This window comes from Pygocentrus nattereri, chromosome 10, assembly GCF_015220715.1.
Source record: "Pygocentrus nattereri isolate fPygNat1 chromosome 10, fPygNat1.pri, whole genome shotgun sequence".
In the NCBI taxonomy this organism is placed as follows: domain Eukaryota; kingdom Metazoa; phylum Chordata; class Actinopteri; order Characiformes; family Serrasalmidae; genus Pygocentrus; species Pygocentrus nattereri.
The window spans coordinates 23,615,183-23,737,078 of record NC_051220.1 but is presented as its reverse complement, the minus strand read 5'-3'; the positions used below and the strand labels follow the sequence as shown (position 1 = coordinate 23,737,078).

General features: G+C 39.1%; 4 protein-coding genes across 6 annotated transcripts in view; 2 read left to right on the top strand and 2 right to left on the bottom strand.

The window, feature by feature from the left end:
• The first annotated feature begins 2,180 nt into the window (after positions 1-2,180).
• Positions 2,181-47,750, top strand: slc24a4a (solute carrier family 24 member 4a). 2 transcript variants are annotated; one of them, XM_017694529.2, is made up of 17 exons: positions 2,181-2,797; positions 7,386-7,484; positions 25,338-25,414; positions 25,955-26,029; positions 27,022-27,106; positions 27,199-27,302; positions 28,403-28,477; positions 28,786-28,811; positions 28,906-28,959; positions 30,527-30,672; positions 37,467-37,636; positions 39,988-40,135; positions 41,308-41,474; positions 41,824-41,938; positions 42,030-42,142; positions 42,283-42,348; positions 43,427-47,750. In XM_017694529.2, the coding sequence occupies exons 1-17, from the start codon at positions 2,641-2,643 to the stop codon at positions 43,577-43,579; spliced, it is 1,830 nt and encodes a 609-aa protein (XP_017550018.1). In that variant the 5' UTR covers positions 2,181-2,640; the 3' UTR covers positions 43,580-47,750. The 2 variants fall into 2 exon arrangements, with proteins under 2 accessions (XP_017550018.1, XP_017550019.1); XM_017694530.2 differs by having other exon boundaries at positions 2,641-2,797; positions 30,527-30,615.
• A 90-nt stretch (positions 47,751-47,840) lies between these two features.
• On the top strand, positions 47,841-71,282 carry dglucy (D-glutamate cyclase). Its single transcript, XM_017694528.2, has 13 exons — positions 47,841-48,046; positions 52,737-52,838; positions 56,663-56,816; positions 57,242-57,440; positions 59,031-59,181; positions 59,392-59,514; positions 59,934-60,137; positions 62,099-62,359; positions 64,745-64,844; positions 65,220-65,368; positions 67,232-67,351; positions 69,910-70,064; positions 70,859-71,282. The coding sequence occupies exons 2-13, from the start codon at positions 52,757-52,759 to the stop codon at positions 71,015-71,017; spliced, it is 1,857 nt and encodes a 618-aa protein (XP_017550017.1). The 5' UTR covers positions 47,841-48,046; positions 52,737-52,756; the 3' UTR covers positions 71,018-71,282.
• A 5,012-nt stretch (positions 71,283-76,294) lies between these two features.
• On the bottom strand, positions 76,295-87,746 carry LOC108425668 (ovarian cancer G-protein coupled receptor 1). Its single transcript, XM_017694527.2, has 3 exons — positions 87,379-87,746; positions 81,656-82,001; positions 76,295-79,705 (listed from the first exon to the last, which is right to left on the bottom strand). The coding sequence occupies exons 2-3, from the start codon at positions 81,896-81,898 to the stop codon at positions 78,911-78,913; spliced, it is 1,038 nt and encodes a 345-aa protein (XP_017550016.1). The 5' UTR covers positions 81,899-82,001; positions 87,379-87,746; the 3' UTR covers positions 76,295-78,910.
• Positions 87,747-89,787: 2,041 nt separating this feature from the next.
• The window catches only part of ccdc88c (coiled-coil domain containing 88C), a 78,619-nt gene continuing 46,510 nt past the window's right edge, over positions 89,788-121,896 (bottom strand). Inside the window, exons 15-31 of one of the 2 annotated variants that reach the window (XM_017694524.2) lie at positions 121,612-121,896; positions 120,474-120,601; positions 120,328-120,336; positions 118,892-119,033; positions 118,603-118,788; positions 117,724-117,885; positions 116,524-116,801; positions 112,680-112,823; positions 111,722-111,908; positions 109,827-109,972; positions 109,649-109,738; positions 108,523-108,809; positions 101,049-101,255; positions 99,029-99,103; positions 98,831-98,902; positions 94,187-94,449; positions 89,788-92,544 (exon numbers count right to left, since the gene is read on the bottom strand). The exon at positions 121,612-121,896 is cut by the window's right edge and continues 786 nt beyond it. In XM_017694524.2, coding sequence (XP_017550013.1) covers positions 91,705-92,544; positions 94,187-94,449; positions 98,831-98,902; positions 99,029-99,103; positions 101,049-101,255; positions 108,523-108,809; positions 109,649-109,738; positions 109,827-109,972; positions 111,722-111,908; positions 112,680-112,823; positions 116,524-116,801; positions 117,724-117,885; positions 118,603-118,788; positions 118,892-119,033; positions 120,328-120,336; positions 120,474-120,601; positions 121,612-121,896 — 3,501 coding nt within the window. In that variant the 3' untranslated portion in view covers positions 89,788-91,704. The remainder of the gene's footprint in view (positions 92,545-94,186; positions 94,450-98,830; positions 98,903-99,028; positions 99,104-101,048; positions 101,256-108,522; positions 108,810-109,648; positions 109,739-109,826; positions 109,973-111,721; positions 111,909-112,679; positions 112,824-116,523; positions 116,802-117,723; positions 117,886-118,602; positions 118,789-118,891; positions 119,034-120,327; positions 120,337-120,473; positions 120,602-121,611) is intronic. The other variant, XM_017694526.2, reaches the window with a different exon arrangement.

Sequence of the window (121,896 nt, the reverse complement as noted above, 5' to 3'; positions counted from 1 at the left end):
TTTCATGTACATTTCTGCAGCTGCCAATATGATGCTGATATATAAACATTTATACAATGAAGGAATTAGGAAGGCATTAGGATTACCGCTGCAGATCAGTATAACCTTGATTTGTATCAGATTACAAATGAATAGTAAAATCAATGGAATATAGATATTTTAGCTCAGTAACCCAGTGTCATCTAAATATGTTGCTCTTTTAGAGTACAACACATTTAATTTTTGAAATATCGGTCAAATCTCAACATCTGTCCACTTTTTATTCAATCTAAAAGAAAAGCAGTGGTATCACCCATTCATACTCCTTGTTCACTGATGTTGAGGTGCAAATGTAGCAAATGTAGTATATCACTGCTGTCGGAAGAAAAGGTTGTATGTCCATTTTTGTTATTTTCGAAGTTTTTTAGTTTTTGACGTAATTTGAAAGTGCCTGTTGCCCTTTTTATATTGTGTGTAAATTTCTTGATGAATGGACCAGAAGAAACAGACCAAAATGACTTGGAAAAAAGCCTGATTCCATTGACTTACATGAATTGTAAAGTAGTATTTTTCTTTCTACTGTAAAGTTCTCATTTTGGAGATATGAGGTTTGGTTCCAACAACAGTGACGTGTAGCATAGGTCCCTAATGCACTGAGAGACAAGTTGTGGTAGGTTTTAATATAAGCCACTTAATATTGCTGTTAATAAGCAAGCGTACACAAAATTGGCCAGGAAGTGACGGTAAGCGTTTAACAACATTGGTGGAAAGTACTTAATTAATTGTACTTACTATAATTAAATGTTACTTTCTATTAAATATATTATACTTTATTCTATGAAGTTGTTTTAGCGTTATGATAGAAACAAATGCAAATAAGGGACTCACTAGGGATACACAAAAGGTTTGAACACCTAATATAAAAGATGGTTCTTCAAGGGTTCTTTCATGCTTATGAATGTGGTTCCTTGCACGGTGAAATGGTTGTTCAGATCGAAAGAGAATGTATTCTATATGGTTCTATACAGAACCTTGCTGAAAATGGCTCTAAATAACACCAAATGGGTTCCACTATTGTTAGATTATGTTGTTATGTCAAGCTTGTAACACTAGAAGAACTCTTCTTGGTGCTCTCCATCAGTCTGTAGAACTGTTTCACCATGCAAAGAGCCATTTTTAGACATGTGTTCATGATTCTATAGCTTTACTACACGGTTCCTGTCTTTATTACAGAACCCTAGAAGAACCATCTTTTTTTAGTGTGTGCTAGAGATGGGTACTAGAGGGGTGTATTAAAGGGGCTTTCCTTATTTTTAAATTTAAAAATAATAATGGTGATGAAAGATGAATGGTGAATCGTCAAAACTGTCAAATATAACACATATGCAATGACACAATGAGACCTTTTTACTTCAAATATTGCTGAAATTGAACACTTCTATTCAGTTCCATTTCCAAGATAAAAACAACTTTTAACTCATTATATTTTCATTTAGACCTTCAAAGTACTTAAGTAATCTCAAAGGCCGGAAGATTTTTTGTACAGAAATCACCATCATATATATCATATAGAGTCATTCCATAAGACGTGTCATTTCAGCTTTTTTTAAAAACTTTTGTTAAAAAATTCAGGCCAAATCAGTTCAAATGTTTAGTTTATATAATCCAGCATGTTCAAATTACCTTCACTGAAGTACAGTTTAAGTTCTACACTTCCTCTTTTTATTGAGTAAGTTTTTTAGAAAGTACTCATACTTTCACGTCAATATAATCTGTCGTACTTTTTCCATCCCTGATGTACAGTAACACCAATAAACAGTCAAAGAACTGCACGTGAATTAGCAGAAAGAGCGCAGGTCAAGCCTCCCCCTGTTTGATCCAAACTGAATTAATCACTGTGAATATATCCACAGCCACACAGCCACAGTGCAGTCCTTTAAACTCTACACTAACACACAGTGCTGTCCTGCTGGGCGTTTTTGTAGAGAAAATCATTTCGGAGAGCTCGAGGGTGAAGCAGACGTAGGCTGGTCAGAAGCAAGTGGACACGGCTCGTTAGAGTGTGTGGCGTTTTGATGCGTGCGGCAGAGAGCAGCGCCGCTTAAAGCGAGCCTGCTCAGTGGGGGTCGCCCACTATCACGTGTTGGAGCGTAACAGACTCTCACATGGAGGAGTCCCAGGCGCATGTGTAAAAAGAGAGAGAGAGAGAGAGAGGGAGAGAGCGCAGGAGTGTGAGGGAGAGAGTTGATGTGGAGGAGAAAGCTGCGCCTAGCTTGGAAGATGCTCCGCTGTGTTTACGTAGGGAGAGCGGTTAGTAACGGAGAGGGACGTTAGCCTCTTTACAAATCGAGAAAACCGAATGTCCGCCGTTCTTCAGCGCGTTACAGTGCAGTGAGGGAGTCCTGAGGTAAACCGGGCTTCATCAGTGGAGCAGGACAGCCTTCCGTCAGTGAAAACAACAATGTGCGGTTAGAAAACTGATTAGCTGAACTGATTAGCTTCTCCACGGTGCTCTGAGGCAGAAACCCGGTACAAAGAGCGGCCACGGAGAGCCCCATGTCAGCCGTCCTCTCCAAAGCCTCGGCCGGGCTCTGACTGCATCTCCTGCGGCTTCGTTTTTGGAGGGAAACTGACGAGCTGAGTTGGCGGCGCGGCGAAACCATGGAGTCCGAGCAGAGCAGCTCGCTGTCGAAGAAGAGCGCGCTGGCCAGGCTGTTCCGAGCGCGCAAGCGACGCGAGATGCTCTTCGTGCAGGTGTGCTTCGTGTGCAGCGTCCTGCTGGCGGCGTGGTGCATGTCGGCGGTGCTCAGCCGATCAGGTGAGCGGGACTTGGGGTGTGGAGGGGGGCAGAGAGGGGCTAAGGGTGTTCTCCAGTGCGCTGGAGGTGGGAGGATGTTTTTGAAACGCGGCTGGCGAGCTCAGCTCCTCTCCCCGCTGCGGTGTAATTCCCCTGTAGTGGGAATCGCAGAGCTATGTTCTCGTGTGGCGAGTGTCGTCCTCGCCTCCCATTTTGGAGAATCCACACGCGAGCGAGCGGGATTTGATGCCAGTTGATTACACAAGACGTTGAAGCTGAGAGGACAGCGCTGTCCAGCACTCCTCCTCCTCCTCCCCTGAGGGCCTGGGCTCTGTAAAGACAGGGACACACGCCGGCCACTCTCGCCTCGCTCAGCGTCCTCACATGTCCACGCGGCAAAACGCGGAGGCAGCCAGTCTGTGCGTGGCGGTGGCGCAGTGTGAAAAACAGCGTTAATGGTGCCTCTTAGAGCCCGTATTGTACATACTGTACAGCCGCTGTCCGGTCTGAGTGTCTACATTCAGACTACTACTGCTTATTTACGCTCGTCTACATCACTCAGACACGGCGCAGTTGTAGGGAACATCCCGTCTCAGGACTCGTGTTTAACGTATTGCGACCTCCTTTTACTCCCAAACAGCTTCACTCACTCCGCTTTTTATAGGCTGGAAGAAAACATGCATACTGTAAAAGTGATATATAATCCCCTCATTCCACCAGATCTTCTAGCTCTGTAGTAGCAGGTACATCACCACACTCACTCTCATGCGTTTCTACAGAACTCAGTCTTTGTATTAGTTGATGATTTAATTAATTTAATTTGAATATTCTGTTTGTCATAAACCTAAAAAACAAACGTGGCAGCTGGTGAGACACTGGCTCACTGCTTCCAAGACCAAACCAGTCTCTTAACAATCCTGTCTTTATGTTAGAAATGTTTCTGTATGTAAGCCCTTCTAGAAGGTCCTTCTCGTGAAAGATTAGAAATGAAATAGCAGACATTTATTCGTGCAGACAGAATGTTTTGACATTTTGAGATAAATCCAGTAATCTGGATATTTGGTGCAGTAAATGATGCTTTGATTAGGATTATTATCACAAAACACAGTCATTTAAGATTTTTCTTCATTTGTTAAAAGAGTCTTGTGCTTGTTGAGGAGTGGCAGTAGGTGAGGCTCAGTGAATGTGGAGATAATATTATTATTTAATTATTTTAATAGAATTCACTGTCCTGTTTACTGGATATTGTCATTTGGCACATGAAATGTGCAGGATGTAAAAAAAAAACATTTATTATCATCAGGATAACAGGAAAAAAAACACTGGGCTAGCACATAAAATGTATATAATAAAAACATAAAAGAGGTTTGAGTGCTAATATCTCACTACTGACTTCTTAACATGGCTTTACAGTGACCTGTGAGTGCCTTTCTTATCATTCACATTGCAAAGTAATCACTAAGCTGATTCATTAACTGTACATTTGAATCAATCCAGCTTTTTAAATAGAGTAATTGTCTTAGTGTTATTCCTGCTTCCAGTACATGTGATCCAAGTAATCAGCTCATTTACAGGTTTACAGATTTCAGGGATATATATATATATATATATATATATATATATATATATATATATATAATATATATACAGGCCAGTGCACCCCTACTGTTAAGAGCAGAGAGTGGCTCATGAACAGTTGTAAATGACAGATGGGCTACAAATTAGTACACCTATGTATTGGACCTACAAAATAGCCAGTGAGGTGAAAGAGTGGAAGTATAAAAGTGTATATGTTCCCTATATATCATATCTGTTTTGGACTATTACTTTTTTCAAACACTGCTTGCTGTTTGAACACGCTGCTTAGTTTCCGTAATCACAAGGTGTCACTAGTCCAGAGAAATAGACAATGCAGATTCACTTATTCACTTATAGACTATCTGCCAGTATTGATTTTCACTTTTGAGTGTCAAGCAGGTCAGACCTTCTTTTTTATGTTGATCTACTTTAAATTTGATTTTCTTCAAGTCTGTTTTGAAGTCAAACTGACTCTATTATGGTAGAGCCTAGGAAAAGAGAACTGGAGACTAAATTAACAGAAGCTCCAGTGAAGAATGGAGACGTCAGCATCTCTGTTTTCAGGATCAGTAAGCGTTGGTGTGGATTGTAAGCATCATATTAGTCATTAAGTGCACTAACATTACAAGGGGCTTAAGGGATTATATGTGTCTGATATCACTGCGACAAGGCTGATGAATCTGCTTGCTGAGTTGCAGTTATGTGTGTGGCATAGCTGATAAGTCAGCATGATGGTCATGCTTATCAGGATTCTGCCTGTGCCTCTCCTATGAAGGTGGCTGAGCGCTGAGTATTTACAGGTTTGCTGAAAAAGAGTTGACGTTTTCAGAACAGCTGACTCTTCAAAAATGCACATGCTTACAAGGAGCCCTGCCAGTGATGTTTAAGTGGCTACACAGAGAGGGCTAATTAAAAAAAGCTTTAAGAACGAGGAGAAGAACTCTCTTTACAGTTGGTTTAATATGGCTGGAAATCACCATGCCTGAAATAACTAGCTTCATTCATAAAACCTTAGTTAGCCTGAATTTTTTCATGTTTGAGGTGCGTAACTTCTGCATTGATATAGGTCTATGGATTATGTATGACCATAAGCCTTGTTGTGGAAAGAGTTTCTAGCTACATGCAGTTGACTGCGGTCCAACATTAGATACAGTATGTAATAGTTCATGTCAAATTGACTAGTACAGTGTAAGACTGAATTTTCATCACTTTTTTGAAATGAAGAATAATACAGTACTTAAACATTGTTAGTTTCAAAATGTACTATTCACTGCTTTGCCCTTACAGTCCTCCATACAGACATATTTAATTGACTGTTTTAGTGATGTGACCAAAACCTGCACATTTACATAAATCCATCTATTAGGCCTGTAGCAGTTTAGCCCTTCCCACTTACACTGAAGTTATAAGGAGTGTTTCAGCCTTGACTGCCAATCAGAATGGAGATCATTTTCATAGCTCAGTCTTAAAGGCACAGTAACAAAAACAGCTGGGGTAGTTCAAAGGAATAAAGAAAAAGTCATTTAATAATTAATTATGACTATTTTTGGAACATAAAATCAAATTAACCTCCCAGTATCCATGCTTTTTTGAAGTATACCAAATGTTAAGTGACTGAATGAGTCTTGATGCAGTATAGAAAGAGCAAATGAGATAAAACAACAGAATAAATATCAGATAAAACTGAGATTTTTTGGTGAACTTTAATGAACTGAAATATTCTGGAAGTGCACCTTCATTCTTGTACTTGCCTGTGGAGTTTCACATAAAATATTTAGATAATCTCTTTCCATATAACTTCCATAATCGAACACTTATTATTGCAATTAATATTTTTAGTGAACCTATTACACCCACTCTTCTTACTAACTCTCTTCTACAGCTTTGAACAGTAGCTGATTTAACTCCAAACCAAAAAAGATACTCTGGATCGTAGTCTATTATTTAGTACAGGTTCCCCATCTCTAATGATGTGAAGTAACTACATTGTATTGTTTACAAAGGATTTGTACAGAAATCACCATCATATATATCATATAGAGTCATTTCATAAGAGGAGTGTCATTTCAGTTTACTACTCTTAGTGAAAGTGAAAAAGGTATATATACTTTTAGGAATATGACCATATGTGCATCTGTTTCTATATCAACACAATGTATATCAGTGGAATATAAAAACATTACTTTTCATATTTAATACTCACTGGGAAATTATTTAATTTACTGTTGAAAAACAGACATTAACAGGAAATGTTGCGGCATATTTTGTGTGAATTATTCCACTCAGTCACATTCACCTTCCTCACATGTTCAGTATGATGAAGTTGTACCACTCAGTGATATTTGACACAAAAAATAATAGTTACTGAAGTGGGCAGGTCTGATTTCTGGTAAGAGCAATATGTAATTGAAACTATTCAGGACAAGGAGCGTGATTTCTTGGCGTGAAAGAAGTACGAATTAGCATGACCATTTGGCACCAATCTTGTGAAATTAGTCTTTAGCCTTAGTGAGGTTTGTAAAGCCCAGATTCTCAGAACTGGCTTTCCCTGGAAAACGTGCGGCAGACTTTCTTAATTAGCCATTTTATTTTATGCACCTCAACTATGGAGTAACATTTATAATAACATAAGACTTTGGAGCCATTGTTTAATTTAATAATGTTATATTAGCCAAAGCCTTTCAGAGGATTGTGGATTTAAAGGAATGAATGAATTCTCTTTGATTCACAGTCATCAGATTGGTCATCTGTTCTGTACTTTGGGAAGGTCTTAAGGAGTGATGGGAAGCCTAAGCCTTTGTGCCCTCTGAGAAACTAAGACAGTCACGCATAACAAATGATACACTAACATAGAACCTCCGGTTCCAAACCTGATTCTTCATAGCTTCATACATGATTCTTCATAGTTGTATGTTTGTACCATATAAAAAAGAGTTCTCACAAAAATACAATTGGTATGCTAGTACAACATGAAGCACATTCAGAACATGTTTTTCTAATCAGTTTAAATGGATGTGTGTGGCTGTTTTAGGTCATGGGATCGTGTTGCAGGAGACTCCACACACAGGCCGAAGACTGATGGCCATGGAGGATGACAATGAGACTGAAGAGAAGAACTGCTCTGATCCTGGTAATTCTGAACATGCACAGAGGCACCTTTTCACCAATAGCCCTGGCACAACATGACATGTGTCTGTATTTATTCCACGGCATCTATTATAGCTTCTTTCCTCCAAGTCAAATTAACGTTCACTGACCTGCTGGTGGGTCCACATTTCTTTTATTCACTCTTAACATAATAATAAATTATGTAGATGTCTGTGAATGTTAAGGCCTTACTAAAGCAATTAGCTATGAGTGACCATGCATTACAGTGATTTCATCAATGTTAAGGAGTGTTTGTTGTTGATGATGCTGGCATGGCATGAAATTAAATAGACTCAATGAACTGTGGTAAAAATCACTAATACATGATTGTAATACATGATGGAGTATTGCTTTTTTAGAACAAGGGCCTTCCCAAATGATTTCAGCAAACATGTCTGTAATTTATAGTTATTTTTTATTTAATAGAAACATCATGCATGTTGTATGTAATCTCTGCATATATTGCAGTGATACTCATTTCATCAATTTGAGTTCGAAAAAAAAGATGCAACACATGCAAACGTATTATCTAAGCCAAATTTGTGAGAGGGAATGACACTAAAGCCCTTCTGGAAGTCCTAGATACGTCAGTGACTGTGAATACAAGCGGTAGTCTCACCAAGTTTAAAAAAAAAAATCTAAAATGTCTTTCACATAATTCAAATGTACTCAAACCAAAAATTGTTCCTGGGCAGCAGCTTTCGCATAGTGCTAAAATACTGTTAGGAATCTCATAAAAGCAAAGTTAGCATTATCATAGAGTAAGGCAGAACGATTCATAATAAAAATTTAAAATCCAAATGATTGTGATTTTACTGCCCAATATTGTGATTTCTGTTGTGATTAATTTCTAGAAATTAAGGCCACTTTTTGATAAAGATGATCCACTTTTTCTGGCTCGAAGTTTGAACATTGAATATTGTGTGCCAGATAGTGTATTAGACCTACTCTTCACAAGATCTGATTGAATTTCCTCATTAAAAACTTTTTGAAAATTAAAAAAAATTTTAAATTTCAGTCTTTGGATGCACACAACTTTAAACTGTCCTACGTCACTCACAAAAAAATATATAAAATACTTAGGAATTAATTTTTATTGCCAACCTGCCAAGCTATTTTCCCCTAATTTTGATCCACTATTAAAACATAGAAGACATCATTGAGTACTGGATGAAATGATCCTAGTCACAGCAAACCAAGTTTTATTGGAAAAATAAAACAGGGGAAAAGGGGAAAAACAAGGAAGATTAGGTAATCTACATTTAATTATCCAGATTTTGTAGTAAATAAAAGTACAGTCAGTTTCTCGCAATGGGAAAAACAGTTTTCTTAGCTTTGCAGCTCTGTGTCTAAAAAACTTTTTACAGCATCTTCAACAGAAAATATTAATGATTTACTTCAGCTGCTCCTATAATGTCATAGTTTTATTCGTTTTTTTTGCGTTATATTGAATAATTGTAGTATAATTTTTAATTACATTTGTACCCTTCCTTTAGAGCTTGAAAAGTTACATTCCTTCCCATGTAGCTATTGAAGTTGGAAGAGTAAAAATAGCAAAGGATTCAAGGAAGCACCTTAAAGTTTGAGACTATAAGATGCAATAAGAGATTTGTATGAATTCATGGAATTGCATGAAATATAGCCACTAGTACTGAGGGTGACACAAAAAAAAGAAATTTAGAACCTTAAACCTGCTTGTAGTTGTGTGTTCTGGCAGTAGATGTGGAGTGGATTATACTAGTGCTGCTACCGTTGTGGCAACTCCCAGGCAAACTAGTTTGGTGTGTCGGTGAATTTTAATTCAACCACTCTGGCCAGACATGTAATTTCTGAATTCTATAGTGACATATAGCATGCGACCAGTAAGGCCTTATATTTAAGGCCTTATATTTAAAGTTATAGTTATTTATGGCTTTTGTCTTTTTTTAAGATTACCCACTAATTACCAATCCTGTAAATTGCTGCTCGGGCTGGCCGTAGTTAGGTATAATAAATATTGTTTTAATAAATGGTCTGTCTGCAGACAGTCTGTCTGTGAATATTTAAGGTGGGGAGGGAGGGAAAGGGGATTGTTTTTGCTTATTGTTGTTTGGTTCTTACACTGTTCTTACACTTACACAGTGTTTCTTACAGTGTACTTGCACAAATTTAAAGAAGAGGAAAGTAGGGGAGAGTAGAGTAGTCCTTGTCCCCAAATGGGGTGCAGGTTTGGTGTGGCCAAGGGAAATTTTACGAAAAAATAAAAAAAGAAAAATGTGGCTCTTTCAGACCCATTGAATAGGTGTTTCTTCCTTGTTTTTTGGCCAAGTTTTGACATTTATGGCTTGAACTGAAGGCCTAACAAAATAGTCACAGTTGACTACTGATTATTAATAATCACAATAAACAATTCTTCAGGAAATCAGGGTAGTTCATTAACAGTAGACAAGCACAAGATTTTTCCATGAACGGTACAATGGTTTTTAATAACTGGATGCGTTAATGAAGAATTTAGTTGATGTGTGTGAACACAAGTGTACACGAGTGTTTTACAGTGACTTTGAATCAGAATCTAGAACCATAACTATCTGCTTCATAAATTCAATTTTAAACTTACTTGGAAAATAGATCTCTGCAAAGACATATGTGGATACATTTGATTTGGGTCTGTGATGTCTTTACAGCTTTTGAATCAATTTGAATTTTGAGGAATTGTACTTGTTTCCTACTAAAACTGTTCAGACAGCAAATTGAGCTGTCCCCTCCATCAATTTGGCTTTAGCGTTTATTCCTCTAGCGCTAGAGAACCAGTGTGCTGGGTGAATGCGATTATGAGTGAAGATTTACGATCATGGGGGGAAAGAAATCTGCTGGAGCTGGAGCTGGAGCTGCCTCGTGCAGAGTATAATTGGAAGCGGGGGGAGCTATTTTTAGGCTTTCTTTTTCTCCTGCACTGCCATGACCCTAACGGTATCAAATGACTGTTTTCTCTGTTACTCATCAAAAAGAAAGAAAAATGTGAGCCCGGAGGCTGAGGGAAGAAGAAGAATCATGACATGGGCATATATAAGGTGGGGGGGGGTCAGAGTGTTCAGACTTGGGATGTGCAATAGGATATAATGCAATGAGTTGTAGATCCAGAGACTTTTCCATTATAAATGCTCTCAGCTCTCTTCTGTGAGGAGTAGGGCTGCATTTCTGAATTATTGTGGTTTTGGCCTTTGGAACCGTTCCCCTGTGGTTTGCCATTAGCACCAGGAGAGCCCACGGGTCAAATCTGTGTTCATCTATTAGAAAAATAAATGTGTTTTTGGAAATCTTATTATTACTAACAAGTTCTAAAGCCTGTGTGGTTTGTCTTGTGTACATGTTTTGAATTATAAGATAATTATAAGTAGTAGAAATAGGAACATTGCTACATACAAAGTATTGGGGCACCTACATTTTACATCTACAGGATTTTTAAAGCATCCCATTCTAAAATCCATAGGCATTAATATGGAGATGGTCCCCCTTTGCGGCTGTAACAGTTTCCACTTTTCTGGGAAGCTTTCTACAAGATTTTGGAGTATATCTGTGGGAATTTTTGCCCATTTGTGAGATCAGGCATTGATTTTGGACAGGAGGACTTGGCTTGCAATCTGCATTCTAGTTCACCCCAAAGGTGTTTGATGGGGTTGAGGTCAGGACTCTATGGAGGCCAGTCAAGGTCTTCCACACCAAACTCACTCAGCCATGCCTTTATGGACCTTGCTTTATGCACTGGGGAACAGTCATGCTAGAACAGAGAAGAACCTTCCCTAAACTGTTCCCACAAAATCAGAAGCATATAATTGTCCAAAATATCTTGGTCTGCTGAAGCATTAAAATTTCAACCCCAACCCCTGAAAAACATAGTATTATCTCTATAAGGCATTCAGGCAGGTAATGTTCTCCTGGTGTTTGTCAAACCCAGCCATCAGACTGCCAGATAGAGGAGCGTGATTTGTCACTCCACAGAATACGTTCTCACTGCTCCAGAGTCAGTAGTAAGCTAAAATTTGAGTACCTGATGTTATATAAAGCTCTTATATAAAATGAGTTAATAGTACTAGTAATAATTTCAGTTCAGTGTGCAGTAGTTGTAACTTTCTTATTATGTATGTATTAATATTTGTAGTTTTACCACTTAACGACCTCCGAATTAAGAAGGACACAGTGACATTTGCGGGACAAAACATATCAGCTTTGAATATTATTTACCCCTGGGTGTCATGTGGCAATTTTTATGTGCCATTCATTTTTCCCATAGAGAAAAACAGCTTAAGTCTGGAGTTTCTTCTGTATGTGTGGTTACCAATTACAAAATGGTGCATGACATCAAGGATTTATACTGTTACTGCACATAGCTTCAAAACTGATTCAGTCACAGCGTTAATTTTTTAATGTTTGCTATTTGCATCTTGACCAGTCACAGTTTAGGTGTTTTTGTGGGTATTTTAAAGAATTTTGATTAAACCCCAATCAATAAATCTTTTGGCTGATAATATCAGCTGGTATTGGTGGCTTGCATTTTTTTGGATATTGGTGAAAATATCACCTAAACATTTGCTCAGAGTTAACGATTTATTTGGTCATGGTATCACTGAATTTCTTAACTCTCATCTCTTAACTACCGGCAGCAACTTTTCCTCTCTTGTTGCCCAAATCGCTGTTTGCTCATCACCTGTGGGCTTTTCTGAACTTGAGCTGACCATTGGCTGTCATGATTTCACTGATACCATGAACAAATCAGATATGTTCTTTGCATAGTTCATCACTGTTTCTGCAGGCAGTATATGAAGTAAACAGTGTTTAGTCTTTGCGATTACTCTTATCTGTTTGTGTCAAAAGGACCGCTGCCATTTCTTAATCTCTAGTTGGAACAAATGTCTAGGAACTGAAAAATGGGCACACTGTTTCATCTTGGGGAGATAAAGCATATGCCAATATGCTCAGTTCCCATTGGTAATATCCACATTGCTTCACTCCTGATTTGCATAAAGTTAAACTTTGCTCAACTTTTTTGCATCACCCACAACTGCAAAATTATATTTCAAAATTCACAATTGACAACTGGTCATCATATTTGTCAGTAAAATACTGTTTAGCCAAAACTATTGTAGTATAAAATTAAACTGCAAGATGCTCAACTACATCAGCTGGTATTATCTGAACTTTTAGGTCCTTAAAATCAGTTTTGGAAAATATAGGATAAAGCAGGCCAGTGCAGCAGTGCGCCAACATTGTTAATATATTGTAGAGTATATTGCAGCTGCAATGTGAGGCAATGTAATTGCAACACTACTATTTTTTCCGTATGATGCAGTTCTACTGAGACGACTCTTTCTCTGAGCTGTGGTGCTGAGCGGGTGAACGTTTTGGGGGGTTGCATTTCTGCTTGAGTCAAGTGCAGCAGTGGTGGTTGTCAGCGCAGCTTGATAGAGTCTGCCCTTTCGTTTTTGCTGCTTGTGCCCATAATGAGTGTGCGTGTGATGGTGTGAGCTGGAGCCGCCCGGCTGTCAGGCCCACTGGCTCAGCAGTACGCCTCGCATGCCTGTCAAGCTTAAGCGTATAGATCTTACACATACTGCTCCCAGCAAAGTGGGGGTGGGGGGGGGGGGGTGACATTGTGTGTGTGTGTGTGTAAACAAATAAAGAGGAATAAAAATGCATGGATGCATCATGAAAGGCTGATTAACTTCTACCACTCAAACCAAGTAATGGGTAATAGACTTTTCTAAAGCATCTGTTGTTTGGAAAGTGGAAACTTGTGCTTGAAGTCTAAATACTGCAAGTAGCAGTGGTTAAAAACCATGAAAATTGTGGAGATGTGTATGTAGACAAAACTAAAATGATCAGACCACTGCTGAAATTGGTGACCTATGATTTTCTCAGGGTAGGATGGAGAAAAACACCAACGTGGTCCTTCCAAAATAAGTCAGAGTAGCACATGTAGAGGAAATTATCTATACGCATATATAATCCACCTATGTACTGTCATATGGAAAAGTTTAAGTACCCTGATCAGATTACATGTTTTGTTGATTTTGCAACTGAAAATAATTTAACACATTCTCTACAGACAATGAAAAATATATTAAGAAATACATTATATATCTTTTGCACGGGCCACATTATGTTAAATTTCTTTCCATTATGATCAGTTCAGATAAACAGTAAGCTAAATATAGCCTTAACACAGTGTTAGTGTTAAGGCTTAGTTTTAAAACATTTGAACACTCCCAATAAACAATGAGAGACATCCATATCTCCCTCATATAAATTCAGAGCAGTGCATTTTTTTCACACATTCATCAAAAGCATGCTTTCACAGTGCCACAGATTTCCCAGTGTTTGACACAGCCTTTTTCACTAATTATAACTCTCTTCATATGTATTTTTTAAATATTTAGATAAGAAAGCTTATCTAAATTATGTTTTGCTTCAGTTAATCAGACTTTTAAGTGACTTGCTACTAGCTTCACAGTCTGTTATAACTACAATTAAATATAATTAAGTTGTAAAATTTGTGCTCGTGTTACTCCCAGTTGAACTGTTAAGAAACAGTTTGTGTTTTCTTTGCTATTTTCAGTATTCAATATAAAAGTCTGAATCATTAAAAAACAATCAAAATCAAATCATGGACTGAGTTCATATTTAGAAATGTTTAGCAAAGATTCATAATCAGATTTTATCAATGTGAGATTGGAGATGTACACCTCTAATGTGTTTGTGTGCATATATGTGACATGAGAGAGTGAAAAACAGGTCCAGAGAGAGAGAGAGAGAGAGATGAGATCTGTCCATCCCCATCAGCAGTCTGTCAAGCTGAAGATCAAGCAGAGGTCATTTTGCCTGTCACAACTGAGAAACGTCTGTGTGTGTGTGGGAATCACTCAGATTCCCAAAATAACTGTTGTCTTCACTTTTCGGTTTACAGAACACAGAGACGTTAACAGCCGAATGGAGAGTCAACAGAAAGCGCTGTGTTTATTTCTTTACTCCTACGATACACATTAGTGTAGGTGCTAAGCTGTGACCTGTGGCCCGGTCTGTGTGGGTACTCACCACTCCACAACAAGCGCTAACCCACGTGCACTGTGAGAAACTATTTTAGCTAGCGTGAGCCACATCTGCACAGGGGCTCAGTGAGCTTAAAACTATCATGAATAGATGAATGATGGTATTATTAATGCAGAGCTTGCTGGGTGGTAGTGTTCAGCAGACTTAAAAGGTTTTGCCTTCAGCATGTATGACAACACAGTTAATGTTTTATCTCCCTCGGTAAATAGCACCTCTTTGAAAACTGGTTGTTTAACAGAATCTCTTTCTTTCCCTGCTTTAAAACATTGACATGTTTCTGGGCTGTCACCAGAGAGCGCTTTTGCTGTCTCAGCTGATCGTGCTTGTACGCTGCGTTTGGAAAGTGTAGTAGTTCTGAGATGCCTTCCTGCTGGAGACACTGGATGTGTTGGTTCATGAAGATACACGCTTAAAAATGAAAGTTCTTAAATAGGGATGCAAGAAATTAATTCACAGAGTTTGGAATGGGCAGATTTTTGCTCTGAACACGCCATCAGTAATTGATCAGTTTATTATTTTGATTTTGGCTGATTGGTGTTGCAATTTTATGATGGAAATAAGAGCAAATAATGTTGTTTATATTGAAATTTGGGTAATAGAAAGTTCTGGAAATGTACGTTTCTATTTAAAAAATCGGTAAAAAAAATAACCCATAAAATTTGGTGGTGAAGACAATGAAAAAATTTTCAGCCAAAAATGGTCAGCAAAAAAAAAAGCAGCACTGAAAATTTTGACAGAAAAAATCTAAATATTACATGTGTCTATAATGAGGTGTACTGCTGGGATGGACTCCAGTAAAACCTGTGACAAAGAAGGATATGTTGTGTGTGTGTATGTGTGTATAATGAGTTGTCAAAATGAAACTATTAATAATTGAATAATAGTAAAATAGTGATTAAATATTTGCACTTCTGGACAACACAGAAGCATTCAGACAGTTTGAAGGATCAACAGTGAGACACTCAAGCATGGTCCACAGCAGTCAGGGACAGTATCCAACACAGAAACATTCACTAAAGAGCCCCTAAGGCTCCTTTAAGGATGACAGTAGTAGAGGACAGCACTAATTATCACTGCTCTGTTATAGTCAGCGCGGAGGGTGCAGTACAGTGAGTCTACAGAGAAGAAATTAGACCTCACACATTCTCACCTTCTGAAATGAGAAGTGTTCTCAGAAACATAAGATAAGATGCCTTTATTGTCATTGCACAGTGTACAACGAAATTGAGCAGCAATCCAGCAGCACTTTCTATGCACAAAACAAACATACGGCTAAAATATATTTGATAAGCTGAAACTGATTTAATTGAATGAAGTAAAAGATTTGTCAGGCTGTTGCAATTAATTAGTTAAATTAACAGATTACATTCTTCCTTTTTGATTAATCTGCAATGATTAGTTGTCAGTTTACATTATGATAATGCACATTTTAAATGCTACTGCTGAAAAAAGAGCCTGATACAAAGAGTCATTTGTATGTGTTGTATGTGTGCATGGTTTGTTATTGTTTATTTAAAACCATTTTTATTGTATGGCCTTTAAAAAGAATATCCAAAACATCTTAAAAACAGTCAATTACTCAATTATTAATACAATCAATAGTGGCAGCCATAAAGATTTGGCAGCTTTTTGAAGCTCACCTACACACCTGTTGGTATTCTGAAAGAGCACATTGTTTGTATAATCTTAAAATGGAGAAGCTGCTTCCTCTGGAACTCCATTCTGTCTCGAAATAGGGCAAACCTCTAGAGAGAGGGGAGGAAGGGTAGAAGAAAAGAGCTGATCAATTTGTTGGTATGGAGATGTGGGCATCTGATTTAGAGTGTGGTTTAGAGGCCATAATGCTGATTGTAACCTGAATAAGCAAGAAACTCTGAGAGTCTGCAGACAAAATCGAAGGTTTATTTTTGGGTGGATGCTGTGCTCATGCACTAGAGGCCAGAGTGTTTTCATTTCGGCTGGAAACTAAGACTAATTTAAAAGAAAGTGCAGTTGTATGCAAATGTTTTTAAATACCCGTGATAAAGTTACATGTTTTGGGGGTTTTCTAAATTAAAATAAGTTAGCACATCCTGTACAGAGAAGAAACTTACATATTACATTTGTCTGTACAATTTTTATTTGCTTGAGTTGGGAAAAAATAAAACATACAATGTGCTCTAATGTTTGCACTCACATACATTTTATTTTTTTTGTATGTTAAATTGTGCATTAAAATGTGCAGACCTGTTCTTTGTAGGGGATTTGTACTTATTGTCACTTAGAAAATCAACAAACATGTCATATGACCATGGGCACCCAAACTTTTGCATGCAGCTGTAAGTGGTGAAAAAACTGAATGTACTCATTGGATGGATTAGGCTAGATGTATTTTTGCTTCTTTAAACTTAGGATTAAGGATGATACAAAGTAAGGGGAAAGGAGGAATTGGGAAAGGGCTGCAGACTAGCTAAGTGCATCATTTAAACACGTCAGAGAAATTGTGGTGAAACATCATTTTTAAACCAAAAAAATTCAGTCTTTTAAAATTCAGACACGATCTCTCCTTACCACAAATATAGACCTGCACCACAGCCAAGACATGCACTGGGGCTATGAGGCTAATGTAGCTGTCAAGCAATGGAAGTGTACACCCTGCCCAATAGTATCATACAAACCGCAGACAATCATCAGTTGTTAGGTAATCTCAGACACTGTTTTAGACACTGTAAGAGTGTTATCAACAAAAGGGAAATTACATTGCATGGCTAAAAAGAGTAGTACCAGCTAGAGCGATTTAAAGATAATTATTGATACAACTGTATTAATGTTGTCTCTGTCCCTCCAGGCCACATAAATGAGAACAGTCCTACTAGAATACTGTGACATGACCTTGGTTTAAATAATAGAAACATCAACTTTTTGCAATTATGTTTGGCCTGTTTGATCAGGAAAAAATGACAAATCGTACATGCACAGGCATATACTCCAGTATGCAGTTAACCATTCGAGATGCTAGTGTTAAAATTCAGAAATAATTTTTCAGATATTAAGTTTCATGTTTTAACACGTAAATATGTTTATTATGCAAACATTAAGTGCCTTAATGTGAGCGCGTTGCAAAGGGCACATTGTTAAGTAAGCCTACAACAATGCGTTCATTTTGACCTAAGTGACGTTACTATTTTTCCTTTCCCATGGGAAGATTATTCACCATGCACCATATTTGTTTAGTTCCATTTCTTTTGGAAGACTCTAACTAGGCCTGTGTGTGAAAGCCCTGTTTCTGGGGTCTTACAGAAGAAAAAGAGCCAGGCAGACAGTGGGAGTCTGTAATGGCGCTGGTATTAATTATTGATCTAGCATGCACTTTTAATGGATCACCTGCCTCAGATTGGGGAAGTACGTCAACATGGAGAGACGCAACTCCCACAGTTTAACAAACAGGATGGGCTCCACTGATGCCATATGAAGGTTCACCTCACAGATGCTTTATGTGAACCACCTGCTCAGGCATAATTTAGTATGCTGAATGCTACTAAGGGCTGATTTGCTGTGGTTGCCTAGGACATGCAGAGATGATATTCTAATGTGTTTAGCATGTTCTTGGAGGTCACATCAGTGTTCTGCTCATAAACAATATTGAGATCCTGAAGTTTGTTGTTGTTGTTGTTGTTTCATAAAACAGAATCTTCAGTTATCACTGGCGATAACAAAATGATGTCATAATTATTTTGAAGTAAATAGTTTTCATAAAAACAACAGAGAGATCCTGCTGAAACTGCAGATTCAAGGCATTCAGTTAGCAATACATAATTATCTTTTCTGCTTTTTCATGTTTTTTTTTTTAAAGAAGTCAAAATCAGGAAAAAGGTGCAAAATCAAACATCAATACAGAATGTAATGCAAATGCAGTTTATTATGTAACTAACTACATCACACACACACACACACACACACACACATATTTTCGAAGCCACTTCTCCCTCGGGGTTGCCGGGGGGGGGGGGGTGCTGGAGCCTATCCCAGCGGTCATCGGGCGGAAGGCAGGATACACCCTGGACAGGTCGCCAGTCCATCACAGGGCAGACAGACATACACAATCACACACCCTGACTACATCATTTATTATATAATTAAATAATTGTGATTTTTTCGCACAACATGGACAAAAGAGAAAACTAAACTATCAGCCGAAACTGTGAGGACAAAAATAATTTGTAGTGAATGTAAATAGTTCACAAAGGGGTTGTACAAGGTACTTTCTCTAAAGCACAAAATGATGAATTATATACATACCACAGTGCCAAATACTATAAAAATGAGTGTGTTATTGCGAAAGGACACTATGTTTTTGAAGGTGACAAAACTGTTAGATTTGTTTTAAAAGATGTAGTAGACCTCAGATTGCAAGTGCTTGATGAGAGATTGTAAATTGTCCAAATGATGTCCTAAAGAAAGCTGCAAAGAGTAATGATGAACCTGAAAGGTTAAATACTGTATCTGAAGCAGTCAGGAAGATGTGCAAAAGAAAATATTCACAAGTGGTTATTTTGGTACAACTTGAGTTTCTGAAGATTTTGAATTACATAATGAGTGACAGTTGCAACACAGTGTTTATGAGGAATGTATACCAGCCTAGATAATGCAATAATGCAAATTGATGAAGCATCATTTTTTGTGGCAGGAAGAATTTGACTGTCTTGGTAACACCAATAATTTTCTGCCATTTTGTTCAAATTGGGATATTGTGCTTTTTTCCATGCAGATTGTCATCTGTTACAATAAATTTAGTACAGTGGACTTGAGTTAATGTGTCACTGGACATTCAGACTAGTGGAAGTGCATTTATACCTTTTATAAAAGCACCTTTAAAAGCTGACATTTTTAATGTCGATTGATAATTTGTTAGCCATGATAAATATTGGATAATTTAGAGTTTATAGATGAGATTTGTTTATGGCTGTCTTTTCAACATAAAAAATAAATTCGTTGCTGCCACTAACACATATATATATAACAATAGGGGACCTAGAATTGACCCTTGAGGAATCCCACAGCTTTGTTCTTGAGCCTGAACCAGGTGCTTAAGCCATAATATACATTGTTTTCTATATAATAACTAGCTTTTAAACTATGCTTAACTCCACATTTTGCCATAATATTAATAATAATAACTTTGTTAATTGAGTGTGTCAAATGCCTTGGATAGCACAGTAAGGACTCAGAATGGTTATTTCATTATTATCAAGAGACAGTGTTTCTATTCTCTTGCTGTTGTCACTGAAGCCAATGGATAGCGGTTATATGTGAGTATAGGATTGTGTAGGTTTGTGTACAAAATGTGTGGTGTGTGTGTGTGTGTATGTGAGAGAGAGACAATATTCCCATGACATCTTCTTTCCCAGGAGATGACCTTGGGGCTGTCCTCTTCTCCTCTCTTCTTACTCTCATGTCCTGTGTGTGCGGGGGGGTGGGGCTGTCTGTAAGTAGGGAAATGTGATCAGGGCACCAATGACTCTTCACTGCTTGATTGATGGAGCCTCTGCCACCCCCTGTTGCTACTGGGACTGAGGAGGAGGAGGAAGAAAAGAATGATGAAGATGAAAAAACCCTCATGCTGCTAGTTCTATTTTAGGATACATCATTCCTTCATGGCAGGAGTTATCAATATAAGGACACACACTGGCTTTAAATGAGTTTCATCAATATAAACTTTGAAACTAGTGCATGTTAATAATATGTTGAAGCAGATGAAGAAATTGTCTCTGCGTAGACGCAGCACATACAGGCCATATTGAACAAGTTCCAGTTGTCTGTTTGATGCTAAGCAGCAGATGGTAATATGGATTACACCCACTCTAGCGGGATGTGGGCACACAGTAGTTATGTGCTCCATGCGTCAGGCTCTAACAGGGAACCCCTCAGGCTGCCTGGCCAACAGCAGCGGGGCTGCCTTTGGCAGAATGGGATGATGTGGATGGGAACAGTGACACATGGGCCCTCGTCTCTCTGGGGGTCCGAGGCTCAGTGGGCCAGAGCTGTGGGCGACAGATGGACCAAGCAGGCGTCCAAGTCTGGCTCAGTCCAGCTCAGCTCTGTGGGGCCCACAGAGACATTACTATGCCAGGGGACAAACCCATTTTGGGGGCAATCCTGAAAAACATCCCCCCTGAGAGCATATTAGGTCTGCACCATCTAGTGTGGCTTATTAGCTCAAAAATCTCAGGCTTGTTGCAGGTGTGTTTTGTGGACCGTTGTGTGGGTTTGTGTGCTTAGCCCCTTAAATGGGTTGACAGCTTATTCCCTTAAACTTTTTTTTTTGCTGTTAGCTATAAGTGTCCTGCATGAATTCACTAATCATTGTCAAATGAGAGATGATTTCACTTTTGTTTTGAGTTGGTTGGAGCTATTTTGAAAGTCTTTGATGTGAAGTGACTTACCAGTCATAATTGGAGATTTTTCATCCATTCACTTGACTTCTTGTGCATCATAGAAACCAAAGTCTCTTTTGTTAAGTTTAAGCGACTACCAGTGGCCAAGCTGGCCAGCTGGAATTTGAGTGCTTTAATAGGCTATACCATTAACAATTTTAAGCTGTTTAAAGTGGAAAGTGCTGCCTTGTTGAAAAGCTTTGAAAAACCACAGTCATTACTGTCTGACCATTTTGGAGAAAAAAAACAGATCAATCCTGTCACAGGCTCTCTATCAAGATTTTCCAAGAATCAACATGACGGAATGACATACATGGTCTTACAAAAATTTGATCATAAAATCAAATCTTTCTCAATTGGAGTTCACAGAGCAGGCAGTATTGTAACAATATATTAGTCAAACTAATATATTGCCACATTATCCACTTAGAAGAAATGACCTCTGGTTAGAAGACGATGAGTCCGCATCAGCATCCACTGCTGTACCAGTTAGCTGTAGCCAACTACAAATCATTTAACATGCACTAGTTAACATGACTGCATGAGTTACCACAGGCCTAACCTATTTCAGCTCCAGAAATGTACCTGCATCTGTTTGTGTCTTACTGTCCACTGAATTATTGAGGAGAAACTGCATCTTCTTTGCATTCCCACCTGCAGTCTTAAAATCCTTTGGCTTAATGTTTTTTTTCTCTTAATTTATTCATCCCCTCTATTCTCTATCTCCCCTTATCACACAGTGGAACCAAGCTGGGAGAGTGAAAGCTACTGTCAGCTTCCTCTGAGACACGTGAAGCCAGCCACTGCATGTTTTCAAACTGCATCTAACGTAACGTCATTGGACAGCTGAACACGCTTAGAGGAGAATGCTAACTGCCATTTTTGTCAGATCAGCTAACAGCCCGCATTGGCTAGCACTGACTGATGGGGAAGAGGGAGGGCCAGCCTGCTCACGGAGAGAAAGAGCAAAGCTAAAGTAGTGACTCGCAGGAGATAAGAATCCAGTAATCTTTTGAATGTTTTAGTTAAAGTGAAACTAAACCAAAACCGCAGAGATGTGTGAAGCAGTGTCTCGAATCAAATAGCGTCTCTCAATATTTATAAAGCTGTACTGCAAAAAATGTATGTATGTTTTTTTGAATATTTGCTGAGTAGATTGAAAAACTGATCAAAAGACCTACTGTTTGATTATATGGCTGGTCCTCTTTAAGTATCGTACAATAGCTGCAGCCACTCATCCACATGTTAGGTAGCCAGCTTCTGCTTTGTTACTCAGTGTTCAGTGACTGCCTTGGCTGAACAAATTCATCTGGTCTCTGGTCTCTGCATTTCTGTCGTCAAAATTACCATGTACAGGTAAAATTAGCATATTCTTTCTTTTGTTTGTGACATATCCAGGTGTTCACTGCCTACTGTTGTGGGCTTATTTACAGTGTCATGGCTAGGCCACTATTAGCCACCATACACTGGGAAACACCATTACAGTCCAGATCAGGAAGAGCATTTTTTAGCCTTTAACTCCATTTGAATAATGTTTTTTCATTAGTTTACATGACTGAGACTTAAAATAGGCATCTGCAGTCTACTTGACAGCCCCTTTAAACTGTAGGCGTATTATTCAGTTAAGACTATTAAGTGATTTAGTAACATATTAAGTATTCAGTGAGTGCTATGGTGTAGTATGTGCAGTTACGAGAGTGAGCAGTTGAAGCGTGGGTAATTTAAGGGGTTACTTTATGCACAGTTAACATTTCTTGGCCTTTAAGTCAGTGTCTGGGTTCTGATTTGCATTCTTTTTCTCCCTCTTGCATCAACTCTTTCTTTAGGCCCTGCACTATAGCCTACAGCATTGTTCCCCAAGGATCCACTCCCACTGCACAATGAGTCTTTCTTCTCCTTACTGCTCTCTTAGGGGAGGCTGTTCATCTTTACACAGATTCAAACAGATTTGAGTTGAACTATTTCTAGCCTGTACAGTGCAGCTCATATGCAACTGAGCAGAGTGACATGACGTTTCTTTTTGTTGTTTTGTCTTTGTACTGTAGTGCATTGGGTTTAAAATGAAATAATGACAGTCAGGGTAAAGTGCAGGCTGCCGACTCCAATTTAAGAGTTTGTATGTCTGTATTTGGTGAACTATGTAGGAACGAGAGGCCTTTTTATACATATTTCTTGTGCTGTAAGGGAGGCAGTTGGCTTTTGAGTTTTTTTTTTGGTCTTAGTTCTGTTAGGTTTAGAGTTGTATATGGAGTCTAAAATAGACAGTGTTTTGGGTTTCATATTAACGGTTTTGAGATCAAGGTTTCAATCAGTGTAGTTCTTGTTAGGAACAGATTGTATACTCATCATTAATGTGGGAAAATGGAATGATCCAGCTGTTCAGACAGGATTCAGAACTGGTGTAATCTGCCAATAAGACCCCAAGAATTTCATTCACCTGACTGATGCTTTAAATTTTTTATTTCACTAAAAAGATTGAAATGAGATGAATAGAAGATTTTTTGTTGCTCAAATCACAGTATATCTCAACATGTCAATATAGAGTGGACAGTGAGAGAACATAGTGTTTAAAAACTCCAGCGGCTCAGCTGTGTCTGATCCACTCAGACAAGCGCAACAAACACTAACACACCACCCACACGTCAGTGTTACTGCAGTGCTGAGAATGATCCACCAGCCAAATAGTACCTGCTCTGTGACGGTCTATGGGGGTCCTAACCACTGAAGAACAGGGTAAAAGGGGCTAACAAAGTATGCAGAGAAACATATGGACTACAGTCAATAATAGTAGAATTACAAAGTGCACCTATATAGTAAGTGGATCTGATAAAATGGACAATGATTGTAGAAACAAGGATAATGGTCATAATGTTCTGCCTAATTGGTATATGTATATTGCAGTATATAGCATATCACAAATCTTTAAATGCCATAAGAGTATTGTATTGTGGTTCAAACGATTGAAATGTAATCAAAGTAGCAGAGTGATGTAATTTCAGAGTCAAATTGGAGAAAAAAGGCACTGCTTACGATCCAGAGTATCTCATCTTTTGAATCTTGGTCTTTTGGCTTACTTGTATATAGGATGAATTGATAGGCTGAACTTGGTCCAACCAAATGCTGTTTGAGGTGATGGAGCATCACTCTGCAGCAGCAAGGTGATTCAAAACACACTGCCAAAGCTGCAGTGGTCTGTTTTAGGGCCAAAAAGCAAAATGTCAGAGGACCTGAATCGCAGTTAGTGAGCATCAATATTTTACTAAAGACACACCTGAAATACACAGAAGCAGAAAATGGCTACATTACAGGCCAGGCAGAACATAGCAGAAAAACATACGCAGCATCTGATGATGTCTATGACTTGCAGCCTTCAGACAGTCATTGTTTTCAAAAGATTTGCAACTAAACCTGACCATTTATATGGGTGGGCTATAGGATCCTATCTAGTTCTTCTATTAGAGACATAAATACCCCTGAACAGATTTGGGAAGTGGGGGGTACAGCACTCCTAATGAAGACCCCGTTTTAAGGTGGGAGTTTTTAATTTCATTTTAGATTTTGTTTATGTTTTCATAATCTGCAGTAGTCATGCACTGTTAAGGTTAATGAGTCATTTTTGCTGGCTGCCTTGTGGGTGTATCACTAAGGTTGTGTTCAGACTTGTCAGGTTCCATTTCATTAAAACAGACCCAGGTGCAATTGCTCTGTTAGTATATTAGAACATGTGAGAACACTGACATATGATCCCTGGCACGCACCAAAGAAGCTGGTGTGGTTCCTTTGAAATACGAATGCAAAAAAAAAGTGCCATCAATTGAAAATTATAGAACAGATAGTATCAGTACTAATCAAGACTGAGGCACATTTGAAGGCATTCTAAAAGATGTATGCAGTTATTGGTGCCAAATGTTGTCATAAAATCTACCTAAGCATTCTACACCTCCATCTAGGGCAGTCATGGGCTGGAGCTTAGCCCTGTGACCGGAAGGTCGCTGGTTCGATCCCCAGAGCCAACAGCACATGACTGAGGTGTCCTTGAGCAAGACACCTAACCCCCAACTGCTCCCTGGGCACTGCGGATTGGGCTGCCCACCGCTCCGGGCAAGTGTGCTCCCTGCCCCCTAGTGTGTGTGTGCTCACTAGAGTGTATGTGGTGTTTTATTTCACGGATGGGTTAAATGCGGAGGTGAAATTTCCCCACTGTGGGACTAATAAGGGTCACTTAATCTTAATCATTCTATTTAAATCAAATGTCATGGAGTGCAGAGCCAGTATGACAAATATTATATCACTGTCCAATTACTTACAGACTGCACTGCATTTTTTTACTCTCATTTCAGCCATCCATGAGTTCCCAGCGGATATTTTCACCAACCGAGAGCGCACACGAGGAGCTGTCCTGCTACACATATTCGCGGTAGGAGAACTCAATGTGTCTGTGCTGTCAAAGTCTAGCCTGACTCCACGTTTGACCCCTTCATCCAGAATAAGTGGTGCATCTCTGACAATTTTACGATGATTATAAATAGTTTGTCAGCTCCTTGTCGTGCCGTGTGACTGGTCATCTTATTTTACTGAAAACATCATGAGTGTACAGGCCCTTCGGCTAACGCTGTCATCAACTGCAAGCTGAGTAAACAACACAAACAAGCCTTCACTGACTCTGGGTGGCCCTTAAGCAAAATATATTAATAACAGAAAATTTTGCAAAATCAAAATAGGAGCAGCAGAAAAACTGGTGTTACCAGTTCTTGTGGTTGTTATTGTTTATTGAGTCTTGTAATTACAAGACTTGGAGATGCATGGAGTTTTGTTATGTCTGTTTTTGTTTTCTTTTTCTTTGTAAACCTCTTTGAGCTGTTTTTCAATGTTTTAAAGGGGTTGTATAAATAGAATTATCATTTATCTAAATGAACTAATATCATATAATATTTATTTTCGTTTCTTTTTGCCTTAGGCTGTCTACATGTTTCTGGCTTTAGCAATTGTGTGTGATGACTACTTTGTGACTTCTCTGGAGAAAATCTGTGAGGTGAGAGAAAGCTTTCAAAGCCTAATAAGGATGGGCAACTCTGATGCCTTGTTTTCTGAACAAAATTCTGTCTGAAATTGACTCCACATCATCCAGATTTACACCCAAACTGACCAGAGCACCATAAGATTCTGTCCTAAAATGGCCAATCTGTTTAGCAACAATAATAGCCATCATTAGATCATAGACAGATTAAATTAAAACATATATATTTATATGTCATAAAGTAATCAGCTGTCCAAAATCTGAGGCCTTATAGATGTCATCAAAAGCTATGAATACAATATTCTTTTATTTGAATGTACTGACACAACATACATGTCACTACATCAAATTAAACAGGGCCATTTATGCTGTCACTTATGCTCTGTAGGGGATTTGAGCTTGAGCTGTCCTGACAATAGAGTGAAAAGACAGCTACACCATGTGAGAGCTCCAGCTAAATCTCATTTTCATGAAATGTACAGTTGGTCAATGCTGATGAAAACACACAAAATGCTCACTAAATATTACTATGCTCACTAAACATTGTTAATGTGCAGCAGCTTCTATGGATCAGCAAAAATGGTGCTGAATGTTGTTCCACATCCAAATATCTCAGGTCATTTGTATCAGACGTGCATCCCATATACTGACAGGAGAAGCAGTTGAGCCGCGGATATGCTAAAAACCAAGGCTGAAGAGTTTCATTACCCCAGAAGAGTGGCAGTTCCTTCCACATGTTTCTCTAACATTCCTTCCTTCTAAAACAATGCAATGTCCCCATCTGATCCCAATACCATAAAGAAAGCCGATAATGATATGATACAGTATTGGTGTGATCCTAATAATTACATCATATCTTTAAATAGTGCACCTGTATGTATTAAAAGCCTCCCCATCAAACAGTCCTCACCTGCCCCCTTACCTACAGATCTGCTTGCTGTGCTCTGATATCTTCTCTGCTTCTGTTAGCTGCTGGTGAGAATTTGTCTGTTTCTTTCATCCACCAGAAACTGCATCTGAGTGAAGATGTTGCTGGAGCTACATTCATGGCGGCTGGAAGCTCCGCCCCAGAACTCTTTGCCTCTGTCATTGGTGAAACACAATCACACATAGAAACACACACACATCCTCATGTGAGCTTATGTGTGCGCTGCTGTGGATGCTAATTGCTGTGTGTTCTGCAGGTGTGTTTATCACGCATGGAGATGTCGGGGTGGGCACTATCGTGGGCTCCGCTGTCTTCAATATTCTCTGCATCATCGGCGTGTGTGGAATCTTCGCTGGACAGGTACACACCTGTGCATGAGTATGCGTTCCTCTGATATTGGCATTGCAGCCTTTCGTGGGCTTTTTTTTGTCAAATTCTTGTACATAGAGTTATAGAGGTAAAAATGACAGTAAGCTTCTTACTTTTTCCTTCCTGAAAACCATGTACTACATTGGCATTGTAAGCTTCTACCTGTGGTCCAATCAGTGTGGTGAATGAGACAAAAAAAATTTATCCTTTAACCATGCTTCCAAGCATCATAAATGTTTAGAGGGAAGGAACGTGGTCAAATTGCTCCCTGCTATTCAAAACAAGGAGCGAATTAAGATTGAATTGGAGGTGATGGATATTACACACTGTACAGTATACTGTCACTAGAGCTTTAATTGGACCTGACATTTTTGTCCGTTCCTGAATACAGCCCCAGAACTTTCTGCCCAAATCTGACCCCACCTGATACACAGTATTGTGTTTTGCATCTGAAACTGCAGGCAACAAAATTTTACCTTAGTTAGCTCAATATAGGGATGACAGAGCACATTATGCTGTACAAACTGTAAGACTATGTTTGATATGAAAATTAACTGTGCTGCCATTGTACATACAGTTGTATGCAAAAGTTTGGGAGCCCCTGGACAAATTAAGTTTTGTCAGTTTTATACTTAAAAATAAGTTCACATCCTTCACATAAGTCACACTTCAGCACAATATAATGCACAATCACTGCTTATCTGCTAAAATTATGGCACATTTTGTATTTTATATTACATTTTTTTCCAGTATATTAAACTCAGCTAAATAGACATTTTGCTCTAAAATTTGCAGGAAAATGCTCTATTTGGGTTTGTTTCCTGTAGAGCATGTGATAACGTTTTTACATTACATTTGTGTATAACTGTAATAGATTTGCTGTTTTTTTTTTTCCAACTAAAATATTTGATGCTCAGTATCTGAAAACTACTAGATGCAGATGGTATCTGGTCATTTTAACTCAATGAAAAGTAAGCGCTGTGCTTTTACTCTTTGTGTAAATGTGTAATGATCACTTCAGTGCAGTGTAATAAGTAAGTACTCGGTGTTTACTGGAATGCCTTTAGAAAGCTCTTCTGCCTTTCCCAAAGGTTGTTCATCTTACCAAGTTTTCTGTGTTTCGAGACTCCTTCTACTACACGCTGTCTGTGGTAGCTCTTATTGCTGTGAGTATGTCATTAAAATAAATAGAATGTGTTGCATTTCTCTTCTGTGTTTAGCAAATTTTAAACACTACAGGCTGTAGAGTCCTCTTCTTAGAAATTCTTGATTCCATCTATAGACCTTCAGTGGTGACATTGTAGCATCAATAGCTTTTATGAATGAGCGTAATTCAGGTTAAACTGCTTTCTTGTTAAAATCGACAATTTATTATTATGAGTAAGTTAGCAACAAAAAATCAATGGTTAACATGTCAAAATGTAATTGGTCGGATTCATTCACTTTCCATTTTTTGTCTCTCCACTTCTTTCAGTTCATCTATGATGGGAGGATTGTGTGGTAAGTGCACTTCACACCATAAATGTTTTTTTTTTTTTCTAGTTTAGTTTGGTGGTAGATTTGTAACCTGTTCTTCACTCCTCTGTCTTTACAGGTGGGAGAGTCTGGTGCTGATGGTCATGTACATTGGTTACATCATTATTATGAAGTAAGTTTATGCAGAAACTACTTAAACACAAAATGCATGATGCAAAAAAGGCAAGTTGCAATTTGTATTTATGAAAAAGTTTTCGTTCAAACTAGTTCAACTATTATTTTGCCTGGTTTTATTTGTATTCAAAAAATGTATTTAATCTGAATAAAACCAGTCAGGGTGCTTTTTACATGATGAGGATGAACTGACTAAATATTTCGGTAACACTTTACTTCCCTGCATGACAACTGACAGACCCACTTAAGCATTTATAAACACTCATTCCAACAGGCATTATTTCCAATAAATTATGCATTTGCCAACTTTGTTGTCAAGTCGCCTTAACATCTTCACCGATAAGCCAAAACATTATGACTAATATGCTGTTGGTCTTTTGCATACCATCAACACATAATCCACCCACCAAGGCATGGACTCTGCAACGCCTCTGAGTGTGCACTGTGGTATCTGGCACCAAAGCATAAGCAGGAGATCCTCAGCTGATCAAACTTCCAGCACATTTCACAGATGTTCGATCACAATGAGATCCAGGGAATTTAAAGGCCAGGGCAACACCTAGAAACTCAAACCATTCTCGAAAAACATTCTGTAGTCCTTCTTTTGGGACAAACAGGATAGCCTTCATTGCCCTTGTGCATCGATGAGCCGTGGGTGCCCAGCACCCTGTCACTGGTTCGTTTGTCCCTCCCCTCTGTAGGTACTCACCAGTGCCAACCAGAAGCAGCCCACAAGCCTTGCTGTTCCAGCGGTGCTCTGTCCCAGTTAAAATGATTTGGCCCTTAAAAGTCTCTCAGGTCTTTATGCTTGCCCATTTATCTCACATCCAACTTCTCAACTATGAGAATCAAACATTCTCTTGCTGTCTTGTACATGCCAGACCTTGACATACACCACTGTGACTGGATAATCAGCATTACTCCTTTCATCTGTGAGTGGTCATAATATTTTGGCTCATCAGTGTATGTCAGTGTTTTGTGACATTTGATTGTGTTTCTGTAGTGAAATGACAGACTGTGTAGCTCAGTGTATGTCACAATGATAAAACGCTGATTGCCAAGTCCCTGGTTGAACAAAAGGCATTTTGTATGGCCTTTAGATAAAGTGAGTTTCATTTTACAATGTTTATGATTTAACATGCTATGTTATTTTGCCTAGACAGTGTCACAACACAACCTAGTGTCAGAAAAAAATTCTCATCCACTTCACATCAAAGTTGACAAAACACCCTTAATGACAAGTGACACCTTTTGGAATAAGCTTTTATACATTTTTATGTAGGTTTATGTCAGTTATCATGAAAGTTTGTGTAGGTGTTGTGTAGCCTTATGATCACTGCCCCTTACTAAAGCATCTATAACATTTTTATGTAGTATATGCGCATTTATCCGAACACAGAATAGAATATAAGAAAAAAGTGTCCTGAAAGCATTAATAAAGTCTGAAAGGTGTATGGAATACAATATTGATGTGAAAAATGAATGTACTAGGCACAACAAAGCAATCTTGATAGATTCAGAATTATATGTATCAGACTTTACTTGGAGTTTTATATTTGCCTCAGGTTTAACACCAGCATGCAGAACTACTTTGCCGGGAAGGATGATAAGGGTATTGCCAATGGTAACGCAATGATCAGCGAGCTTGAAGACGGTAATGCATGTTATGAGCAGTTTTGGGATGATCCTACATGGCCGTTACTCAGTGCAGGTAAGGGTAACTAGACAGGCTTCTCTCTGCGCCCGAAAGCTCTGCTCACCCTTTCTGCTCTCACTCTACTGAAATCAAGAAACTAGCAGTGATTACTCTTGAGACTAACACCACTCTGTCGTCTCGTTCTTACCAATTTGAGTCACTTCTGCTTAACCACACGCACTAGCTGTGTTTTTAGAAGGGATGCACGGACAGACTTTCTCGGCTGATATTTATAACCAATAATTACAATCTCATGGAAATAGTAGAATTTTTTAAAAACAAATTCACACTAGAGGTCTGAACTCCCTGTGGATTCACACTGGAATCCTGTAAATTAATGAATAGCCAAAATAAAGTAGAACGATCACTACACTAATATAATATATATGCATGCGTCTGCATATATGATAACAGTAAAACAATTAAAATAAATGAAGTCATTCTAAAGAGTTGTGAAGCAAACATGAACAACAAGCAAATTCTTGTAGCTTACAGAGATGATTACAGCTGTGAATAGACTATGTCAAATATTGCAAATCAGTTTGCCTTGACAGAACTGCAGGAGCAGGACAAATTATTATGGTTTTCGGCAGCCTGCTCCCACACAGACTTCTAGTTCACACTAACTTCTCAGCATGTTCGCTTGGCACTAGTGTGCACAGTTCGTAATTCTGAATGAAACAGCTTTATTGAAAATTGTTCATAGACAGAGCTGTCTGTGGCTGTGTTTCATGTGGTATGTCAATTGGACAGTGCAGTTTCATGCAGTTTGAGCATATACAGTGGGTTGCAAAAGTATTCAGCCCCCTTGAACTTTTCAACCTTTTGCCACATTTTAGGCTTCAAACATAAAGATATGAAATTGACATTTTTTGTGAAGAGTCAACAACAAGTGGGACACAATCGTGAAGTGGAACGAAATTTGTTGGATATTTTAAACTTTTTTTAGAAATAAAAAACTGAAAAGTGGGGCGTGCAATATTATTCAGCCCCCTTGCTTTAATACTTTGTAGCGCCACCTTTTGCTGTGATTACAGCTGCAAGTGGCTTGGGGTACGTCTCTGTCAGTCTTGCACATCGAGAGACTGAAATTTTTGCCCATTCTTCCTTGCAAAACAGCTCGAGCTCAGTGAAGTTGGATGGAGAGCGTTTGTGAACAGCAGTTTTCAGCTCTTTCCACAGATTCTCGATTGGATTCAGGTCTGGACTTTGACTTGGCCATTCTAACACCTGGATACGTTTATTTGTGAACCATTCCATTGTAGATGTTGCTTTATGTTTTGGATCATTGTCTTGTTGGAAGATAAATCTCCGTCCCAGTCTCAGGTCTTTTGCAGACTCCAACAGGTTTTCTTCCAGAATGGTCCTGTATTTGGCTCCATCCATCTTCCCATCAATATTAACCATCTTCCCTGTCCCTGCTGAAGAAAAGCAGGCCCAAACCATGATGCTGCCACCACCATGTTTGACAGTGGGGATGGTGTGTTCAGGGTGATGAGCTGTATTGCTTTTACGCCAAACATAAGTTCGATTTTGGTTTCATCTGACCAGAGCACCTTCTTCCACATGTTTGGTGTGTCTCCCAGGTGGCTTGTGGCAAACATTAAATGAGACTTTTTATGGATATCTTTGAGAAATGGCTTTTTCTTGCCACTCTTCCATAAAGCCCAGATTTGTGCAGTGTACCACTGATCGTTGTCCTATGGACAAAGTCTCCCACCTCAGCTGTAGATCTCTGCAGTTCATCCAGAGTGATCATGGGCCTCTTGGCTGCATCTATGATCAGTCTTCTCCTTGTTTGAGCTGAAAGTTTAGAGGGACGGCCGGGTCTTGGTAGATTTGCAGTGGTCTGATGCTCCTTCCATTTCAATATGATCGCTTGCACAGTGCTCCTTGAGATGTTTAAAGCTTGGGAAATCTTTTTCTATCCAAATCCGGCTTTAAACCTCTCCACAACAGTATCTCGGACCTGCCTGGTGTGTTCCTTGGTCTTCATGATGCTCTCTGCGCTTTAAACAGAACTCTGAGACTATCACAGAGCAGGTGCATTTATACGGAGACTTGATTACACACAGGTGGATTCTATTTATCATCATCAGTCATTTAGGTCAACATTGGATCATTCAGAGATCCTCACTGAACTTCTGGAGTGAGTTTGCTGCACTGAAAGTAAAGGGGCCGAATAATATTGCACGCCCCACTTTTCAGTTTTTTATTTCTAAAAAAAGTTTAAAATATCCAATAAATTTCGTTCCACTTCACAATTGTGTCCCACTTGTTGTTGATTCTTCACAAAAAATTACAATTTCATATCTTTATGTTTGAAGCCTGAAATGTGGCAAAAGGTTGAAAAGTTCAAGGGGGCTGAATACTTTTGCAACCCACTGTAAATTGAAAGCGCTGGCTGTACACAATGGTCTATTCAAACATACATTATGAGTCACCAAAGAACAAGACTGCACAGTATACACCTGGCTTTAGAGCACATGTCAGGATCCAGTCCTCACGGGCTACAACAGACTTCACCTGATGCAGCTCATCGGCTAATTAGCAAGACCTTCATGAACTGAATTGAAAGCATTAGATGAGTCGAAATGCTAATCTCCACAGCACTTTGGCCCAGAAGGTCCCCAGTTTGACATGCCTGCTTTAGAATCGACTTCTGCTCAACCTGCCAAACAAAAGACACCAACAAGACTTAACAAGACTTGCACTACAATGACTGTTGTTGAAAGAGTCATTGTTTCAAATGTAGGTAGTAATAACAGTGACAGTCTAGGTAAATAATTTAGAATGTCGGTTTTTTACTCAATTTCCCATTAGTGGAAACTCTATCAGATAACTCCACCAGGCGATTACTCCTCTTACGCTCCCAGTTGTGGATAGCTATGGCATCACTGCAGTTCAAACTAAGTCTTGTGGTGGGGGTGAATGCCTAATCTGTTGCAAAACTCTCAAGCTCCTGAAAGAGAAGGCAAAGCACCACTAACTACAGTCAATTTGTGTGAACTAAAACAGGGTGCTAGAATACTGTAACTATTGACTGATTTCATTATCAGACTGATAGAGAAACTTTTCTACATATCAGCCGCAGATAGATCATGCAGCCCGGGATTGTAGACACTGATGGTGTGTAATGTGGCTCTAGTGAATGAGCCGTTGCTTGTCTGCCAGATAGTTCTGTGTTTCAGATTGTGTGCTGTAGTGCAGCTCTAACCTGCGTGCTCCTTAAGCAGCCCTGCCACTCCTGCGCTGAAGCCTGTCTGTTTAGCCTTACTAAACCCACCCTGGATCCTGCCTTCCACTGCAGAGCTCTGTGTGCGTGTGTTTCTGTGCTGCGTGATTAATCCTCCTACATGCTTTTAAAACATTTATGTAATGTTACAGTGGGCTGAATTGTTTGTGGAGGTGTGTTTGCTACAGTGTGGATGTGCTGTAGTGTGAGTGTGGATATGGAAGAGGAGGCAAGATGCATATTTTATACACTGTGCATACATGTATGTGCAGTGAGTGTTTGTGCGCAAGGGTTGTGTTGTGTATACGTGCGCAATGCATTGGCACCAAGCACATGTCTGTGAAAATATGTATTGGTAAAAATGCTAAATATTAAAGGATTACTCCCAGTTAGGCCTGTATGATAGGGTGATGTAATCAGATCATCTGCAGCGATTGACGAGTAACCTGATGACAGTGCTTCAAAAAGGTGGTAATTGCTGTTTTGGGAAGGAGAACTGACTGTCTCTTCTGGGAGTTTCTCCACATTTTTTAAACAACTTAAGTGTCTCGATAGTTCAAATGAGTTGTCAGTATAAGTCATTATAATTAATAATTACCACACAATTTTAACACATGTCTTGTAATTAGAAAGGAGCACAGAAGTCAATGTGCAATATTACTAATTATCAACTAAGTGTAAGGAAATGCATTGAAATTATTGTCTGTGGTGATTGAAAATGCAGTACAGATGTGGTTGATTTAAGATTAGACAGAAAAAAATAGTGAGCTGAATTCCTTTAAATAACCTACACTGGCCTCCATTGTCCATTAATTAATGGTTTGAGGTATATAATCTAAGTATTAAAGTGATGGTTTAGCCAAAAGGCTATCAGTCAGCCACATATGTGGTGTCCAAAGATTTCTTAATTTTTTCATTGTGTGCTAGATTTGTACTCCAGTGTACAGCACAAAATGCTGTTATCTACACCAACCGGCCATTTCATTAAGTAGACCTCCTTGTTTCCACACTCATTTATTCAGTTTCACTTACCGTTGTAACATGGAACGCAGAGGCAGACACACGTGCTGAGATGAGCGACTTTTATCATGAGCAAATCCAGGGTCATGGTCAAAACAGTCCAGGGTCATAGAGCCAACACAGATAGAACGATATACAGACATGATGACAAACAATACACAGGTTCAAACAAACAGCACAATCAAACACCAACAACAGAGACAAAGATCAGCGAACACAAGGGGCAAACTCAGGGCTTTAATACACAGGGATAACTAGGGACAGGTGAAAACAATCATTGGCGGAGTCATGAAACGAGGGGCGGGCGGGACTACGGATACCAAAACAAAGAAGCACATGGAAGATCAAAACAAAGGAGCATGTGGAGTAGTGGGAGGAGCCAGCTGTGACAACCCTATAGGTGCACTTTGTAGTTCGCCATTACAGACTGTAGTCCATCTGTTTCTCTGCATTCTTTCTTATCACCTTTTAACCCCATTCTTCAGTGGTCAGGACCCCCATGGAACCACCACAGAGCAAGTGTTATTTTGGTGGGGGATCATTTTCAGCACTGCAGTGACATTCATGTGGTGGTGGCGTGTTAGGTGTGAGTAGATCAGACATAGCAGTGTTGCTGGGGTTTTTAAACACTTCAGTGTTGCTACTGGAGTTTTCAGAAGAGTCTACCAACCAAAAATATCCAGCCAACAGCATCCTATGAGTGCTGATGAAGGACTGGAGGATGACAAACTCAAACTGTAGCAACGGAAGAGCTGTATTCTTTGTCTTCATATCTACAAGATGGACCAACAAGGTAGGAGTGTCTAATATAGTGGACAGTGAGTGGACACAGTATTTAAAAACAGCAGCACTGCTGTGTCTGATCCACGCGTACCAGCACAACACATTAACACACCACCATTACATCAATTACACTGCAGTGCTGATAATGATGCATCACCCAAATAATACCTAATCTCTGGTGATCCTGTGGAGGTCCAGATCATTGACAAATAGGCTGAAAGGGGGCTAACAAAGTATGCGGAGAAACAGATGGACTACAGTCTTTAAAAGTGCACCTATATAGTAAGTGGAGCTGATAAAATGGACAAAGAGTGTAGATACAAGGAGGTGCACCAGTCGGTGTGTAATAGTGGACAAACGTACATAAAAAAAATCAGGTGTCAAGATAGCTGCTGCTACTGATTTTAGCTATATAATGTACCGTTGTCCATTTTTTTGAATAACAGCATGTCATAAAGTGTCAGAACTGGAGTTGGGTCAGAATCTTTGAATATCCAAATAGTCACGAAAGTATAATAAAAATATTTTTATTTTATTATTTAAAAATAGTAAATACAACTTTTTAAAATGCAATTTAGCTTCTTTGTTATGTTTTACCCTCTCATAATGACAAACCATGAAATGTCCGAACTCCAGTAGAGGGTAGTGTTGAGCCTACATCTTATATTGTATATTTCTCATCTGGGCCGGGCTTTCCCAAAATCATCTTCACATACAGCATGAAGTGTCGCAGAAAATAACAGATAGAGAAGAAGCTCAAATTAGTTGTACACTTTTCATAAGCTAATCTAATTGAGAGAATTCAACACCTCTACACAGTTTTAAGCAGGTTTGTGATCGTCATAGGCGTGCAGTTTACTTTTTTTCTACGTTAGTATTACTTATTAGCTCATAGCTCCAGCGCAAGACTAAAGAAGAAAACTTCATAATCCACACCTTTCTTGGCTAAATGAATACATTTGGTATGATTCCTGGACAAAGTACTGCATTAATTCAGATTTTTTGTGTGAAAGTGTTTTAAGTAATGATCTATAAGATCTATAAGAGTGCGTTGAGGATGCGACATTGAGACTTCAGTCTCCTCCAAAGAATGAATGTGTGTGTGTGTGTGTGTGTGTGTGTGTGTGTGTGTGTGTGTGTGTGTGTGTGTGTTTAATTGTGTGTTCTTCTTTTGTTTTTAATGAATTATTTTAAATACTCACACTGATTTCACATATGAAAGCACTTGTGCAGGCCCAGTTACATCACCATATCGAAGCTCAGTTCACTGGATCTGTCAAGTCAGTTGAGGGCATGTTGGCCCATTGGGCATTTCATACCACCCATTTTCTACATAATTATATATAACTGTTCAGTTTCTTCTTAGAATGCTCACCTTTTATAATTGTCTAAGTATTATGGAGAGAGAAGTTAGCAGAGACAAGAAGTGAGCATATGACCAAAGACCAGGTTCCCTGAAGCATCTTGGTGTTAAGATCATCTTAACTTCTTAAGATCACTTGTAGAGAGAGTGTTCAGAGGGAGCTCACTCTACCATTTAAGAATCATCTTTGTGCTGCGATGCTTTTGGGAAACCCAGCCTAGGTTACATGAGATTATCACATTCATATAAAAAAGGATCTTAGGACCTTCTGAACAGTGGAAATTAGAGGCAATTTTTTTTTCCATTTTTGATTAATGACAGCAACTTTGTGCTTTGCTTTCAAATGTGAAACCACAGAGTGGGAAATACTTGTATGCGTGGGCTGACTGTGCTCTTGTATATTTATAGTAAAGCCAAGTAAGATGTACACTCGTGGGTCAGTAGTAATGGTGGATGAAATGATGAACTCCAGTCCTCCAAACTATCGGTTCCCTGAGGCTGGCCTGAGGGTAATGATCACCAACCACTTTGGCCCTAAGACACGCCTGCGCATGGCCAGCCGACTCATCATCCATGAGGTGAGCGCCGCCGTTGAGCTCCCCCTGAAAATCATTCTGCGTGCTTTGGCACCCTTGAAAATGTTGATTCACAATTTCATACAAATTATATAAATTGAATTTGTTTACCAGTTCATAAAGCTTTTCCACCTCCAATGGCATATGCAGACACATGCATAATTATTTTGTGTATACGTAGGTAAACACATTTAATTGATAGCGCACAGTAGACTGCTGATACAGGATCAGTCCTTTTAGAGCACTTTTGCAAGATTGTTGCAGGAGATTATTTTTGGTAAACCATTTAAACATCAATCACTTCTTATTCCTTCTGAAAGAAAGGTCAGAACTAAACAGCAGAAGTGCCCATTTCTCTCAGTTCCTTCATAGTTACAGCACTGATTCAGTTCAGTTTTAGGAATGTTTGCAAGGAACTCTGCGATGATTGGTCACAGGCCCATTCAATCAAATGGAGAGAGAATATATATATTATGATGCATTAATATAATGAAATTTGCTGTTTTCTATGAGTGCTGTCACTGTATCATGGCCAATCCAATCATTACGCTCTCTGCCAAGCCCTGCCTTATTTTCTCAGCCTTTCAATCACTGCTTAGCAACCGTTGCTATCAGATATGGCTCAAAGCTCAAAGGAGCAGTGTTTGAATTTGCAGCTCCAGCTGTGGTCAAAAGATGTACCTGAAGAAAGTGGTGTTTGAAAGTGACATCCCATCCGCAGTAGAGGGGAGAATTATGTTGTCTATCCATCCACAGCCAAAAGCTTTTCACAACATAGTTGTTATCAACAGTCTGCAATTTTGGTACTTACAGGGCTGTTTAACTAACTACGAAAGCTAAAATGTCAAAGCAAACGTCTACTTAAGTGCATTGAATCATCAAAGCGAAGACATACACATTTTTTGCAGATCTGCCATAGTAGTATACCTTAACCGAGGATGGCTGTGTTAAGGTATTTAAGTTTGCCTTGTTTTCCATGTTACATTGCAGGACATTTGGAAATTATAAGTATGTGCACATTTTTTTCCCTGCCTCCCAGTCCTGGAGCTAGACTGTGGGTCAGTATGAGTCACATTTTTAGTAAGAATAATGAAACATCTTGTTGGGGGAGTCTGAGAGAAAATAGCATTGAAAAAGAAGTACTTTGAGACAGAGAACAACACTGTGATGGTGTATTAATAAAAACACATGTGGGGTGGTGTCATGCAGCAGAAAGATTAATTGCAGTGGGAAAATAATTGATGATACATTGATACAAAATTAAATTAGAATTAGTCAAAACCTTTGTTACCAGCACATTCAGCACTTTATTGTTAAGGATTTGCCAGGCTTTCCCAGCAAGTGTCCTAAGCATAAGCATCAAGGGATTTAATTCCTTACTTTAATTATCCCACACTGCCTTTCAAAGAGTGGAATGTAAAGTTGATGCAGAGGTGACGGCATAAGTCTGAAAGTAGAGAACAAAAAAGATTTTCCGTCCATCAGAGGTTGGGATTTGCAAATCAAGACCTGTTCGACTTCCTTGGTCCACTATTTTAAGCCCTTTCACATTTTTTCTGACTTCTTTCATGGAAAGTTTACTACAAAAGAAAGCCCAGCATTTGCCACCTTTGTGTCAGTGGCTTTGTTGTTTTCAGTGTTAGGTTAAATGATTAGGCCACAGCAGGTAATATAGCTGCACAAATTCTCTTCTGATATATTTTTTTGCTAAAGAAATAAGTGTGCAACTGCGTACATATGAATACTGTAAAAAGTATGAGCTACCCAAAAAGCAAATATGCATAAATTATATATCAACCTTAGTAACCATTCTGTACTAAACAATGATGTAAAAACAAGCACTACTCTAAAATAAATATGGAAAAAAGTAAATTAAGTGTGGAAGATGATTAAATGCTGTTAACATAAGAAAAGGAAAAATGTTTAAACTTAATATATGTATAAAGAAAACGGTCTAGAGACAAGATATTCCACATTTCCATTGGCCTCTTTGTCATGAAATATTTCATCAAAGTGCAGCTGGCATTTTCTAAATGCATGAACAGTACAAACCAAAAGTCATTTTTTTCAAGTGACAGACTGCAAGACCTAAACACTCCGTATCTCAAAATTAGAGGCAACAGAAAAATACTGATTGTAGAAAAATAAATATGTGCTCTTTTGTAGAGTATTTATTCTATAATGATGTTAAGTTGATCAGTAAGATTTAGGTTTGGTTTTTTAAGCTGACTTTTACTATCTAAGAATGACTGTTGACAGTAGTAACATGAGTTAGAATAGCTTGTGAATTTTGAATCAGTTCATCAGAAAATCAGAATTTTCCATCAGTTTGCTATGCCTGTTTGTGCGTGCAGCAACAGCGGCTGATGCAGGCGTCCAACGGGGTGGACAGCACGCTGGTGGTTGATGGGAAAGCGGACACCCTGGAGAACGGTAACATGCCAGAGGACAAGCTGACAGAGGACGAGGAGAATGAGCTGTCATCTCCCTTCGTTATTCCCGGTGAGCATGTCTCACAAACACATGCACACACGTCTTAGTGTTGCCATGTCTCAAAGTCCTCAGAATTCACACCTGGATTATCTGTTGTCACACCACTGATCATCGATAGTAATTAGCTTTTGAATCTTTTGATGTTGTACTACTTTATGTAATTGACTGCAAAGTTCACAGTTAGCACAAGCATTGCTAAGCAGCAGTGTGAAAAAATCCCTGAAGAAAAAGACCCCAGTATGTAATGTTTCAAGATTATCGGCTTAACATTCATTTGTTAGGAGGTACCTTCTGGATGTTTTGCAAATGTTTGCTTATGAGCTGAACATTCATCAAAGCTACTGTGCTGCTTACACAGCAGTGTACTGTTATATGCAAAAATCAGAGACTGCCCTTCATTTCCAGTCAAAACAGCCAATAAGTACAAGTCAGTGTAAGGAAAAAAGGAGTATATATTTAACTAAAAATAAAATCACATTTTTCACTATTAAGTGTGTCCACCCCTTTGGTTTTAGTAAAGTTTCCATTCTTTTAGAAAAGTTCACTCTTGGTGGTGGTGACCTCGTGGTTCTCGTGGCCTGTTAGGTCTTGCATGGTTGTCGGGAGTCCCATTAATGATTTTTTTGAACTCCAGTTTTTTGAATGTCTGTTTTTTTTCACTCATTTTACTTTGCCTTTTCCCTTCCTTATGCAACTGGATTATCGTATATCTGATCTCCTCAGAAATATCTCCTGCAAAATGAGTAACCTGTGCTAAATGGTTGTTTTGATGGGAAATTAAACAAATGATGGGTGGTCTCTGACTTTTTCAAAGTACTGTATACATGTTTACATCCTTATAAATGATAGCACTTTCAGTGTAGGTGACGTAGCTTGAACTCTTTGGTGTTTGGTTATTTTTTTGTTACTTGAGACCAAAATAGAATTTAAACATCTTAACACATACCTCACCTGATTATTGGGGTTACTGTTGAATCCATGGCAGGGCAGGGCAGGGCTATCCATTGTTGTCACTGTGTGTACTGTAACTAGCTGAGATAGCATTAGCATTACACTCAATTCATACACAAAGTAACTGGTTACCTGCTTTTTATCTCAGTACACAAAATGGCCACAACTGTGAAACTTATACCATGAATGCACAGTAAATGAGGGGATTTAGTGTCATATCATACTTGCAGGGGGCGCTATGAACAGACTGAAGTTCATCATCTCGTGGCCTATCCTGGCACTGCTGTACTTCACCATTCCAAACTGTGGCAAACCACGTTGGGAGAAGTTCTTCATGCTTTCCTTCTTCCTCTCCACTCTGTGGATAGCCGTGTTCTCCTACTTCATGGTGTGGATGGTGAGTTCCTGGACCCCTTCTATCACTTTGACTTTTTAACTTCACCTGCCTGATTGCTTGATCAGGGCTGTTTTTGAACATTTGGGGCACCTAAGCAACATCCTACCTGGTGGTCCCTACCTACCCCAGTCAAATTCTTTCTCATGCAATTGATTAAATTTTATAAGAATAGATAAAAGTGAATATATTATAAAAGTAAATTTCCCCTAAATTTCCCCTGAGCAACTGCTTACGCCACATAACAGCAAGAAACAGCTGTGTGCACCTTTTAAGACTGTACTGTGTTGATTAATGTCATTGATGGTCTTGACTTCTTTAATTAGCAGCTTGTATTTGTCATTATGCACAGGTGACAATTATCGGATACACACTGGGAATACCTGATGTTATAATGGGAATCACTTTTCTAGCAGCTGGCACCAGTGTTCCCGACTGTATAGCTAGTCTCATTGTAGCTCGACAAGGTAAAAAGGCACCTTGTGCTTTCTTCTTCCTCTCTGATGTTTTCTACATTCTGAGCCGATTTCCACTGTGTGAATGTGTGTGTATACACAGGCCTGGGGGACATGGCTGTCTCCAACACGATTGGCAGCAATGTCTTTGATATCCTGGTTGGGCTTGGCATTCCCTGGGGCATCCAAACGATGGCTGTCAACTATGGCTCTGTGGTATCTGTCGTTCTCTGTCCCTGTCAACCATACACACACCTACGCACATTCTCTGAGGAGAACTGGGTGAAGGCACTGTGCTTCTGACAGCACAGATGCAAAAGAAAGTGATGGTAAAACTGTTTTCCCTCTTCTCTCAGGTGAAAATCAACAGTAGAGGACTGTTGTATTCCGTAGTGCTACTTCTGGGCTCAGTGGCTTTAACAGTAAGTTACAGTATTCTGAGTAACATGAACTACAAACAGGGGTTACACTAAAATGTGGAACATGTTGGAAATATTTCTGTGATCACTGAAATTTAATCCACTACTGCAACTAACTGGGTAACAAAGCTTGACTTAGTTAGCAAGTCTCTAAACTACACATTAGCCTACACCATGCATATACCAAGGCCCAATCCCATTCCTTATTTTTATCCCTACCCCTTGTTTTCGAGTGTCAAATTTGGAACAGTTACAAGGGGTAGTGGTTAAAATCTTGCCCTACGAAATGGGACAACCCACAAATAAAGAATAACATTAATTCATTAAAAAGCTAATAGCAGTGCTCTGTAGGCAACCCTACCATTCTGCAGTTATAGCAAAGGAGTTGGAAAGTACACCAACCTTTCTGCTTGGCCTTAGATAAATTCAAGGCATCATATGCCTTCAAAGAGGGGGGCATACAACAGTTATTTATTTTTGCCCACCTCTAATTCTTCTGTAATGTAAAGCTAAAGTCAGCTATTCGCTAGCTTCTTGCTCAAGTTCTCCTGTTCTACCTTAAATGGTGCAGCAGTTCTGACACCTGAGGTGGAATGGGAAATTAGTTTGCTATCGAGACATCAGAATACCACTAGCCACCTTTTATGCTTTTTATGAAGAAAAAGACCATAACACATTGTAACTACATTAAACTAAAATAATGTTTATCATAATTCTTTAATGGAGAAAATGTTTAAACTTGTGAGTTTTTTTGGTCGCTTGAGCAGCCATCCTGGTAGGAGCAAGGGATGAAATGGGTTTGGGCCCAAGTGAACTACCTGATTGGTAAATAAATAAGTAAATCAAAGTTAGGTCTGAATTATTTTGATTAGTATACTGGTGGTTGTTTTACTATTTACGATTCCGAATTTTTGTCCTTTTTTTAAGCCAGAAATGTGTAGCCTGAACTACAATAAATTTCATCAGCAAAAGCCTTTAGGTAGAACAGCAATTAGGCAGAACAATAATACTTAATCCCTGACTACAATATTAGAATGTGACACTATCTTAACCTATTTTTACACCCTTTGCCCTGGTACAGGTCCTGGGGATCCATGTCAACAGGTGGAAGTTGGACTTCAAGCTGGGTGTGTATGTGCTCATGCTGTATGGTGTCTTCCTCTGCTTCTCCATCCTGATCGAGTACAATGTCTTCACCTTTGTCAACCTGCCCATGTGTCAGGAGGGCCTGTAGGCCCAAAATCTTCCAACTCATAACCGAACTGAATTCCAGACCAGACCTACCTACAGAAGACCTGAAAACCCTTCAGATGCACACCACCATTTTATTCCAGTGACTTTTATTACAGAAGACCACTGTTTCCCACAGCATGGAGGAGGTTGTTCACCATACTCTCTCCAGCACTCCCAGGGCATTAGAGAGACCTCCCAGGGCATTAGAGAGATCTTTGGCAGCTCTCCATTTGACTGGGCAACCCTCCACAACTGAATCCAGGACAATCATGATCACACGATCTCACTCACAACAGCATGGCATGTCTTCTTTTACCCTACGAACATGAGGGGGTTCTCAACTGTGACCGCACAAATACCTTCACGCATATATGAGAAGAGGAATGCTGCCCACTGAAACAACATGAATGCATACTTACATTCTCTCATGTTTTGTCTTCCCTTGAGAATGAATAGAAAAATGAAAATGAACATGTTGCACTTTACATAATAGGGTGAAACCTAGAGATTGCACAGTGATTGCAGTGAGGAAAGATTATCTTATCCTGGTCTGGTGCAATAAGGAGCAATAAAGACAGAAGCAGCGTTTGATGACAATGAAAAGGATTCATTGTTTTCATGAGAGCTAGTCTTTGCTCTGATAAGTGAATTCAGGCGTTCTGAAGACCTTTGTGAAAGTAACAGTGCATTACAGTACAGCCTACGGCAAAGAGATTCTATTTGCAGTGCCACAGTAGATCCTGTGGTGGAGGAAGATAGTTTGTGGATCCCATGTGCTCTTGACTTACGGACCCAAGGGTCACTAAGCTTTGGACCGGTCCAGATGACTAAAATGGGGTCAAAGCGAAGCTCTCAAGTCTGCCATTTTGTTTCAATCCAATTCTATTAACATAAAATTCTCCATAATCAGTCATTTAATCTTACTGTGATTACACAAAGTGTTCTGAGTGGACAGACTTCAGGAGAGCTCTTCACTGCCCCTTTCTGGTGTGGATTATGTGGCTACAACTGTGACTGACTTTAAAAAATCAACTCGTGACTGCAAACAGGGATCCTGATTTTTGCAAAAGTTAACACGCTTGTTGTTTATATGTAAATACAACGTCAGAGGTCCTCACGTTTCGACCAGTGCTTCCTTCAAAGTGTGGGGGACGGGAGTGGACACTTTTTTTTTTTTTTTGCTTATTTTGGAGATCCACTCCTGCTCCCTAGTCTGGGTATGCATTTGTTTGTCTGTGATGCATGATTTTGACACACAAAAAGCCATTTTAACTAGCAGGGCAGAAGATCACTGTCAACCTACCGATACAAATGGCAGCTACCACTTCACTCTCCGCCAAAAAAAAAACAACCCCCACAGTGCTCAGGAGTTCCTAACCCGAGCAGAGGGCCGAGCTGTTTGTGTCTGTGTGAAACGTCAAAGTTGTGGAAATGTCAGGTGTTGTCGTTCAGAGCTAATGCTAAGTGGTGCCGTCACTGTTGTCTATATGGAAAGACAAGGTCTTTTTTGCCGTATTTTGATGTGCGCAGTATATAACGACATATGCAATCTCGATCGGAGAAGGGCTGGCCGTGTTTAAATCGAGGGGGCTCTGGTTTGTGAACGCTGCTGAAATTGCCCGTTGAATAATGTTCCAAGCGCATGCAAATAGTCAGCCATCTGTTCCCTCACCTACATAATTAGTGCGAGGAATGGCGACTTCAGTTTTATGGCTGTGTAGAACAGTGGTGGTGTCACGTGATGCATTATGTTTTTGTCTCTGTTCTGTGGTAGTTGGTGTGTGGGTTACTATCTCTGAATGAAAGGTTTCACAAGTCTGAAGGCCAAATGAATGTCACTTGGAGGCTTGGATTCATGTCTGTTTGCTGTTACCACGTTGCTTGGATCAAAGAAGACAGGAAAACAGATTTTTATTATTCATTGAATTTTTAGAATGAAAACACAAATGCGTACAAAACCAATATTTTTGACACATGCTTTCCGATTATGATAGTGATTTTCTTTTTTTGTTAGTGAGGCAAGACTGTTCATGTGGTAGTAACAGTGAACAGGCTCCTATTCAGATCTAACAATACAGATGAATCATACCAAATCACTGTAGATAGGCTATTTGTGTTACCCTGCTTTACTGGAGTCGATCAGTCCTGTGTCATGCCTGTTATTGTAACAGTTATTATTCTTATATTTCAATTCAGAGGTGAGTATTTTTGACTCACAGTGTTTTATAACCGTACCGCCTCCTGAGTGACCGGGTTATTGTTTTATTCCTTTCAAGGAAAAGGGCCACTTTAGGGGGCGGCATCTTTGTTGCCAGTGGTATAGCACTCTGACATGACAGAAGTCTTGTATGCACAGAAAACCCACTATATACCTCTTCAGAAGAGACACTAAGTTAAAGGAAGATGCTTTAAACTTGACTGCACTCTATGTCCATGCATGAAAACGCACATATACAGAAAAACTCCCCACATGCACAATACACACACACACACACACACACACACACACACACACACACACACACATACACACAGTGAGGGGATACAAGTATTCAGACACTTGTTTTTGATCTTTAATAAACTTCCAGTGCATGTCCTCTTCAGACTTTACCCTTTTTCTTAAATTTGCTCTTGAGAAAGGTTCTTAAAACTGTCTACATCAGATTCATTACGTGTTCTTGACCTGCAAATTTGTTTGCACCTTCATTCTCTTAAGTCTGTGTAGATTCTGTTCTTAACTAAGAACAAATTCTAAATACCAAAACATTTATGAATGTCAGAATCTGTGAAAACTACTACTAAGTGGATTTAAGAAGAAATATCTTCTCGCAAATGGTTGGTGAATGAGGCCCAATGTCTGTCAACTTTGTACTTGAAAAATTTAACTGGGAAATGTATTCGGACACCACAAATGAATTAATTGCAAATCTCTTTTTGGCAATTACAGCTTTGAGACGTCTGCAGTACAAAATAATAACCTTTTTCAAAGCATAGTGGTTTAGTTGTTTTGCAAACTTTCCCACAGTTATGAGGGTCCCGCTGATGGACCTGCAATTTCAAAATCCTCTGTACATTTTTATGGGATGTTAGGAAATTGGCTTGGCTATGATGCACCTACACATTCTTAGACGCAGGCTTGAGTTATTTTAGCTGTATGTTTGGGGTCGTTGTTTGGTTAAAACGTTTATCTTCTCTCCAGATTCAGTTTCTAGGCCGATGAGGTGAAATTCTGAAATGGCCACTCTGTTCATGTTTCTGCAAAACATGACACATTCTTTCACAAAACACAACCATTCTTTCACCAAACATGATGAGCTATTGCCATGTTTTTGTTGTATCTGCTCAGAGTACCTTGTTGGAAACATCTGATTTGTCTACATGCAATTTTAGCTGCACATCTCTGCTACTTCTAGCAGAGGAGCTTTGCCTGGGGTGTAGGAGATGGGCGACTGCTGGTCTGAGCACGTTGAGAATTCTGTGCTGCGGGATGATCACCCCGGTTGTACGGATGGGGATGTTTAAGGTCTTTGCTGTGGGGCGTTTTTCTCAAATGTTGCTTTATAAATGTTGAATTTTAGGAAGCCCCTTCATCCTCACCATGATTTTCAACTTCTTATATGAAATTTCGCAACCAATGACAACGTCTTTTATAACACAAGATCCATTTTGAACTTTTTTGCAGAAATATCTGTGATTTATATCTGTAAAGTAACCCTTCCATACATATAAACCATAAAAATGGTGTCTGAATGCCGGTTCCCCTTTAAACATAACTTTGTTATGCTTATGGACATTTTTCTTCATGTTTATGAGTATGAAGTAGTGTCTGAATACTTGTATCCACACATGCTCACTTTGTTTCATGGTTAAGTACACACACACACACACACACACACACACACACACCTGCTTTCAGAGTGACTGTGACCTGCTGCACTGTGAGAGGAACGGTATATGGGATCCTTCCAAGCCGCTGTTAAAGGATAGAGATATAAAGAACTTCAATTTATGACATTGGTGTTTAACTTGAATGTATTGTCTTGCTATCAATGGATGTATCCAACCAATGCATTTTACTGTAAAGCAATAATCTAAGAAAAAAATATGTACATTGATATTTGAAACATAAGGAAATTGTATGGAGAACACAAATTAAATTCTACCGTTTATAAGCGTTTTATGGTGTGCAGTGTTTTGCTTTACCGCCCCCATGTGGATGGATGTAGTAGCGCATCTCGAGCCATTTTGTGTCTCGGCGGTCAAGGTTGCCTGACGTTTTTATTCGTCAGAGGACGAACTGAACAACATGGACTATCCAAGCATTCCATGCTGTTTGTAGGCTAACGTTTCCTGTCCGGATCCTCGGCATGCATCTTCACTCCATAGCGATGATCAGCAGTCAGCGCTACTGGATCAGCCTCCAAGCAGTTTCCTAAAGCCTGCGACCTCGTCTTTCTGGCCCAGTTGTGTACGTGAGCAATAAGCTGCCTTTCACTGTCGCTGTACGTGATCGCGAGTTCTGTGCTCAAATGCTCCGAGACCAGCTAGAGGGTGTTTGATATGTGCGCCTTCTGCGAGCGACAATTCAAACAGACCCCTGCGTCATTCTGCAGTCGCGGTTTGTCCATGTTAGGAACTCTAAGCTCTGTTTCTATGGCCTGGGGAAATGGGGTCACCTCTGTCGCACACTGTGGTGAATAAAGATGTTCAGAACTCAGATATGTTTTGTCCTGTGAACATTTTTCTCCCGAATTACTGGATAATCTGAGTTACGAGGTCGTTAAAGATTCTTTAACATGGCTACGTGCGAATTAAAGCTACAGCGCACCAACTTGATGTCTAAACTACACAAGAGTTATGCTGGCGGCGGTGCTCGGAGTTGTGCTGCCTTACCAAGGTGTTCTACTAAGGCTTGTAAATGCTTGTAAATAAAACCTCTGGGTAGGACTCCTTTTGTGTGGCTTATTATTGTTGTTGTTGTTGGTGGTGATGGCAGTAGTTTAATATCGCCGCTTCCTAATGTGCGGGGGATTGTATTTGTACCCCTATAAAAGGTTTTGGTTAATGCTCCATAGTCTCTGCCTTTGGTTCCCCCCTCCCCTTCCGGGTCACTGCTCTGCTCTTTGGCTCGTTTGCCGGCTTTATTTAATTATTTGTTTTATTTAGTGTTTATCTCCACTGGCCTCCGTTCAAACGTCCTTGTTTGAGCGTAGCGCGCTCCAGCATTCCGCTAAACGTGCAGGTGTGTCTGTAACGTTGGTAGCTTTATCGCGTTGGTTGTGTCCTCAGCGTGTTGTTCGGTTTCGGTTTACCCACCTGTTGGGCTGACGGCGCTTGACCAATCAGGAAGTTTCTCTGCGGCGTTTCATTCATTCCGTGAGTTTGTTGCGTCTGCTAGGAAACTCTTGGCTTTAAGGCGCCCGTCAGTTGTCTTTTTAACAACTGAATGAACGTCAGAGCAGCTGTATGTTAGGCTATCACAGCCTAAGCTGCAGCTATCGTGTTCATTTGCTGTGGGTTGCCATTGCCTTGTGTTATCCTCTTTTTCTGGGGGATTTGGCTGCTGAGAAATACTAGTGCTCTTGTTTTGTGCACTTGGTGCATTTAATGTAACAACTTTGTAGTTCAAGCCATTTTTTGGCGGTGCCTAAGATTAAGCCCAGTAACCCACTAGCTGAGCAGCAGTGCAGCCATCGCCTCCCATTCTTTTTCTTTCTGTGTGGTGAGTTGGGTTGATTGTGTTGTAGGTGCTGAGTGTTCCAGCGGGAGAGGCTTATTTTGTGTTCACTTTACTTTTGGGAATTTGTGTGTTTTGGTTTGCTTCTCTTTGCACGGGTGATTTGTGTTGAGATTTTTGGTATTGCTGTAGGTAGTCTGCCTCCCCTGGTGAGTCTCTGCCCTACAGGTTTTGTTTGTTTGTATTTTATTGAATCATCTAGCAGCCAAAAGATTTTAATATTAATTATATTATTTTTAATAATTGTAGTATTAATACATTTCCGTTCCTAGTTTGATCAATCTAGCATTACTTTGTTCTTACTGTTACTATTAAATGCTTATTTTTGTAGTTGTCGTCTCTATCTCTCTATCTCTCAAGTTTGACTTAAATTTGATTTTGATTAAATAAAACTTTTGTTTGGGAAATCTTAGTCTTACTGTTCCTTTGTGGTACTCGTGAACCTGTGTCCTTCACTTAAAATTCTCTGCGTGCAATTCCCAGAGTGGCGTAGTTGGCTACACTAGTCTTATTTAATTATTTAATCGACTACGACTTATAATTCCCCGCTCGCTCTATATATATATATATATATATATATATATATATATATATATATATATATATATATATATATATATATATATATATATATATATATATATATAATTATAGTAAAATGAACTTGCAGTATAATTATTTTTATATATATATATATATATATATATATATATATATAATTATAGTAAAATGAACTTGCAGTATAATTATTTTTATATATATATATATATATATATATATATATATATATATATATATATATATATATATATATATATACTGCAAGTTCATTTTACTAAGTAATTCAAGTATATTTCCCCAAGTATACATACTACTATTCAGGACTAAATTGGCCCACTTTTTAATTTATAAAAATATACTTTAGATGTATACTACCAATTTACAAAGTTGATTTTGTACTGCAGCTATACTGTAAACTACACTAAAACCTATACTCATTTACTAGTTGCATACTTCTGTACTTCTAGTTTATAAAAGTATACTTTAATAGTGAATGAAATAAGGTATAATGAAATATACCCTTAACTGGACTAAGTTAGGGCAGCATGGTGGCGAGGAGGGTCTGGGTTTGATTCCCCGGCCGGGCAACTGGGGTCCTCTCTGTGTGGAGTTCACCGTTCTCCGGTTTCCTCCCACAGTCCGGAGACATGCCGTTAGGCCAATTAGACATGCTACATTGCCCCTAGGGGTGTGTGTGTGTGTGTGATGGACTGGCGACCTGTCCATGGTGCATCCCGCGGGAGAAGCGCCTTAGAAAATGCGTGTGTGGACTAAGTGAAGTAAGCTAGACTTGCGAATGCTACCAGTGGACTACACAAATTCATTTGACATGCTCAAATAAACATTCTGTTTGCTGCCAAAAGAAGAATATAATTCCAATTAACTGTCTGGATCAAAACACAAGCACACACAAGTTTAATATTACAGTTTGTATAATCACTCCCTGGCTCACACACAGGTTATTTGCATACATATAAGACTATTTACTGTAAGCCTCCAGCCCAAACTACAAGCCAAGTATACTTCTATATAAGTATGCTCATACTTTTCTTAAGTGTATTTAGATCGTAAAATTGATTACAAGTCTAACCAAATAGACTTTTCTGTATACTTGTCAATATAAGTATGCTTAAGTGTTAAGTATACTTAAGGATCATTTTATCTCTGGTAACTACATAAAAAGTAAACTGAAAGCATACACCCTTATTTTAAGTTTAAGTGTGTGCTAATAGCACATGTGAATAAATAAAATGCTTTTTTTGTAAGGGATTCACCTTAAATGGCACAGCAGTGCTGTACTGTTAAAGGTGGACTGGGAACATTCGAACAAGAAGTTGGCAGACATCCTGAGAAAATATGCTCAGAAAATAGTCCCAGCATTAAAACGATAATTAGGATATTTTGATGGCTTAAATCAGTTTATCGGGAGAATGCAGTAATATTCAGCTGAGTCTGTACTGAATTGGCCTGAGTGCTGGTCAGTTTATAAAGCTTTTAATATCAAGCAATGAACAGAATGGAAAAATCTACTGTGTTTCAGTGAGCATTAGTTGAAGAACAGTGAACTGCAGGGAAACCTGCTTGTTTTGTTCTGACTTCTTTTTATCTGCCCCCTCCCGCGACCCTGACGGAGAAGTGGCTTAGAAAATGGATGGATGGATGGATGGATGGAACTGTTTAAAAACATTGCAATTCAAAGAATCCAGTGATATTCAAGAGACAAATGTTCAGAGGGCAAAACACATCAGCTTTGGAAGATTTGTGATTATCACAGGAAGCAAAAGAAGTCATTTTCAAAAACTCCATTCGTTCTCCTTATAGAGATATTCTTTTAGACCCAGATTTCTTTATATGGGCATGTTGAAAAATTTTACACACTTTTGACCATCCCTGTTTATGTACTGGTGAGGTTCCTGGACAGGTGTAAAGCTGGACTACACAGCTTTCTAAGTGGTCTTTCCACTCCATGGAAAGAGAAATAGTCCAGACTCAAGATCAGTCTGGAAAACAGACCCTATATGTCCAAACGTGTCCAGGAGGGCAAGATGTTTAGCATCAGAAGTGCTGGATGAGCAGGTGTCTGAACATTTGGATATTCACTAATCAGGCATAACATTATTGCTCATTGTCCATTTTATCAGCAGCACTTACAATATAGGTGCACTTTGTAGTTCTACAATTACAGACTGTAGTCAATCTGTTTTTCTGCATACTTTGTTAGCACCCTTTTTACCCTGTTCTTCGGGGGTCAGGACCCCCATGGACCCTCACAGAGCAGGTATTATTTGGGTTGTGTGCTGCAGTAACACTGATATGGTGGTGGTGTGTTAGTGTGTATTGCACTGTTCTGAGTGGATCAGACACAGCAGTGGTTTTTAAACACCTCAATGTCCCTGCTGGACTGGGAAGAGTTCACCAACCAACAATATCCAGCCAACAGCGTCCTGTGGGCAGTGTCCTGTGACCACTGATGAAGGACTAGAGGATGACAAACACAAACTGTGCAGCAACAGATGAGCTATCGTCTCTGGCTTTACATCTCCAAGGTGGGCTGACAAGGTAGGAGTGTCTAATAGAGTGGACACAGTGTTTAAAAACTCCAGCAGCTCTGCTGTGTCTGATCCACTCATACCAGCACAACACACACACTAACACACCACCACCACATCAATGTTACTGCAGTGCTGTGAATGATCCACCACCCAAATAGTACCTGCTCTGTGAGGGTCCATGGGGGTCCTGACTACTGAAGAACAGGGTAAAAGAGGGCTAACAAATTATGCAGAGGAATAGATGGACTTTAAGCTTTGAAATATTGTATGCTTGTGAAACGTGGTTTGATTCCCACTTTGTGATTTAGTGTTTCTGCAGGGCATCGTTATGAAGAGGCTCCTACTCAGTTACGCTAAAGCAGTGACAGGGCTGCAATATTTCAGAGGCTTTAGAACAAACATGAAATCAGGTGAGATTTGCAGGTCTAAAATGTTTTTGACAATCAAGTATATGATTTATTGCTCTTGAGCATTTCTATCACATTATAAACAAATCAAAGGCTTAAAAGCCCTTCATTCACTCTAAACATTCATAGGTTAATGCCCCTGCTGAAAAAAGAACAGCTTGGCCATCTAAAACTGGCCATCTAAAAAGCTTGCAGACCAGTTTAGCTGGTGAACCAGCATAGGGTATGTTTTCCTTAAAGTTTGATGATTTAGTTGGTCTAAACACATGATCAGCATAGCCAAGCCATATCCATCAGCATGAATAGCTTGATCAAGCTAGTTGAACAAGCGATGACTGGTCTACTAAGCTGGGTCGTTTAACTGATTGACAAGCTTAAGTTATGATCTAGTCCATCTGGATATTCAGCTGTTCAACCATCTTGACCATCTTACATTCCATCAAAGACCAGCTTAAGACCATCTGATGCAGGTTATCTAAGAAAGCTGGGCTAAACTAGATTTTTCAGGGGCATGAGGTGTATGTAAATGACAGATAGAATTAGATGGTATAGTATTTAGTATAGGCTTAACCTGCAGGGATTAAAAGTGTAGAGGTGTCCCTTCACACTGTTCTCCTCTTACATGGCCTGCTGTTAGGGTGTATGTGTGCGTCTGCGTGCGTATATGTTTGTGTATATGTGTGTGTGTGTGTGTGTGTGTGTGTGTGAGGGTGGACAACATGAACAGGCTTCTGACTGGCTACAGCTGCTAAAGAAGAACCCTACGTAAATGTACATAAATTGTTCAGTCTGTATTGATTTAAAAAAAAGCAATAATGTGGTGGGTCCCGCTAATGTCTGCCACCCTGGCTCCTGGTGTAGTTAACTGCTACTGGTGCCCCTAAAGGAGAAACATTTTTTTACATGTCATAAAATTTAATCACCTAAAACCAGAGCTCTTTCAACAGGCGTCTCAGAGGGCGTCTCACTGCATGCAGCAAACCTGTTGGGGAGCCAACCCAACCACCACACCAAACACCATGAACGCAGATAAGATAGTAAAATGTCAACATTTAATCCTTTCATCCGTCAGACTTGAACTGCCATTCTTTAAAGGCAATGTAGCAAGATAGCAGAAAATAGATACATTTGCTTACATTAGTCATCTACTAGATGCAATGTAGTAAAATATAATATAACATGATAAATGTCTTCAGGGGAGAGCTAATGCCCAAAACCAGCCAGAAACTAAATTAAACTAACTTGCCTATGTTGAAAAGAAAAATACAAACAACTACCCTGTCTCCTTGAACCAAACCAGGAGAAAATGGTAGCATCTCCTACTTTAGAGAACAAGAGTTACATGATCCATGATTATAAGAAACATTAAGACAAGCTAAACCAAAGAGCTGGGTTTGAGCTGGTTGGTGAGAGAGCCAGTGGCACAGACACAACAACCCGAAGCAACCAACCACCATCTTGCTTTCCCAGGCCCTTTTATAGCTGGAGCAGCCCCTGCTGCAGCCAATCGGAAGTCTCCAAGTGCAGGTTCTAGTAAAAGCATAGGATCCCGAAAAAAAGAGACAAGAGGGCAAGGCAGCAAAAATGGGTACATGCAGCCTAAGGGTTGTAACATGCATCTATGCTGCATTTCTGACACCGTTATAATGTGGGGGCTACACTGGAGAAGCTTAGACAATTCTAGAGTTTTTCTTGACAGCCACAGTACAACAGAGAAAAATCGTAATGAATCAGGAGCCAAAGGTTGATTAAGGTACTGCGAACACTCCCAAACACAGTACCTACCCGGGCTGCTCCAGCGTTCACATAACCTGCAAACAATAACATCACCTACTTGAAAATGCAACCAAAATCCTTTAATTACTCTTTTAAAAAACTAAATGTAGGCCTGTTAAACATAATCCACAACATGTATTATTATTTATTTAGCATGTGCATTGAATCTATATTGTGAATGGTATTATGTCCCATATTTCTATTCTGATTTAAGTGGGACCATTGATTTTGGTGGAAGGTAGCTGTTTAAAGGTTGACAGCCAAACAAATACAGCATCTCCCCTCAGTGTTCAGTCCAAAACCTTGCCTCACAATCTCATGCACATGCACTGCCTAGGCCAGAAAGACTGAATGCTGTGCTGACTTTCACAATTAATTCAAGCACATTAGCAGACACTGACACAACTAATTAGCAAGCCAAAATGAGCTTACGCAAAAACTAGCTAACATTACTCTTGTTGAATCAAGTCCCTCAGAATTCACAGCCCATTGTACTGGCTTTAGATAAGCCACTGTTGCCCCAAGTAATATTCTTAACCAGCATATAAACAAGCTGACAGGCAATTACACAGCTACTTAGCTATGCTAGCAGCACAGATAAGAACAAGATTTGCAAACTAGTTAACCTGTCTGTCCAGCAGATATAGAGGAAGCTCCCAGTCACATTTCATGCCCTCTTAGTTCTCTCTGGTGCTGGAAGGCCACACGGATGTTCACTGTTGCTCAATATTGGTCACATTGTTTTCTTTTCATTTTTAATTTTCCTGGTTTGTTTGGCTGTGTACGCAGTCACAAGTAGTCATAGCAGTCACTAGTCACAGGTTATTTAGTTGTGGTGGAATTGGGCCACATTTTATGTTATTATTTGCCATTAATTCTTAGTAGAAAAAACAGATGTCACAACAGCTGGGTCTTCTCAGAGCTCAGGTTTGTGCTGGTTTGCTAATATGTTAGGCTCCTGCTGCCTACTATATGCTGTAGACATGCAACCTGAATAGCAGGCAAGATATGCTGTCTTGTCCTGATTGGTTGAATGTTGGTTGTCCACATAATTTGTTTTGGCTGCTGGCTATAGTGCCTGTGGCAGCCATAGAGGCCATATTCTAGTCTCATATGTTTTACTGACTGCTGTCTGAATGTAAGGGGAATTTCAGCAAGTATTTTAGAAAGTGTTCTGACTGGAAATCACTCACTCCACCTTTAGCAGTTTCAAACATTTTGCAAAATTTCCTTCAATGTTCAAACTCTTTGCCAAAAAAGGTCCAATTATAAGGTTTATACATAGTAATGATGCTATTTTCTGGCCCATTATGTAATCATATAAAGTTGCACCTGCAAGATAGTGAAAGACATAAATGACTTTCTGGTTGTAAAAGTGTAAACATGTATATTTCTGTGGAATTCAGGAATTTATATATACATTATAAATTTAACATAATTTAATATATAATAAATAAAATATAATAATAAATTATGGCAAATATCACCTAATATAATACACATACCACGTAATGCATTATTCTTTGGGTGGTTTTTCATTTAGCTTTGATAATGTTAAACATTCCCTGAAAAAGCATGCTGCTGATGACTCCTGACTTTTTCCTAAAGAGATAAGGGTAATGAGTTTGATTCAGCTCTAGAGGCCAGACTCACCCAGTCCGTTGTCAGTTTCATGACTCTGGAAATGCCACCAGGTTACATGACCATTACCCTTAAAGAAACATTAACCTGGCTCACTTTTAAATGTGCACAGGTAACCAGAGTGTTTACGATGAAGCATTGCACCAGGTAGGGAGAATTCAACACAGATAGGAGATATCCATTTATTTTTAACATAATACGGCGCAATTTGTTTTCTCAAGTTGTTTTTTTTTTCAACATAGTTTTTCAAATTTCTTAATTGTGTGTTTAATTTGCACAAAATGTTCTCCTAAATTACTACTCTTAGATAATTATTGCACCGTTTCAGTGAGCAGCTTAGATGTAATATGTACACAACTATATACACTGTTCTTTCAAAATGTGTTCATAAATCTTTTCTAATGTTCTAGGATTTCTGCAAGCTAATGTGGTTATCCTGCACAAGGACCTCGCAGATGACTTTGAGGCATTCTGCCATGCCAATCGCAGCCCCCTGCCTTTGCTGTACAGGAGCAAGCCTGGAGAATGGGGTTGCCCCCCTCTTGCCGCACAAGCGGACATCAGGTGCCATCAGACACATTAAACATGCAGCGTGGTTTAGCATTAATCTAGCATTAATCTAGTAGCAATAAGTAAGCAAACATGAATCCCTGAATTATTCTTTTACTTAATCCCTTACAGGCTGTTTTAAAGTTGTACTTTCACACGCAAAAACCTCTGTCTCACTTCTGTGGACGGCTTATGTCAATGATTAATTTTTTTACAGGGAGTTTCAACACCTTAGAGTTGTATCTTTCCAAAGGTTGTGAGATAGCAGTGCCTAAAGGGAAAGAGCTCTGCTGGGCTGTTAATAAAAAAAACGATATATTCATGGGTTCTGTAGTGAACCAGCAATGTGACATAAAGTAATGCAAATATCACTTGGTAAAGCCTTAGAGTGAGCAATGAAATGGGAATTCTTAGTGACTTGTGCTCTGTTTTATGTTCAGAGATGACTGTCCTCAGTACTGTGTGTTTGAGAAGGGGGTGCTGGTCAATAAAGTGGACAGTTTAGCTCCCTACACCGCTCAGCTGCAGGACATGGTAACGTTCTATCTGGGCTGTAGCTTCAGCTTTGAACAAGCTCTGGAGAAAGCCGGTGTCCCGGTGCGGAATGTGGAGCAGGGCCGAAATGTCAGCATGTTTAAGGTGAGTGTAGAAAATTAGAAATGAGCAAATTAAAGCGATAGTTCATCGAAAAAGCTAAATTTACACAAGTTTCACTTTATCCCAGATGTGGCCAGTCAGCCAAGAATGCGTAGTGTTTGTAGACTAGCACTGTACAAACTGCATCACACACAGACCTCAAATCTTATGAAGTTGCAAAGGTTTAGATACAAATCAGGTGTCAGTATCTACTGATGTTTTTTTTTAGTTGTGTGAAATACTTTTGTCCATTTTTACAGATAACAGTTCACTCAGTGGCCACTTTATTAGGTACATTCCTCAGAGATTTTGGTTGGTTATTTGAGTTCCTGTTGCTTTTCTATCTCGAACCAGTCTGCCCATTCTCCTCTGACCTCTCACATCAACAAGGCATTTTCATCCACACAACTGCCGCTCACTGGATATTTTCTCTTTTTCGGCCCATTCTCTGTAAACCCTAGAGATGGTTATGTGTGAAAATCCCACTAGATCAGCAGTTTCTGAAATACTCAGACCAGCCCGTCTGGCACCAACAACCACGCCACGTTCAAAGTCACTTAAATCACCTTTCTTCCCCCATTCTGATGCTCAGTTTGCACTTCAGCAAGTTGTCTTGACTACATGCCTAAATGCATTGAGTTGCGGCCATGTGATTGGCTGTACCTAATAAAGTGACCAGTGAGGGTATGTTATACAGTGTCTAAAACCACATAAGCAAGTTTATTTGGGATTACTTAACTCAGTAAGGTATAAAGCAGGTGTGTGATGAGGCGTGTAGTTTGCACAGCACTATTTAATGAGGCTAGCTGTATTAGCCTTATAGCTCCATTTAAAGAATTAAAGAAGCAAACAAAACTTGACACATCACACTTGTCTTGGTTTATTGCCTGTGTAGGTAAGAAGGAAAAAGTAAAGATGGCATTGGTACAAAAGCTGGAAATCTCTATGTCTGCATCTCTAGGTCTGTAATGATGCAACTCATTTCTGTATGCAGTAAAAATCTGATTATGTGCCTTGTGGTCATGTTGATGCTAATATGTTAATGTTTACATGCATGTGCACCTGGGGCATGCACATACAACATGATCTTCAATTCGGAGGTCAATATACAATTCCATTTGTTACATTCTGAGTATTAAAACATTAAAAATGATTATACAGGGCTCTAATTATAAAGAAAGCAGATTGGTTTGGCTCAGATAAAGATAGATCTTCTCCAGTAGAACCCAAAAACAACAACTGTTGTGGCACCCTCTGACAAAATGGACTACAAAAACCACAAGAATTTATAACTGATTTATAAAAAGCCTATTTATTTTAGAGTGGCTGTGTGCATACCATAAGGCCCTTTACTCTACTTAGTGGCACCCACATATCTACTTTTTATAATTGACAGTGGTTTTCGCAAATGATGATAAATGAGGGAACTTCGCAAGAGAGTGAGCTGTGCAGCGATACAGCTTTAAATTTCATAAGTGATTTTTGGATGCACATTGAAGTCGATACACTCTTGACACTCTAACTCAGCTCATGAAGCATTTGACATTTGAATCAGTAAGTGTTAGTCTGCTCTGACGTTTCTTCTCCTGACAGACGTCTGTGCCTTGTGTCAAGGCGGGGCCCTTTCACTGCCCCATGGTGGTGTCCATGCGTTCAGTTCCACAGATCAAGCTGGACGCTGCGGCTCAGTGCACACATCAAATCCCACTGGCTCACGGTGGCCCAGTCCACATAGGACACCCAGGTGCAGCCTCTTTTATATCTGCTTGCTTATTTTAAACTTAATGTATTTTGTTTGGTCACAGTAGTAGTGCTTAAGACATTAAGCATTAAAATGGTTAATTGAAATGACTGCTTTGTTTTTGAACGAACGGATGAGTACAGCTCGAATAAGTCAAGAAAATGTTTTTACTAAAGTCGTTTGTGTAAACACAAGTAATTGTGTGTTCCACAGCTCTGCTGGGTATTAAAGATCTCTCTCAGCCAGACTATGGGGATCCAGTGGAGCTAAGTGCTGGGGATGTGCCTGTGTTCTGGGCCTGTGGGGTTACAGGAGCAGAGGCTGTTCAGAGCACCAGTAAGAGCAGAAATGATTGCCTTTCTAAAATAAACCTGTAATGACTTTATGAAGTGTGAAACCTGTACATGGACAGATGATAAACTATTATTCAAAGCTAAAACAAAAGAAAAATGTAAGATACTGTAGCATTGGTAGCATTGAGAATGAATTTGTAATACATTATCGATAAGAAAAATATAGTATTTCAAAAGTGATCCTGTAAAATAATTATGTATGTATATCATTGCTGTCTGTTTTTGTCCTTTTTTTTCTACATCATTTCAACATACCAGCAATCCTATATATTGTGAGAAAATTTAATGATGAAGGGCCCAATAGAGGTTCTCTAAAATATCTGTATACACACGCATACACATACTTGTGTATACAGATATTTTAGGCAGTATGTATACTATGTGTATGTTTCTGATTGTCAGAGCCTGCTCTCGCCTTCACCCATTCACCGGGCTGCATGTTTCTCACTGACCGAGAAGAGGCCACTGTTTCTCACCAAGCCTCAGAGTCTGAAGAGTGCCCTTTGACCTTCTGCATTTCCCAGAATCCCCTGCACTACAGTGTGGCCAGTAAGATGGCGGTTCAGCGTGTTAGAGCAATTGAGGAGCTTATTGGAGAAGATCCAGGTAAGCCAAAGCACACTTCATTAGAACCATCTCTACACCTGTTCATTCATTCATGCATTTATCTAATCAGCCAATTGTGTGGCAGCAGTGCAGTGCAAGAAATCATGCAGATATGGACCAGCTGCTTCAGGTTATGTTCACATCAACCATCAGAATGGGGAAAAGTGTAATCTTAGTGATTTTGACCGTGGCATGAATGTTGGTGCTGAATGATCTACTTTAAGTATTTCCATATCTGCTGATCTCCTAGGATTTTCATGCACATCAGTCTCTAGATTTGACTTAGAATGGAGCAATGAAGAAAGAAACATCCAGCCAGCGGTAAGTCTGCCTGTTGATGAGACAGGTCATTGGACAATGGGCAGATTGGTTCAAGCTGACTGAAAGGCTACTTTACAAATGTGATACGCAGGAAAGCATCTCACAATGCACATGTCAAACATTGAGGCAATGGGCAACAACAGCAGAAGACTGATTCCACTTCTGTCAGCCAAGAACAGAAAGCTGAAGCTGCAATGAACACAGGCTCACCAAAACTGGACAGTTAAGGACTGGAAAAAAATAGCCTGGTCTGGTGAATCTCAATTTCTCCTGAGGCACACAGATTATATGGTCAGAATTTGCCACCAACAGCATTAATCCATGAACTGAACCTGCCTTGTGTCAACAGTCCAGGCTGGTGGAGGTGGTGAAATGGTGTGGGGAATGTTTTCTCAGCACACTTTGGGCCCATGAATACCAATAAGTCCTTGCTTGAATGCCAGAGCCTATTTGAGTATTGTCGCCGGACACGTGCATCCCTTCATAGTCCCAACACACTTCAGTGTTCTGTAGTGGCCTTCCCTGTCAACAGATCTCAATCCAATACAATACCTTTGGAGCATGGTAGAATAGGAGATTTGCATCAGTGCTTCTGAAAAATCTACAGGAACTGCAACATGGACCAGAATCTCAAAGGAATGTTTCCAACATCTTGGGGAATCCATGCCACAAAGAATTAAAGAATGTAGGCTGTTTTGAGAGCAAAGGGAGGCCCTACCCAGTATTACTATTGTGTTTCTATGAAACTGCTTGGTGGGTGGGTGTGTATAGTGTTTGTACACACACACACACACACACACACACACACACGCTCACCGGTCACTTTATTAGGTACACTGTTCAATTACTTGTTAACACAAATACCTAAGTCATGGCATGTAGAGGTGGTCAAGACAACTTGCTGAAGCACAAACTGAGCATCAGAATGGGGGAAGAAAGGTGATTTAAGTGACTTTGAACGTGGCGTGGTTGTTGATGCCAGACGGGCTGGTCTGAGTGTTTCAGAAACTGCTGATCTACTGGGATTTTCACACATAACCATCTCTAGGGTTTACAGAGAATGGTCTGAATAAGTGAAAATATCCAGTGAGCGGCAGTTGTGTGGACGAAAATGCCTTGTTGATGTGAGATGTCAGAGGAGAATGGGCAGACAGGTTCGAGATGATAGAAAGGCAACAGTAAGTCAAATAACCGACCAAAATCTCTGAGGAATGTTTCAAACACCTTGTTGAAAGTATGTCATGAAGTTCTGAAGGCAAAAGGGAGTCCAACCCTTTACTACTAAGGTGTACCTAATAAAGTGGCTGGTGAGTGTGTATATGTGTGTGTGTGTGTGTGTGTGTGTGTGTGTGTGTGTGTGTGTGTGTGTGTATGTATGTATATATATATATATATATATATATATATATAATCACACACACACATATAATCACACACACACACACACACACCTGGACTGCTGCTTTTTGAATGAGACATGTGTCAGTCATAAAGGCACAGTAAGAGAAAAAAAAAGATAAAAACAACCAAATGCTCTAAGTTGAAACATTTAAGATAAATGGATAAATGTAGTAAATGGGCATTTTTAGAGAGCTTCCTGTACGCACTGTAGTGATGTGTGAATGTGTGCTGATGTGCAGGTCAGAGGGGTATTCAAGCACTGTTTGTGCAAGATGAGTTGCTGAAGGCCTGTCTGTCTCTGTCCTACTCCTCCTCCGTGCTCATCACCACTGGCTTCCCCACGCACTACATGCACAACCCCCCGGAGGAGACAGATGGACCTCCTGGAGCCATCGCCATGGCTGCTATGCTCCAAGCCCTTAACAAACATGTGGTCATGGTGATTGACCAGAGGGCTCTAGAGATGAACCAATGGATAATGCAGGATGCTGTTGACAGAGGTATGTCACTCTCTCTTTTATCAGCTGGTTGACATGCACTAAAATGTTGGTTCTTCAAAGGATCTTTAGTAAAGAAAATGGTTCTAAACAAAATACTCAAATGCATGATTAAATTGTTCTTTGCATGATGAACTTGTTATTCAGATTGATGGAGAATGTGTTGCATATGGTTCTATATAGCACCTCTTTGAAAGTGGTTCTATATAGCGCCAAAAAGGCTTCTTCTTTTGCTGACATTGTAACGACAGCAGATCTCTTTTTGTTCTATATAGAACCCTACAGTACTCTGCAATCTGCAGTCTGAAGAAACCTTTCATGATGCAAAGAACTTTTTAATCACTTGAAATGTTGTTTGAGTTCATGGGTCTGTTCTTGGTTATTTTGTAAAGAACCCATGAAGAGCCATCTTTTTAAGTGTAGCTGTTGTGAGGGTAAAGATACACTAGGATTTGTATACATTGTAACATCATTTAGACACCTGGTGTCTCGTTTATCAGCCCTAAATGCACACATTTCTAAGCATAGAATGTGTTCTTTTCATTTATTTCATTTATGTGCATATATTTAGAACTACTCCTAATCATGCATATACAGAAACCTCTAGTGGCAGAGGAGTGTAATCATAGGTAAACCGATAGAGAGACACTCATTTATTTTCAACCGTTCAGCATAACTGAGTGACACAGAAAAAAGCCAATTTACTTACATAGTTAATGTAAATTAAGATGATTTAAAAGCACATCTAAAGACCAAATGTAATGATAGCGGCAGCCTTGCCTTGCTTAAGGCTTTGAGTGTGGGTTCATGGTGAGGCATTTTATCTTTTAATCCAGTATTTCAACTTATGTCGGTCGGTCAGTCAGTCTGTCTATAAAAACTGATTGCTTTTCCTACTACACTTTAATGGGAGAAACAATTTTTACTATTAATGTAGTTTTAACATGCAATGATACAGCTGTCCAAATAAGTTACTTAATTATTAAACAATTATTCATAATCATTATTAAATGGGAATTCCACTAATCTGTTTCTAAATTTCTGCCTACCTCAATTGATAAGAAGTCATTCACAGTGGTATTATGTTAAATGGTTAATTGTACAGAAATTGACTCATGGCGAGCAGTTGTTGTGATGTCTACAACACAAATAGAGCCATTTTTCTATCCAGAACAATCAGTGAACCGCTGCACATCTTCTAAGACGCTTCTTCTTCTGGGCCGCTGGGGGGTACTGGAGCCTATCCCAGCGGTCATCAGGACACACCTTGGACAGGTCGCCAGTCCACCATAGACAGACAGACACACACATTCACTCACACCTAGGGGCAATTTACCCAATAGGCCTGACTGCATGTCTTTGGGCTGTGGAGGGAAACCGGAGTACCTGGAGGAAACCCACGCAGACACAGGGACAACATGCAAACTCCACACAGAAAAGACCTTGGTCACCCGGCCAGGGAATCAAACCCAGGCCCTACTTGCCGTGAGGCGACAGCGCTACCCACCATGTCACCATGTAAAAAAGTGATAGGTTTTCTTTGGGTACTATTTTGCCTTAGAGCACAATTCAAATAACTACACTCACCGGCCACTTTATTAGGTGATGTTCAATTACTTGTTAATACAAATACCTAATCAGCCAATGACATGGCCGGAACTCAATGCATTTAGGCATGCAGAGGTGGTCAGGACAACTTGCTGAAGTGCAAACCGAGCATCAGAATGAGGAAGAAAAGTGATTTAAGTGACTTTGAGCGTGGCGTGGTTGTTGGTGCCAGACAGTCTGAGTATTTCAGAAACTGCTGATCTAGTGGGATTTTCACACATAACCATCTCTAGGGTTTACAGAGAATGGTCCAAATAAGAGAAAATATCCAGTGAGCGGGGTCAGTTGTGTGGACGAAAATGCCTTGTTGATGTGAGAGGTCAGAGGAGAATGGGCAGACTGGCTCGAGATGATAGAAAGGCAACAGTAACTCAAATAACAAACCAAAATCTCTGAGGAATGTACCTAATAAAGTGGCCAGTGAGTGTATCATACAAAGAAATCTGAGGCATTAAGCAGTATATTCATAGCTTTCTGTGAGGTGGTATTTAGATGCATTAAATGCTTTGGATGTCTGGTTACTATCACCACCACTGTAAACAATTCAATGGGTTTATCTAGAACCTCACACCACTCTGAATGACTGTATACTCTTAACAGTTGGACTAAAATAATAATTGCATGTTCACATTTCATTCTTGTAAAGTTGAATCTTTAAATGTAGGTAACAGTTTATTCACTCTTTTGTGAGCTACATGTTATCAAAAAGAAGTTTTGTTGTATAAATGTGTCATGTATGAGGCCCGTTCTCTACATCTTCATATGCGTGTTTACTTGCAGGTGTCATAAAAAGTGCAGTGCCTATGATGAGCTTTGACAGCAGTGGTCCTGATTCAGCTCTCCGCTTTCTCTGCCATGATGGAGACCCCTCGAAGCCCAGGTGAACTGCACCCACTATGTGGCACACTCTACTGGCAATCCTAAAGAGTCCCTCACTTCTCTATTACAGAGGTTCCCAATGTAGCCCTCAGGGACCCTCGGCAAGTCAATGTCATCTAGTACTGCACTGTAGTATAGAACTTTGAACACACTCCAGTGTAAGTCTAATACATGCACTGAGAAAAGTGATGCATTGAGTTTAAGTAATTCAATCATGGATTTTTTCACATGAATAAAATATATTACATCAACGCTGTTTTCTTTCAGTTAACTTTGGATAATAACCGTGTTGATGCGATACATCTTTATTCATGTACAAATGATGACCTGCTTGAGTTCATTCGTGACTGATGTCTTTATGATGTGCACTGTTTAGGTATGACCACTTGGTGGCAATAGAGCGCAGTGGGAGAGCCTCTGATGGGAACTACTACAACATGAGAGGTGTGAACATCAAGCACTTGGTGGATCCTATAGATGACCTCTTCATCACAGCCAGTGCTGTCCCAGGCATCACCACAACAGGTAAGATGTACAACAACTGACCAGTTTGACATTCCTGACCGTTTTTATTGAAAATAGAGAATAGAGAGAAGAACTTCAGGCAGGGCTGCAGTGTATGTGCATTGTCACCATGGTTATAATTGACGGTGTTGGTGTTGGTGTTGATGCAGTTTTCTGTAACATGATGTACTGGATAATAGCATTTAATGATAGACTTGTGCTGCTTCCTTTAATCCCTAATTAATGAGCTCTACAGTCTCAAAGGAACTAAATAGTCATGTCACCATTGTGTGATGGTTGATCTGATTTCTTATTAAGAAGTTGAAGTAAGAGAACCGATTAAAGTTTAAATGGGTTATTCTACAGAAACGTTCACTTTTCTATCTATCCATAGAAGTCAATGGTGTTACCAATCTTCACTGCTGTTACACATAAAGGTAACAGCGGTGACAATTTTAATGAAAAAAGCATTTTATAAAATGGCTGCTACACGTCAGACCACATGTTGTCAGTCATGGAATAGCCACTAAAATATGTAATTTATTCCATTTGTGTTCTAATTTTCACAATTGCCTATGAATAAAGGAGGTCATACCAGTGACCTCAGCTAAAAGCTTCATATGAAATCATGAGCTAAATGAAGAAAAATCTAAAAAGACACAGAGGACTTACCATGTGCTTTTTTTCATAGATCCTCAGAAAACAGGTAAAAGTAAGTCAAGTGATATCATCAGTGTGATTTTTATTTTAAAATAATACATTTTTGTTATGGTAACACCAGTGACACAACTCCTGGGGACAACAACTTTCGTTTTATATTTTATATTTATTTGTCATTAAATTCATGTGTTTCATAGTCATGTTTAGATTGTTGCAGTTAAAATAGCAGAAAAAACTTGCTTTACCTCAAAATATGGTGCTGACCCTTTATACAAGACTGTAAAGATAAGCATGGTGTTCTGTGGTGCCTGGAGTTCTATATAATTGATTAAAAAAAAACAGTACTGCGAAATTGATGTTGTCCAGAAGATTTCATTGTTAAAATAATGTTGTTTTATTTTAAAATATAAATAAATTGTAACCCTAACATGTTTCTCAAGTGTATATATGCCATCCATAAATAATGCCCTATTATTGACTTTCCCTTCTCTATTTGTCATTCGTTTATGAAGGTAGAGCAGGGCTACTGGCAGGAAGTGGATGCTCTAATGCCTGGCTCAGCAAGTCAGCAGTTCAGTAATGACACATTTTATATTTTGACTGTCCTTTACGGACCACTAGGCACGAAAAGTCAACCGCAGGAAATATTAGTGTGCATCAGTGATTTTGAGACATTTGAGCCAGTCTATCATAGATCCAGTGTATGAACAGAAGTTAATGTTAGTGAAATTAACCCATCCCCTACAGAGAGCACATTTCAGTTCTCTGTACATTTTACTACACATTTTATTTGCTGCGTTTAACATATTGGAAAAAAGTAAGACGTAGAATCTAAGATATCCCATGACTTTTGTACAGTATGTACAGTATGTTATGTTTTGTTTTATTCTTTTTTTTCCTCATTAGACTAAACCCAGTAAATAAAAAGTACTTGTGCTTTTAAATGTGCAGAAGTGTGTTCTTTGTAGAGGATGTGTTAATCTATTTTCACTCTGAAAATCAACAAAACATGTAATCTGGCCAAAGGTTTGTACACGACTGTGTGTATGGGCTCTGAGAGAGATGGTAGAAGTGTTTATGTGTGAGCAAAGCATTCCCATTTGCACCTACACACTAGGGAATATCGATAAATGGCATCAGTTCAGTTCCACTTTAATAATGAAATCTGTCTTTGTCAGCTTTGTCATTATGGGGCATTGCTGATGTGTTTGGGTTTGGTTGCAGGTATTGGAGATGGCGGTAATGAGCTGGGTATGGGGAAGCTGAAGAAGGCAGTAAAGGCTTACATGCCTAACGGCAGTCTCATTGCTTGTGATGTGGCCGCTGACTTTGCCATCACAGCAGGTGTGTTGAATGTAGCATCAAAAAAATATGCTGCTTTTCAAAAGTTTATGATTACTTTTTATTAATGTCATTTATGTCATGTCATCATATCATCATGTCATCGAATCACAACAAATAGTTATGAAATGATAAAAGAGATAATGGATTATCTATTTAAAGTCATATTCTTATCAAAGTATTAGCTTTGTCATTAGACCACCACAAATATGAATATGAAAAAATATGAAATATGATGCTTTCTAACATGATTATAATGTTAGTCTTGTGTAACTTCACAGCTTTCAAATCATGATATTTATTAGGAGAATAAAATAAAAATAATTAATGATTAAGGTCAGTATGTTTGACCTTAAGACCCAACAGCATGACGTCTTACTCTAAGAGTGAGTAAGTATTTTTTTGACCTGAAATCATTTTTTAAAATCTCACATCATGAGACATCATAAGAGTAGCAGTATCAGAAATGACTCTGTACACAGTAGATCAGTTACATACACAGAATTTGTAGCTGAACCCACTAGCTTCTCACCCTCTGTTAACTCATCCTGTCTACACAGGAAGGAGGAGGAGCAGTGGTTTCCCATAGTTTAGTCACCCTAGCTTCAGAAGGAAGAAGCTTAGACTGACCTTTTGGCATGTGTTTCAGTGTCCCACCTCCATCTTACATTGTCTGTTTTACACCAAGTTCCCTTAGAGTCAGTAAGCCAGTTTCATTAACACTCACAGAACACACACACTACAAGAGACCACACAGAGGAACATTTTCATGTCTTATTCACATTCCTTTATTTCTTATTTAACCATTTAGTCAAACTTGTGAGATACAGTATAGCTTTGTATTGTGTCTAACAGCATCCTTTACCCAGGGTAAATTCACTGTAATGCACTCCTTCGACTGAATTTGTTCTTTTACAGAATAATGTCAAAAAGCAACATGATAAAAGACACCAGTGTTCAAACAATGGTAACATTTATCATTAAACTTAATGTATTATTAATAATTAGCGAAATAAATGCACCAACAGCAACATAATGAACAAAGATTACTCAATGGTTTTTAATATTCTTAGATATTAAAAGATACAGAATTCAGCTGGTGTGTGCAGTCATATGTATGTATAAATGAGTATGTTGATGGTTATCAGTCATTAGAAAAGAGATTTAGGTCATACAGGCAGGTTCTTACACAGCAGTTATTTGTGGCACAATCTGTTAATAAGTGTTCTGTCCACGCTGTTCTATATCATATGTTAAAATATATACTATAATATATTTTCTAAAATTCAGCACATTGCTTAACCATAAATCAGTATTGGTTGTCCATAATTGTCAAACAGGAATAAAGACCACAACTATAAAATCCAAGAGCACATGAATGGGCGTAAGTTAGTGTATACATTAGCGTCCAAGAGTTTAGAATCACTGTTTTTAACCAATGTGGTTGCAGATAAGTGTGTAAAATGATTTTAATATGCTAGAGCTGTTCAACTTCAGAGCTTTCCAATCATTTGTCAGATAACTTGACAATAATTATGTAAATGGATTATTGCAGTAGATTATCATTTTTATCATTACCATATTACAGATAACAGTATGAGTAGAACGCCTATCAAACAGTCAGATTGTGCTGTCAGAAAAATTATTGTTGTATAAAGTCAAACAGAAGTATTTCACAATGACTGTATCTTTCCAATCAGCTAAGAAATTACTCGCCTTACACTGCAATATGGCAAAAATCACAATGCTTCAAGAAATTTTCCTCATACATAATGTTGCGATATGTATTTTCTCAGATATCAGAAGTTGGAACAGATAGAAAAGAACCAGTGGTCCTGCGTTTAATAAATACTATTAAGAGCTATGAGTACAACTATTTTTATTCACTCTTTCACACACTGTGCTGCACTAAATCCAGTGAAATCAGATTCAATATGCTTTTATTGTAGTGAAATAGGCAGTTGGTCAGTGTCCCAGTAACACTCAACATATTCACAGCATGCTCAGAAAAGCATACTGTGAGATATTGTGACGTCCTTTAGCACAAGAACAATAAGAAATATCGTCAGCTCTATCTTTAACACTGTTTTACAAAAACAGAAAACAGACACATTAGATAACATGTATTAGATAATAAAGACTGTGACTTGTTTGTTGTTGTGAGTTTAACTGTTCTGTTAGCAGAAATTAGAATTAGCCAGAAACAAAGAGAATACAGTTCAGCCAGCAAGGTGAACTGTGATATGCTTACAGGCTACAAAGCAATTTTCAGGTAATATTGAAAGTGACAAGCTGAGTCTGGTGTTGCAACCTTTTTGATGCTTTATGGGTACCACAAAAGGCTACTATGCTATGTAGCAGAAAGATTTAAAGAACAACATTAAAGAACATTAATATAGAACATTACAGGGAATGTGTTACAGTCAATAACACCATGGCTGTGATGAACTACAGCTCTTGTGTAAAGTTTGTGATTCATTGTACATGCATGTGCAAAAACCCTCAGGAAGGCTGATATGCCACATTATACATATCAACTGTACTATTTTCTCTGTTTATAGGAGTATCTAACTGGGGTGGCTATGCTGTGGCTTGTGCCTTGTACATCCTCAACCTGTGTTCCATCCATCGGCGCTATGTGCAGAAGGGCTTGGGGCTGCTTCCCACACCTGAACAGCACAGCCTCTGGGCTGCTAGCCTGCCATCCGTAGCCAAGGTATGACACAGATAGCTGGTTTGACAAACAAGAAGAGGTGTGCTCCCAGTCTTGCTCGAAAAAATGACTAACGTGACCTAGAAGCAGGACTCACCTGAGTCTTTTTTTTTCCAGATTGGTCAATCATGGTATGTTTTTGTTTGGAGAGTTGAAATCTGAAAGGAAAACATTCTCATCGCGTTTTAGTCATCATGATCCCACTTCTAGTTGAATGTTTCTGATTGTGTGACTGAATGCTGCTACTATCCGATTATGTAAGATATGCGCACCTGATTTGTTGCTTATGTTTATGCTTGAGTCAAAGCTGTGGGGCACAGGGCTGTGGGTTTTGGCTCTGTTCCACTGTGGACAAGGCTATGTGAGTCCTTAGAGGATAGACCAGTCAACACACAGGCCATTTTTATGTTTGTGACAGGCTCTGACCACTTCAGAACCTACTCCAGGCAGAGATATAATTACAATAGTCACTGGAGCTCAGCTTTAAAGTACAGCCATGTTAACCCTCCATTGACTTCATGCTCATCTCTTTTCATCCATCCTTCTCCATTGTCTGCCTGTCTCTTTTCAGTGGTCTTCACGGTTTGACGCTATAATAACGTCTTTCCTGTTTTTTATTCCCACACCCACATCATGTGCCTTAGAATAAAACGCCACTGCCATGAGAATTAAGATGGCCAACCTCAGCCTGGATTAGAAGGCCACAAGAAAAAAGCTGGCAAATGCTGCAGTTAGCTGTAGCAGCTATCAGAGTGTTATAAGGAGAATCAAACAGCCCTGTTTTTCTGTGAGCGCAGGAGGAGGAGATGCTCCATATTCTGGTGAAGTACGGGGTCCGCAGCGGAAAAACAGCAAACCTTGGGCTGGAGGTAGATGGCCTGACCTTTCACCCCACCCACTCTGATGTGATACGGCGCCTAAATGACCTTTCCATAGAGAAATTACAGCAAGAATGATGTCAACATCATCACAGCCTACATGGGCTTCACCATATCCTGTCTATCCAGCCACTAACAGGCTGTTGTAATTGTGTAATCAGAGGTTAAAAGTAATGAATTGCCACATGCTACTCTAGCCTGTAGTGTATTTGTGTGTATAAGCATAGGTTTACTTAAATTGTTTTAAAATAAAACTTTCATTTTCATTTTAACCATTATCACCATTATCTCGGCTTTTCCCCACTTGAATAAAGACAAAAATTGTTTCTGCTGTTTCATTTAATTCTGACTCCATTTATTTTTCATAGTCATTAAGTTTTCGACAGAATGTGAATTTGGTGCTCTTTCTTAATTGAAACGCATTGGTTGAGACACGTCATGGGTTTTATGAAAGCAACAGTTTTGACGTTTGACTGGTGTTATATCACCTTTAGAGGGCGACAGTGAGTAATGTTCTGATGTTACTAACATTAGAGAATGGCAGTGAGTAATGTTTTGATGTTACTAACATTAGAGAATGGCTGTGAGTAATGTTCTGGTGTTACTAACATTAGAGAATGGCAGTGAGTAATGTTCTGATGTTACTAACATTAGAGGATGGCAGTGAGTAATGTTCTGATGTTACTAACATTAGAGAATGGCAGTGAGTAATGTTCTGATGTTACTAACATTAGAGAATGCCAGTGAGTAATGTTTTGATGTTACTAACATTAGAGAATGGCAGTGAGTAATGTTCTGATGTTACTAACATTAGAGGATGGCAGTGAGTAATGTTTTGATGTTACTAACATTAGAGGATGGCAGTGAGTAATGTTTTGATGTTACTAACATTAGAGAATGGCAGTGAGTAATGTTCTGATGTTACTAACATTAGAGAATGGCAGTGAGTAATGTTCTGATGTTACTAACATTAGAGAATGGCAGTGAGTAATGTTTTGATGTTACTAACATTAGAGAATGGCAGTGAGTAATGTTTTGATGTTACTAACATTAGAGGATGGCAGTGAGTAATGTTTTGATGTTACTAACATTAGAGAATGGCAGTGAGTAATGTTCTGATGTTACTAACATTAGAGAATGGCAGTGAGTAATGTTCTGATGTTACTAACATTAGAGAATGGCAGTGAGTAATGTTTTGATGTTACTAACATTAGAGAATGGCAGTGAGTAATGTTTTGATGTTACTAACATTAGAGAATGGCAGTGAGTAATGTTCTGATGTTACTAACATTAGAGAATGGCAGTGAGTAATGTTCTGATGTTACTAACATTAGAGAATGGCAGTGAGTAATGTTTTGATGTTACTAACATTAGAGAATGGCAGTGAGTAATGTTCTGATGTTACTAACATTAGAGAATGGCAGTGAGTAATGTTTTGATGTTACTAACATTAGAGAATGGCAGTGAGTAATGTTTTGATGTTACTAACATTAGAGAATGGCAGTGAGTAATGTTCTGATGTTACTAACATTAGAGAATGGCAGTGAGTAATGTTCTGATGTTACTAACATTAGAGAATGGCAGTGAGTAATGTTTTGATGTTACTAACATTAGAGAATGGCAGTGAGTAATGTTTTGATGTTACTAACATTAGAGAATGGCAGTGAGTAATGTTCTGATGTTACTAACATTAGAGAATGGCAGTGAGTAATGTTCTGATGTTACTAACATTAGAGAATGGCAGTGAGTAATGTTTTGATGTTACTAACATTAGAGAATGGCAGTGAGTAATGTTTTGATGTTACTAACATTAGAGAATGGCAGTGAGTAATGTTCTGATGTTACTAACATTAGAGAATGGCAGTGAGTAATGTTTTGATGTTACTAACATTAGAGAATGGCAGTGAGTAATGTTCTGATGTTACTAACATTAGAGAATGGCAGTGAGTAATGTTCTGATGTTACTAACATTAGAGGATGGCAGTGAGTAATGTTCTGATGTTACTAACATTAGAGAATGGCAGTGAGTAATGTTCTGATGTTACTAACATTAGAGAATGGCAGTGAGTAATGTTTTGATGTTACTAACATTAGAGAATGGCAGTGAGTAATGTTTTGATGTTAATAACATTAGAGAATGGCAGTGAGTAATGTTCTGATGTTACTAACATTAGAGGGTGGCAGTGAGTAATGTTTTGATGTTACTAACATTAGAGAATGGCAGTGAGTAATGTTTTGATGTTACTAACATTAGAGGATGGCAGTGAGTAATGTTTTGATGTTACTAACATTAGAGAATGGCAGTGAGTAATGTTCTGATGTTACTAACATTAGAGAATGGCAGTGAGTAATGTTCTGATGTTACTAACATTAGAGAATGGCAGTGAGTAATGTTTTGATGTTAAGAGAATGGCTGTGAGTAATGTTTGCTGCCCTCTGAAGGTGTTATTAACAAACACCAAATAAATGCTGTTTGTTTATTTGAACTGAGCTGTGTCTTTTTCAGTTGTGAACTATTACGTACTGACTGGTAATCAAGACAGCTTATTGTTTTGTTTGGCCACTTTAGGCTTTTACCTCAAGTGTTGTATTCTCGCCTTTGGCGTGACGTCATGCTGTATCGTTGCCGCCGTGTGGAGGATCGAATCACAGGGTGACTGCGCTGCCTTCAACTTGCTGTGCTTTGTGAGTGATTCACCTGCAAGACGTTGCAGAAGCCGAGAACGACGAGAGACCACACAGTGTTTTCACTGCCTGCACTGTATATTTTTGTGTTTTTCTCTGCTGTTCATACCTCCTTCAGCTCAAGAAGGGATCGGTTAGCTACTAATCAAAGGTATGCTAACCATGGAAGCCGAAGCAGGGGTTGCGGGACTGGAGCTGGGAGCTCTGCACTAACTGCACTAGCAAACTTATAAAATCACGTCTGTCGAAACACAGTGTGGTTTTCAGTCTTATATTTAATGTTTGTTTCCCCTTTCAAACGTCATTTAAATCTCCAGAAACCGAGAAATAGGTGATACCCGACTGCTTGCAGCTCCGTTAGAGGGGGCAACTGTTTACCTCTGGACTCTTGATATTAGTGAGTTCGCTAAAGGCTCGATTTGTTCACATCTGTGTTAATAGCTGATGTCGCCTTGCTCTTCCTATGATGACAGTTTTTTCTCCTGTTTATGCATTACCGTGGGCCAGGACCTGGCGGGCTTCTGTGCTTTTAAGTGCTTTGAGAGACTCTTCAGAACAGGCAGAGGGGTTGGGTATGAGATAAAAAAGAAATGTCAGGAAAACACAAATTTGGTAGCTTTCTGCCAGTTTAAGTGGGATGAGGAGTCCCACCTCCCGGGGGAAACTGTACAGGGATTACAGCCTATTTTGTAACGTTTTATTCTCTTCCAAAGTAAGGCGATCAGCCATCTTTCACCTTCACCTTTGTGCTGAGCAGCGATGCCAGAAATTCGATTTTCGGCCACAACAGAAAAATCACATGACTGAAACCCCAGGGTACGATGAACGAAGAACGACGAATGATTAATCGCAATTATTTATGACAATCGTCAACTCATGATCACGACCTGGTATCTGACAGTTTTTTGTTTGCTAGCCAGTTAAGTTTGTTAAGCTGATGTTCAAGATTGAAGATTGGGTATAGTATGTCCACTGAAACCCTGAGTGAGCTAAGATGCATAATACGTCAAAATAATTACTCACTTGTGCTAAACTCAGCAAAAATAAATAGAAATTGTGGACAGAAAATGCCATAGTGCCAAGTGAGTTCTCTGTTAACTCAGCAGGAAATCAACGAAACCGTAATTTGACCAGGGTCACATTTTTCACATCACTGTATTCAGGTGAATCAGCACAGTTGCACAGTTCAAGTGGATCTGCACAGTTGAGGTTTACTAGGAATTTTTCAACAGCATTATTCCCACTCCTGGGCATAATTGACAGTTGCAATCGGTGGCTTCCGTCAAGTAACGTTTCTTTATGCGTGAGCTACCACTGCTCTGTCTCAGCTCTCTAACGTCTTCATACGAAAGGGGGAGTGTGGTAAACCTGTGGTAACATAAGCTTCCTTTTTTATAGCGAGTCACTGTACTGTAAGCATGAGAAAGTTGCTGTGTATCAGCAGGTTCCTCCAGCACTGCTCTGAAAGCCTGCCATCTTTGCTTTTAACAGTCATTTCTTGGCTGGGAAGAAATGAAATCGTTACTTTCTAAATACTCTTCCAGAGCGTGGTTTTATAAATGGAAAAGGCTTTACAGATCTTCAGTCATTGTAAACAAGGTGCCATTCTACCGTCTTGAACTTTAATAATCCTCAGAAACACATTCTGTTGATAAATAAAACAGGACCACGCTCTTATTGCCCTCTGTCCGAATCTGTTTCTCCAAAGTGAGGCACTAACACCTCCACTGTGAGATCACGATATTCCCTAAAGATGCTGAGCACAATCACAGTCTGTTCTAGGCCGCGAAATGTTCCAGGACACACACAGTGGCTGGTGTCGGTTCATAACAGTGTTACATAATTTAATCATTTAATTATGCCTGTTCAAAATGAGTATATATTATCTTTGACCTCTCTGGACCAAAGTTCTTTTTCCTGGGTTACGAAGTTCAACCAAAATCAACATTAAAATAGACCCTTAATCAGAAAGTAAAATAAACCCTCACTTTTTCATTAGTTCGGCTCTTCTTACACCTGAAAATATTTCTCTGGAACACAGTTAATAAATAACTCTGTTCCTGAAAGCGCTTGGCTTAAAGACATAGTCAACTATATGTAATAATGCAGTTTCGTAGTTAATGCACATTTCTGCATATAGTTTTAAGTCTATTCTATTTTGTCTAAAGCGAGTCTCACTTCTGATAGTTCAAATGGGTTTGTACTTTTATTCAATAGATTGAAAACTGCATCAAGAGACATAACAAGGGGGCACACAGGTCAAAATTGAACACCTTTTGATCATGCTGATGATTTGAAAAATGCTTCCTGCAAGGTCTGCCTTGTTACTGATTGTGATCCTACATCATATTTCTACACACTGGTTCCTTAAAATTCCAGGTTTATTTTGAGGCTTATTATGTAGCAATTAACTGTGGGGTTATCTGTACATCAGAGCAGACACGCTCACAGATGGTCTGATTGGTTGGATGGGTGTTGCGTCTGAAAGCTTAATGTAGGTTCTCCCACTCATATAATAAGTCATACTTAAAAGAAGCAGCCCAGCTTGTAGTTCCACTGAAAGATGTAAACTGCTGTCACTACAGATGTATCATAATAAAGAGCCATTAGGTAAGAATTCTGACACAGACACACTTTAATGCACATACATATGAGCATATGCATCAGAAACTTGGCCCACATTACTGAATTTCAAATTGCAAAACTAAATTTATAGATTAACAGGCACACCGGGAAAGTAGTGCTTCATATCAATAAACATAGAATATAAACAGAAACAGTGTACCAGGGCCTGTCTCATACAACACAACTTTTTGCTTAGTTGGCTGACTTTAAACTTTGGTTCAATTTAACCCTGAATATGTCTCAACCGGCAACCCTGGAAGGAGAGTGGGGGGGGTGGGGAGCTTTGAGTCCCTGTTGTTTTGTCCTTGGACTGTATAAATATGCTACTGGTCAGTTTGCTTGGCTTCCACCAGCTTCTTTGGTTTTGTGTGTGCACTCTAGAGTTTGTGTCTGAAACGCCGGCCTGTTACAAACACGTTGGAAAGCCCACTGATCAAACACTGATAATGCCTCTAGAAGAAAGCTTCATAATCCATTATGTGGATAGTTTGAACTACCATTAATAACTGTACAACTCAAGCTCTTTGTTAACAGATCTTGAAGTTTGAGGCTATGTGGACCTCTTAAAGACCATTATAAATCATGTATTTTTGTTTACTTTTGTTTTTCTGTTATCACAGGTTATTTTGCATTACTGCAACAAAATATATACCACAGGATGCACAATGAGATGAGTAGTTGAGTAATGCTGTTATCCAGTTAGAAACATCTTACAGCATGTCCTCTTATCTGTTTTTTCACATGTAGATTTCTATTGCTTTTTTTGTTGACGCCCACAACTCAGAAGGTCTGAGCTCACTGAAAAATCCCAGTTTCCCACGAGTCGTTACAACACTGTGGTGGCTTTCCTATGTGCTCATCTTGCAAATATGATATATATTTCCAGCATTACTTGAAGGCAGCAAAAATTTTGGTTATGGAATGTAAACAGCTCTGGGACAAATCAGAGCCGTACTTCTTGCCAATCGGAGCTTTCCGTCTAGTGGAGGTGGACACTTTTCCCTGACACACTTCTCAGCCAGTCATGAGTATTTCTAAACATTCTAAACTCCATCATGTGAGGGAAACACTTCTGCAGAACTCCTCAAAATAAACCTGAAGTGAGAACGATGCTGGCAGTAAATTAGTCTGAATTAGATTAAGAATGATAGGAAGGTGTTTTAATGATGTATAATGATAAATAATACAGAATAATCAGTTATCCATGGTTAACTAGTTAGCTGCTAACAGTTAACTTGATAAATCAGTCAGATTAAACTGGACTGTGCACACTTGTGTGTAAAATGAATATTATGCCATTCATTGTATTGTTGCATTCAAGTTATCTTAAAAGACAACCAGGCTGGGGTTCAACTCCTCACTCAGGTAGAAATGGTCAAATTTAGGCTGCATTAAAAAAACGACTGCTAATGCTACATTTGCTTTCCTATGAAACATGATTAGACTATTTCTTGTATGCTGTAAATTAATGCACTATAAAAACGTTGTGTAACTTTAGCTTATCCTCCTCTTTAACTACGAGACTAAATGACTTCACTTCTCAAAAATGTATGTCTGGCTTGTAGAGGCCGTTTATGTTTTAAATGTTTCAAATATACTTCTCTGTGTACGTCTAAACTTTTCTTTGTGCTGACGGAACTTGTTAGTACAAGTGTTATGGATGCTGCCAGACAGCTCAAGCTAAAAGTCTGATCAGGAAACCTGACCTAGTTAGCTATGCTTTGAGAGACAGACCCAGTAACTCTGAACATCAACCATGATATGAATGTATGAAAATACACATATTCTGAATATCATGTATACAGTTCAAAACATGCATGAAGAACATGTACTATGTACTCTATTGTAAACATAGTGCAAATGAGAAAATAGCAAAGAAAATGTCATTTTGCTGTGATTTTTTTTACTTCGTTCATCTTTTTGCTGATCTGAAAGACCACATACATTATACACACACACACACATCACTAACACACCACCACCAAGCTTGATAGCTGCATTGTGCCTCAAGGACCTCAGTTCATTCCCTCTGTTCTGGCAGATGGAACTTCCAGGATTTCTTGTGACTGTCTTCTTTAAGTGACTGCCTTTCAAGTTCTTTGTTCACATGTGTTATCCATAATGAGGAGTTCCCCTTCATGTATGGGTTCCATCCTGTATACGTTCCTCAAAGTATTTTCACTCAGTATGCTGCATAAATGTTTCTAATCCGCCTCCAGGGCTAGCTCTTCTTGTATCTATAGTTTATGTCAGTTCCATACATGAGAAGTCTATACTTTGTATGATGTATACTTATATGAAAGAAGTATATATTTCTGCCTTCAAGCTCAGTGATGGTTTTAGTCGTGGAAATGTTTTTGGAAATCTGCTTAAGAAAAAGAAATGCTGGAGCAAAGGCCAGTTCCTGCCTCAAACCTCAAATGTCAACCATCAGTAATTGTCACGACAGCAGTCCCTGAGAGTTACACTGCATACACTACAAAATCAATAATTGTTTAACTCAGTTTTGGAATAAAGAGGAGCATATACGCATATACAAAGCATTAGTAAGGTATAACACTTGTGTTCATCACATAATAACCCATACAAACACCTTTGGCCTGACATTTCCTCTTGCACCCCTGCGGTTCGATGGAAATTCTTATGAGAAACCACAGGTATTCAGATTTCAGTTTTGGTCTGGTGCAACAGCGTCACCACTGAGGTTCCTACAGCATTGTCAATGGGTGCCGCAGCTTCATTAGAGTCTGTGCTGTAGCTGCCGTCGCATTTACAGCAACAGAGGGCGTGGCCGCAGGCCTCCGCGACCTGTTGGATGCTGCGCTGGGCACTTTCGCTTACAAAGCAGTAGAGCATTGGGTCGGCCACACAGTTCAAGCTGGTGAGCAGCAGAGAGAAGTGGTAGGAGTTGAATATTTTCTGAGTGAAGGAGCATTCCCGCTCTAAGGCTGTCCGCACCAGTAAGAAAACATGATACGGCGAGAAGCACACCAGGAAGATGATGATGGTGCTGGTCACCAAGTTCTTGATTCGGGTCTTCTGAGCCGTCTGTGTCCCAGCACTCTTGCCCACCGCCCGCAGCACTCTGAAGTATGACAAGGACAAGATCCCCAGAGGGAACAGGAAGCCCACAAAGAAACGATAGTAGTTGACCGACCATTCCCAGGTCTTCATAGGGTAGTGCTCAAAGCACACAGAATGGTTCAACATGTCTGTACTCAGTTCATTATGGGAGAAGAAAACCACGCTCATGCACAGTTCTTTGAGCCACACCACAGCACTGATCAACATTGCCGCTTTCATGGTGCGGAGGGATGTGAAGCGCAGTGGGTAAACCACAGCCAGGTAGCGGTCAATGGAGATGCAGCAGAGGAAGCCGATGCTGATGTAGATGTTCTCATAGAGTAAGAAGCCAAACATCTTGCACGCCAACTCGCCATACTGCCAGTTGTCGCCCTGGAAGTAGAGGCAGAATTCCCAAAAATAAAAATATTACTCGGTGCAGTAGAATAATTTACTTTGTCTGAGTATTCTTTGAATATTTAATCTTTTTTCCCATATATATATATATATATATATATATATATATAATAGAACTGTTCACTTTATTGTTACTGCTGAACTAGTAAAATTGAAAAGAAAACTGTCATAAAACATGTCAAATGCATCCACTAACATAGCTATGAAGGGAGCTGAAAAATAAGATACAAGTAGCAGGCATTTAATTAGAATTCTGGGATGCTTGAGCCTCAGTCCAGGCAGAAAATATTTTAGCACTTCCCACCCATTTCTAGTAAAGCCAGCCCACTTTGAAGTTTTATCTGAATTCAAATGTAAATAATCTGATATGCTAATAAAATCAAAATACACACAGCATGTCTATAAACACCCCTACAAATGATTGGGGGGTTATGTAATACACATAACAGCATTACATAATCATAATACAAACAAGGTAATTGTTTTCCATGACAGTTACAGAAAATTACAGCAATCAGTTTAATATGCATTAGAAAATTGGTTGATTCCATTACAGCATTACATTTAAACCACTTATTGCTCATGCTGATTTCTTATCTGTGTACATCTTTAAAATTTGTCCAAAAGTGTTGACAGTAGACATTTAAAATAGAGTTGGGATGAAAATGAATTTGAGAACATGAGTATGCAGCTATTAGTGATAGCCTCATTAAAGACTAAAATATTTAAGCGGCCTCACCAGCTTGGAAAGGCACATCATTTCTGTGAATTCAATATGACGGGTGGCTTATCTTGCAGGACAGAACAGGAATATAAAGTTTATTGGACACAATATTCCTATATTTCATTTTTAGTCCAAACTACGCAAATTCTAATTTAACACCTGATTAACTCCACCAAAATATTTCATGACATTTTCAAATGGATGTATACATAGCAAAGTACAATCATATATCACCTATATAGTTTTTCATTAAAGGTGCAGTGTGTAAGATGTATTGGCATCTAGTGGTGACATTGCAGACATTACTGAGTACCCTCCCTTACCAAGCATGTAGTTGAACCTATAGTCACCTGTCCTGATTTCATTTTGCTAATTCATATTTTTCCCTCTTTAATGATGAGGATTCCCCTCCTTTGCAATTTTGTTCTTTGTTAAATAATAAACACAACTGTCTACCTGTCCGTTCTTACAACACAAAATAGTTACAACATAAAAAAAAATGCAAATATTAATATACTTGCAAACATTAATAAAGGATGCCAGCTCAAATATTAGTAAACTAAAGGATGCCAGGTCTCTAGATCAAGCAAATAGGTAGGTTTGAAAGACTGAGCTCCTGAGGAAATTTCAATTTTGAATATTTCAAAATTTCAAGTATTCCTGTAATATTTTAGGTCTATATTTTACTTTTGACGTTTTTGCATACTTTGAATAAACAGTGGCCTTTTTGTGTTATAGCACAACATTATTTAATAATGAAATAAAAACATAGACATTCTTTTGCCCATGGATTTGTTGAGATTTTTAAATATGGCCATTTTAGTGGCTGAGTTTGACACCTCTGCTCTAGAGCCATTGTTTGGTTTGTCCGTTCTGGGCTACTGTAAAAACATGGTGAAACAACATGGCAGCCTCTGTTGGAAGAATTCCTACGTATGAAGGGCTCATTCTAAGCTAATAAAACACAAAGATTAATACTCACAGGTGATTATACAGTAATGAAAACATGTTTTTGTATAGATCCCCTTAAATCTCTCACACTGCACCTTTAAACTGTTCTTGATCAAGCAAAACAAAAGTAATAGAAAGTAATTAGATTATGTTACTTTAACGTACTAATTGTTTTGATTAGGTTACATGTTTTTTTGTTTTTTTTCTTCACAGAATACATTTGTAATTACACCTCTCAACCCTGCACCTACCTGAAAGAAATACTGTAGCCAGAAGGGCAGTGAGGCCAGGTACAGCAGGTCAGACACAGTCAGGTTGAAGAGGTAGATGCCCAGCTCGTTGCGGGCCCTCAGCTGCAGCCAGGCATGGTACAGTGAGTATGCATTAGCTGGAAGACCCACCAGCAGGACCAGGATGTAAGTGCTGGGGAAAAGGTACTGGTGTATCTGGTTTTCGATGGTACAATTCATTTTCTCCTCAGACATGTCTGTCATAACACGCTCCTGTTTGGACCATGCCCACCAATCGAGGAAGTGGAGAGTGCAACTTTAAGCACTCAGATTCGTCTGTAGTCTCTCAGAAATCACTCCATCAGATCTAGAGGAGACGAGCAAAACAATTTGATGTACACTTTTAAACAGCTGCAGTACTCATGATATCACTGCAATGAACTACTTCTTAATGAAACATATTAAATAAATAAGCTTCATACATCATGTGTCTGTATTATGATATGCAATTTCAAGAGCTGAAGTGGTGACTGTACATGCAAAATCTCCTCTACTGCAGTAGTACACAGTAGTACTCTCAAAAGTATGCATGCATCTTTTTGAACAGTAAAATCCATATTCAGGTATTTATGGCTCATCATGGAAAAACTAATAAAATCCAGAAAAATGCACAATTTATGTTTTGACAAATATATTTGTCAGTATATATACATTACATTACACCACTATTTTGCTGGAGAACAAAATGTAAACAGATAACGATATACTTGACACAGCATAGTGCATAGCCCCCCACCCCCAAAAAAATGAATTGCATATCATGTGGTCTCTCTTTGATGTGTTTATTTATAGGCAGAGGGGAGGAAACGGTTAGACTACATAGACACAGGTTAAATTAGAGTTTCCTGTATTTTGGAGGTTAAGTGCTGCTATATGAAGCTCTGTCCCTTCAGAGATCCACACAGCCACGGATGTAGAAGTTCACCAAAGTTGAATCGCTCATCACAGAGAATTCAATTGAAATGAATGTAATTGCATTTGTGAAAATCCTGGCAAGCGCTTGTGTGTCTGGGCCTTTAAAGTGTGTGCACTCCCAATAATATGCTATTGAGGATGTGACTGAGAAGGCAAAGATAGCAGGCTGTCTCTGGCGGGGCTTTTTTTTTTTTACTAACTAGGACAAAAAGCTAATGTTAGTTAGATCAGAAAAAATTAAAATATATTTTTCTGACAAATTAACACATTGGCACATTGTCCACTGAGCTTCAACATACCTTGTGTAGAAGATGACAAGTGCACATCATCATCCAACAATGCTCTGGTTTGTGTACTGGTCATCTGATGTGACCACTGTTACGTATATGGCACAAAATGTATCAGTTTCCTTTGGATTTTTTTGCTCCCTGCAGTTAACTGGATAAATATTCATTAACTATTGCAGATGCTCAAATATCAAAACTAGTTGGAATACACATCCCTAGTTTGTTTCCTCATGCCATAATGCCCATGTACAACCAAGGAACATATGCACTGAGGTACTAGACATGTTATCTATAACATTTTATATTGTGTATGATGATAACGGAAAACAAATGCCTTATGTGCAAAGTAGGGCTGCACAATATGGACATAAATGTGACATAAAATACCAAACAATATTGTTCAAAATTCAAAATAAAAATGAGTTGTAATAAAATACAAATAGGTTATCAGGTCATTTTGTGTTTGTAATAATGCTGTTAGAAAAGTAGCATTACTTAAACAGCTTTTTCTATGTATGCCTACAAAACAAATTTAGAATGCTTCTTATGGAAAGCTTCTTATTCTTGTGACACGACCCCCAACTTTTCACACACATTTTACACACAACTCTGAGACTGACAATAGTCATCTGTGCCTAAGAGCAGTCAACAGACATTAAAGCATTTTACAGGCTAATTGTTGAAGATAGATTAGTTTGTAGATAGTAAATAGTAAATAGTGTAAATTGCAACTGGCTCTGTAATCACCCTCCAAAAAAAGTGCTAATATTAGAAACAACTGCTCATCTTAATTGCATCACTCAGATGCTGTGCAATTCAGTGACCCGTTCAGTCATTGCAGCCCTTAAGAATATGTCTATCACAGAAACTCATCATGATAACAATAACAACATGATCACAGAATGGCTATTAAAGCCAATGGTCTGATATTGATAGGTCAGTCTAAGAGAATACAGTATTTAGGTTCAGCAGGGCAAAAATAGTTTCCCTATTAATCTTAATAACTACAAGGAGTTACGAGTACCTGACTATTTGCAAACTGCCCCGAGACAAATGCTGCCGGTCACCTAAAAAAAGCAGAAGCATTTTATCTGTGAGCGGCAGTCCACTGTAAATGTATGCAAATGTATCAGCCTGATATAAAACAGTCATCAGCAACACCTCCACAGTCTTTTACTAACCCACCGACAAGGTGATGAAAAGCTGTCATGTATAACAGTCATGTGTCCTTGGCTGCAGAGTCTAATCAGGCTTGCTGGAACAGCTCACAACAGAGTTGACATAAAACATGAAGGACACCATAGCCTATTGCATCACTTCCTCATCTACACTATGAAAAACCTACTCATGCTTGAAGTAGATAATAGCATTACAGGGCCAGGCAAACAGTGGCACTTATTTCACACACAAATCCGCCTGGCTAATTGCGATTCTAATCGAATGACAGAAAATAGCTATCACCACAACGCCCACAAATATATATTCTTTTGTGCTCTCAGATAGATAAACAAATGTCACAAATCAAAGTTTTAGCATGTGAGTCCTTGTTTTAAAGGGCCCAGGTCATGGAAAACTGAATTGGCCTCCTTTGTATCAATATTAGAACACCAGACAATAGATCCCTATGTAAATATCAAAGCCCACACTTTGTGCATCCCTACTGTTCCAGATCTTTCTTATCTAGAGTTTGGAAATGTTATATTGGTCTTGTAATTGAGGGGTGGAAAAGGCTCTTGTTGTTGATTCTGTGGTCCACAGTCGTCTATCCTTAACTGCTCATTTGGGACCACTGGCACGAGAGAATGTGAATGGCATCAGCAATGGGCTGCAGTGTGGCCTGAGGGCAGCAGTCTGATCACAGCCAAACCAACATTATGCACACTAAAGAACCACAAGAAAGCGCAGTCACGTTGTAAGGGATCCCCCTTAAGAGACCCAAATATCCTACAAAGGAATCATCACTCTTCTTTCACTGATACGTCGTGGCCAGCCCTCGTTACGTTCACAGCATTCAAGAAAGAAGCAATGTGATTATTCAGTTTTGCAAGATGATATCAGCATCGTATCTTTATCAGCAGATGTTTGTTCAAAAATATATCGGCATACGATATATCAAGCTATTATTTCTTGGTGTATTTATCTGTTGGCGTATATTTAAGTAGCGTTTTATCATTTGAGAAATATTGCTATATTTCTGCCTTTTCTATTTTGGCACAGAGAAGCCTGTTCATGCAATCGCTACCAGCAGAATTAATTACTGTAATGCTCTTCTTACTGGGCTTTCAAAGAAAACACTGCATCCTCTATAACATGTACAAAATGCAGCAGCAAAGATGCTAATAAAAAAAAAGAGAGCTCATATCACTCCCAGTTTAAAAGTCCTGTTGATAGATTTTACAGTTCTGCTTTTAGTTTTCAAGTGTCTAAATGGCTTAAAGCACCCGCTTACATCACACAAAGTCTGTCTGTCTACCCTCCACATGTTAGATCTGATAATACTGGCCTTTGCAAATACCTTTCACAACATACATAAAATATGGAGAGGCCTGTTTATCCTGCTTCTAAACTATAATTCCACCTTTTATTTGACAGTCAAGTTCACAGCTCACTTTTAAGAAACATTTAAAAATGAATCCCTTTAACTTAATGTTTATTTACAACTCTGTGTCTTGGTATTTGTCTTTGATCAGTGTCATTAGTTGATGCTGGGTTTGATACATAACATTCATAAAATGTACAAACTGGGACTAAATCTACTTGGATTAGCATTACAGAGCAATATAACATTTATCTATAGAGGGTTACAAGTACAGTAAAATGAATAGAATATTTTAGCACAGCGCTGACAAAACTGCTCCAGTAGAGCGCAACAGATGTGTCATCAAATAATGGTCTGAAATCTGTTTGATGTCTATACCTGTTTTAAGCAAATATCTGCAAAATATTGATATGATTTGTACAACTCTTTGATAAATGTGGGATATCGACATCTACCTACGATTCCCATATTGGTACTTTCTTAATAAAAAATGCAGTAGTATTTTTAAGTTATCAGAATCAGGCTGTGCTCAGTGAACAAAAGTAAATGTAGTGAAGAATACAGGAGTATTGATTCACCTTATTAGTGTCCAATATTCAATATATGCAAACAGATTTTGGTTTCAACAGAATACAAGTATTGTTAGGTTAATATTCAGAATATAGAACAGTTTTCATTTTGTAAAGGCAGTATTCAGAATACACATACTTTTTACATTCTTGAGAGAATACTTTTAAAATACTTACACTCTAAGTTAAATATACATACATATATATATATATATATAAAACATCATTAAAAGAAGCACCATCAATGCTCATTTATTGACTATTTAGAATCAGAGCAAGGCATCTAGCAAACATGCTCATAAGATGAACTTTAAAGAGAAACTCTATTAATGGATTCTTTACAAACACTAAAGTTCCTGCTAAAGCCTGAGTAGACTGATAAACCACTGTAATGAAACAGTTCATTAATCTCAGTGTTACTGAGCTCTTTTAAAGTTATGATTAAACTAATATGTTTGGGGGTTGCAGACACAGCAGTGGACTGAAGCCGGTGGTGAGAGGGGAAAAAAAGTTACACATTTTCTGAAATTCATTTTAACGTTAAGTGACTTTTCATGAAACGTGTTTCAAGGAGCAGAATCATTACACGAAGAGCGACGGACTGTGTACGCTAAAAAAATAATAATAATTCAATGTGCCTGTCCAAGATTTTCTGTAAATGTATATTAAATGTATTATTAATGTAGTCTGAATATGTTCCTTCTTTATGTATAGGAACACATTTAAGGTGGTGTATTCAGTGTTCAGGCATCACTACATTTAGTATTTTGCCCAACACTGTATTCAAATAATCTAAAAGCCATTTTATCCCTTGAACATCAGTTCTGATGAACATAAGAGTTTTGAGATTTTAGGAACTTTAGGAATCACCCTGTAAATTCCTAAGTAAAGCTATAAGCTACAGCAAGTACGTCAAAAACAACGTCATTAGCTCAGCTGTGGTGCATTTAGTTTCACTGCCAGTTAGAAAAGAAATTGTAACAGCGATTCAGCTTTGATTTTCAGACAAGACTCTGAATAAGTAGCGTAGCGGTTCCGTGGAGAGGAACAATATAGCCTGGTACACGTGGTAGCCTTCAAATGATTATACATACCTAAACAAGTCCTTTAGCGTTCCTGTAATAATTAAAAGCCTCTACAGTTCATAGCAAAATACAAAAAATAGCACAGCACTATCTATCCCTGTGAAGGCTCCTTGTGCCACTAACGACTCCATTGCTGGTGGGCAGAAAGCAAAGTCTGTTCCATTGAAGCATGAACAGTTTATTAGCTCAACAGAAAAGTAATTAATGTACCTGTGTTGAAATCTATACAGACATACAATATAAGACAGCAAAAGTGTAAAAAACAGACGAACTGATTTAAATTGTTTACCTTCTGTCTGTTTTCCTAACGGTCGTCCTGTCGCGTAGAGTCTTAGCACAAGCGAAATGCAACTAGTCCAACAGTCCTCACAGCGAGAGCACTTTCTCCTTCACCACCAACATCATCATCGTCATCATCACCCTCATCATCATCTCTCAGCTTCCAGCCAAATTGTACGAGCATACATCATCAGCGCGGCTCAGAACTACAGAGATAACATTTCACGGCTGTTCCGGGAAGTGCGAGAAGGCAATAAAAACGCAAGCGAAGCCATCAATTCAGGGCTCGACGCGGAGCCACAGACTTGAGAGGCTGATGGAGCAGAAGAAAGCGCAGTTCTGGACCTCTTCTCCTCCGTCTGCCCTCCAACACGTGGTCTGAGGAGAAGTGAAGTGACGGGCGCTTCATTCCGCTTCAGCTACAGAAGAACATTAGAGCTCGAGCGTGTGACCTCAGCCCGGGTGGGCAGCGTTTATTTCCATTGCGAGCACATTCACCTTAGACTTTCATGTAAAACATTAGTCGTTCTCCCCCGATTTTCCGCCTGTGATGCTACTAAATCGAATGTGGTCCTTAGTTCTTTATAGAGCTGTTATCGTATTTGAGGAGTGTCTTTCAATCAGTGGTAAATCTGAAATCTCACGTATTTTTGTAAATGTGTTCATTAGGCTTGTGCACAATTCTAAGCTTAACGAAAAATAAGATGTATTATATATTAATGAACTTCAAATAATTCAAATAATAATAATAGTCAACAAATGGAAAACAATTATTCTTATGCTAATAGTTTAATGACCTCAATTTTTTAGATAACCAGAAACCATATCTTTTAGGTTAAACAGCCGCAGCATTTCTTACATCTGCTTATTACCATCTGGTTGAATTCCCCAGTCATTGCCTCTGATTGGCTGTTTGAACATGACTGGCTATTGAAATCCTGCAATCATTCGCTGTGATCTGATTGGCTGGTTCCATCCTTAGATCTCACCGATTTCTTGAATCTTGTGATCTGATTGGTTACTGAAATCTTGTGGTCTGATTGACAAAGTGAATTCAGACTCAATAGAGCTGTTACTTAAAATTCCATTAGACCAGTGTGTTTACAGCTATCTGACCACAAAGTTGGAGAGGAAGATACTTAAAAGAGTAAAAATGAATTTGTGCATTAAATTAATTATATTATGCTCCTACTTTGAATTAATTCACTGTATACATGCAATTATGACCAACATGATTCATGCAACACATGCAGAGCTTGCACATTAATGAGTATGTGCCAAATGTATGTGTTTAAACAAAGCTCCTTGAAGGTTTCTTGCCCTATAGGTCTGCACGATGCTGACCTCACCAACATGTGGACTTTACCACTGAAGAGGTACCTCTCTCCTAGATCCCTTATTGTGGATGGAGCAGGGAGAACATGGACTCTTGGCCAGTGCTGAGAGGTGAACATGCTAGCCTCTGCACTGCACTGACAGCTGGCTATATACACAGGAGAATGAAAGGTCCTGAAGGTAGAGCTGGATTGATATTCAGCTCCTCCCTTCCCACATCCATTGGTCCAGGGGTGGAGTTGGATCTGATCCAGCTCATCTCAAATCACTGGATTCCCTTGTTGCTGCTGCCACTAAAGACTTGATATTGATTAAAATCTCCACTTTCCGGTATAAATTCAGTCCATAACCCCAAAAAAAGAATACAAATAATTTTTGGCAGATGTCTATAGCTGTTCTTTAGTCAGAATTGCCTTCAGTAAATCCCTCTGTCTTTAGTTGCAGATGTTTATGCTGCTAGCGCCTGCGAAATGTTGACATGACTGCCTTTAAAACACTGAGGTAGGTTATGAAGCAGGCACTCTTATCCAGAATCATTTATAATGTTAAGTGAATGTAGTGAATGAACTGTCCTAGCAAGGCTCCTAATATATAAAGTGTAACATTCTATCACTGGGGTTCAGGGCTGGCCTGGGTACGTTTTATGTTCTAATGCATGTCTGCAGTCCATTAACCTGGATAATTTATGCACTGGCCAGTCTAAATCCCAGCATGTGGTCATCAACTCTTTTTGACACACATTAACTTAAAATACAACCACTCACTCTTATGCAATCATCATGGTTGTCTAGTCATATTCAACCTGTCTTTCTATCACGTTTTCTAAAAATTGCTATATAAAGTTTGATTTATATTGAGCATGCCTAGGAATACTAACCCACAAGTCTATCATATATTAATAGTAATTAGGCTGTTTGCTTTACAACTGTATTTAACTCATTTTTTAATCAAGTTTTAAAAAAGGGATTTATATTAAGTATGCAGGCAAATCCTTGCCTATACACCTGTTATATATTGATAGTAAAGAGTGGAAGAGGACCTTATTTTTTCATGAGTTAGTTCGATATGTGAAGAACGAAAACAGTTAATTTGGAAAGTCTTTATTACAAAGAGTTCAGTTTTTGGACAATAGCTTCTTCTATACAAATGGACAGAGACACTCGCATCAATCACAGTTTCACACATCATATTGGGTGACTAGCCAAAAGAAACAAAAAAAAAAACTTCACAAGTAACAATCAAAGTCTGTGTGAAGTAGGGTATGAAAATGGTGCATGTTTGTACATTGGTAACCGAAGGTGTGTTCAGATTGTGCCCTGATTAAAATAAGTGCATGCATGTGCGTTTGCTGAGGGAGAAAAAGAAGCACCTCACCTTAACCAACTCCTTTTCTCGGGACTTTCCTGTTTCTCAAAGCTCTGACAAACACCCCATAAGCCAGAGAGCTTTTTCCTCAACACATGCAAGGTTAGACTAATTTATTAATTGTATAATGTCCGAGCACCTATGGGAGCGATTACTTCTTTTTTCCCCCCTCTTGAGCTTTCACATCATGGCAAAAGCCATGCTAATAAGGAGCGCCACTAATGAAACAGGGAGTTCTAAACATATGCAAACAACACAGTATACAAATTGTTGTGTGCACTGGGGCTTCCCTGCTTTAATTACACTGTGCCGTGTTTGTTTTATACAGTCACAACTCAGCTGCACGCTCCATCAACTACACAACAAAGTGATTTGGAGGCAAACATGTATACACACACACATACACATACACACACATCCGCACAGTGTCATTTAATTTGGGAGACAATAAATAAACTAGCATATCAGAACATGGGAACAGTTTCGCAGTGTTACTGGTACAGTAAAGACTAATCCAACACTAAAACAAACTCAAACCTAAGCAAAGAAAGGTCAAATGTGTCCAGTGTAAAGACTTCAGTTTAGACTCTGCCTTATTTTGCTGGCATAGTGCTCTATCAATGTATTTACATACATAAAACCCACAGTGTTGAAAAGTTAATTGTCGTCTGATGACACACCATGTCTAGAAATGCCCTTGAGGACTAAAAATGCCTCAAATGTTAGAAGAGTTTTCTGCTCCAAGTCAATATTCATCACTTCAGTGTAGAAAGTCCTGCTCTCTTTATTCTTTACCACAAACTTCATCTCAATGCTCTTATACCACCCCCCCCCCACCCCCCTCCCCAATTTCTTTTCTTATTCTATCATTTTCACCCTCAAGTTAATTATCTTCCATTTGCATGCCCTCGAGCAACAGGCACTGCCAAAAGCCTGGTCCCTTAGCAAATAGGTGGTAACCCACAGCAGCGGAAAGGAGTTGAGCGCTAGGTCTGTCAGCAGGGAGCGAGAGTGAGGAGCCGCTTCCAGTAACCGATCCCACCGAGGCTGTCTGAATGATGGACTTGCGCTGTCTGCTTCCTAAAGATGGATACTGTAATTACTCTGTGATTATCCAGGGAGCGGTCCCTCACGCAAAAGCCCAATGTTTGATTTGCACATTCAGAATAGAACTCAAACTGGCCAGCTGTGCTGTCCGCAGAGAGCTGAAGGAAGTCAAATGGTGTTCAATAGAGGAGATGAGGGGGAAAAAAAGGAATACATTCTTAAGCTCTGTCCATCCCAAACACATCTCTTTGCCAAGCTTTGTATAAGTCCTGAACGTAGAACTGGGAGGATTATAGAAAGCAGGCGAGCACACTCTACTTTGTTGGTTCAGTAGGTTTCACAAATGCTTTTTGGGGCTTTTAAATCTATTTGCTTTGTAGTTTTATCAGTCAAAAGTCAACAACCATCGCTGCCCCCAAAAGCACTAGACAGAGTTGACTGCCGCTTTCTGAGGGAGTGCTGACAGAGTGACCTCACCATAACCCGCTCCTTTAGGTGGATCTCACCATTTCCTAAAACCCTGATTTAGAATGTCAATATACAATGTCCAGGCAGCTATGGGAGTATGAGAGGGATTGCTCCACCTGGGTTACACGCAGCCATACTCATACCACACGGTTTGTGGATCATTATTAGGGTCTGGGGAGGCTGGGGTGCTGATAGGCCGCTCCTCTACACCACAGTCTGACTTCTTTAGTGGCACAGGGTCAGCATGCCTGGGCTCGCTGTGCTCCTCCACCTCCTCCAGCCCGAGACTGGAGACGGCCCGCACCGGGGTCACTAATGCGACCTCGCCACGGTGGTGCTGTGGGACTGAGCGGCCATGAGCTGTCCCAGAACGAGTTCCTGTTGCACCAGGACGGCCTCCATAGCCCCAGTCTGTCTGAGGGGAGGCAGAGGATGCAGGCAAGAGCGGCTCATCTCTCGACTGGGCCAGAGAAAAGCGGCGGGGGTCCACCGAAAGGTGGGTGGGGTCTCCGCTCACGGGCCTGGCAGACTGCGGCCTGTCCCGTTGTCTCCTCACAAAACTTTCAGCCTGAGAAGGTGATCCTCCCTCAGCCCGGTAGCTATCAGGACCATTAGAGTGGAGGAGGTCAGCTGAAGCCAGGCTGAAGGTGCGACTCAAGCTGCTGCTACTTAAATTAACACCACGAGGTCCCGATTGCTGCAGAGGTGATGGACGGCTCCCAGTTCCACGGTTAGGGAGTGTTTGAGACTGAGAAAGTGGTGTAGAAACCTCTAAGGGTCGGATGCTGGGCTTGACACTGTGTCCTGGTTTGGAGGCTCGTCCATCTCCTCCAGATGAGGTCGTTTTGACTGTTGGGGTGACATAACTGGTAGGGGTCTTGGCTCCATCCCTCAGAGGTGCTGGTCGGCCTGCTCTGGTGAAATAGTCCGCCATCAGGTCCTCCCGACTCCCTGTTTGCACCTAGGAGAAAAAGAGAAAAATATTTAAAAAGCAGTCACATATACAGCCTCTGGCCAGGACTGTAGTACCAGCATGGTTGATTACAATAAACAAAACATAGAGCCAGAAACTCATTCTGCTTTATGTGCTTCAGGGCACAAGCATAAAGCACTGTGAAGGCAGCTTGTTAAGTATTTTACATTGATACATGGGGCAGACTGAGAGAGAGAGAGAGTGAAAGAATGAGAGAGTGAGAGCAAGATCTTGAGAGCGACAACAAGAGCTATGCGAAGAGAGATGGTGCCAGATAATAAACTCTAGAGTATCTGCTGGCTTCCACAGTGATGCCTGAGCATATGGCGTCTGTGTAGTAAACATTTTTTTTAGCACTTAGTGACATTAGCTTAATGGGCATCAATTACAAAACACTGATGCACTTTAAGCCCAAGCCAGGCAGAGAAGCTCACGATATCAGATAAAATCAATAAGAAAGGCCATAAAAAGGTAGCCACTATTGATTTTAGGTTGACTTCAAAAGTCTAGGGGAGGCTGTTGCTACACCATAGCTGTGCTGGCAAGGTGCAGTCGCAACTACCACAAACCACACGTTAAATTGGAAATGGGGGGTGAGGGCAAGTAGGAAATCTCACTGTTGACTTGAGGACCTGAGGCAGCTCTGAGGCAGGGTAATTTTCCATGCAAAAATAGCAAGCTGCTGCAGAGCCATCATTATTTATGGCTGAACCATCTTAACCCCTGAGGTCTCTAATGGCCCTTAACTGTGTAAATAAAATGCCACCTTGAAGACGCCATAAATTGCAGATGTTTCATTCTATAGGTAATGAGATCCTGGCAACAAGAGATGAGTATAACAACTGAAGCAAGCCTAAGTTTGTCTTTTTGTGATTTCAGTGTAAAGGTGAACTTTTATGCCACAACAATTCATATGCTGCCTCTGGTGGGTAAACGCATAGTATTCAAAAAGAAATTTTGCTACATCTTAAAAGCTTAAAGAAGACAGAATACAAATGAAAAGCTGACACTGAACATTTAGCCATAACTATCCATCCATCCATCCATCCATTTTCTAAGCCGCTTCTCCGTCAGGGTCGGGGGGGGATGCTGGAGCCTATCCCAGCAGTCTTCGGGCCGAAGGCAGCATACACCCTGGACAGGTCGCGAGTCCATCGCAGGGCATAGCCATAACTAGTCATAGCTAATTTTAGTTATTATGCGAATAATTTGAGGGTTAAATCGGCGTTATTGGTTGATACAGGATGTCAAATGAATACAAATGAATCCACTTAACGCAGAATCAACCGCACATTTTGTCAACACTTCAATCTCAATAACTGCATTCACGTTCAGCAGGATCTAAATCAGGATATTTCTACTGTTCAAATGTAGGTTTATTTACTTAATTGAATACTACAACATTTAATAAAACAAAAACACTACTACTACAGATGATGATGATGACAATAAATTATTATTATTGTTATGATTTTCATTATTATCAATAATAGCAATTGTGGTTTGGGGTGACAAACTGTTTATAAACACTGACTAATTTGTGCTTAAATGAAATGTATTCTCTTTAACACAGGCCTTTCTAATTCTTTCTAATTTTAATCAACGTTTTTGTTTTCCTGTGTGTCCTTACAGTGGGGGGTGAGAGGGCATTGCTCTCCTGCAAGAACTCCTCCAGGGTGACCATCTCACTTCCTGGTGAGGCAGGGCGGATAGGTGCAGGGCGGGTAGGGGCAGGGCGCAGCATGGAGCGATGAGTGGGCGGAGTCTCACAGGGCAAGGTGGAGCTTCGAGGCAGCAGAGAGGACTGACTGACTCTAGAGCCCTCATGACTCAGCCCAACTACATCATCACTGGAGAGACTGGCAGAACGGCCCTGCAGACGCTCCAGAGAACCTACAGGGGAGAAATACACAAACCAAAATCATCTGAATTAACAAAACAGTGGGATTGAGGAGAGAACGGAGCACAACTGACAAGGAAGGAAGGGCCTTGTCTCAAAACTACCTCATTTATCTAGTCAGAAGTTAAAAGAAACATACACTTTAATTACATTACTTAAGTACGACTGTCTTCAAAAAGACAGACAATCTGCACGTGGAGTGTTGACAGGGCAAGAAAACAGTCCTACTGACAATTTCAGGTGTTCAACTGACGGTTCAGTAACCATCACTTTGTATTTCTGCAATTAGATGTTTCCTTGCAATGCAATTTTATACAGAGAAATTCCATCAATGTTTCAAAAAAGTTGATATAATTATATCTCTGAGATGTAAACAGTCATTCAGAGTGGTTTGATGTGAAATAGTTAATTGCAGAGACATTTATTGGACTGATTTACAGTGGTAGTGATAGGAACCAGGGGTTGCCATGTCTACGAAGCAAATACAGGCATTTTAATATTAAATTCCACCAGTGAAACTACATGTCTTAAGTGTTTTATGTGCAAATGATAAAATAGCGGTAAATCTGTTTTACACCAGATTTTATCTCAAAACCTTCATAAAACAATGTCTCATGAATCAGGCAGCATATTCAGAACTATTTAATTTAATAACTTTTTTGAGGGAGCTTTTACAGGCATTAAAGGCTTCAGACATTTGGTTGGCTGTGAGCAAGCGCGACTCAGTAAATTAAAAACAAATAAGCATTTCATATCAAACCACTATGAAGGACTTGATTTACATCTTTATAATGTTATGCAGAAATTCTGAAATATCTATGGAAATTCCCCTTTAAACTACACTTCAGTCTGTGAAATGTATTCACCAAATGCTGTGTTTTGGAAAAATGAATACAATTTCATGACCATGTTGATACAAAACAGAAACGAAATCACCTCACTGCTAGGAGATGTGGTGAGGCTAGTAGGGTTGCTGAATGAAGTGCTAATGTGCATCTATAAGTAAATATGTTGCAGTGCTCTCAGAGGGCCATCCTACCGTGTATGTGGTGCAATTGACACTTCAGCCACAAAGCTGTTGTGTACTGACTAGATATCAGATGTTTTCCATCTAGTACATGATACTGGTTTTTCTCCAAAAATTATTTTATCCTGGTCTTTTTGTTATGACTAATGCGATTCATTCACCATCATTTGAGGCGTCTCATATGGTTTGTTTAACCTCCGTGCCAGTAGTACTACAATGAACCGCAATCTGCACATTCTGTACTGTTGGGACAGAATGTAAACTTTAATATCATTCCAGGATTATTTAATTAACTAAAAGGCAGCACTAGAACTGCACCATATGGACAAATAATGTGTGACACAGTTGTAGGATATTGCAATGATGTGAGAAATGATTACAGTTAAAATATACATTTTCAGTGTATCTATGACTGGATGTATAGCAAGTACAGAACCTGGTTTTCATTGTATTTATATAGTTTTTATTTTGCTGTGTATCTTATACATTTTCCTGCTAATTAAAAGAGCATCACTGTAATCTCTTTAACAAAATGACATCACTACTGACTAATGGGCAAAATGAAAATAATTAAATATTTACAGCTAATACAGCTACATAACTGCAATCATGTTATATTCATGCACCGGGCTGCAACTTTTTTGCCTTTATTTAGGCCAATATAAATAAAATATATGTACATAATTATTTGAAAAGCTCCTTATATATTCCCCATGACATCACTAATGGCATGTTTTCCCCATTCTGATAGTTTATGTGAACATTACCTAAAGCTGCTGACCCACATCTGCATGATTTTATGCACTGCACTGCTGCCACACAATTGGCTGACATTGTCCCACAGCCTGTCGTTAGACCATGGACATAATGTTATACAAATGTTATAAAAGTTAATGTGGCAGAAAAGAGTTTATTTTTCTTGGTTTAAAAAACTTCAAATAAACATGTAGACATGGGTCACATACAGAGAGCTAGTGGTATAGCTAGACTATCATTTTGGGGGGAGCTGTTAACAGGATTGGTGGGCCAGCTAGCAAGATTTAAGAACCAGGAGCTTTGGTACAGTTGTGATCAAATTTATTCAACCCCCAATGCTGTGAAGGGTTTTATGGAATTCAGTGCACATTTGTAATTGCGTTCATAATTAAATCTTACAAGGACTTGTTAAAGAACTAAATGCAACTAAAATAGCATCAATTGTTTTTTTCATGAAGTATTAAATGGCCTTTTTGTGATTTCTTCATTGACACAATTATTCAACCCCTTTTACGACTACCACTCCTAAGAACAGAGGTTCATTCCAGTGTTTTCAATCAGGTATTAAAACCACCTGTGGATGTCAACGAGCAGCAATCAAGCATAATAAGCACCAATTAGGCAGATTTAAAAGGACTGTGATACTCAGCTCCTTCTAGACATCTACTGGTGTGTTTACAAGCATGGTGAAGGCAAGAGAATGGTCCCAGAAGACACGAGAAGAGGTTATTTCTCTTCACAAGAATGGCAATGGATATAAGAAGATTGCGAAGTTGTTAAATATTCCAAGAGACACTATCGGAAGTATCATTCGCAAGTTCAAGTTAAAGGGCACAGTGGAAACGCTAACTGGTCGTGGCAGAAAGATGATCCTGACCGCGACTGCTGTGCGCTACCTGAAGCGTAATGTGGAGAAAAATCCCCGCGTGACTGCTAAGGAACTGAAAAAAAGACCTGTCAGATGTGGGCACCAAAGTTTCAGCTCAGACAATAAGGCGCGCACTGCATAACGAAGACCTCCATGCCAGAACACCCAGGCGCACCCCCTTGCTGACTCCAAAGAACAAGAAAAGTCGACTGCAGTATGCCAAAAGTCATGTGGACAAGCCACAAAAGTTTTGGGACAGTGTACTGTGGTCAGATGAAACTGAATTAGAACTGTTTGGGCCAATGGACCAGCGCTATGTTTGGAGGAGGAAGAACCAGGCTTATGAACAAAAGAACACCTTGCCTACTGTGAAGCATGGCGGGGGGTCAATTATGCTTTGGGGCTGTTTTGCTTCTAATGGTCCAGGAAAGCTTCAACGTGTGCAGGGTACCATGAATTCCCTTCAGTACCAGGAGATATTGGAGGAAAATGTGATGGAGTCAGTCACAAACCTGCGGCTTTGGAGACGTTGGATCTTCCAACAGGACAATGATCCGAAGCACACATCCAAGTCCACTAGAGCATGGTTGAAGATGAAAGGCTGGAACATTCTAGAGTGGCCATTGCAGTCACCAGACTTAAATCCAATTGAGAACCTCTGGTGGGACCTAAAGAAGGCAGTTGCAGCGCGCAAGCCTAAGAATGTGACTGAACTGGAGGCTTTTGCCCATGAAGAATGGGCTAAGATACCCATAGGTCGCTGCAAGACACTTGTGTCAAGCTATGTTTCACGCTTGAAAGATGTCATAAGTGGAAAAGGATGTTGTACTAAGTACTAAAAAGTAATGTCACTAGGGGGTTGAATAAAACTGATAATGATGTGAGCACAGAAAAGACATTTGTGGTTATTTCATCATAAATGTTATGTTATATTTGTCTAATTTATAAGTGCCTCTTTGATATAATTGTAAATAAGATGACTGAAATGATCAAAATCAATGTCAAACTGGCCAAAACACTTTATTTCAGTGGGGGTTGAATAAATTTGATCACAACTGTATAGTGAGGACGATGACCAGCTAGCCAGACAAGCCTCAATACAGCAGAAACATGTTTGGATATTAACCCCAACAACTATTTACCAAACACGGCTAAAATTAGTTACTATAACGATTAGCTTACATGAAATATAACAACACTAAAATATATAGGGCAAATGGTTGAACAGCATTTTTATAATTACTTTCTCACAGTATTGTAGCCTAGGAGCAAGGAGCCAAGGAGCAAGCTAATGCTATATCTATATTTGCTAAAAAAAAAAAAAAAAAAAAAGGTTTTGTTCTATGCCTGATTGCGCAACGAATGGTGGCATGAATGCTGCCATGATGATGGAGTCTACTGAAACTTTGTGATAACTGCAGAAGAACTTTATCAGGCTCTCATTTAATGTGGAAAGCAAGTATGACAAACACATTTGGTGATATTTGCATTGGCATCAGAGTATTTTGTTGGCATTCAACTGAGTGGCTTTGGCCCCTCCGTGGCTACACATTAGCCTAGATGCACTAAAAATGAACATTACCTCGTGCAAAGGAAAAAACGCTCTGTTAGCCAGCAATAACATTTTGCTAGCTAGATTTTTAGCATTTCGCAGAGCGATAGTTGGCCTGTCTTATGAGAACAATAGTAAATGAGCGGGCTTTCATAGGGGGAGCTCATGCACCTTTGGAGTTGACAGGAGAGCTGCTGCTGGAGGTGTTGCGGCTGTAATCGGCAGAGCCGGGCCTGTGGCCTGCTGGAAGGACAGAAGGAGGGACAGATGAGGGATGCTTATTTGTTTGTCCACATAGCTGAGTAAATGAATGCCAGGGAAAGGCAGCAGTGAGGCTCAACACTTATTGATTTCAACTGGGGCTCCTACCTGCGTTTCCATGGCCACCAGACCCAAAGCCAGCATCAAGGGAGTGCAGACGCAAGTCTTCCTCAGAGATTAATCCTGCAGAACACAGGGAAGTGAGAATGAGTAAGCGGTGGTTGTATGTGTGGGACTGTGTGTGGTTCATGTGTCTTTCTTTTAATATGAAGTCCCTTCACAGAAGGTATGAGAAGTGAAGGCATATAATTCCAACTCTTTCATTAGAGTCATCCTGAATCAAGGGACAGGAAATACTAGCGAACCATGTGAGAAAGAGGAAATTCAAATGATTCATTACACTTTCAGCAATGCTACCAACGTCATAACACGGACATGAAAGCAAGGCAGTTTCTGTTCTTCTGTGTTAGTCAAAATCATTTTCACGGGATTTTTTTTGCATCATACTGTGAATTTTTCAGCCTTTTTTCTGCATCACATCATTTTTACAAACTTCTGCATTATACCCATTTTTTTCAGGCTTTTCTTCTCTATCATAGTGAGCATTTTTTAGCTCAATTTTGAGGCAACAAATCTTAATCTAGTTTACAACCTTAATCATCCTATAAACCAATATATGTGTTCCCATCAAAAGAGTGTTGCAGTGTTTTATGTTTCATACATAAACATATAAAAAGCGCAGTAACACTATACTGCAGCCTAAAGCTACTACTGTCTTCCTGTGTGTGTTTGGGTATCTGTCCCTGCTTGCTTATGCAAGTCGATGGAGATGGAAGAACGATGCAGGCAACTCAAATAAACATTAAATCTGAGCAAAATCGCTGTTATAACAGCAAGCTTAATTAAGTGGAAGCCTTGACGGAATGATCCTTGTAAGATGACTCTTCTCAATGACAGCGAGAGCAGGGGTCAATCTTGCTTATGTTTTATCAGAAATGTGTGCATACAAAGTGAAATAAACATTTTAATGACCAGCCAAAATAAGCCTGCCTGCACAAAACACACCTAAAGCCAATTTTGTTTAGGAGTTTGAATGCGTGTTCTCTGATCATAATACCTGCAGAATGAGTTATAGATGTGCAGAGGAGTCCAGTCTCAGTTATTAACCCATTTATACCAAAGACTTATGACCCAAGTAAAATAAAGAAACTGGCCCTCAGTTTTTTTCTGACAGAAAATGCTGAAATTTAGCTTCGTTACTTTGAGACACAGCCTATCCAATCAATATTTGACCATTTTAATGACCCCTATATAATTCATATTTCTAACATTATTCAAAGTTACAATTTTGGAAAAACAACAAAAATCTCAAAATAACTTCATTTCAATCATAAATCAAGTCACATATCCAATCACATATATTTCACACGCCATATATTATTGTAATTTAACTTGTGTGTGTTTTGTCGTGCATGTGTGTGTATATTGTTCTAATACAGAACAGCTTCCCATTGAAATGTATTGGATTCTCTTAGACAGCACACACTGACTGTGTGTTTCATGCTTGCATGTAAGGAGGTAACTGAAATAGAGATGGTGATTTGCTAAGATATTGGCCCAAATTGATCAAATTGTGATAAACAGAACATTCATATTTTATGAAAACATGTAACATTAACAAAAACATGATCCTAATTAGACTAAAGACTAGATGTAAAATATTGAAATAACCCTTTAAAGCCAATCAATACAGAAAATCATATCATAACAGTATAAATACATGTTTTTTTACTATTAAACTGTTATTTAAACCATATTAAGACCTGTGTTAGACTAATAGATTACCAACATGCATTTCTGTTTGTGTCATGCACATAATTTTTTATTAGTTTAGACCATAACTTTAAATTCCACTATAAAATACAAGTAAAAGCTACTGGGTGAGGATCTGTTTAAACTTACTCTACAAAAATGTGCTTGCTACATACAAGTGATGTACAAAATGACTTCATTAAACAAAACGTTTTCTTTCGGAGGAATAATTTGCAGTCAAAAACAGAAAAAAAAAAAAACATTGCAAAATATATAACAAATCTTTACATATCCTTGCAGTCAATCACCAAGTTACCTATAGGTCTACGCCCTGGCCGCGAGCTGGGGGGAGTGAAGCCTGGTGCAATGCGGGAATTATGGTCCAGTGGGGTTGAACAGGAGGCTCCTGGCTCTATGGCCCTCCGCCTGACCGCCAGCTCCTCGTGTCCATTTACGTTCTCACTGCTGTCCCCTGCTGGCCTGTAAACCTCTCTGCATCTGGAACTGCCACTGTCACTCAGACCTGAGAAAGAAGAAGAGAAGGAGGAGGAGGAGGAAGATGAGGAAGAGGTTAAGTCAGGCGCTACATTAAATAATATCAGCACATAAGACTAAAACACAAACAGTGCTGCTGAGCTCCTGCGGACACGGTGGGCCGCTGCATGGGATTATGTGCCGCTGTGTTAGGACAAACAATTGCACATGTAAGTGTTAGTACAGAAGACATGTATGACATTACTAGGGCTGCCACAACTCCCCAAACAAACCTGCATGATCATAAAGCATGCTGTCGCTGTTGGACCACAATTAACTCTACAGGAAAAAATGTTTAACTTAGAATGAAAATCGCCATTCATGTGTTCATTTTTCCAAACTGCATTTGTATATACTGAAATCTAGGTTACTGAAATCTGCATTTGTTGATCATTTTCTATTGACGTAATCAGGAACCTTAGCAAGTGTCTGCATGGTTTGTTATTGTTCAACACTGCATTTCTGTTTGGCCATTTTAAAAACTCGATAAATAATCTAAATAATCTGCAAATTGTTATTATAATCAATAGTGACAGCCCCAGACATCAGACAGTGAACATGCAGGACCATGGTAGGATTTAAGCACATTACAGTTTGTCGACCAGTCAACAAGCAAATCCATCAGGTTCACAGCATCTGCATCCAAAATCCTATGAGAGCCATTCTAACATTCAGTGTGTTCATACAAGCTACTGCAACTAATACAGGCACAAATGAGATTAAGCAGCAATGTGCTTGATTGGAAAACATCCTGCACTTCCTGATATCGCTTAACAATAAACTATGTGATTCACTGCCATTAATGTTGAATTATTAGTATCCATTTACAGCATAATGCTGTGTGGAGTTCAATACAACTACCATCAGCAGTTTACAATCAACTTTCAGGGTTACACCCAAAGTAGTGCTATACCACATTTTGTATTTTTATGATGGCAGGAAAAAGCTGGTCACAGAGGTAGCAAGCAGGTGCAATGTTAACCACCAACACATATAACAGGAAACAGAAGACTAAAGCTACATTTCACAAGCTCATAGAGAAAGCACTGCAAATATGTTGCTGCAAAGTTTGGCATTTTTAGGTCATTTAAGTTGGTCAGATCCAAGAACAAGCGGCTCTCTTAAGACTTTTATAGTGTTAGTCCTACATTTCCATAGTCCTCTACAAACATGTGACATCATCAGGTGACTTTTCTTGTATAGTTGTTGCATTGTCTACTGCAGCGGTGCTCAAACCTGGATGCCACAAGATAAAAAATAAATTAGGGGGTCACCTTTGCTAAGAATCTGCTAATTTTCTGTCCTGACAGCTTGTAACATTAACACTCAACTTTCACTTGTTCTCATTTTAACAAACTAATATACTGCCAATTTTTTATTCTAAATTATTACTATATTACTAAATTAAGTAATATTTGAAGCCAGGCTAGATTGTAATTGTAATACCAACCACATTGTTTTACCTACCAAACTTGTATTCTAAATTATTGATATATTACTACATTTACAGCATTTGGCAGAGAGAGCAACTTACAATTTTTACATTTTACACAGGTAGGTGGAGGCAGTGTTAGGAGTCCTGCCCAGGGACTCTTATTCGTATAATGTAGGATGCTTATCCAGGCGGAGGATTGAGACCCAGTCTCCAGCCTAGAAGGCAGAGATCTTACTCACGACATTATACCAACCACTACATTAAGAAATATTTAAAGTAAGCCTAGATTGTAATTATATTACCAAACAACAAATCATGATGACATTGTTGATTTAGCATTATTGAAATAATGCTCCAGACAATAATAGTTGTCTAAATCTACATTACTTTCCAAGCATAACTGTCTATAGTTGCTGTCTGAACAAAACCTTGCATGCAAAGAGAAAGCAGAGCCACACCTCTGGCAGGATGTGCAGGAGTTTTTGTGGTGTTTTCTTGTGCTTTTGAAAGCTGTGCCAAGACAATTCATCCAGCTAACACCACACTATCTATCTATCTGGGTGGCATCTGTTATTTCCCTAGACACACCTCTATATCTCACTAGAACACCACTGGGCAGTGAGGCAGACAGCGCTGTAGCAGCTTAGGCACAAGTCTTTATTTTATTTTATTTTATATTATATATTTTAAACTTTACTCTTGTGTGAGGGGAGAACAGGTTTGTGGGGTGGTAATCACTGTCTAAAACAGCTGCACCAGGGCTGTCAAATACCCTTAAATGATGGCATATTACTTGAGCAATCCTATTTTCAAGCAATTAATCCAACACCATTGTCAAAGACTGCTTATTCAGTACACAGACGTGATGCTGCGGAGGTCAGTTAGGCACATTTGTAAATACATAGTGTTTGCAGATTAAAAGCATGTTGTATTCATTTATTCACATTGTATGCCAAAGGCCAAATGCACTGACACAAGCACAAGAGGCTGAGTGAGATCTAGATGAAAAGTATAGGGGAAAAGAAGCAGTCCAAGCATTAGAAGCACATAAGTGTGGCTTAATCAACACGAGAATATGGGGTAAACACAGGCCTGGGGAGCGAAACACATATGTAGATCATGTGTAGGTGCACAGAGTGTGGACTGGACAGTACAGGCCATCCAGTGCCCTCCACAAATATTGGCACCCCTGGTAATCATGAGCAAAATGAGCTACAGTATTCTTCATTACTCATCCTTTTGATCTTTCATCTTTATTTAAGGTATAATGATTGAAAGATAAAACTAAACCAGGCACCTCTTGAAGTTCTTAACAGTAAAATTTTACTAAAGGAAAAAAACCCATACATATTTTATGTTTTTAAGCTTAAGTTAAGTTTACCTTAAAAACCTTGGGGCTGGGGAGGTGCCTGTATAAGCCTCTGCTGTTGAGGACCAACAAACCCAAGCTATGGCAGTTTGCCAAATGTTACTGGAACTTTCAGTGGGACCGTGGATGAGACCAAAATAAAGGTTTTCACAACAAATAACAGAGGTGAGTTTGGAGTGGACAGATGGACAGTCATGCAGAAAAGTACCTCATTCCCACTGTGAAGAATGGTGGTGGATCTAGGATACTGTAGGTCTTTTTTCTTCCAAAGCCCCTGAACAATTTTTTCGGATACATCGTATCACAGACTCCATCATTACCAGCAGAAACAAAGTTAACCTCTGGAGAGATTCTGCATGGAGGAATGGTCTCAGATTCTTTGCCATATGTTCTCCAGTCTCATTAAACATTGTAAGTGAAGACTCTGAGCTGTTATCTTTACAAAGGGAGGCTGCACAAAGTATTACATGAAGAAATTTATTTCCTGATCAGATTTAGTTTTTTTTGTTTTCAATCACTGTTCTTTACAGAAAGGTTAACTTGTTGGTAATATTTTGAATGAAAGATGAAAATGATAAGCAATGAAGAATGTTTACCAGGGGTGCCAATATTTGTGAAGAGTACTGTAGCTCACTCTTGCGTCTCTATGAGCACAGCCCTCCTCTGATTAACTTATCCCTCACGCTCCCCCTCACTCCACACACTCAATTAAATTTCTATTGACTGGCCTGCTTAACACATGGTCCACAGCCTTTAGTGACTGCTCTCTCACACAGACCCATTCATCTTCTTCATCCTTGGCTAGCATCGATACACAAACAACACTTTTTTTTGGTAATGTCAGGACATGGGGTCATAAATATATCCCCTTTGTATTATTTATATACATAACTGCTCATACTGCATATGCCTATATGTCATTAAACATCTATGCCTAATCCTAAACACAACTGTAATCTTAAAAGAATGGCTTGACATATCTAATTTACGCAGTTTTCCACCTACTCTAGATGTAGTCACTTAGCCAAGGCATGACTGGTGTCCAAAACTGCCTTCTTTATTTTAGAGCTGGAGTTTTGTTGCTAACAAACTCAAAGTCAATAATCACCCAAATATTTTCTGTAAATCCATCCCTATTTCTCTTAACCGAATACACAGTTAGCTCTTCTTTAGGCCAGAAACATACGCCATGCAGGTATGCAGACGCTGAAAGTTAGGCAGACACAGTTTCATGCATTTCTGTATTTAAAGATGTGTTACAACACAATTCACAATGCAACACATGCACAAGCTGCATTCTGTGCATGACAGCAAAGGGCACTATAGTGATAGCCATATAGTCAAGCCTGGCTAAACTGTCTTGCAAGGCAAAACAAATTTACTTATATAGTACTTTCATACACTGCAGTCTTTATGTACATCAGCACTTTTTTTAAATACACTGCAGTCTCTATTCGTATAGCACTTTTCATACAATGCGGTCTTTTTATACAGCACCTTTCAAAGACTGCAGTCTTTATTTATAGAGCACGTTTTATACACTGCGGTCTTCATTCATAGAGCACCTTTCATACACTGCGGTCTTTATTTATAGAGCACTTTTCATACACTGCGGTCTTTATTTATTATAGCACCTTTCATACACTGCAGTCTTTATTATAGCACCTTTCATACACTGCAGTCTTTATTTATAGAGCACCTTTCATACACTGCGGTCTTTATTTATAGAGCACTTTTCATACACTGCGGTCTTTATTTATTATAGCACCTTTCATACACTGCAGTCTTTATTATAACACCTTTCATACACTGCAGTCTTTATTTATAGAGCACCTTTCATACACTGCAGTCTTTATTTATAGAGCACTTTTCATACACTGCAGTCTTCATTCAGAGCACTTTTCATACACTGCGGTCTTTATTTATAGAGCACCTTTCATACACTGCGGTCTTTATTTATAGAGCACTTCATACACTGCAGTCTTCCTTCATAGAGCACTTTTCATACACTGTGGTCTTTATTATAGCACCTTTCATACACTGCAGTCTTTATTTATAGAGCACTTTTCATACACTGATTTCTTTATTCATAGAGCACTTTTCATAGACTGCTGTCTTTATTTATATAGGATATTCTGAACACTGTGGTCATTAAAAGTGCTTGCACAACCAGTGTGACTGTGATGGCAGATGAACAGTTGGATAAGACTAGCATAATTGCTTTGGTTGCATAAATATATACATCATATTTTTGTTCTGACTGAACAGTTAAAACAGGTTACACTGCTCTACTGTCCACGTGTTTAGCTCTTGAGGTTGCTGGAATAACAGTTGATAACGTGCTGATTTGTCCTCTTTCAGCTCCTTGAGTACTGAGGGTTTTAACTGCCACAGTGATGCAAGAACACAGTGAGTTTGTACAGAAAGACAGAAGGTTTGCAATGTGTTGGAAGTACATCGTCACTTGCCTTTCAATATATCTCTGGCCATGGACATGCAGACTGGGTTTATGACCGTTTGACTTACTAAAACACATCAGTGTAGCTGAACCGACAAGCCTGCACAACCTTAAAGAAGATTGGGATGCAGTTCAAGCGGGTTAAAATATGTTTTGGGAATGTATTTACTGGTTGCTATTGGCGGACATTTGATTTCGTGTTTGTTAAAAACGTAGCTCCAGTGCTGAATTAAAAAAGAAGCAAACTTTGGACACCAGACATGTCTCAGAAGATAGACTATATCTGGTGTCCAAAGTTTGCTTCTTTAGTTTACCACTTTTTTCCTCAAACTATTGCATTAACCTCAGTAAGAAAAGAGAAACAGCTTTGCCCTTTCAGTCCCAGCAAAATAAATGGCATGTAGCTTTTGCAAAAAGAATTTTATAGAGTCAGACCATTTTGTAAGTCTGAACATTGTAGGTTGGCTGCGTTTTTCTCTGTTATTAATACAAAGTCATGACATTTTTGACCTTAAAGCGCACAAAAAACAAATATGCACACAAGCAGGTGGCACAAACATCATTCAAGGAGCAAGAGCAAAGCCAGATGCATTCAGGTGCTCCACTTCAACATACAGCTACTTACGGCAACGTTCTACTCAGATCCCATTGGCCTGGACATCAGGGGTCCCCATAAGAGTGCTCATGCAGAGTTCAGCCTCTGTGTATGTGTGCTTGTGTGATTCCCTAGAATGTGGACTGAATTACTGAACCCAAGTAGTGTACAGTCATTATGCTATTATGTCTGTGACATCAGAAATATGTTCAATGGTGTTCTTTGGCATTTGTCTATTAGTGCGCACATTTATAAAAGAACTACAGAATACATCAAATCAATAAAAACAATCAAAAATCTAATTAAATAAATAAAACTGACGTAATCAAAAATCATAACGTGAATAAACTGGAACAATGAGTGAGAATGACTGAGCTTATAGAGAGATATTATTGTGATGATGGTGCTGATGATGGACGGTAATAGAGAGCTAAAACTGGCCAATCTGCGAGAGCGACTCGCAGGGGGAGCTGGGCATGATGACGTCAGCAGAGGCCCAAAAGCGCAGCCGTTTGGCCAGAGAGGGCCGCGAGGGCGGGGTCCGAGGCACTCGCATTTTCTCCTGGCTCTTACTTCGCAGAAAACGGAACCGCTTAGCTGCTACAGGGGCTGAGTGTGTGTATGTGTGTGTGTGTGTATGTATGTGTGTAGGGGAATGGATTAATGTACAAACAGCAACACAGAGGGGGAGAGAGAGAGAGAGACAGGGGTCAGTGGAAGAGAGAAGATGAGTCAGAAAGTTAACACTATGAATGAAGTCCCAGCACCCTTAGAAGAAACAAATGCATTCAGATTAAGATTAGATGAAATGCATGCAAGATCACATATAGGTTAAAATGATTGACTTGGAGAGTTTTAAAAGATAGAAAAATGATACATGATGCTAAAGATGATGTCTAGAGGAACAGTTAGCAGAGCAGAGGTCTAGTGAAGTTTGAATGTAGGGATGTGGACCCCTTGTAGAATAAAATGGTTATAGAGAACTAATGACTCAGTTTCATGAAAGCTTGGGTATGTGATCAAGATTAATGCATTATAGAATTAATATTTCCAGTGCTAAGGTCTGACTGAGCCATGTTCTGAGTCACTATAAAATACTCAATATGCACACATATGAATGCATACATTAACTGAATTCTGTAATGATATGCCAAGTTATTAAAAACCATTGTGCAATACAGGTAAATATAGACTACAGTTAACAAATTAATTGCTAAATGAAACTTGGTAGTTTACTACTAATAAATTACATACTACAAATATCATCATACTACATTTTATCATAGCTTTATAAAAGCAATGCATTTACTCTTCTATCCCTAGTGGGATGTCCAAATGTTTCAACACTTCATTTTCTGTACATACTGACTGGGCAGCTAGACAGGCAGCGTGGACTCACCTTTGTTATTGGTTAGAGGTGAGAAGACTAGGGACTGGACGTGGTTTTCCTCCACTGAGTGGTTCACTGGGGAGTCCAGGCTGAGGCGGGTCTGACGAGGAGGTAGTGGAGGGGGAGGAAGAGGTGGGCTGCTGTCAGGGAAGTCTAAGGTGACCGGGATCTCTGGAAGAGGAATGTCTGGTGCGCTGCGGATTCGCTCGCGAGTGCTCTCCGGCCTCTCACGAGAGGCATCCTTCTTGGGCTTAATCAGCTTGGCTATGGCTTTAGCTCCAACCCAGTGGCTCCTCCTGTAACATGAAAACACACACAAAAAAGTAAATATATACATACACACCCACCCACCCACATACATACATACATACATACATACATACACACACCTACACACCCACCCACCCACAAACATACATACACACACCTACACACCCACCCACCCACCCACATACATTACATACATACATACATACCCACCTACACACCCACCCACATACATACATACACCCACCTACACACCCACCCACCTACATACACATACCTACATACATACACACACACACACACACACACACACCTACACACCCATCCACCTACATACACACATACAGCTTGCTAATATAAGCACAGCCAATATTCATACAACAGAATGGCTGCTGCTACTGTATTTAGCTATGCAATGTACTTTGACTACTTTTGTGGATAATACCACATCTACAATAATCGCATATTTCAAGTTACTTCATGCATAATGAATGCACAGTGCTATGCCTTTACTTGTTAGCTACACTGACCTCATAGTTAATGACTCTGCTCATTTGGGGGAAGGGGGAAATAAGATATACATGATTTTTCATAAACTATTTCAATGTATTCCAACTATTCAAATGTATTGAAAATTTTGTATTGTTCCCTAATGTGTTTCTGAATAAAACACTGTATCCAGGAGGGTCTCCGATTTAGCTGAGCACCTCGCTTAACAATATTTGATGAATTGCGCTTAACATGACCAGGGACATGAACCAAGGCAAATGAAGTAAGGTTTTAAAAAAAAAAAAAAAAGTCAATTTTTTCCATTTTAGATTTTAAAATGTATGCTTAATGCCAAGTGTACAGCTAAAGTTAAGCTCACTTTTTAGGAGTCGGGTCGTAGAACTTGTACTGATCCATGATCTTCTCCTCCAGCTTCTCCTTTTGCCTCCGTAATGAGTTCAGCTTATCACTGCAGCCCACAGAGAAACAGGTTAAAACCACACAATCACAACATGCTGGAACTGAAGCCTCTACAACAGACTGTTCCAGACACTCACATGTACTGTTTCTGCTCCTCGTGGTAGAGCTCTTTGCTCTCCATGGTCCTCTCCAGCAGAGTTTGGTTCTGCTGGCTCAGCATCTGGATCTGACTCAGGAGGTGATGGTTCTCCTCCTCCAAGTTCCCCTTCAATCGGGTCAGCAGCTGCGCAATCACAGACAAATATTTCACACTCAACCGCTTCTTCCTGTAAACATCCAGTCCAGTGGACCAGTGCACACAGTCAAGAGGAAGAATAGAATGCAAGCCTCAAAAGCTCAACACTGGGACTTTCTAATTAACTGCGCTGAAACAAAGGTTAACAATGGGTCTCTTGCCAAAAATCTTAACTTTTGGAGTTGCAGGACATTTGTTGAAAAAGTACATAGCTGAGTGGCAAAAGTCATATATCAATTATTATGTTACAGTAAATTACAGCCAAAACAGGTTGTTGTTTTGTTTAGTTACAGGCAGTAATGTAAAGTAATTGTTTTCAACACTTCTTGACTGCTATGATCGTGTGTTGACTTACACCACAACAGTTACTGACACCACAACAGTTACTTCCTTTTTCTTCTTAATTACCATTGTATTTATCACTATTGGGCTTTTTTGCTATTTTTGTATTATATTGTTTAATATTATGTAAAACATTAAATAATATATTACAAATTATTTAAAAAACTGCAGATCAGACTCAATTTTAGTGACAGTAGAAAAAAGGAAACACGATCTCTAATGACTATTATGTGTTTTAATATTAATAAAGAATCTATAACTGTAGGCATACTTTGTTTGCACACTTTTACATCTGAATGGCTCCTTCTGACATTGACACCCCCGCCAACGTCAACGCTAAATTAATAGTCAAGAACTAAATATGTAAAATATCAAAAACAGCATAATCTCAAAATCTAAATGAAAACTGATTTAAATACAAACAATTTGTAAGCAAATGTTTGCTGCTCTGATTTAAATGACATTTTGCTGATTTTCAAAGTGAAACTACGTGAACACATCCTCAACAAACTTCTCCACATTTTAACACTCCGTTTAATACACTTCATTTCCTTCTTTTTCTCCTCCAATATGTTAATCTCAGCAAATAAATAACATTTTTATTTAGAAAATCAACAAAACATCATTTGGCTGGCAGTGTTTAAACCTTTGCATATGACTGTATGTGTAGGAAGTTTTCATGTGTAGGAGAACAGCAGACTAACTGCTGTAATATGACAGTTTTGAACCAATACAAAATTATCTTTGTGTCTAAGAGAAATAGGGCATTATGGGACATTTAACTGCTGCTTAAGAACAAACTTGAGATTCAGGCACCATCCCATTTCACTCCTTGCCACTACCACTTGGCCCTTACCCCTTCCTTATGCCCATTCATGCCTAGGGGCAGGGTGTCCTGATTTTTGCTGAAACCTATATAGAAGTGTAGGGCAAAGTGTTACGGCTACATGGCTCTCCAAATGTCTGATGTCTCGGTTGCTCACTAATTTTCCCACTCTGCCTTAATTGGTGTCAGAGTGTAATTGCTGCACCACTTAAGGTAGAATAGGAAAATTTTTACATGAAGCTGGCAAATAGCTGACTTCAGCTTCATAACACCAAAGAATTAGAGGTGGGTGATAATATATAATTGGCACACCCCCCCTAAAGTTGTTGAACTTTACCCTCCTCTGCTATCACCGCACACTGGCAGGGTCACCTACAGAGCACTGCTAGTTGCCTTTTATTGAAGTAAAGTTCTTTTTTATTTGAGGGTCCCATTTTGTAGGTGAAGATTTCAAACACTACACCTTGTAACTCAGTTCCAAGGGGCAAAGTGACGTTCAAAAACAAGGGGTAAGGGTAAAAATAAGAAATGGGGTTGGGCCTTAGAGTTGCAGTCAGTCCCCCCCTCACCTCACAGTGGTTGTCCAGTTTTGTCATGGAGATGTCCAGACCCTGATGCTGCTCTTTGAGTTGGTCATAGCGCGCCTGCCAGCGGTTCAGCTCCAGCTGAGACTCGTTCAGAGACGTCTTCAGCTCCTTGCTCTGATGCTGCAGACTGTCATACTCCTGCTGCAGCTGCGCATGCGTGTGTGACAGCCTGCAAACACACAGCCATCATACTAGAAATATGATACAGAACTACAGGTGCTCATGTAAAAGAGCATGCATTGGAAAACACTGATTAAAAAAAAGGAGAGTTATTTTCCAGTACAGTGGATCTATGTTCACAGTTTACAAAAATGCCTTTCACATATATATGATATGTACTGTAAATGTAATTCATTACAAAATAACAAATGGACTTAAATATGGTGCTGTGTCCTAAAATAGTAGCAATTATTGTGCTCCAACCATTCAATTGAATTGGTTAAATAACATGAGAGTGAAAATACATTAAATGAAAGTAAGTAGACATCCTCTATAGAGAACACACCTCCACATATTTTAATGCACAATTACTGTTTGTTTGCTGTATCCAACATAATAGAAAAAATAATAGAACATTAAATAAAAGTTATGGCACATATTTTATGTCATGTTTTATTTTTTCTAATATCTTTAAAATCAGTAAATAAATACGAATTGTGAACTAAAATGTACAGAAAAATGTCATATATGTGTTGCCTTCAGAGAAAGTGCTAACTTATTTTCACGTAGAAAATCAACAAAATACAATTTGCCCCGGGGTTTGGGGCAACTATGATAAGTTTTATAACCTTTAGAAGTTTGTGTCTGTGTCTGCAACAACACTACAGTAATATTATTTAACCAGCAGAGGGCAGCATTAGCCACCTGATTAACTCTTAGCTTGTAGTACAGCCTCGAAGTAAACTTTTGTGTTTCTGTGAGGTCAGTTTGTAAGGCTGACCTGTCCATCTCGTCCCTCAGGCCGCGGTTCTCCTCCAGAATCAGAGTGTTTTTGCGGATTTCCTCGCCTAAACTCTCACGTTCTCTCTGCAGAGATGCCTCCAGTGCTTCCATAGCGTCCTTCTGCTTCAGGAGCAGCACATATCTGCACAGAAACGGTTTAACAAGGAAAGTAGCCTTCGTTTAGTGCATAACAGCTTCACACAATATACTTAAATAAATTCCTAACAGTCTTCACCTCACGTTATGAAGCACCAATGCAGTTGAGGGGGCCATTAGTCAACAGCGGGGGCATTAAAAAATGAATGTCATGAAATATTGAGTGTGGGTGACATGTGGTCTGTAGAATGCAGGGTGAAATCCCATCAACCCTCTGAGGCTCATGGCTGGCCGGTATCACAGCTGATTGGGCCCCTGACACCCGGCTGCTTTATATGTGAGCTCTAGGTCTCTGGAGACCCACTGCTGCATTATTCATGAGAGACAGCAAAGGAGATACACACACGCACACTAGTTCTAAGCCTGACTAAACACCGCTCTGTTTTTCACCTCACTTCATAAACAATACGGAGAAATTTCCACTGAGCAGCGTGGAAAAGTGCCGTGACAGGCACGTGTGCGCACATTTGTGTGGATGCACTATATTCAGGAATCAGAAATGAAATAATTACAAGTATAATAATGTATTGTAACATCACTGAATGCTTTAAGTAACATTGTCTATAACAATAATGACAAGTATATATTATTTTTATGATGTGTTTGTCTTATGTTTGCATAAGACATGCCATAAGAAACATATGAACATGAAGGGTGATGCATTTTTGTAAATATTAATATGATTATAATGCCTTATGTATGCATAATGAATGAAAAAAGTTTTGGTAGAAAAAAGTGACAGTGTGTATAAAAGGGGTAAATGGCACTGTTATTGTACGTTATATTTAAGATTTTTTGTATTTTTGTTCCCTCCAACATTTTAAACTTGGTAAAAAAAAAAGAATAAATCAATTTTCACTTAGACAAACAATAAAACGTGTTGTTTGACTTTGTGTTCTAATTTTTTATATGACTGTATATAAAATACACATTAATGTTTTTAATACGGTGAGATACTATGAAAAAATTGATACCGTGGAATGTTTCTGCTATTCATACTTATTGATTTATATTTTGACAAGAGGAGAAGTTTTCAAATCCGGTTTGCGGTCTTTCATTTTGTAATCATTCTTAGGTACGACACTAGGAGGCCAAACAGTGGCATCAACAGTTCAGTTAAGTTAAAGCAATTACAAAATTCAAGACCAGACACTGAATTTAAGATCTGGATTTGAAGACATCAGGTCTAGGTCCTTTTTTACCTTTATCAGGAGGTTTTGCCAAATACATCTGTAATAAGCAACATTCCATGCACTTTTGTTCATGCACACTGTTGTTGCATTTTGTGCATTTAAATGTATTAATCTTCAAAGAAAGTTACTTGTTTGCACTAATTATGTGTTCACTAGGTGCTGCTTTTGTTGGAATAAATGTCAATTTCCTTTTTACTTCTGCATAAAAAAAAAACAACAACAACAACAAAAAAAACAATGATTATCAAATAGCCAAACTGTGATCCTGTAAACATATAAAACTCTCATGTTCTCATATCACAGACTCATATAGGCTGACCTGTCCAGTGTTGTGAGATCAGCATAGCAGGTCTGGTTATACCTGCAATACTCATATCTGAAATGTTAAAACGACAGATATAATAGATACTTATAAAATGACTTCTGAAGCATGTTTAGAAGTACCGATTAAAAATGCTCAGCAATAATGTGAGTTTCACAAATACAGATATGAAAGCAGATACATTTTAGGTTAAGATGACAATAAGCTGTTTAGACTTGTCCTCTGCAGATTTCTTATGGGGCAGATGCAAAGAAATGTGGTTTCTTTGGAACAGACTTCAAAAACGACTCCCGTACGATCTTATTAGATCAGGAGCTGGAGCATTAACATGTGGTGAGGCCACAATAGGCCCGTTTTGATAAAAAATATAGACTATATGAAGAGCAGGATTCACCTCGATACACACAGACTGTGTGAGATTCTCTGTTTCACATTCTTAAGTTTAGCTCATAAAAACCACTGACTATGTTTTAACACAGTGCTGTCTTGGTATCAATGTCTGCCCACATCAAGCTGTAAGTGACCATTATAGCTCTTTCACTATTGTTCTGTCAGCAACCCTCACAGCTCAGTCACAGTGGCGTCTCCGTACAGTCGAGACATGATTCATCACTCTAACATTACACACCTGCAGCACACATGCGGCCAATGAGGATATCAAGCACTTTCCATCACCTCACGCCTGAACCAACAGACCAGCACAGGTCATTCTCCTAATGAAGAGGAACTTGATAAATCAAGTTGAAATGATTTTTTTACACATCGGCTGTCAAAAGTTTGAGCACACCCAGCTTTTAATTTTAATGGGGATGCATATCGGAATAGTCCGATTTTTACTTAAAACACAAAACTGGCAATCAGCTAATTTTTTTTTTTTTTTTTTTTTTGGCAGAACTGAGTTGCACTTTTATTATGTAAATAAAATGAGACAGGAAGGCGCATTATTATTAATTATATATTATGTAATTATTAACATGTTTATATTATAACATGATTCATTGTGCTAAATAGCCAGTCGTCTTCTGCTTTTAATAAAGCACTTCATTTGATTCATGTTATTTAAACAGGCAACTGATCTAAAAGTGAAAAAACTCAAAATGCCTGTTTGGTCCAATAAAGAGTGAATAAATGTTGTTTATGTTTGGCTGATAGAAAAAACTGGAAATGTGCTTGTGTGCTTCATGAGTTCATTTACCCCACACAGTGTGTGCTACAAAAAAAAAGGCTAATAAAAATCGTCCAAAAAACAAGAAAAAAAAAAAAAGAAACTGCAATCCAAATGGGTCATAAAAATGAATTATTGGTGCTCCTTAGTTTTAATAAAGGAGATTGTCTGTTGTTTTGCTAATAAATTAAACAGAAAGCTGTTTATATTTTGCCTTTTGTCTTTGCAAAAACTGCATAGAAAAACGAATAGCTGACAAAAGTGCTACCTTGGGTATTACGTCCTACTGCACATGTTTTATTGAGTTGTGATGTCAGCAATCAAATCATTCAGAGGTTAAACCGCCTTCAGGTCAAAGGGGTTTCAAAAACAAAGTCAAAAAAGAGCTTCATTAAATATGCCAGGGGCAATACTACCATCAATAATAGAAAACGAAGACGCATATTTAAAAAGAAAAAGAGAAAACAAACATAGCCTGTAAGACTAACCCCATGGACAACCAGAAAAGTTTCAGAAAGAAACATTAATCCTCAGCAATACTGTCCATATATGGAAGCAGCGAAAAAGCCCGTTTTGAATGTGAAATTTTATGAAAAACCCTTTTGTGAAATTTTGTGAAAAGTTTAACCTAAGTTTAGTTAGTGTTTTAGTCTGGACTTCTTTGTGAAAGAGGAACAGTACAGGTCAGCCAATAATAACAGAGAGTCTATATGAGTCTAGTAGTATAGCACCGAAGCCTGTTTAATTCTAAAGGACAAAATTAAGTTGAAAAATGGTCATTTAAAAATGAAATATTGCAGTTTTTGTTAAAAACACAAATACACCACGTCAATTTATATGATAAAAATGTAAGATAGCTAAAAAACAGAATTTTTAAATTTGGCCATGCGATGCTGCTGAATAGCTTCATGCAACGCTCACTAGTGGCACATCTTTAAAGAACATTTCAAAAGGAGACTAAGTGTACCCCAATGGAAACGTATACAGCAGCAGTGCTGGTACTGACTTGTTCTCCAGTGCTCTGTGCTCCTGCTCCAGTGCTCTCTGGTTGCTCTTCAGAGTGGCATGTTGGGAGATGAGCTGCTCGTACTCAGTGGCTTGTCTCTCGTGGACGCCCATCAGTCGCTCATGATCATGCGTGACGCTGTCCCGGGCCGCCCGCGCCTCCTCCCTCTGTTTCTGCAGCACCTCCACTTCTGCCTCCACAGCCTGCAGCTGAGCCTGCAGAGCCCCGTACTGAGACAGCAAAGAGGCGTTCTGAGAGCTCAGCGTGGAGTTCTCCACCTGGACACACACACACACAGACAGAAATGTTCATCCAGGGTGAGCAGTCAAGAGTGACCACTTCAACACAACTACTACTTTAATGACCCAAAACATCACAGAGCTCTTTCCTTATTTGAATACTGAGCCATGTGGACTATCTCCAACAGAGGAGCACTCAACTGTGAACATTTGGTGAAAGCTATAGATGTGCTTGGGCCTGTTAATCTTTAATCCTGCACTCGCCTGCACCCACACACAGTTCTGTCCACACCTGCCCAATACAGTATTTTGTAATAAACTGTGTTGATCCAAATCCTGAAAACAGGCCTGTCATAATGATTACGTAATTATTTAGGCTGACCACAATTATTTTCCAGTTACATTACACACATCATGGTTCAAACTTCTGCCTGATGCTAGAACACCCTTAGAAGGCAGCAGTGAGCAATGTTTATTTGATAACTGGTAATAGCACCTTTAGAGGTCTATAGTGAGTGATATTTGCTTGCTTGACATTTATTAATATCTTTAGTGGACACAGACACAGACATTTTCTAAGCTGCTTGTCCTTCAGGGTCACGGGGGGGATGGGGGGGGGGGGGGGGGGGGGGCGCTGGAGCCTATCCCAGCAGTTTTTTAGTGGACAGTGTTGAGTAATTTATTATTATTATAATAGCACAATTAATTTTATATTTATTAATATCTTAAGAGGGCAAGAATGAGAAATGTTAATCTGACATTGATTAATATCTTCAGATAGTAGTGGTGAGTAGCTTTTGTTTATTTGATGTTTGTTAATAGCACCTTTAGAGGGCAACAGTGAGTAATATTTGTTTATTTGATATTTATTAATATGTTTAGAGGGCAGCAGTGAGTAATGTTCGTTTACTTAGTATTACTATCTTTAGAGGACAGCGGTGCTGTAGTGTTGGTTTAGTACCTGTAGTTTGGCGGTCTCTTTGTGCAGTGTGGTGTTCTGCTCCTGCAGTGTGGTGGCCTGTTTCTGCAAAGCCAGTGTTTGAGCGTTCAGTTGCGAGTTCTGAGAGTCCAGCTGCTTCAACTGTTCTTTCAGGAGGTGCTTCTCCGTCTGCAGAGCTGCATTCTGGGAAACAATGGTGAAAATGAATGGTTAAGCAAAAAATCTCATTTACACAGTTTTTGCCTTAAAGTAAGATCACTTAACTTGGCAGAGTTTGAAAGTATGAGAGGGTTTAGGTGTGCAACTGGCATGAGGCTTTCAGTATTTACTAGCTACACTAGCCTAGCAGTTCTAGGGCGAAACTAAAGAGGCAAACCTCACACAACATGTACTGAATTACAGACTATATTTAAGATAATGATAATACTGTATACCTTTTATTTTTTAAAATGATATTACTTTGAAGATAAATTACAACATTTCAAAAAAAAAAAAAAAAATAGATAGATAGATAGATAGATAGATAGATAGATAGATAGATAGATAGATAGATAGATAGATAGATAGATAATCTGTTAAGATGCAAATAAAGTAATACAGAGGGGTTTAATGTGAAATATGCCGTCCAAGAGATACTAAGAGTCCAACTCTTTTACAGTGGTGGTGATAGAAACCAAACATTGCAACATCCGAAGCATTTGATGCCTCTAAAATCTCCCTCACAGAAAATTATTACCAGAGATTGTTATGAACACACTCCCTGATGCCTGAGAAGTTGCTTTTACGATAATTCTGAAGTAAGATTATGGCCTAACGTGTTTAAAAAAAAAAAAAAAAAAAAAAAAAAAAATTGTACAGCAAAAGAAAAATGTGTTCTGTGTCTCCGTGCTCATAACTTACGTTCTTCTCCACATCAATTAGTCTGTCTTTGAGTTTAAGCAGCTCAGCGGTCACCTCTCTCTGTTCAGTCTCCCATTTCTCTTGGCTGGGGCCACAACGGCCTTGTTCTACTGCCTTCTGGGAGATTTCAGAGTGAGCAGCCTCCTCCTCCTGCCTCTGCCGTAGGGCCTCTAGGGTCTTCTTCACCTGAAGAGGAGGAGCCAAGAGTGGATCATCATAAATAAAGGTGAAGCCTAAGTCCATTAAGTAGCTGTGTTTATGTATATGTATTTGTGTATTGTGCTCATACAGTAGTGAGCTCGGTGCGCAGCTGCTGGTTCAAGCTGCTGCTCTCCTCCAGACGAGACTCTAGGCCCTGGATCTTCTCCTCCCTCAGCTCCAGAGTCTTCTTTAGTGTTGACTCAATCTTCGTCTCCAGGATTTTATATTTACTGAGGAGTTATAAAGCAACTACTGTAAAACGTTTAGATCTTACAGCAGTGCAAAATCAGCCAACAGATCTTATCACTAGCCCAGAGCTGGGGACTTATGATCAGATGACCTAGTTTAGCTGTGCTATGCGTGCTGTGTAAGAGTATGGAAACTTATTTCCTATAGCCATTCCATTTTTTCCATCATTAAATCACCACTAAATCTGCTATGGGCCAAAATGACTCAAATGAAAAGAATCCATGCAAGAGCAACTCAAGAGCACTCACACATGCACACAGCAGCAGATCTTATAGCGATTACAAAGCAGTGATGGAATGTGACGGGTAATAGTAAATGTCTTTTGACATTAAGCGATTAGGAGCAGCTTGCGTTTCACTGAGCACTAACAGCCGTTGAGGAATGTCACTGTTTCCGCCCAGGCTTGTTAATCCTCTCTGATCACACTCTTCAGCACATTACAAACAACACTTACCAGAACCCAGTCACACCATTCAGACCTCTATAAAAATAACACACTGTGAGACAGTCAGACAGACAGACAGACAGACAGAGTGAGACACACATAGAGAGAGAGAGAGAGAGAGAGAGAGAGAGAGAGAGAGAGAGAGAGAGAGAGAGAGAGAGAGAGAGAGAGAAAGGACACAAGACAAAGAAGATTTAAAAGGGGCAGAGAAATGGGGAGAGGAAAAAGAGTAACAAGACAGAAAAATTGAAAGAAAAAAAGAAAGAGAAAGAAGAAAGAAAGAAAGAGAAGGAGAGAGTAAGAGAAGAGAAAGTAAGAAAAAGCAATAAAAGGAAAGAAAGAGGAAGAAAAAAGAAACGACAGAAAGAGAAAGATGGGAAGACAAAAAGAGTAACATGACAAGGGAAATAGAAATAATTTGAAGAGAGAGAGAGAGAGAGAGAGAGAGAGAGAGAGAGAGAGAGAGAGAGAGAGAGAGAGAGAGAGAGAGAGAGAGAGCTAGCGAGCGAGCGAGGTAGGTCCCCCTGAGACGACTCTCCAGGGAACATTCCAGAGAAAATTCATCAAAGAGCAGTACAGCCTCCAAACAGTGTTTTAGGCCGCTCTGTAATTACACGTGTATCTTTATAATGGCCTCTATATGAGAAAATGATTACATACACTCCACCACACGCAGCCCTGGCCTCGCCCTCTTAGCACAACCTTAGTCTGGGTCACTACATCTCACTACAGCTAGAGGTAGAGCCAACACACACTCAGACACTCAGACAGGTTGAGAAAATGATCACAGAGAGTGTCACTGCACAGTAAGTTATGCCCTGTTAACTCACCTGCTCCATCTGGAAGAGCAGAGGCAGCATTCACAAAACAAACAACCAACGGTTGGTGATGCATCTATTTCATATGTACAACGCGGATACTAAACAATACTTCAGAGAAGTATCAGATAGGTCACTGCAGTGGCTTGGTCACTCACTTGTCCTCACAGCTGTGCTCTTCCTGTAGCAGCTTCTCTCGATTTAGCCCAATCTTCTCTAGTTCGTGACTGAGCTTCTCCAGCTCATTACACTGTTGCTGCACCCTCAGCTTCTCATTCACCAGCTCCTACAGCACAGACACACAGCTATAAACATTATGGTAACACTTTATAATAACAGGACTCAATAAACAGCAATTTAATAATTATCTAATGGTTGCCTAATGTCTATTACTAATGAAATAATACATACCTATTATATAATAAGTGCTACCATATGAACTCTTAACCATTTGCTTATTGACATGAATAATCATTAAATTATTCTGAACTGTAGTCAAATCATTAGTTCTAGTTTGCTAATAATGCTGTAGTTTTTTTTATGATCATAATTTGAAATATTAAACATTTACTTATTATTATTATTATTATAAATAACTGTCTATACCCTGTTCTAAATGATTAAGTATTTATTTATTACTAATGTAGATTTATATAGTTAATATTCTTTTCATACATCAATAATCATTAACTACACCACTATTGTAAAGTTTTATATCACTGTTGTCGGACAAAAACCTCGTATCTCCAAAATGGAAACTTTACAGAAGGTAAAAAAAAAAAAAAAAAAAAAAAAAAAAACATACTCTACTTTTAATGTAACTCAATGGAACCAGACGTCTTTCCAAGCCATTTGGGCCGTTTCTTTGGGTCCATTCATCATGAAATTCATGAAACAGGTATTTTCAAATAAAAGTCAAAAACTGAAAAATGACAAAAATAGACATTCAAGGTTTTGTTCCGCCAGCAGCAATATACATTTCATTATCATTTTAGACCATTTCTGTTGGTCAATTCACCATGAAATGGTGACATAAGAAGCTGGTATTTTCATATTATGTAAAAAAAAAAAAAGTATAATAATTTTTTAAAACCAGCAAAAATATATCACCAAACTTTGTAACACAGACTGTGCCAGAGATTTCTCCAAGATTTACTAATAATTTACATTTCTTTAGTGTTTATTCGTCTGACTTTTTCATCCATGGCAACTTTAAGTACACAGAAGTTATATAATTTTCCTTGCTTTTGCTAGACCTGGATTCTGTCAGGAGAGCTACAGCAACCACTACAGTACCTCTCGGAGGGTGGCCAGGGTCCTCTTGTCAATGGTGACCTGCTTATGCAGATCTTTGTTGTCCTTCTCCAATTCCTTGACCCTCCCAGCAGTTTCTCGGAGCCGCGCCAACTCCCTGTTCATGGCTGTGCCCTCTTTCTCCATGCTGCTCAACCTGAGTGAGCTCTCCTCTAGTGCTGCCTCCTTCGCTTCCAGCTGCCACCTCAGCCTGTGTGCCTCTTTCTCCAGCTGCTTCCTCTCTTTTTCTGCCTGGCCCAACTCCTGTTCCATGGTCCGTCTCTCCCT

What these genes read in the sequence shown, in the direction of transcription:
- slc24a4a (XM_017694529.2), top strand. Translation starts at nt 2,641, where the DNA reads ATGGAGTCCGAGCAGAGCAGCTCGCTGTCGAAGAAGAGCGCGCTGGCC. An exon ending in CTGTCAACTATGGCTCTGTG is followed by an intron (nt 42,143 to 42,282) that starts GTATCTGTCGTT and finishes CTCTTCTCTCAG; the next exon opens with GTGAAAATCAACAGTAGAGG. An exon ending in TGGGCTCAGTGGCTTTAACA is followed by an intron (nt 42,349 to 43,426) that starts GTAAGTTACAGT and finishes GCCCTGGTACAG; the next exon opens with GTCCTGGGGATCCATGTCAA.
- dglucy (XM_017694528.2), top strand. Translation starts at nt 52,757, where the DNA reads ATGAAGAGGCTCCTACTCAGTTACGCTAAAGCAGTGACAGGGCTGCAA. An exon ending in TAGAACAAACATGAAATCAG is followed by an intron (nt 52,839 to 56,662) that starts GTGAGATTTGCA and finishes CTAATGTTCTAG; the next exon opens with GATTTCTGCAAGCTAATGTG. An exon ending in TGACTTTGCCATCACAGCAG is followed by an intron (nt 67,352 to 69,909) that starts GTGTGTTGAATG and finishes CTCTGTTTATAG; the next exon opens with GAGTATCTAACTGGGGTGGC.
- LOC108425668 (XM_017694527.2), bottom strand. Translation starts at nt 81,898, where the DNA reads ATGACAGACATGTCTGAGGAGAAAATGAATTGTACCATCGAAAACCAG. An exon ending in GGCTACAGTATTTCTTTCAG is followed by an intron (nt 79,706 to 81,655) that starts GTAGGTGCAGGG and finishes CTCTACTTCCAG; the next exon opens with GGCGACAACTGGCAGTATGG.